The 144,179-nt window shown below is 37.2% G+C and overlaps 3 protein-coding genes across 3 annotated transcripts; 1 reads left to right on the forward strand and 2 right to left on the reverse strand.

Moving 5' to 3' along the window:
• Positions 1–474: 474 nt before the first annotated feature.
• Positions 475–34,176, reverse strand: ASIC5 (acid sensing ion channel subunit family member 5). The gene is made up of 10 exons (XM_026016603.2): positions 33,735–34,176; positions 30,633–30,939; positions 19,733–19,970; positions 17,610–17,735; positions 15,083–15,232; positions 13,538–13,685; positions 12,346–12,402; positions 10,207–10,375; positions 4,497–4,588; positions 475–2,371 (listed from the first exon to the last, which is right to left on the reverse strand). Exons 1-10 carry the CDS (start codon positions 33,787–33,789, stop codon positions 2,181–2,183), a joined length of 1,533 nt encoding a protein of 510 aa, XP_025872388.2. The 5' UTR covers positions 33,790–34,176; the 3' UTR covers positions 475–2,180.
• Positions 34,177–64,040: 29,864 nt separating this feature from the next.
• Positions 64,041–83,961, forward strand: TDO2 (tryptophan 2,3-dioxygenase). Its single transcript, XM_026016613.2, has 12 exons — positions 64,041–64,171; positions 64,397–64,502; positions 65,787–65,877; positions 67,780–67,850; positions 69,169–69,296; positions 70,992–71,178; positions 72,438–72,545; positions 75,443–75,554; positions 76,831–76,888; positions 78,311–78,390; positions 79,669–79,759; positions 82,229–83,961. The coding sequence occupies exons 1-12, from the start codon at positions 64,137–64,139 to the stop codon at positions 82,380–82,382; spliced, it is 1,221 nt and encodes a 406-aa protein (XP_025872398.2). The 5' UTR covers positions 64,041–64,136; the 3' UTR covers positions 82,383–83,961.
• Positions 83,962–85,566: 1,605 nt separating this feature from the next.
• CTSO (cathepsin O) lies at positions 85,567–109,375 on the reverse strand. The gene is made up of 8 exons (XM_072724911.1): positions 109,210–109,375; positions 100,388–100,496; positions 99,666–99,805; positions 96,937–97,104; positions 95,642–95,763; positions 90,120–90,283; positions 89,439–89,531; positions 85,567–87,164 (listed from the first exon to the last, which is right to left on the reverse strand). The coding sequence occupies exons 1-8, from the start codon at positions 109,339–109,341 to the stop codon at positions 87,130–87,132; spliced, it is 963 nt and encodes a 320-aa protein (XP_072581012.1). The 5' UTR covers positions 109,342–109,375; the 3' UTR covers positions 85,567–87,129.
• Between the last annotated feature and the right edge of the window lie 34,804 nt (positions 109,376–144,179).

The raw sequence follows: 144,179 nt of genomic DNA on the forward strand, positions 1-144,179 counted from the left end.
AAGAATCTCTGTTCTTAATCAATTACCTTTTTCATTATAACAATCTTTATTTAATTTCTTTTAAACAATATATACTTGTGATTTTTAAAGCATAGGAAGATTAGTTAGTGAAAGTCATGTGAAATACTTAGAATTTCTTATAATTCAGGATTCATCAAGTCCAAAAAATAGGAGGCATCCCAATTATATTCTGCTACTTTCTCAATTTATGTTAGGCATGCAACAATACTTATGAAATCCTTCTTCCATGACTCACTCACAATACAAATTATTTAAATAATATTTTCAACATGTTGAAAAAAGAATAAGAATACTATCTCCTAGGCTTTGCTAAATAAATTTGGAGAAGCAGAGAAGAATTATAAGTGAGAAGCTGCCTTGTATTAAGCCTGAGATTCAGTCATACTAATATTAACACAACAAATGATTTTTCACAAACATCAAAACAAAACAAAACACATGGCTTTGCAGCCAAATATTTTATTCTAATTTTTTTTTGGTCCACAGGACAGAGAAATGGGTGAATTTTCACATTGCACTCTCATCCGTCTTATATTTTCTGTTTATTTACCTTGTTTATTTCATTTTGTTCTATTTCCCCACCTCTCATTCCCCCTTCCACTGAGGCAATCTTTCTAATGTGTTTTTTATGTAAATATTTAATGCTATATTTTTGTTTACTTTTTAAGTACATGTTCTCTTAAGACATATATATGTTCTGTATGCATGCATATTTGATTTACATGAACTATTGCATGATAGCCTTTGGGAGTGTTTTATGCATTTAAGCTTTTTTCTTTTTTTTAAAGGGAACTTTATTCTTTTTAAAAATTTTTTTTTTACTTATTCATTTAAGACACAGAGAGAGCCAGTGAGAGAGCATGAGCAGAGGGGAGGGGCAGAGGGAGAGTGAGGAGTAGACTCCTTCCTGAGCAGGGAGCCCAACTGGGGGCTCGATCCCAGGACCCTGAGATCATGACTTGAGCTAAAGACAGACGCTTAACTACTGAGCCACCCAGGTGCCCTTTAAGCTTTTTTCTACCTAACAGTTTATTTTTAAGATTTATCAGTGTACTAATATCTGAGAGTGATCACATTTAATCCATAGTGTCTCTCTGCTGCTTTATCTTCCATAGCATGTCCTCACACGGCTGACAGTGGGGAGACACTGACTGCTATGTAGATGAGGAAACTAGTCTGTCACATGTCTGTGAGAGAATTTCTATGAAGTATTTATCATGGTTGGGATTTCCAAGTCATGAGGTATACATATTTCTCATTTGCCTGAGTCCTGTCTGATTGCACTGGCTTCATTTCCAGGGCATTCACGCTTGCTTATAATTAAACTTGAAAACAACACCTTAAGATTTTTCAAAAATTATTATCATGTGGCCAGAGAGGAAAGAAGATCCAGTAATACTAGAATGAATTTGGGGGAGAATTTTATGACTCGATAATTATTTCTTAAATGTATTTGACATGACCTTTGAATAATTCAGCATCAATTGAATATTCTGAGAGGCTAAATCAGGTTGATTTTCCAAAAGGGAGATGGGAACACTGCAAATCTTGAATTTTTTCTCTAGATTAAATAAGTAGATGGAGATACTTGGAGGAAATGACAAAATACTATGTGCTCCCAGTATACCATAAATTTAACTTTGTTTTTAAATAGATTTATTTTAGGTATTCACCTGAGTAGGAAATAGAGATCCCTGCCTCTCCAAAAGTTATATAGACAGTAGAAGTCTCCAGACAAAATAAAATTATGTTGAATTTTAGTGAAAATAAAGATTATATGAAATTTTGGAAAACACAAATTACACATATTAGTTTCTCAATAAATAATTATCTTGTCTCCTCATAGAGTTCATTTACCAGGTCCAATCTGCATATCCAATCATAAAGCATGTCTTTTTTGCATTACACACTCATTCATTAAAAAAAAAATTATAAAATGCCTACTACACAATCTCTACTGTTACAGGTGCTGGGAATTCAATAGTGAAAAAACATGACAGTACCTAATATATATATATATAGATAGATAGATATAGATATAGATATAGATATATAGATATATATGTATATATGCTAAAGTTATATAACAATGAATTAGTCATGAATAAATCTGAAGGTATTATGAAAAGAAGACCAAAAGCTTTTGTCCCTCATGAACATTAGCATTCTTCTATGTGATTTCTCTTCTCCAGATGATGCTCAGGTGGAGGAGCCCCCTGTGTCATTTTGGGTATCTTCAGCAAGAACAAAATGCATATCCAGTAGAAATTGGTGAATATATATTCAATAATTTCTATAATTGTAATCATACTGGCCCCACAAAATAGGCCCAGCTGGCCGCCAACATCTGCTGCAATAAAATCAAAAACTCAAAAATTGAATGAATCATTTTTGTAATAAAAAGCAAATTAAACATTACTAGAATTTAAATTATTTGAAGCTAATAAGTCAATTGTAACTGATATTACATTAGATAAGTTAATTGTATTATTTTAAAAGTTTGGTATGAATAAAGTAATGGGCAACTAATAATATCTTAAAATAATATTTATATAAATCATCCCCAAAAGGAAAAAGTTATAGAGAAAGAATTAACCAACCAGTGCCTTAAATAAGAGACAGGGGAGAGAGAGAGGGAGAAAGAGAAAGCAATTATAAAACCTTTCCAAAAATATAACTCAAAGATTTAGGAAGACATGAAATCAAGGCAAATTATTAAAACATCCTAGACAATTATAAATCCATTTCCATGTGTTGAATGAAGAACAGAAATGTAACCTTCAGATGGCTTTCTTGAGTGATGATGTTTTCCAGCAACAAATTCCAAGCAATTTGGAAAACTATTTCTTTTTAAGCATTTGTAACATTTCATCCAACAACATATTAACACATATTGAATTAAAATTTTTATGTTTAAGAAATTTTAAAAACCTATATTTATCTTTTTTCTTTGTGCTCTTTTTGTTGTAAAATGTGACATAAAATTTACCATTTTAATAGATTTTAAGTGTATGGTTCTGTGGTATTAAGTACCTTCACACTTCACATTAACAACCATCCCCACCATCCATTTCCAAAACTCCTTCATCTTTCCCAACTGAAACTCCACACCCCATTTAAAAAATCTCCCCAATCCCCCACTCTCCCTAGCCCCTTGCAACCACCATCTAACTCTTTGTCTCTATGAATTTGACTATTGGAGCACTAACTTCTTAAATAAATTACATTATGAATCTTATTCTCATTTCCCTGGGCCATTTTAGGATCATGCTATTTTTGTAAAGCATGGTAATCAAGTGTCAATTGCCCCTAGAGCTATGAAGAATTTATATATTTCCTCCTCATTCAGGGGCTCAACTGCCAGTGTGTGACTGCTGTCATTTTGCCTGTGTCTGACTCTATCGTCTCCTATATGACTTCCTCTAAATTTTAAATGAGATCTAGGAAATCAACAATTAAATTTGTTAAGGATGTGAACGGACAATTGTTGTAACTTAAAGGTTGAATTTTGCTTGCTCAGTCTCTTCAACCCAGTCTGGGTGGAGGTCTGAGAAGCCTGATACTCTACTCAGAGGTAGGATTGTTGAAACACTCAACAGTAGTCATTTGCTGGGGAAGAGGGTGGTGTCTGAAGGGAAAGTAAGATGCTGGGTGTGGATATGAATGTCAGCCTCTTTGTGAAAACGGGTGTGAGGTTTACTGGAGGTGTATCTGAGGAGTGGGAAAGTGTCAGATTTTTTTTTTTTGAAAGTGTCAGATTTAAATGACAGATGAAAGACAAGCACTAATATTTATAGCACAAATGTCCACAGTAGCCAAACTACAGAAGGAGTCCAGATTTCCATCGACGGATGAATGGATAAAGAAGATGTGAGATATATATATATATATATATATATATATATATATATATATATATATATCATATTCTATTCAGCCATCAGAAAAAAAAAAAAGAAATCTTGCCAAGACGTGGAAGGAACTAGAGGATATTATGCTAAGTGAAATAGGTCAATCAGAGAAAGAAAATTACCATATAATCTCACTCATATGTGGAATTCAGGAAACAAAATAGAGGATCATAGGGGAAGAGAGGAAAAAATAAAACAAGAAGAAATCAAAGTGAGAGTCAAGCCATAAGAGACTTTTAATCTTAGGAAACAAACTGAGGGTTGCTAGAGGGGAGGGGTTTGGGGGAACAGGGTAACTGGGTGATGAACATTAAGGAGAGCATGTGATGTAAGGAGCACTGGGTATTATAAGAGACTGATGAACCAATGACCTTTACTTCTGAATCCAATAATAGATTATATGTTAAGTAATTGAATTTAAATAAAATTTAAAAATAATAAAAAAAGAAAGGTAACCACTATCTCTTCTTCTTCATTGATAAGCTAAAAGCTTAAGTACAAAAGGACAAAAAAAACCTGATAGGAGATGTCTTAAAAATTGAGAAATGACTAAAGAACACTTACCAAGTAACTCAGACACACTCACTGCTTTTTGCTGCTGAGTTATCTTATAGTTTAAGTCACTATAGTTTATTTCAATGTTCACGAGATTCTCCCTGAGGATAAAAATAGAGTTAATCTAGCTCAAAATTGTCAGAACTACTTTTAATTCTTATTTGATTAAAGTAATATTCATTTTTAATTCAAATGTCATGTAATGTTGAATGAAACACAGCATTATGGTCACAAAGCCTCATTTGGAAGTTACACTTGTCATGTTGGTATTTAGAGAGAATTTTTTCCAAGATCCAATCATTTTTCTATGCCCTACTCCTGAGAAAATTGGAAAAAGCCATTAAATGTAAGTATCTATTAAGTAGATTGGAATATTTATATACATTTAAGTGGGTGTCTAATTTGAATTCAAATCTGTGTCCTGGTTTGATCCTGGAGAAACAGCATGGTCTTCCTGACTCTTGTTTCCTCATCTGTAGTAGGGATTTTAGAGGGGGGATTTTAGAGTTGTATGAGGAGAAATTAAATAATGTGTGTAAAGAATGGCACAGAATCTGGTATATACTGGATGTTCAGTAAATGGTAGTCTTTTATTTTATATCAATAATATATTAAGGCAGAGACTCTGCTTTCTTAATATTTTCTAGAAATTTTTAAATGAGACTAGAGTGAATAAAAGCTGTTTTAAAATAACTCTTCAGATAGTCTTGGATACCCTCTCACTCTCTGTCTCCAGCTTAGACCTTACTTTGAACTTCCATAATATATCCAATTGTCTTGTCATATTTTTACTTGAATATTCTATAGGTACTTCAAATTGAACATATTCAAGCCAAGCTCTTGATATTTCTTTATTTATAATGTAATAACACTATATAGCCAAGTTCATGCATAAATATTAGTTTTATTTTAAAAATATATACAAAATCCAACCACCTCTCACCCTATTCACTGCTATTACCTTTGCCTAAACTCTTATCCCTCATCTCAATTTTTTCAATAGCTTTCTGATTGGTCTTTCCACTTCCAATTTTAATGTATTTCTCTGCAATATATACATATCTTCTTTTCATCACACAATAACTAAAATAATACTTCTGCAACTTGCAAATCGTATCATTCTTTTGCTCAAAACTCCCCAGATATGTCCTAGTATACTCTAACTAAAACTCCATCACCTTACCTCTGCCACCTATCTCACTTTGAACTGTCTCATTCCCTACCACTCTTAGCCATTGCTTACAGTGTTTCCTGTCACACCAATCTCCATTCTTTTCTATCCATTCATGAAGCATGCTGTTGGCTTAGGATCTCTCTCCGCATTTGATTTCCCCTCCTTCTGGAATGTTCTCCCACCATTTACTGAGGCTAGTTCTTATATCTCCTTTACATCAGCAGTTTTAAAAGTGTGGTCACAGATGCTTAAGGGTGCTCAATATCTTTTTTGGGGGTCCACAAAAATAAAAATTATTTTCATAACATACAAACATATTATGTGACATTTTCACTGTCATTGTTATTTAAATAAGTTACAGTAACCATGTTTACATGGAACATCATTTTTACTTGAAAGGATGACTGGAAAACTATGGTTGTGTAGGCTATGATATTTGACAAATATTGTCACAAAAATGAAGAAAATGACTTGTTGCTTCAAGAGAAATAACTGATATGATTTGTAGCTAATAATAAATTTCAAGCTTAGCTTTTATGTTACAGTTATAATTTTGGAAAATTTCTGTCTACTATGATGAGCTTGATAACTCCCAACTTTTAAAGGCTCTTCTGATAAATAATGATATTAAAATGAAATGTATATTATATAAGAAAATGGATCAATATTTGGAAGATCTGCACAACTTACAGAATTTTTCTAATGATCACAAAAATGTTCAAAATCATTCATGAATGAAAGATCCATTGAAAGTACAAAATCAATAGATTTTAATATATTTAAGTATGAAAACTTCATTGATATGTTTTGACATTTCATTACTTTCAAATGGCAGCTTTCAAATGCTACCCTTCCCTCTTCTTGACCCATAAGAGATAAGCTGATAAGAAAGTCCATGTACTTCCTCCACTGGCACCTGGGTAAGCTCAAACCCTGGGATGAGACCTCTCATCCAAGTCCTACATCATGACCACAATGAAAGGCAAATCCAGTTGCCTCTCCTTATTCTTCCTAGTCAAGAGAGGATCTGCTTGGGAGATCCCAGAGGCTCATTACATGACCAATGAATTTTTTTTTCATACACCCTTGTTAAATCTGTGGCATCATAGGCCCCAACATCAAATTTTGAATGGAGAGTTAGTCCCACTCCTCATGGGCAACCACAAGATTCAATTTACAATTAACATTTAAGAAATTACACTTACTGAGTTTTGATGTGTTATCAAAGAAAAGTGTCACATATCTACACAGGCTATTAAAATATATCTCTCTTTCCCAACTACATATCTGTTTGACCCAAGATTTTCTTTATATTCATTAACCACAATAACATAAATCAACAGATTAAATGCAAAAATGAGAATCCAGGTGTCTTTTGTTAAGCCAGAAACTGAAGAAATTTTACAGTATTCTAAAATAATACCACTCCTCTTCCTGAATTATTTTTTGTTTCTGAAAATACTCTTTGTAAAAAGCTTTTATCTATATTGCCATATAGTATATTTACTATTGTCATTTTAAATAAATGAATATATAACATTTTCATAGTTTAAATTTCTATTGTGACAACTATTGATACAACTCACATAAAGAAAAACTCATTAAACTCTTCAGTAACTTTTAAGAATGCAAAGGGACCTTGAGATCAAAACGTTTGAGAGCCACTGCTTTAGGTCTTCGACTTCCCAGGACTTCGACTATCAACTTCCTAGGACTTGATTGCAGTCCTCAACCCTGAGAACAATCTTCCCTGACTTTAGCTTCCTCAGCCCCTTTTTCAATTCCTTTCTATCCACATTGCTTAGCACTGTCTGACGTGACTATACATATTGTTCATTTTCACCCCAATGGAAATAAGTGCCACAAGACAGGGTTTTTGTCTTTTGTTCATTGAGGAACCCTTAACGCCTACAACACCCCAAATCTTGACACAAAATAAGTGTCCATTATATATTTGTAAAATGAAAAAAATACAGAAACAAATTGAAGATGAAAGCAATGAATGAAGGGGTAAACAGTAATCTGCTGTATAAACTGAGGTGGAAACCAATAACCTGATGATTTTCAGATGGCAACAATAGTTGTCATTAAGAATGAATCCTATTAGCAATGTTTCCTAGAACTACATGGTGTCCTCTAATATATCTTAGGAACATGGCTGTAAAATCACTCTCCTAATTGTTCACAGTTTTAGAAATCAATACTCCCAAATACACTTAATTCAGAATCTATCATTAATATGTTTACTTAATCTCTATTGGCTTAACCCAGGGTAACAGGAGAATGTACTATGTTTAAGTAGATAATTAGGGGGGACTGTCATATTTACAAATAATAAAACAGTTGCCAAAGTGAAGGAAATAATAAAGTTGTCTTGGAAGTCCAGTAATTTAGTAATACCGCAATCTTTTTGTCCTCCATCGTGCTCCTAATCTGCATGTACCCTGATAATAGTGTTTAATTTCCCAAGCACAAACCTCATAACCACTTCCAATCACCTTCTCTCAGGCAGGCGACTTGCCTAGTAATTTAGGTTTCACTGAATCTATGCCTCATGTTGTAGTGAAATTGTTTAGGATTTAAGCCCAAGAATATTTGTTTGTGTCAGGAGAGGCACAATTATAAAATATTTGGATTTTAAAATGCCAAGGAGATCAAGGAAAAATTGTTTATTGCATTTACAAAACGATAAATACTTCCAGTTACTTGAGTATGAGTGCTATATTAAGGGGAATGGATTAGTTTGGGATAAAACGATTTCATGCGATTTTTGCTTGCAAAATTATTAGGTCAAAACAGAACAATTTAAAAATTTCACTTGTTTTACAAATGAAATTGGCCAAGATTCAGCCAAAATTCATCCTTATATTCACTTCCATACTGCCTGCCTTAGTCAAGCTAAGCTTGCTATCATCTTTGTAACGTGGTTCAGCAACTAAGGCCCTAGACTGACCTGGATTGGTCTGAGGTTGGTTTGTGTGCCTGGAAAAAACACCGACACTCTTCATGATTCAGTTAGGGGTTGCTTTGCCTCAAGTCTTACTGCTGCTAAGATTTCACATCTGCTCTCATGACAGACTGCGTTTGTCTTTTTTGATTTACTACTCTTTGATTTCTGGCACCTGTGCCCAAACCAGTTTCTTAATTATATGTGTGACTTCCAACCACCAGTTCCATCTATGACTGGAACACCCCCGCATCCTGCTGCATCAGGTCAGCTACTTGCCTTACTCCTCGTAGTTAGCCTCTACTATTCACAACTGTGTAAGGTCCTCACATGCCAGTCATGTGATAAGATCTACTGGAGAGCCGTTTATAATAATCTAAGTTTTAGGGGGAAAAGAAACCAATGTTCTCTAAGATCAGCTCCTTTATACATGGGTTCTTTTCTGATTCACTAGTCTGTCTCCAAAATCATGCCTACATTCTCTGCATATTATGTAATGATGAAATTCAGGAGATCTCTATTAGCCAAAATGCACACAAACTGTACTTCTCAGTCATATTTATGTATAACAGAAATAATACCATGAGTAAATCACTTTCCCATACTAAAATGGAATACAAAGAGACTTCTGTACCAGATAAAGAGTGTTAACAAAGAAATAATTGCAAGTGTGCTTGTCTTTCATCTTTTTACCTGCTAAAGTGTTTGAAATCATACCTATCAACCCTGTCTTGAGGAAAGTACTTTTTCTTCCTGACTTTTAAAGATCACTTTACTCTCTGGGCATTTACGTGGGGAGACTACTTTATTTCATGACAATGAATACCATTGAAATCAAAATGTGCTTTCAAAGTTAGATACCTGGCTGTGCAAAAGTAAATCAGTTTTTAATTAGTTAATACATATTCATTTATATCACATAAAAGTACAAAAACCTGTGTACGATATTGCTGTTTCGAGTGCTCAGCCTGAAAATATAAGTAAAAAAACAAAGAAAAGTGTTAAGGTTGCTCCCTTATTTTAAAACAAAGAGTTCTCTATGAAGTTTGACTCGTAATTTTGAAGAGGCAGCATGGTGTAGCAGAAAGAGACCTAATACAATTCTCGGTTAGTCAAACTTGGAAGTATATATATCTTCCTGGAAAAATATGCGGAACCCAGTGCCATTGGTCTCGGGGGTAAGTTCTTTCTGCAGCACTGACTACGTTTGCAGGACAGTTACTTGAGATACAGTTTCCTTGCCTATAAAGTGATAATAATAATTTGTGCTTCATCAACCTTATAGTTATTAAAACATTCCAACTATCTGCTATGCAAGTCAGTAGTTTTCGCATTTTAAAGCATCAACTACTATTAGTCAGAACTTTTTCCCCAGTTGGTCAACAAATTGAGCAAGTTACTCAAGCAGGCTTCAGTTTACCTTTCACACAATTGAATTGAAGGATTGAAAGACATGCTAAATTTCCATTATTAATTTAGTGGCATAAACCATTGCCTCTTTGGACTGATCAGGATTTTGTTTTCTTGGCCTTTAAAAGTTTGGAGTATATAAAATATTCATTTTAATTACAAATAATTTATAGGACTGAAAAGATTACCTGATATATTCCTGACTTTGATTTAACTTCTTTGAAAGATATTTCAAAGCATTTTGGCTTGGAAAAGTAGAATAAGATATAGTAGCAGGATATTCTGTTTCTTCACAAGAAACAGGGCAGCTAGAATTATGTGTTCCCATTGTACATAATCCCTTCAATTCAATGAGATCTGAAATAAAAAACAGGACAGGCTACTCAGAGAAGAGGACTGCTTTACAGCTAGGAGGACAGAGCTTTTAAAAACTATATCATTTCACTTTCAATGCTAAAAAAATGGTTAACGAGTTCTATCATTACTTTCTTAACAAATGGTGTTTATATTTTATTTATATTTTAATATAAATGTAGCAAAGGAGACAATATGAAACATAGGAGCTGTCACCTTTTAAATTCATTGAGTCACTGGATTCTGATCATTGTTAGAAATCAAAAATCTTTCCAGAAAGTCTCTGGACTTATTTCCATAAAATAGTACTCATTCAGACAGGAGAAAGATGGAAAGTTGTTTGTGTGATGTTGTGTTGCTTTGAGAACAAATTTCAAACATAATCCTGAGAGCCAATGACTCAGGTTTAAAGTAAACTTATCCTTGGGTTTATGTCACGTTCTAACAGTGTGAGATATGTGGCTGGGTGTTGAGATTCTCTTGAATCTGTGGACCTAGTTCTAAATCAGCCTCTGTCCTCTGTCTTCTCTTGATCTCGGGCAATCAGCAAAAGTATATACTATGCAAATGTGTACTGGAAAAGTCCCCAACAGGAGCTGATACTTTCTCCAGGGCACATCTCGGTGCCCAATCTCACTGCTCCTCACACTTGGTGGATATTCAGGTTCCTGATTTCCCTGTGGCTCTGCCATTGAAACTCTTTGTTCTTGTGAACTCTTTGTTCACCAAGAACTCCTGATTAATGATCAACTTTGGGCTTATTTTCCGGAATCTAAATTTGATACTCCTTCAGGGCATGACTTTTGCATGCATCCTCTAGTGCTTTATTTATTGGTTAAAAGCACCACTCCTTCCCTCTACTCACACAAAAACATCCACTCACAAGCACATACTGTCACGAACACACACTTGTCTGGGTATTCCATTATCCTACAACACTCCCTGAAGAAACTGCATGCACGATTTGTATCTCCAAACTTTCTCTCTAGCCCCCATCAGGGATAGGCCAATGATAAGAATTTTGATAATGTAACTCCTAATCCCACTGGTCACTAATCTGACTCCTGCATATTCAGCTTGAAAGCTGCTAAAAATATATCTAAGATCCTTTCTACCCATATCCATTCCATGAAATACTTCACAACAATGGAAAAGAAACTTAATTCTATTCCTGGTTTCCTGGAGGTATTTCCACAATGGGAGAGAATTTCCACAAGTTTTATAGAAGAGTATATAATATTATTCTATTTTAATAAAAAACCCCAATGATTTGGTGTTATAAATATGAAGATACATATGTGGAAAAAAATAAAGGTAAAATATGCTGGAGTGTTAACATTGGTTGGGTGTTAAGATAAACAATATGAAAGCAAAAAAGATGTTGCTTAAGAAGAAGTTGTCCCCAGTAAATGCGGCATGTATGGTTTGATCTCATTTGCATAATTTTTAATATATGCATTTATATATAATATATGTATAATGAAATGAATAAACAAAAGAATGTTCACCTAAATAATAACAGTAATTCTCAGAGTGCTGCAACTTCTACTGATTTCCACAAGATTCTTCTCTGTTCTGAAATGTTTGAACTAGTCACAAGAAGCATGCTTTACACAATAAGAAAAAAAAAAGCTATTTTGATTATACAAAATATAAAATTCAAAACACCATAAAATCTAGAAATAAAAATCAAAACCCTCTTGCTCTTACTTTGTCACAGAAAATCTTTAATTCAGATGTATCTTTAAATCAGAGGGTTTTGTTTTGTTTTACTGTCTATGTCTACAAAAGCTACTGTTCTTAATTGTTTTTTTGTTCTTAATTTTAAAAACACTAAAAAACTCCCTCTTTTACAGTCTCTATTCTATTTCATTTCTGGACTAAGCCATAGTATGATTTAATGACTTGTATAATTCTGGACACGTAACTGTCATGTAACTTCTGAAAATAAAGAATTACATTAAATCACTTACCAAGTGTAGGAGAAACACAGTTGTAAAACTTTTGTAGGTCACACTCTATCCCATTTCCTTAAAAATAATAAGTATAAACATAGAGACTTTACATTTTATGAAATAAGTGATGTAAGGACAAAAATACCTTTCATTCATCCATCCATCCATCCACTCTTCCGCAAAACAAAACAAAACCTATAAAACATGCTAATATCTAAAGAAAACATACATGGGGAAGAAAAATTTAAAGAGCCAAACTGGTATCTCCTTAATGCACTCTACATTTCCTTATAAATTTACTGGAGAAAAGAGATGAGGCAAATCTGAATAAAAATAATAGATGCTTATATAGAATGTAGTCTGTATCAAGTATGTTTTAAACCACTTACATACTCCTTTAATCCTTATGACAATCCTATAAGGTACAACACTGTCAGTATTCTTCACATTTTATTTTTATTTTTTTTTAAAGATTTATTTACTCATTTATTTATGAGAGAGAGAGAGAGAGAGAGAGACAGAGGCAGAGACACAGGAGGAGGGAGAAGCAGGCTCCACGCAAAGAGCCCGACAGGGGACTAGATCCCAGGACTCCAGGATCACGCCCTGGGCCAAAGGCAGGCACTAAACCGCTGAGCCACCCAGGGATCCCTCTCCCCATTTTAAATACAGGAACTACAAAGAGGTTTAGTTTAAGGTCATGGAGAGGAGAAATTGTGTAGTTGAGATGAGGAGCCTAAGTCAGAGTCTATCTCTTATCCATCCTGCTCCACTGCCTCGGTCAGTGCCTGCTTCCCCTGTCCATGGCCCTGGAAATGTTTCAAATTGTATGCAAAGGGAGCCTGGGGTTGTTTTTCTGACCACAGATAAAAGAATTTCCCAAAATGAAATATTCAGGGTTGACTAAGATTTATATAGACAATCTAATTTTTCTTTTGAATTGAGAAAATTGTGATGATTAGTTTGAGATATTGAAGAGCACCCAATTTTACATCCTGAAAATAAGAATTGGAGACTGGCTCAGTCTTCTTTTCTGGAAATCTCTCCTATGACTCCTGATTTAATATCTGTCTGTTGAGGTTGTATTTGTCAAGTAGATGACTTTCTGGCATAGCTTTCATAAGAATGGAAAACAATTTCACGATGTTATTTCCCATGATTCAAATTAATTAAAAAATAAATAAGAGGAAAGTTGTCATTCTTTATTTACCAGGAAGCAGATAAGGTACACATCCACATTGCTCTTGTATGTGCTGAGCTTTGCATTCCTTCAAGCAACCAGAAGTGCTGTAAGTACTAAAATTCTGTAGCTTGATGTTAGGGTTGCATTCTCCCCAAGGGTGTTCTTGATGAACTGTCTTAAGAGAAAACAAACACCTAGTTCAGGAGGTTTATCTGAGTCAATCCACACCTTTGCATCCCAAGAAGAGAAGCTAATATACATTTTTTAGTTTTCTCTCAGAGTTCTTTCTTTCTTTCTTTCTTTCTTTCTTTCTTTCTTTCTTTCTTTCTTGTCTACATTTTCCCATGTTACTTAATCTATTAATCTGAAAATCCCTGAAGGTAAATATAGCAGTGCCTTTAACACATATCCTAAATGGTCTGTACCTAAAGTGAATCAATAAATTCAGACTGCTCTAAAAATTAACTCATGTAAGAAAAAATAGTATCATTTATGGAAATAATGTTGACATATTCATCAGTCCACCCATAAAACAGCAACAAAATTAAACACCAAAAATATTTTATTGAGCACTTATTATGTGCCCAACAATATGAAGTGTTTTTTTTTTTTTATTTTATTTTAAAATGATTTTATTTATCCATTTGAGGTCTCTTGGGGGGTACGTCAGTTAAGCATGATTGGCTCAGGTCATGATCCTGAGGTCCTGGAATTGAGCCCCACATTGGGTTCCCTACTCAGTGGGGAATCTCTTTCTTCCTCTCCCACTGCCACTCCTCTTGCTTGTGCTCTCTATCTTTCTCTCTCTTTCTCTATTAAATAAATAAAATCTTTTTTTAAAAAATAAAGATTTTATTTATCCATTTGAGAGAGACCGCACAGGGGAAGGGGCAGAGGGAGAGGGAGAGAGAGAACCCCAAGCAGACTCCTTGCTGAGTGCAGAGCCCAACATGGCGCTTGATCTCAGGACCCTGAGATCATGACTTGGGCTGAAATCAAGAGTTAGATGTTTAACCAACTGAGCCACCTAGACACCCGGGTAAGTGCTTTATGTTATTTCACTTAAACATCATAGTTATTACAATAACTAGGGAAAAGAGATATTATCTTTATCAGAGGGAAGAGATGGAATTTCAGGAAGTTAATTAAGGAGATTGCAGGCAAATGGCTGGCAAATGGAAATCTGCCAGGCATGCCTGATTGTAAGATTCCTCTTCTTCCCACTTATTTTTCTTCTTCCCAGGACATCTCATTGGGAAAATGCACAGCTCATCAACTTAGGGGTCTCTTCGTATTTACTGACCGTTTCCATTTCTAATGCAATTTAAAGTTACTTTGAATTTGTCAGGTTTCCCAGCTTTCACTTACATTGTATGTGTGAATTCACTGATTTTACTACATATGGACCTCCTAGTAATGAGAAAGAATGTGAAATGCAACTAACTATAGAATTTCCATAGGTCTTCTAAAGGCATGGCAGAAAGGGGTTTCTAGTGGAAATATTATTTCTGTGTATGTACATTTATTAACCTACCTCATTCCCTCACACTACACCTTGCACATATTATTTACCTTGACTTGGCGGATTGTTACCCGTGCGTGCATTCCCACAGGTGACGACAAGCCTAAACCATCAATCTGTGGCACCTTCTTTGGTGAATGGATAACAAAGATGATTCCAGCATCAACAAAGCCAAGGGCTGGGTCATCAGTGAATTCCCCCTGAAACAAACAAACAAACAAAAATTTTCCCAAAATACAAATTGTTATCAATTCTACACAAATTTACGATTTAGTTTTATTACCTTGTGATGGCATTTGACTGACTTAAAATCAAATATTTCATATCACAGTTCAATTTCTTTTTATATAAAAACTGAAAATTAAACAGCTAAGACATACTTTTCATAGTTGAATCACATGTTCAAGGTGTCAACAGTTTCCATAGATTACTCTCGCCTTAGATGAATACTGTAGTACTTGCCATAACTGTTAATGGTCTGTTTCCCTAGGGGCCCTCTCTTTACCTTGTTGCCTTTTAGTTGCTTCTTTCTTAATTGTTCTTTTTGCTTCATTTGTTTTAGAAAATCATTTGGCTCCTTTCTTCTCCTTGCGATTAAAATCTGGCCTTATTTAAAATTGAAATTCATTTCCCCCTAAGATGAAGACTTACACTACATCTTTAACAGTGCTCTTCTATAAATTCTATGCCAGTTGAAAAAAATTAACACTGAACTTTGTTATTAAAGATATTCCTTGAGTTACAAGGAGGTTGCATCTGGATAACCCATTGTAAGATGAAAATATCGTAAATCAAAAATGCATCTGATATGCCTAACTTACTGGACATCATAGCTTAGCCTAGCCTACCTTAAACATGCTTAGAACATTCACTTTAGTCTACACTTGGGCAAAATCATCTAACACAAAACTTATTTTATAATAAAATGTTGAATATCTCATGCAATTTATTGAAAATGGAACTGAAAGTGAGAACCAGAATGGCTGCATGGGGGCAGTATGATTGTAAGTGTATCAGTTATTTACGCTGGTGATTGCCTGGCTGGCTGGGAACTCCTGCTGCCCAACATCATGAGAGAGTGTGATACCACATATCACTGGCCCAAGAAAAGATGCAAATTCAAAACTTGAAGTATGACTTTGACTGCATGCAGATCAGTTTTACATCATTGTAAAGTCGATACATTGTAAATGAAGACATTGTTAAGTCGAGGACTGTCTATAGTTGTAACGAGGACTGTCTATAGTTGTAATTTCAGACAATAAGGGGAAAGAACGGGCTTGGGAATATGATGATTTTTCCTTCAAATGGGTCAACTGCATATGTAATTACATTTAATAAACATGCTTAATATTCCATTTGTAACTCAGGAACCTATTTCTCCTGAGTCTGTTATGACTCTAAGAAACACTCAACTGGCTAGTCTGGACAAGTATTTAAGAGCCATTTACTTATGGAATATGATTTTGCATTTGCAGGTTTTTATTGCATTCTAAAAATATTTGGGAAATTCCAGCTTGTAAAATTTATGATATAATATTTGAACAGACTATAAGACTAATATTTAAATGACCTGGAAATATTAATCAAACATATGTTCAGGTAAAAAAATATATATTTATATATAAAATCAAATATATATACATGCATTACACTGTGCAGTACTGTGTTTGAGCAAAAGTAATGAATGGTTACAAGAGAAATTATGAAACATACCTTAAAAGAAAAATTCTTTGAAAGTAGCCAACAGCCCCATTCACTTGGATTGGGAGGTAGGATAGTTCAATGGAATTTGAGGTAACTAGGTTTATTTCTCCCCTGTGCATTAATTGTATGATTTTGGATGCTTAATTTATCAGCATTTCAGAATCTTCATTTATAAAACCAAAATAATGAAGCATATATCTCTAAATGCATAATACTAGAAACAGTTGTTTAAGATAGAACATGAGAATTAACCTTGGTAGGGAGCTATACCAGGTACCCTTGAAGATGCCAATTGCTGTATTCCTCTGGTGTCTGGACATCTGCCTCTCAGGCCTAAATACTTAGACTTCTTGGACCAATTACAAATTTGCAGAAGCTAGGCTTAAACAAAATCAATTTATACAACATTCTTTATATAATGAGTATTTTTTAAATCATCCTTCAGACTATAGATTCCATGGCTTGTCAAGTGTGCACATATGACTCCTCTCTAAAACATATTCCCTTTTTTACATAAAAATCTTTCTAACATATTCTTAAAATAGATAAAGTCATTTTAAATTAACTATATACATTGGAATTTGGAAACCTCTGGTTTCATGATTTTGTGGCATAAACATTTCTGGAGTCACAAAATGACAGCTAATAGTATAGTTGAAAACGTCCAGGTTATGCCTCTAAATTTTGATGTTTTTAATCTGTAAAGTCAATGTTTGCATCCATGGGACTCCAGACTACATTAATAAAAACTGAAATAATACCAACTGTGAGAACAGTTTGATAGGGCAAAATATTTTGATCAAATCTCTTGAAACATCTGCACATACTTGTTTGTCTTGACCCCTGACTAGGTTTAAGAAAATTCAGTACCTGATTGACATTGAAGAGCAAGCTTAAGCCTCTTCCAGAGACACTCACTTTTTCCTTTGCTTGAATATTTTCACCATGATTAAAAGTAAAACAATTTCCATATTCAGTGAATACATGTGCAAAGTCCTCCAATATGAAAATGAACAAAAAAAAAAAAAAAAAGAAAAGAAAAGAAAATGAACCAAACGAAATGCAATTAGTTAGATATTCTGGTCATTTTTGAAGTTTAGATTGCTCTTTTTTTTTTTTAAATAGACATCTGTCTAATGAGAATGCAGAAATATCAGAAGAATAGATGACAGTGATTCTGGATTGTGTTCATTAATAGTTTTTTTTTGTAATATGCACTTGTTAATTTATTTGTGATTAATGGAGACTTTTTTATGTAAATGAAAATGTTTTAAAAAGTTATTTGTTTTTGTTTAGTAAGGATTCATGGAAACGTGTTCTTACCTATGGAGAAGGTTCTCACAACCTCTCTTGAGGAGCTTACCCCCTCCCCCCCATCATGTTGGGGCAGCCAATCACATTGTTCTGCTTTCTTGGTGATCCTTTTCCTCCAAACATGGAAACTACAGAGGTGAGCATAAGATAAAAACTGGGTCAATCTGAATACCCCACTCTCACCTCAGTGATTGGTTTAGGAATTGACATGTGTCCTAAGTAATCCTAATCAGTTTTGCATGGGATTATTGAGAAGATACTGGAGTGTTAACCTATGATAATAAGAAGCTAGGGTTGTCAGCAGTCATCATGGGAGGAGAATTCACACAGGAAAAAATCAACGTGAGTCAAGAGAGAGAATGTTAATGAGGTTGTCAAAGATCCTTGGTTGAAGCTTTTCTGAAGCCAGTCCTACTCTCAAGAGTTCTCTGTTCATTACACTAATGCATTCTTTTTACTCTTTAGCTTCCAGAGGTGGGTTTCTGTAACTTGCAACTGAAAAATTCCTGTCTGATACATGTCTAATACAAAATTTTTTGGTGACAAGTTGGTTGAGGGATGCCTCGGTGGGCTCAGTGGTTGAGCTTCTGCCTTTGGCTCAGTGCATGAGCCTGGAGTTCCAGGATGGAGTCCCACATCAGGCTTCAGGCTCCCCGCAGGGAGTCTGCTCCTCCCTCTACCTGTGTCTCTCTGTGCCTTTCATGAATAAATAAATAAAATCTTTAAGAAAAACAAAAAATAAACATGTTGGTTGGTAAATAACAAGCAACATAGAAAAACTTCTCTAAATTAAGAGTTTAGAACAGGGCTTCATCTCTGTCTGAGGTCTGTCAAGCTTTTTTTTTTCTGTTTTCTGTGCACTAAGGAAGGCTACCAGAAGGATAAGGAATTGTGTCCCAGAATCATGAATTCGTGAAGTTTGCTTGGGATCACCTAACAACACGTGCTACAGAATTGCTGATACAAGAAACAGGGTGTCGAAGTGCCTACATACCCTTTGCTAATAGTTTCCGGGTATAGCCAACACTATCTTAAATGTAAATTACACTAAGTATAAAAACAGGATGTTATGAGTGATTAGAGAAATATGTATATAGTTTATAATATATTTATAATATATTTATAAATAAATAAAATAAATATATATAAGTAAATATAATATATAAGTAAATATATATAAGTTTATAAGTAAATATATATATAAGTAAATATAAGTATATATATATATATATATATATATATATATATATATATATATAGTTACATAGTCAAATGCCAGCACCTGCTCATTTTCTACTGCCTCCAAGCAAAAAGAAAATCAAACCTTGAATGTTGGCTCCTTCATGATAATAAAAATGCTGTCTTGGCATATGTTATCAAAGAATGGGAAATATTAAAATATTCCCTTGGGTTAAATTTTTTTTTTCTGAGATTGTCCTGAAGTAAAGGTAATCAAAGATTTCTGTTCTCTATTTTGTCTTATCCAACCACTTGGAAAAAGGAATATGTCTCATGTATATTCCACGCCCCCTGATGTCATAAGGCTGAGCTAATGAAATATAATCTTTGAGCAAATTTAGATTGATTCCCCATGAAAGTAAACTTTATCTCAGTATGAAACTGTACAGTTACAGTAGTTTCTTATGTTGATGATCTTTGCAGAAACATCAAAGTGTTACCTGTGGACCACATGGCTTTCCAAAAAAGTTACATTCCAACAGAGTTCTATTGTTGAGGTAAAAACCATTTTTTTTAACAAACTCTGTAATGCTGAAGTTTTGATGACTTTCAAGAAAATCAGTAGCATCTTTAAAGCCAGAGTAATTGGACCTGATTTCCTGAAGATGGACGACTTTGTACACGATATTCCATAAGAAAAAAATAACACCAAATTTGGCTGCAGCCTCTGTTCGGAACCTATGAGTAAAAATTAAGGCAATATTTAGAATAGCAAAAACTTTCTATTATCTAGAGGACAGACACCAAATATCCTGATCCTATCAGCTTCTCCAGCTTATCGGCTACGCTCTCCTTTGTTCATAATACGTTCAAGCAAAATGGAATTCCTAAGAGGTCTTTGTCACTTCCTGCAATTTGCTTTGTATTTGTGCATGTAGTTTCATTTATCTAGAACACTTCCAGACCTTGATCTGGATGCATCCTAACGGATCTTGAAGAACCCGCATGAAGAGAGAGGTGGGAATGTGAAGCTGCTAAGAATATAGACTCAGGGGCCAGATTTCCTGGGTTCAAATCCCAGCTCTTCATTGTGGCTTTGCCCTGCACCCGTATGACTATGTTAGAACTGTCGTCCAACATCTCCATAGGATGTATCTAGTTACAATCTCAAGTTCATCGTAGAGTAGGAACTTTGGTCTCATACCCATTTGCGGTACATCTCCAGACTCAACTTGTTGATATGGGCCAACAGCCAGGACTGTAGCTCTTCCTGCCTCCTTCAGCTTCTTCAAATCCTGGGTCAAATGGGAGTGCAACCTGGAGAAGGTGTCAGCTCATCCTGCAGGACGCCTGCACCCCCGAGATCAGGGGTAGTGAAAAAGAGAGACGTACCCTTCTAGTTGGTATTTCTTCCCTTTGCTTCAGATCAGTGTTCCTTTCTGACTGTTGATCTTGCTGACTTCAAGCCCAGCACCAGAAACGGAGGCAAGAGACTCAAAAAGACAACTTACCCAGCCCTTACATGCAGCGGGCTTAATCCTTATAAAAAAGTCCTTTCTCTGTGTCACTCACAGTGCTTCTTTTTCTCCAATCAAGCCCTGATTGTTGTAGGCATTTCATGGTATGACTTGGCAAATTTCTTCATCTCACTGTGACTCAGCTTCTTCCCTTGCAAAATCATGGTATGTTAAAAAAAAAACTTACCTCAAAATGTTATTTTGTGGATTAAGTTATTTTTCCTAAAACATTTAGAAGAGTTCTTGGAATTTAGTGAGAGTTAGGTAAATATTCATGAAATTAGTGCCTCCTTTATTATCAAAGTATTTTCCTGGCAATTAAAGCAGAAGGAATCTACTTGCCCTAACTACAGTAAGTACTTTCTTCACTTTCTATTATCTTTTATATAATTTTGCTTTCTCATACAAGCCACATTAAACCCTTTCTCAGTCAAGGTAGAGTGCCCTACATGGAAAATAAAAAACAAACCCAAACCAATATCATACATTCCTTTAGAGGTTTTCATGGTCAGGTCCTAATACAATATCTTACATAGCCAGCTTTGAATCTAGATGGCCTTAAGGTTCTAGAATCCTACACATATCCTCCTTTGACTTCCCCTTTTCTTAGAGAAAAGGAAATTCATGGTGGTATTACACCTAACAGGAGTATATCCAACAACCTTGCTTCTCTTGGTCAAAATTTGGGGAGTTAACAGTCCACATCTGCAAGTGATTTGGGGGAGGATCACGGTGTTAGGCCTAACTGAACTCCCTACAGCTCTCTGTCTCTGTGAGTGATAACATACAAGGGACCTGCTCCTAAGCCCTGCAACTTTGGAGTTTCTATCCAGGCTGAGATCCAATGTTCACTGGATTCTTTTCAAAAGTGCCTGTGGAAAGAAATGAAGGAATTCTCCCACATGAAAGAGGTATAAATACAATAGCTAAAAAGGGTAAAAGGGAGGGCATTTTAAAATATTCTCAAAAAAGGTTTTTTAATTATAATAATAATAGTTGAGACCATGAAGGTGAGTTAAGCAGATGAGCTAAACTTAATGAATAAGGTCTAACAATATTTGGAACAAAGGAAGTAAAAAAATTTGTGAGACGTATTGTTCATCATAAAACCAAAGTGTCTTGCTCTGAGTGTATTTTTGGCTTTAATTCAAATTTATAAATCTTCCCAAGTCTATTCTTTCAGAAATCTTGCATAGTTTTACTTGCTTTACTCTTTTATTTAACATGCACTGGTAAGAGGCTGGCAAAAGAAAACAGGAATAAAAATCCATTGATTTGTTTAAACAAGTTAATATGATAGCTGGTTAATGAATCTGTCCTTGCATGTACTAATGCCTCTAACTACACATCCCCAGGTTTTGTGACCCAAATGCACACATTTCATCTGATGTCCAAGTTGATGCCTGACTCAGGCCCTCATTGAATCCCACCAAGACAGATTTAAGTCTACCATGTATTAAAAAGAAATGTATATTTTGCAGATCTTTTTATGAGAAGGAAAAATAGGTGAGAATATCTTCTGTTTGGATTCTCCTAGGAGCCAATTTTAATATCTCATAGTTCTCTACTAAAATAAAATCTTTGACAGGTGTTCATTTTATACTTGTGTAAGAGTCATGATTTTATCTTTTAGTTAAAATCCCTTATTGGGACGCCTGGTTGGCTCAGTGGTTAAGCACCTGCCTTTGGCTCAGGGCGTGATGCCAAGGTTTCGGGATCGAGTCCTGCATCAGACTCCCTAAAGAGAGCCTGCTTCTCCCTCTGCCTCTCTCTCTGTCTCTCTGCGTCTCTCATGAATAAATAAATGGAATCTTAAAAAAACAAAAAACAACAAAAAAATAAAATCTCTTACCTCATATTGTTTTTGCATTTAAATAGTAGATTTGGAATAAACAAAAAAGCACAGTGACTACTGTGATGATAAAGGAACGGAACTCGAGTTACTCATTCTAATACAATTGCTCAAATAGTATCAATATTCACTACATCCAGTCATTATCTCTGTTTCTATTTTTTATTTATTTTATTCCTGCATTTAGTAGAAGGAAACAAATTTCAGACGTTTTTACCAAATGTAATATAAGGGAAATCTGTGATTAATTTTATGAAGATAGTTTAGTGAGAATGTTTGACACAGGAACATCTGAAAGTCTCTAGAATGGATCCCACAGGAACAAAACCATAAGCAGTACTGCAATTCCTGGAATTTATCATGAAGTGTAATTTTTATAAATCTCTGCCAAGTGTATCCTGATGAGTTTGTCTTCTTTGTATAATCATTGCCTAGTGTAAAAGAAATTTTCAAAACTAAAATTAATAAGTATTTTTCAATCAACTGTGAATCATACTGTATCTACAAATCTAGCTCTATTGAACATGAATATATAAAGAAGGTTAATTTTGATGAAACCATTGACAAATTTGCAAAAGGCTGAAAAACTGGAAGCTACAATGCTATTATTATTCATAACTGCAATGGATGCAAAATACAAACCTTTTCTTTTTTCTTTTTTTTCAAACCTTTTTTTTTTAATTTTTATTTATTTATGATAGTCACACACAGAGAGAGAGAGAGAGAGGCAGAGACATAGGCAGAGGGAGAAGCAGGCTCCATGCACCGGGAGCCCGATGTGGGATTCGATCCCGGGTCTCGAGGATCGCACCCTGGGCCAAAGGCAGGCGCCAAACTGCTGCGCCACCCAGGGATCCCTCAAACCTTTTCTTTTTATTTCAAAAATACATTAATGTTAAAAATTATCAATGCATTGCTCCCCCCCATTTTTGTGTTATATTTGCCTAATTAAAAACATTTTTAGAACAAATACAAATAGGCTATTGTTGCCATATATTTAATTTCATAATTGTAACTGAAAATATAATTTTTTGTTATAGGAGGGGAATGGTGCAAAATTTTTTGTTATAGGAGGGGAATGGTGCAAAAATTATGTACTCTAGGCTGTCATATATACTGCATAAGTCCCATGATTAAAAGTAAACCCTTTCTAATAATTTGAGACCCTTTGGCAAAGTTTCTTGACCGCAGGTATCCATTCCTGCCGATAAGGTAGTTTAGCAAGACTACAGACAGTAGGATCCAACAGCAGACATCTTTTGCAGAGGTCTGGAAAATTGCAATGGTAAGCCTTATTTTCTCTCATGTAAATCGGAGGCGATGAGTTTAGCTTAGCTTGGTCTTCAAACTATGTGCACGGACCTGAAGGTACTCATGAACAGTCAATTTTAAGGGAATAAATTTCCAGATCTTCAACTTCTACCTGAAGTTTAAAAACAGCCTGCATTCACCATGGTTCTTCTCTCATTTATGAAAGACTTTTTGCCTGTCACCCATCACAAATCATAGCATATAATGCATACCAGTGTGTGACAAACTCAGGGCTGCTGATAGACCCATTCACACAATTAAATTGTATCTTGCTTCAGAAAAGACTCTAAGAATTAATTTATCAAGGCTCCTTAAATTTTGTCTTGCTTTATCATGCACATATTTCTGATTAAGGTGAAGGTTGGCGTTAGACACAAGGTGCTTGAGCCCTTGCTGGGATCTTGTGAGTTGAGGAAAGCTGTAGTAGTACAAAGCAGTATGATTTGTTATTTTAAATGTAACTAAGTTATTCTGTGTGACTTCTAGATTATTGGGAAAATCAAGTAAAGTCCACAGATAACTATTTATGTGATTTATATCAATGTGGTTTATGCAATAAAATTTTTAAAACTTCATGGAATCAATTAAAATATTTATTCTTATCATCAATGATTCTTCTCCTACTCTGTCTCATAAAATTTACATTTTTTAATCTCCTAAAATAACAAATAAACTTATTTACAGTTATGGTTTAAAATTAAATATCAATTTAAAATATATAAGAAGAATAGTTTTTCAAGTTTCCATTATGTGGCCCAAGAACCAAAACATTTGAAGACCAGTGGCTTTGAGAACCAAACAGTAGACAGCTTCAGTTTTTTCCTGACCTGCCAATAATCTGGTGGACTATATTGGGTTAGATGCCCATGTACTGGGATTCAAATTATATACCTATAAAATTAGACTTTGGGAGATGAAAATTCTGTAACCTCTACAATACAGATGTCACCTAAGTTCTTTGTCACATAAGAAAGAATAATTCCCTTACAATTAAGAATTTCCTTATTCAGTAATTATAGTTTCTAAAATATTTTTTTTTTAATTTTATTTATTTATGATAGTCACAGAGAGAATGAGAGAGGCAGAGACACAGACAGAGGGAGAAGCAGGCTCCATGCACTGGGAGCCCGATGTGGGATTCGATCCCGGGTCTCCAGGATCGCGCCCTAGGCCAAAGGCAGGCGCCAAACCGCTGCGCCACCCAGGGATCCCTAGTTTCTAAAATATTGAATTTTGTTTTTGATCTGGGTATTTCCTGTATCTAACTGAACTAGAATACACTAGCAGTTTTTTTGAGATAGCACCATCTAACACAAGAGCCTAAATCATTGATTTGCAATTTGAGCTATGTAAAATGAATTAAATTTTTATACTAAAAGTTATGAAAACACTTAAATCACAGAGTATTAAATATTTTCTCTGAGATCTTTCTCTTTGTTTAAGATTTTATTTATTTATTCATGAGAGACACAGAGAGAGGCAGAGACACAGGCAGAGGGAGAAGCAGGCTCCATGCAGGGAGCCCGACATGGGACTCGATCCCAGAAATCCAGGATCATGCCCTGAGCCAAAGGCAGATGCTCAACCACTGAGCCACCCAGGCTTCCCAAGATTTTTCCTTATTTCTAAATTAGGTGCCCTGAAATTTTTCTGGCAGTGTGGTTTCAGTAGCATCCCATAATTTTTTTTTTTTTTTTAAGATTTTATTTATTTGGGATCCCTGGGTGGCGCAGTGGTTTGGCGCCTGCGTTTGGCCCACGGCGCGATCCTGGAGACCAGGGATCGAATCCCACGTCAGGCTCCCTGCATGGAGCCTGCTTCTCCCTCTGCCTGTGTCTCTGCCTCTCTCTCTCTCTCTCTCTGTGTGTGACTATCATAAATAAATTTAAAAAAATTTAAAAATTAAAAAAAAAAGATTTTATTTATTTATTTGAGGAGAGAGAGAAAGAGAGACAGCACAAACAGGGGGAGGAGTAGAGGGAGAGGGACAAGTAGACTCTATATTGAGCTTGGGGTCTGACATGGGGCTCCATCCCATGACCCCGATTCATGACCTGAGCTGAAATCAAGAGTCAGATCCTCAACTGACTGAGCCATCCAGGAGCCCCAGAATCTCATGAGTTTTTTTATGTTGTATCCTTATTTTTCATTTATCTCAGAGTATTATCTAATATCATCTCATTTCTTTTTTGACTTATCAGCTATTTAGGTGTGTGGTGTTTAATATCCATATATTTGTGACTATCCTGAATTTCTTTCTATTAATGACTTATAATTTCATTCTATTGTTGATGGACATATTCTGAATGATTTCAAATCTTTTTAATTCATTGAAGCTTATTTTATGACCTCGCATATGACCTAGCCTAGAAAATGTTTCATGTGCACTTAAGAGTATGGATTCTGCTGCTACAGCATAGAATAGTCTACAGATGTCTTTTAGGTCTAGTTTCTGGTTTATATGGCTGTTCAAGTCTGCTCAGGCTTCTGTTTTCTTGTTGAGCCTCTGCTCAGTTGTTCTATTGATTACTGAAAGTAGGGTACTGAAGCATGCAACTATATATGCTGAATCATATCTTCCTGATAGATCACCCCTTTTATCAGTATAAACTGACCTCTTTATCTCCAGTAACATACTGTGTTTTAAATTCAATAATGAGAACAATGAATGGGAGTCCCTGTAGCTCCACAGTCTCACCAAGATTTGAGGTCTGTTTTAGATTTTAGCCATTGTAATGCGTGTGTGTTGTGGCATCTCATTGTTACATTAATTTACATTTTCTCTGATGACATATAATGTGGAGCATCTTTTTATGTGCCCCATTGCCACCTGTACATTTCTTTTTGCTGAGGTGTTTGTTGATGTTTGGACTCATTTTTAAATCAAGTTGTTTTCTTATTTTTAACAGTTCTCTATGTTTGGCTAACTGTCCTTTATCAGATATGTCTTTTGCAAATAGTTCTTTCATTTTGTGGCTGGTCTTTTCCCTATCTTAATCTCCATTGTTTTTATTTATTTATTTTTAAAGATTTTATTTATTTATTCATGAGAGACACAGGGAGAGAGAGAGAGGCAGAGACACAGGCAGAAGGAGAAGCAGGCCCCATGCAGGGAGCCCGACGTGGGACTCGATCCTGGGCCTCCAGGATCATGCCCCGGGCTGAAGGCGGCGCTAAACCGCTGAGCCACCCGGGCTGCCCTCCATTGTTTTTAATAATACTGTGAGGCATAGATTTCTCCACAGTTTAATCTAATTGAATTCATGCCCCTTTAAAGGAGTAAATTTTGAGGCCAGTCTTTGAGAGTTCTTCTGACCCTGGGAGAATTCTTCTTGTATATCTCTTTTCTGTATTCTTTTTTTTTTTTTAAGACTATTTATTCACTTTAGAGATAGATGGAGAGAGAGAGTGAGAGAAAGCATGAGCAAAGGGAGGAGCAGAGGAATAGGGGCAAGCAGATTCCCACATGGGGCTCTATCCCAGGACCCTGAGGTCATGACCTGAGCCGCAACCCGAGTCAGATGCTTAACTGACTGAGCCACCCAGGTGCCCCTCTTGTTTTTTATTCTTACTGAAAAACTAGCTGGCCTACAATTTAGCTTGTTGGTCTCATGAACCTGCTAACCTCCACTTAATCGTTTACCACCAAAATCTATTCTGTTTTGAGGGCATCCTTAGGCTTGAGCCATATACTCTGTTAAAAGAAAAGCTGAATTTCACCACACTCTGTTACAAGAAGAGTTCCATTAGGGAGAACGTCAGAGTTCTTTGTTCTTATGGCCTGCCCCTCCCATTGGGCAAAATATTTACCAGCAGCATTCTGGACAGGACAGTGGTTTTAGTCTTCTGACCATGCGTGCCTCTCTCTCAGTGTGGAAGCTCCACCCTGAGGTGAAGGTAATTAAGCCTTACAGCCCGCCATGCCTGGGGTAGAGCTTCCACCCTGTAAGAGGGGGTGACATAGAGGAAGCGAACCCATCTCTTACCTGTTCTAGTCTGGAATTTAGCCTTTGCAATATGAGGTTGAATTGGATGGAATGTCGGCTGCCTGCATTTCCTGGGCATAATGTAGCCCTTTACTGGAAAGGGGGAGGGGAAAGAGCCCTTCTTTTTGGTCAAACCTACCTAGAATGTAGCTTCTATCATGCTAAGACAGAAAGAGAGAAGAACTAAGTGGTTTGTGAAGAAAGTTCTACACTGTTCTTATTGGGATTTAGTGGAATTTTTTTTTTTTTTTTTTTTTTTTAGTGTTTCTTCATTTGCTATATTCTCTGAGGACAATTTCCCAATATTTTATTGGTTGCTTTAGAAAAATATATTTAGGTACATTTTATTATATTTTAGGTATTGTAGTAGATACAATGATTTTCTCTTTTTTTCTACCAGTTTTTTAAAAATTTGATTTTATGTGATAAGAACACTTAACATGAGATCTACTCTCCAAACAAATCTAAGTGTACAATACAGAATTGTTGACCGCAGGAACAAGACAAAATGGTGTATATATTATCTCATCTAACGTAACAGCAACCATGTTATAATATTATGACATTATAATTTATACATACAAGAATTAAAGCTAAAGATTAAATGAGTTGTCCATGATCAAGTAGTGGATCAGTGGTAGATCTTAAGGAAATCACCCTCGCCACCTCCCAGATAAACCCTACATGTGATCTTTCAGGCTCATCCATGGGCAAATACGGAGTTTGTCCCCAGTACAATGATGATCTCTTTGAGATCTTGTTTTAAATTCTTTTGGATACACACTTAGAAGTGAAATTGCTGGATTATATGGTAAATCTATTTTTAATTTTTTGAGAAGACCCTGCACTGTTTTCCATAATGCATGTTCCCTTGAGCATTCCTACCTACAGTGTATGAAAATTTCAATTTCTTCACATCCTCACCAATACTTGCTATGTTTGTTGTTGTTTTAAATTATTTACTTATTATTTTTTTAAATTTATTTTTAATTTTTTAATAATAGCCATCCTGACAGGTGTGAAGTGATATCTAATTGTGGTGTTCATTTGCATTTCTCTGATGTTTAGTGACATTTAACACTTTTTTCATATACCTGTTGCCATTTGTATGTCTTCTTTGAAGACGTGTCTATTCACATACTTAGTACATTTTTAAATTGAGTTATTTTTGTTTGCTTGTCTGCTATTGAGGTGTAGGAGTTCTTCATATTTTGAAGATTTAACCCTCAATGGTTGCTTTTCTACTAGTTATGGTTGTTTTCTCTGAAGAAATCTGTGAAGTTCCTCAGACTGCCATTTTCAAAATAGTATATACATTTTATTTTAATAACATATCTTCAACCAACCTTTGCTTATATTAGAATGCAGGCCATTTAACATAGGCAATAGTATAGAAAATCTTTGGGGAGTGGGGTTGATTTGCTTTTACTTTTGGGACCTTGATACACACACACCTAGACACATATATAACAGTCACACAAACATGCTATAATATCTAATATGTATGGAACACCTATCCAAGGAAGACCCCAGGAACAAGACAAAATGGTGTATATGTTATCTCATCTAACATAACAGCAACTATGTTTTAATATATATATTACATATATATTATATATATATACATTATAATTTATACATGTAAGAATTGAGCTAAGGTTAAGAGAGTTGTCCAGGATCAAGTAGTGGATCAGTGGTAGACCTTAAGGAAATCAGCCTCGCCACCCCCCAGATAAATCCTATATGTGATCTTTCAGGCTCATCCATGGGCAAATACAGGGTTTTCCCTGGAAGGCCTCTTGGGGACAGCTGCCCTCCTACAGGAGACTTGGGGTAGTTGTTGAATTGCTGTTTTCTGGAGGGACTTGTAGTTAAGGACTTAAAAACAGCAGAGCATTAAACCAAGGGTGAGGCTCTTCTGAGCTCAGAGCCCTCTGTGACTGCATAGGTCACACACCCATGAAGCTGGCCTGCCTCTGTTACATTAAAGGTCTCATCACGGACACATCAGAACGTTTCCTGTCTCCAAACTACTTCTGCACAGTGGTTCCCTCTTCAGATTCTTCCTCATTCCCACCTGGAAACTGCCTAGTTATCCTTGATACTTTGACTCCTGTGACACCAGATATAGACTGTCACCTGCCCCCTGTGCTGGCATATCCCGTGCGCATACTTTATTGTACTGCACAAGTGCCATACATATTGCATTGTGGTTGCTTATGCTTCTTTCATTTTTGCTAATTAACACACTCTAAACACAAGGATCAGGACTTTTACATTTACCGAAGCACAGGATTTGGTGTGATGTCTAGTAAGCAATTGGGGAAAGAAAGAAGAAAGAAAGAAAGAAAGAAAGAAAGAAAGAAAGAAAGAAAGAAAGAAAGACAGAAAGAAGGAAGGAAGGAAGGAAGGAAGGAAGGAAGGAAGGAAGGAAGGAAGAAGGAAGGAAGGAAGGAAGAAAGAAGAAAGAAAGAAAAAAGAAAGAAAGGAAGAAGAAGAAAGAAAGAAAGAAAGAAAGAAAGAAAGAGAAAGAAAAAAGAAAGAAAGGAAGAAAGAAAATAAAGAAGAAATCAAATAAGCTTCTTCACCCTCCTAAATTTAGGTTTTTAGATATAATTTAAGAACTTTATGGTTTCATATACATTCAATATCATAGAGTGAAACTATCTCAGTGATATAAAGTCATGCTAGCAAAGTTATAGAGACTTATGACTACTGAAAGAGGAATTTTTACCTGTTTAAATTACAAAATGTCACAGCCGGGAACTCGATCTTTTCCACGTACTGAACCTCTATAGATGTTGTGGTGGGCCATGTGAAGTAGTTGACCAAGCGACTGTAGATCTGCCACACGACGAGTGAGACTGAGCCCAAGACTATCACCGACCAGATCAGCTTGCGAATTTTGCTCTGGTTGTGAACAATATTGTGGACCCCGTGAAAGGAAGTAGAGATGGCAAAGTCATGGTCAAACTTCTTCCGTTCAGTGGGAGATGGCAGCGGTTTCTTTGAAAGGCATAGCTTTATCTTTTCCAAGAGTCCTTAAGTTTTAACAAAATAATTAAACAAACAAAAGTAATGCTATCTGTGAGAAATATAACTCAAAGAAGTTCAAGCAGGTTACCCTTCTTATGCATAATACATAGATATTCAAAATCCATCTTGGTTAAATGATTTCTTTGGGAATCAAGAGGTAGAAGTAGAAGTGTTGATGGCATGGGTCTGAAAGAATGGGTGGCTTGCAACTCATAATCTTCAAAAAAAAAAAATGGCTCTTACTTTTGAAATACAGTTTCTCGGGGCACCTGAGTGGCTAATTGGTTAAGTGTCTGCCTTCAGCTCAGGTCAAGATCCCAAGGTCTTGGGATTGGGTGGGGCTTCCTCTGCAGCAGGGAGTTTGATTCTCTTCCTCCCTCTACCCTCCCTCATCCACACGCATGCGTGCTCTCTCTTTCTCAAATAAATAAAGTCTTAAAAATTAAGTAATTAATCAATTAATTTAATTAAATTTCTCACTGAAGAATCACAGAGTCCCTTAGATGTCATGAGCAAAATCAGGCTGATTCTTCTGAGGGTCGTAAGTGGGACTAAAAAGCAATCTTGTCTTCAATTAATTTTAGTCCTACAGTAATGTATTGTGGGACTGAACTTCTGGAGTTTCGCTGGCTTTGAAACACAATTATTTTACTTCAATTGGTTAATCTAGTCTGGAATATTTAAAGTTGCACCATCAGGTGAGGAGTCTATCGTCAACCTCTTTAGACAGTGAATTAATTCTTTCAATACTACCAGTGATCATTCAACTCTTGTTTATTTGTATTGATTGATAAGGACTGGTAAAAGGTGGCCCTATTTTTTTTTTTCTGGCAGTATAGACATATTCCAAATTTTCTGTTGTTTTAATTCATTTTTATCTTTCTGTAGAAGACATGGAGAGTTTCTTTGCTGAAGGAAGGCTGCAAACATCTCAGAGGATGAGACAGTCTTTGAAATGGGAATATCAGCCTCCTGATTCTAGGCCTTGCCTCTTATAACCTGTGCTGTTGTTCAGACACTGTGCCAAGTTTCTCTATCTTTCTAATACTTAGTTCCTCTTCTCTGTGGGAGAACAGTCTTTTGCCTCAAGAGTTTGTTGGGAGTTTTAAATAAGATAATACCTGGGATGGCTTGGCATGTCTTATGAACCATAATAAGTCCTCAGTTTGTCTTAGCTATTTTTGTTATTCTGCTAATTTACTAGTGACGTGGCAAATGGTTAAAATATTTTTTAACATTGTCTACAATTTTAATTTAAGAAACTAGTTCTTAATGGCCTCAAAATGCTCAGAATTGGGATTCCTGCGTGGCTCAGCAGTCTGGCACCTGCCTTCGGCCCGGGGTGTGGTCCTGGAGTCCCAGGATCGAGTCCCGCATTGGGCTCCCTGCATGGAGCCTGCTCCTCTCTCTCTCTCTCTCTCTCTTTCTGTGTCTCTCATGAATAAATAAATAAATAAAATCTTTAAAAAAATGTTCATAATTTAAAAAATTGTCTTTTATATTTTTTGCTTCAATTCAAGACATATTATTTCTGTCAGCTGATCAGCATTAATTTATTTCTAAAAGGTTTCAAGTGTGGCTTATCATTAAATCATGATTTAATACTTCATAGGTCCCAACCAATTAGCTGAGCTTCCATTATGATATATAGAAGGTACCTATAAACATTTTCTAAGATACCCCATTTCATTTGCAAAGCACAGATTATATTATGATTATTTTATAGACTATCCACTAAACAGGAAATTTTGTATTAATCTGATTAGCTTGAGTTTAGACAAAACTTTTACAATAGTCCCACATACTGTTGTTTTTAATACAAAATTAGGTAATGTTTATGTAAAGTAACTGGCACAGTCCCAGGGCAAAAAAATATATAAGAAAAGTTTATTGTTATTAATATTTCCTAGCAAAATAAATTTAGCAACACTCTTTCGTGTATTACTTAGCTATTAGTTACAAACACAAAAAATTGACTCTTACAGAAGGACAACTCTGTTTCTGGGCGTTGGCACCCCTCCTAGTAGAGGGCTCAATGCTGTTAGAAGGGGAAGAGTAATCTAGGAATCAGTAACTGGCAAACCAAAAAGTATTGCCGCTTGCAAGTATTACCTTGAAAAATAAGTTTCAGGCTTATTTGTTGAAAATCAGCTTGTTTAATACTACTCCTTGACAATTGCTTTGGTGTTACTGGAATATTCTTAATCATTTGCTAAGGTTTTAAAAGAGTTTCATAAATAATTTATTATTGTACACGAACAGTGAAGAAACAAGGTAAAATGTTACCATGAGGAAGGTTAAAATTGGCTTAATAAATGGCACATGAGCCCGCAAAGCTAGGGAAATGTCTTACTTCCCTGACCGAAGTAAACACTACACTGTTATGGGAAGTGGCCTTTGTATTGAATACTGATCCTCATAGAAACATTTCGAGGAATATCAAACACGTTTTACTGTGTTTTAAAAATAAAACTTGAAAAAAAAATAAAATAAAAATAAAACTTGTAGGCACATGATCAATAGAAACCCAAACCAAACCAAAATAACCCAAAAAAACAACAACAAAAAGAGAAACAAAATAAAACCAAAAAATGGATTCTAGCATATAGTAAATATCTTAAAACAATTTTCATTGGTCTCCCTCATACAAATTACTTCTTTCCTATGTAACAAAAACTATGCTACTCATATCCAAGTAATATTGGAAATCAGATTTCCCAAATGAAAAACATAATCCCCCTTCGATTGGCCTGTAGGAATGAACGTAGAAACTGCTCTGAGCAGTTGAGTCCTTACCCACCTTTCTCAGCAGATGCTTTTGGTTTCTCAGTCTGCTCCATTCTCAAGTTCAGCATGCAGAGTCCTTGGGGTATATCCGATTTTCATCGATAACCATATTCATTTTGTGGCCTTTATATAAAATACAGCAGTTGAGGTCATAAAACATGGGGGTAATTTAAATGTTTGTGTTGCTATGTTTTGCCTCATAAAGCATGATCAGCAAACCAAAAATGCTGCTAGAAACAGCTATGGGTATTTACGGACTGAGGAGAAGCCATCATAGGGTGAAATGAAAAAATATAATTTGGAAATCGTTTTCTCAGAATTAAAGAGAGAATCCCAACAAATCTGTGATTTTAGAATCACCCCTGAGGAGCCTAGTTGACACTCATGTGATGCGCTTGGAAGAGAGTCTCCTTCACTCTTACATCTACCTCTCTCTTTATCCTGCTCTCAGTCAAAATGCAGTTGAAATGAATTTTGGGGGATACAGATGTCTTCTCCCGGTTGAAGTTACTTTCTTAATAACAAGTGAAGATGTTTTAAACAGAAATAATAATCAATGAAAATGACAGCAAAAAACATAAAACCTCCTCAAGAGGTAATGATTGCGGGAAGCATACAAATTTAATAAAGCACAGAGGTCAATTATTTCTTCTTATTAACATTTTTGAGAAATTATTAGAATTTATTATATTAAATAATAAACTGGGAAATATGCATGACTGTGTATAAATGGCACCACCTCTTGACACAACTGAGGAACTGCATGGCTCGCTACTTCCAGTCTTTTTAGTTACCATAATAGTGTTTTAACCATTAACATGGTCAGATACATTTTACATATATTTCCTTGGAAACTCAGTACTATAAGTTAAGACTAGTGTTATATGGAAGCAAACTAAGAAATTTCAAGTGATGTAAAATGAAAGTCATGGGATGATGTTCCCAACAAATGAAAGATATTAGGAAAGAGGGTCAATCTCACGATGTATGGATTTCTCCATGAAGGGGGTCTTCTTTGGGGATTCCATTACAACCTCAGAGAATTTTTAAATTCAGTAGTTCTTGAGAGGAATGGCAGCTGACTTACCCCTTCACCTTTCCTTCCCTTTCCTGTCTTCCTTGTTTCTTCATCTTACCATTTTTCCACAGAGGCTGGGGAGCCCTCGGATGAACCAGGTAACAGGTTAGAGTGCTAAGTTGGCCTAATCACCAGTTATCCACTGTTTGAACTTCTAAGGGCAGAGTCATTAGCCGACACAAGTTGGGAACAGCCTGGTGGGAAGTGGAGCTAGTCCAGAAAGAACAGGCCAGGTGGAGCAAGAGTAATAAAGAGGCAAAAGAGAGGAGTTTCTGGGCAGAGATGGGGGAGGGGGATCAAAAGAAAGACAGTCTTCTAAAGCTATATGTTATCTTCTTCATGATTTAACCAAGGCTCAGAAACAACTAGCAATTTTCTTAAAGTGTCTTCATGTTTTCATATTTACTTCTTCTTCTTGTTTTCACTTCTGCTTCACTTCCTCTTTCTGGAGCCTACACCTTGGGTTACTTCCCCACAGCATCTTCATCCATCAGAGAGAAAGAAAAATAGAGTGAAACAGAAAGAGAGGAGAGCTGGCAAGATCTCTCAATTTCCTCCCTATTTTTACTTAACAAAAAAGAAAAGAACAAAAGCATTTTCTTATTTCCTGTTTGCTCAAACTTGTCTGTCTTTTCTGGGACATTTCAAAATGATGAAAGTATTTGCTCCTGCTTGCACTCATCGTCAGTGCATTGATCCTCACCTCTCTTCCGCTTTAAGATGAACTTTTCAAGCCTGCTTTCTTTTCTCCTCTCTTTAGGTTACAAATACTTCACCCTCTCCTCCATTCTATTAACAACTTTTAGTAGACTTAAATTCCATGAGAAATGTCCAATGAGAAAATCTCCCACCCATTTGCCCTGTTCTTCCCTGTTTGATTGAAATTAAAGTCAAGTGTCCTTTCCACCATTATCTCCTATTTCTTCTTCTGAACTTTCTTAACTCTCTGGGGGATCTCATTAAAAATACAGAAGCCCCCACTTTCCTTCCTCCTACTTTCTGGGCTTCTTGCAGTTGATTTGCATAACGAGTGCATTTGGTAAAAGACTGATTTCCTGATCCCTTCCAACACCACCCCATTACATGCAACATACAAAGGTGAGTAAGCACATGGCAAACCAAATGCAATGAGGATCTACAGTGTTCTGAATTGTCATAGCACAAGTAGCGTCAACAGCAGAAAGTCACTCATTACTAATAAATGCAAAAGGTGAAATAAAAGAGAATGGTGAGGAGGGGGAAAAAAACCCTTTCATCTAACCTCAAATTTGAATTCAGAACATAACATTAAGAATTTTATGCAGTGTCTAAAGAAGTATATTAGGACCTAGTACCAATAATATGCCACATGAATGTGTCTTATTCAAGTATTTCCTATTTATTCTATTTTTTTAAATCTCCTATGTTTTTCATAAAAAATGTTGATCCTATTGAACTGGCATATATCTAAAAGTCTTTTATTTTATTTTTTTAAATAGTTTTTTTAAAGATTTTTATTTATTTATTAGAGATACAGAGAGAGAGAGAGAGGCAGAGACACAGGCAGAGGGAGAAGCAGGCTCCATGCAGGGAGCCCAACATGGGACTCGATCCTGGGTCTCCAGGATCCCGCCCTGGACCAAAGGTGGTGCTAAACCCCTGAGCCACCCGGGCTGCCCTCTAAAGGTATTTTAAAGGATCATCTTTGGCTACTACTTTTGAATTTGGCTTTGAATTAAAACTCTGTATTTTACATTTTGTTTGGGACAATGCATAACCATTAATAGTGAAGCATTTTTGTTCTTTTTAGACAGATTTGAAAGACTATAGGATCTGCAAAAGAAGAGAAGGTAAAGAATACTTTTTCTTTTATTGGAAATATATTTTTTTCTTAATAATTTTGGAAAGAGGAACTAAAGCAAACCCAAAACTTAGCATGTTTTCAATAAATACTTTGATGATGTCTTGCTTTGGTTTGTAATAATACAAAAAGCAGAAGTGATACTGCTATTTTCTGTTATACCCTGTGTGTAAGCCTTGTTGGTTAGTGTTTTTGTATTCAGTGCAATATAATCTTTTTTCTAAAACACTGTTTAGCCACTCTATCATATCTACTCAACACAAATAAATTCATGCATCAAAAATGATAGCAGTTAGTGTAGAAAGGGGCCTTACGATGGACATCACCACATCTCACTTCATTGCCATCTCCCACCCTCACCCATGTAACAGGGGAGGAAGCTAAGACATGAGGTTAGAGAACAGAAGTTCTGCAAAAGGAGGGCTCTTTGCCTGTTTGGTTCTCTGGAAGAATGTCTGGCAGATAGGAGGCAGTCAATAAATATTTGCGAATGAATATAAAGTTTCTCCTAGCCTTGTACTTTCCTCATGACACACATTAACAGAAGAAAATTATTGCAATTTTTTTCCAACCTCTCATTTTTAAAAGTGCAGACTGGGGTGTGTGGGTGTCTCCATCGGTTAAGGGTCCCACTCTCAGTTTCAGCTCAGGTTGTGATCTTAGAGTGGACAGAAGGACTCCCACGTGGGCCTCATGTTGGCCTTGGTGCTGAGCAGGGAGTCTGCTTGGATTCTCTCTCCCCCTCCTACTGCCTCTTGCATGTGTGCACATGCTCTCTCTCTCAAATAAATAAATAATCTTAAAAAAATAATTAAGGTGCAGACTTAAAGTTACAAGAATTGTGCAATGAATATCTAAATATGTTTTACTATAATTCACTAATTATAAACATTTTCCCATATTTGTTTTATCTTCACTTCTAAATGCATCATCCTTTTATCTCTCTCTCTCTCTCTCTCTCTCTCTCTCATTTTTTTTTTTTAAGAGAGAGCACACACAGGTAGGGGGAGCTGCAGGCAGAGGAAGAGAGAGAGAGGCGGGCTCCCCGCTGATCAAGGAGCCCTATGTGGGGCTCCATCCCAGGACCCTGGGATCATGACCTGAGTCAAAGGCAGATGCTTAGCTGACTGAGCCACCCAGGTTCCCCCCTTCTCTTATCTCTTAAAAAAAAAAAAGACAGGACATCCTCCTGAAGAAATATAATATAAAAATATCAGTCAGGAAGCTTTACTCCAATACAGCACCATTATTCATTATATATTCCACACTCAGAATCTCCAACTTCTTCCCCAAACAGAGAACACTTTATTTATGATGTTTTATTTCCCCAATCCAGAATCTTGTCAAGGATCATGGATTGCATTCTGTTATCCTATTTAGTCACACCATTAATCCAGAATGGTTTCCTAACCTTCTATTTATTTTTGTCTTCTTGTTACATTGATGTTTTTGAAGAATCAATGTCAGATGTTTTGCATAATGCCTTTCAATTCTTGGTTGTATAGTTTCTTCTTCATGATCAAGTTCAAGTCAAATGTTTAAGGTCTCTGGAGTACCAGAAAGATGTGTGTTCTTCACAAAGCATCATATCAAGAAGTACATGATTTCAGTTTCTCCTATTATTGGTGGCAGCATGTTTGATCTCTTGGCTAATGTGCTGTCAGATTTGTTCTTATAAAGGTACTTGTTCCCTTTTGTAATTAGTAAGTAATCCTAGGAGTGATTCTTTGAGATTAAAATATCTCCTTTTCAGCTTTTCATGCAATGAGTTTCAGCATAAGTCAACACATCTTGTTTGAATTCATTATTACTATGATATTTCCAAAATAATGATATTTTCTTCTTATCATTATTTATGTGGGGCTTTTTTGCATTCTTCTGTAAAAAAGAGCATTCTTTTCTGATTTCCCTGCTTATTTTTTTTTTAACCAATGGATTGTTTCATTGTTCTGTACATGAAAATGTAGTCCAATGGTTATTCATCTAAGGGATTCTTTAAATTGGCACCTTTTCTGGAAGGACTAACTAAAATAAAATTAGTATGCTTACTGCTGTCCCATTTTCTATTAAAAGCTAGTAACTCAAATATGTTTTAGGAGAAAAACACCGTCAGTTTGAGAGACAAACTTGTGATGCTTTAGACTCAGATTAATCAACTTAAAGCACTAAAATAATTAGCTGTAGAAGAAGGGTTAGGATTCATGGCTCTCAATTATTTGGGTGGTTATGAAAATTGCGGTTAAGACAATATATAGACATGCTAATTTCTGGTTGTTCCTTTTAAATAAGTCAACAATTTGCTTGTGTTATGTTTATTTTCTGCTTTCCTAGTAAAGGTACTAGAAACCAAATTTCTTGGATCAATACAACCGTGAAGAGCATACGGTGTATTTCTTTATTCTATTTCTTGTTGCCTTAGTGTGTCTAATAAGACGTTAAACTTGTTATCCAAATGGAATTCTTCTGATTTATGTTTCCATGTACTGATTGAATGAAATGTTCATCCCTAGATCTTTAAATATAGGAAACAACTGCTTTATAATTTATATAGGAGTAGTATACACAAGAAAATGTTACATATCTGTGACATTATCATTAACAAACATATCAAATGTACTATGGGTCTATTCCAATTATTCATGTATTTAAGAAGTCCATCCCTAGGGGTATCTGGGTGGCTCAGTCGGTCAAGCAACTGACTTCAGCTCAGGTCGTGATCCCAGGGATCTGGAATAGAGCCCAGCATCTGCTCTCTGCTCAGAGGGGAGAGAGGAGCCTACTTCTCCCTCCCCCTCTGCCAACCATACCCCTCTGCTTGTGCTCTCTCTGTGTCAAATAAATAAATAAAATCTTAAAAAAAAAAAAAAGCCCCTCCCTCACTGGTATGCTCAGCTTTCTGAAAATGAAAGTCTTTTGAGAATCTGCTAATGAGTTTCTTATTCCATTTCTCTGCCATAGTCTGCTATTGGCTCAGTTTGTGGGAGGTTTCTGTTTGTCACTCAACTGCAGCCACGCCTCTGTTTATACACCTCTGTGGTTTTCTGCACAGTATTGAAAATGTTCCCGTTATTGGTCAATGGAGGGGGAAGGACTCCACTAATGCTTAACTTGTAGGGCTAGGAAGTTGCAAAATTATGTGTCTGTATAGTACATAACCCTGTGGGTCAAGGTAGCCTAGATAGGGTCCAATTATACAAACATTCTAGCTGCAATTTTATGTAGGGTTTTTTTTTTTTTTTTCTGTTTTCTTGACTCGGATCCCTTATCTTTTTGTGCAATAGAACATTTGAGAGAAATGTCTCTGCCTTCCGACTACTTAGAACAAAAATAATTGTCATTATTTCCATACCTTGGAGGACTATTCTAAAGGAAGGTTATAAGTTGTGTGCTTAGTGTATCTTACAATAGATGACAATAAAACTAATCACTTAATCACTAAGTAAGTTACCTAATGAGGTGGAAGATGAAATGTGCTATGGAAAAAAAAAAAAAAAGAAATAAGACATGGCAGGAGAGATCAAGAATTCTGTTTGAGGAGATGGTGTCAATTGTAATAAGTGGAGAAGACAGTATGGACATACTTGGGAAGGTCAAATTTGAACAGTCTTGAAAACAATAAAGAAATTACTCTAGAGGAGAACATTCCAGGCACTCTGCAGGGCTAAAGTTAAGGTCCTGGGTGGAAGCTACTAGCTTTTGAGGAGGAGCAAATAAGCCAGAGTAGGTAGACTGTGGTGAGAAAAAGAGAGGATAGAAGGTCAGAAGGGTAATGGGAGGACATATAATACTGGGCTTATAAACCAGTGAGAGTTTTGTCTGTTATTTTAATAAAATGGAGAGTTTTTTTCAAGTTTGTTTAAAGAATGACATGATCCAATTTACATGTATTCTTGCTTGAAGTATTGGGAAAAGCATGTGTGTGGTAAGTGGGTGGAGCAAGTGAAGGGGTGCTGGAGAAGGCTGTAGGAGGCTTTGGATTCTTACATTTTTAAAGGTAGAGCCAAAAGGATTTTCTGTTTTTCTTTTTTGCTTTCTTTCTTTTTTCTTTTTCTCCCCCCCCGCCCCCAAAGGATTTTCTTGTGGATTACATGGGGGTTGTGAGAAAGAGATAGAAGTCAAGGATGACTCCAGGAGTTTTGACCTGAGCAATCAGAAGAATGGAATTACTATCAAATAAGATAAAGAAGACTTTTTGTAGAGTTGATTTTATAGAATGGGAAAGATTAGATCAGTAGTAGACCTGTTGAGTTTGCAATGTCTATTAGCCATCGGAATAGAGATGTTCAATAGGCTTTGGAGATATGAGTCTGGAGTTCAGAAAAGAGGTCTACGCTGGAGACAGACAGATGGGAATTGGTGGTAAATAGATTGTATTTAAGTCCATTAGAATGAGTGAATCACCAACTCAGAGAGTATAGCTAGAGAAGAGGGCATGACTAAGAATTGACCCCTGATCTCCAACCTTAAAAGCTATGGGAAAAAGGAAGACCATATAGAATGACCAGTGAGAGTGAGACAGGAGAAAAACCAAGAGTGAGGTATTCTTATCTCCAAATGAAGAAGGTGAATCATAGGTGGTGATAGAGTAATCAGTAAAGTTAAATGCTGCTGATGGTTCAAGCAAGATAAGGCCTGAAATTTGACATTGCTCTAGGCACTGTGGCAGTGTTAGAGAAGTGGCGGGTAGGTATTCCAGTGGCAGAAAGAAGAATTCAAAAAGTTTGAGACAGTGCATATAAACAACTCTCTTGAGGGCTTTTACTACTAAATGGAAAAATAAAATAGTGCTGACATCCAAAATGTGGCCAATAAAAATTTTCATGAGTTTCCAATATAATAGCATGCTTGTGTGCTTATAGATACGATGCACTTAAGAGTGAAAGTGCAAATATGTGGGAGAATGAGGGCATAATTGTTGGAGCAAAGCTCTTATGTCAGGGTGGATTGTGATATACATACACAAGTAGAGAGCTTTGTATGATAGTTCATTTATGGTAAAAGGCTGGATGGAGCACAGTGTATTTGGGATTGATGCTAGGAGGTGACAACACATTGAAAATGGAAATACTCCTCTGTTTCAAATGTTTCAGTGAAAATGAAATCAGGATCATCAGCTGAGAGTGGATAAAGGAGTGCGGGGAGACGAGAAGGTGTGAAAATTAATAGAATGAATGGCCTGGGATTGTATCATATAACTGCCTGGCAATATAAAGAGTTCACTTGAAGTTCATGGTTATGATTTAAAGTGAGTTCAGCAGTGTGGCACTAGTATCAGACAAGTACAACATTTCTTGTGGCTGGAAAAAAAAAGGTGGAGACAGGTGAAATTAATTGTAATAATAGATATTATTTAACAAAATAAAGTATTTTGACTTGCAATCAAATTAAGAAGTATAAGGGAGAACATTTCCATTCTTCTTTCAGTGCTGGGTCTTTGAAATCTGATGTACACTTTCCATCTCTGTTTGGACCAACCACGTCTCAGGGGTTTAGCAGCCACATGTGGCTAATGGCTCCTGCACTGGTGGTGTGGGTCTGGGTGATCGGTGCAGAGTGACTGGCTGAGAGACCCTGGAGGTCAAGAGCCTCAGGGGAGGAGGAAAGTTCAGTGAACTAAATGGCCAGGCTGTTGGTAGGATCATCTATACCTATACTGAAAATTCTAAGAACTAACAAAGGAGAACTTTTGAAGAGAATGACAGACAATAAGCAGGTAGGTAAAATCAGTGAGAAAACAAGGAGGAGGATGTGAGAGGCAGCAGGTAATAGCAACAGTGAGGAGGAATGGGATTTTTAGGGAAAAAAGTAGAGCAGTCTGAAAATAAGGGAGTAGAATTTCTGTCCCTTCTCATGGGACAAGGGCTGCAGCCATCCTTGAAGAGATCTTTGAGAATCAGTGTCTTCAATAGGATGAACATAACTGGTTAAGCAAGAAATACTGGTTTCCTTAGGATATGAATGTGTCTTGGCTGAGGTTGAAGAATTGTGCAATAGACATTTTCATAGACATACATATAGTTTTCAACAGACGTAAAGAAAGCTTTGCCTAAAATGATATAAATTAAAATTATAAGTATTAAATTGTCAATTGTTGGTGCCTCAGCAGTTCAGTTGGTGAAGCATGTGCTCAGGTCATGATCCCAGAACCCTGGGATTGAGCCCCAAGTCTGGGCCCCCTGATCAATAGGGTGTCTGTTTCTCCCTCTCCCTCTGCTGCTTCCCCCACTCATGCTCTCTCTTTCACTCACTCTCTCTCATTCAAATGAATTTAAAGAAAATCTTAAAAAAGTAAAAAAAAACAATTTAAAAATCTATTGTTTTTCTGGACAGGGGAAAATTCAGGGAGCATACGATTCAAGTTGATGATTGGTTATTTCTGGGAAGTGGAGCTCCAGGGACTTTCATTTTTGACTTGTTGCATTTGTGTATTAGCATGTTGTTAGAACACGTATATTTTTGTTTGAATAAAATATTCAAAAACGCTATTCTTCCCCTGCGGTCTTTATATTTGATATACCCTTTCTCCTACAGAAAAAAACGGGGTTTTCAAAAGAATTGCTAAATAAGATTTTGTGTGTGTGTGTGTGTGTGTGTGTGTGTGTGTACGTGCGTGTGTGTAAAAATACAAAGAACAACCAAAGTGATCAAGCAGTCATTAGTGAATGAAACCAGAATACTTCATCCCAAAATATACTTCTTTGACTTAAAAGTTATTTTAAGCTGAAGGCAATAAAGAAGCAGTAAATGCAAAAAAGGCTCCCCCTTTTCTGCTTAAAGGCAAGAAAAAATTTCACATTTTACTGGAAATACACTCTTACCAGCTCAGAGAAGTTACCCGGGTAATCTGCAGACAAATTGTTAAACTATTTTTCTAGTTACTTCACCATACCCTTTTGTCTAAATCCCTTTGTCTTGCCAATTCTTCACTTATTTATTTATTTATTTATTTATTTATTTATTTATTTATTTATTTAGTTAGTTAGTTAGTTAGTTATTTACTTACTTACTTATCTATTTATTTAAAAGGTTTAATAAAACCCTCTTGCTTTGGTCAGTCCGGGTCTTCATTCTCTTATGAATGCCCTCGTTCCCATGTACAAATTCAATAAAATTCGTAAACTTTCCTCTCATTGGTCTGCCGGTCAGTTTAATTTTCAGACCCAGCCAGGGACCCTAAGAGGGTCAAGGAAAACTTTTTCCTCCCTTACTATGACAATTCTAAGTGTTCACTGTATACAACGCAAACACCAACCTTCACCTTAACAACATGCTTCTCAGACTAAGCACCAAGGCAGGCGTCTAAAAGAAAGCTGGAATCTATTGGCATTAAGTGTATTTACAGAGTTGCTGAGAAATTGCTACTGTGGTGTGAAATGGATTTAACAATCAATGAAATACCTCCCCCCATCAAAAAAAAAAAAAAAATCAATCAGAGAGCAATGTTCTTTTTCTTCTGTAAAATAACATCTGCCCCAGGGACGCCTGGGTGGCTTAGCCAGTTAAGCGTGTGACTCTTGGTTTCAGCTCAGGTCATGATGAGCTCAGGTTGTGAGATAGAGGCCCACATTGAGCCCCACATCAAGCTCCATACTCAGCATGGAATCTGCTTATGATTCTCTCCCAACCCCTTAGTGTTTTCTCTTTCTCTCTCTCTCTCTCTCTCTCTCAAATAAATACATAAATACATATTTGTAAAAAAAATAAGGAGGGCAATTGATGGGATGTGTACTGGGTGTTATATGTTGGTAAATTGAATTTTAATAAAATATTTAAAAAATAACATCTGCCTCTTGATTGGTGGTAGCAGCTATGGTTTTCAGAGCCCATGGCTCTTTTATTGTAGCCTTTTCTTGCCTGAGATGACCAAAATCTTTTGCTTAAAATAAACCACAGTTCTTTCAACTTAGAATGATAATTTGACTTAAAAAAAAAAAAATCTAGGGCAGCCCGGGTGGCTCAGTGGTTTAGCGCTGCCTTCAGCCCAGGTGTGATCCTGGAGACCTGGGATCGAGTCCCACATCAGGGTCCCTACATGGAGCCTGCTTCTCCCTCTGCCTGTGTCTCTGCCTCTCTCTCTGTCTCTCAAGAATAAATAAATAAAATCTTTAAAAAAAATCTAGAGTTGCCATTATTTTTCTGTTTGTTTTTATGGAATTCCTTCCTCTTATATCTTGTGATTCTCCTACTTGCTATGATTATACTTCACTAGGCTAGTTATACTTTGTCAAATAGTTTGGACAAATATCAAGATAACAAATTCACTTAGGTGACAAAGTTACTTTATTATTGGAAGGCAACATAACAGATTAGAAAGAACATAGTGTCTGCAATCAATTATTTCTCTTCCAAATTCATGTGTTGAAATCCTAACCCCCTAAGTGTTGATATTAGGACTTGGACCTTTAGGAAGTGATTAGGCCAAAGCTCAGAGCCTCTGGAATGGGTTAGTCCTCTACTGAGATCCAACAATGCTCTCTAGTCCTTTCTGCGCTGTGAGGATCCAAGAGGAAGCAAGGCTCTTATCAGACATTGAATCCACCAATTCAACGATCTTGGAATTCTTAGCCTCCAGGATTACAAGAAATAAATGTTTATTGTTTATAAGCTACCCAGTTTATGACATTTTTGTTACAGCAGCCTGAGTGGTCTGAGACAGTATTTGAAACCATGCTTGAGACTTGAATGCAGACTCTACATTAGTAACCATGAGAAGTCACTCAAATTCCACAAGGTAGCTTTTCTATGTTTGTATAATCAGTACAGTGGCATCCCATAAATTTGTCACAAGAATTAAATGAGATAACATGTCTGCTACGTGTTAAATTCTACACATACTAGCAATTATTGTTATGAATTAGCCCATATTGCCAGGAATGACTTTTACACATTTTTTTTTTGGTTAAAAGATTGACAATAATTATAATTACAAGCATATTCCTAATTTTTACAGAGAAAAATATCATACCTATTGTAGTCCTCAAAGTCATTTGCAGTCTATAATCTATTATTTGTCTTTGAGTATTATTAAAAAAAAACCTTCTATGTAATCAAATCAGTCATGCAATATCATTAAATGAAATGCACATAACTTCATAGTGTCTGCCATGAGTAAGAAAAGTTATTGTGCTCTCTGGAGGATATAAAGCCTGCTCTTCTTTTTTTGAAAAAAGATTTTACTTATTTACTTGAGAGAGAGAGAGTACATGAGCAAGGGGAAGGATAGAGGCAGAGTGACTAGCAGACCCATTGGTGAGCTCAGAGCCTAAGGGAGGGCTCCATCCCAGGATCCCAATATCATGACCTGAGCAAAGTCAGACTTCAACCAACTAAGCCACCCAGGTGCCCTACAGAGTCTGCTCTTTAGATTCAGAGACAAACATTTTTCAGAAGAGTTTTATAAATAATATACTTTCAGAAATCATAGGAATTCAACTTTACCCAGGTGCCCTACAGAGTCTGCTCTTTAGATTCAGAGACAAACATTTTTCAGAAGAGTTTTATAAATAATATACTTTCAGAAATCATAGGAATTCAACTTTACTATGGATAGATGGTGCTATGAGGAGAAAACATGATAAAGGAGGATTTCAATCAAATCTTCAAGAGTTAAAGAAAGTCTTGGGAAATTATCCATTTTATTTTGCACCCCAAGAAAACATCTAACAAAGTTGTCTATATTACATGTTGCAGCAAAGGATACTGCACACAATGTTTTTAATTTTCCTCTCCTATTAATATGAGAGACTCCTATTTCTCTAGTGAAAACTTCAACTCCACTTTTTACTCCTGCCTTCTGGTTAAAACTTATCACATCCAGTCACCAATCACTTGTTGTAAAATCACAGTGCTTCTCACGGTATTTCATTTATTTTGCCACATTTTACACAAGGTAAATTCACCAGTTGAGATGTCAAGATTTTGATAAGAGGTACAACATATTTAGGATTTTCAGTATAAGATTTTCCAAATTTTATCCTATAGAATTAGGCTAGGTCTTTGATAAACTTATGTGAATTTTTAAAGCAGAATCCCTTAATTTGTAATTTACCATGCACTTTGGCAATTTTAAAGGTTTTAAGAAGACTTGCAGGGCATACGCCTACTTATGTACCGCCAGCATTTGATGACAGAAACTTTTATTTCCATTAATCCTATGAAATCAATAAGAGAAGTTCTGTTCCAAACCACCTCCAACCAAAGTGATGAGTTAAGCCTGCAGGGTACTAATAAACCTTCTTAGGCATTCAGTCCCATCATAATCCTCAATGGAATATCTATCGAATGAGACTAGTGACATCCATCCAAAAGCTTCATTCATATTCTAGGTAATCTCCTAAATAATAAAAGAAAAGAATTTTCGCTTTTTCTCATTTGTAGATTTCATGAATAACTGATTTATCTTTATTTTAATAGGACTGTAAGTCAAGTAACTATATTATTTCCTTCTTCATATTGGCTTCTAGAAAACTTACAGCCAAATTTTGGCTCATCTCTGAAAACTGTCTAGATTCTTATAGCTCGCATTATAATAATCTCATTTCTGGCTTAATCATATCTTCTTACCTTTATTTTCCTTTTGACTTATTCTGTTTACCGGCCTAGTTTTAGCTGTGGTTTTTCTTTCCATGCTCAATTACCTTAAAGTTTTTCTTTTCTTTTGGAACAAGAGGGCTATAAACAAATACATAACTTTATTTTACCAATTACCTGTATATATTTTGTTTAATCAATGCAGTCTCCTTTTATCCTTTTAGAGAAGTAATGTGATATAGTAGAATGATCATTGTGTTCTTGGAGGTATGCATGTATGTATTTATTTATTTATTTTAAAGATTTTATTTATTTACGAGAGAGAGAGAGAGAGAGAGAGAGAGTGAGAACATGACCTGAGGGGCAGAGGAAGAAGGAGAAGCAGCCTTCTTGCTGAGCAAGCAGCCAGATGGCTTGATCCCAGGACCATGAGAGACCATGACCTGAGCCAAAGGCCTACACTTAACTGAGCAAACCAGGCATCCTGCCAAGAGGTTTGAAAATGACTTTGCCTCAATTCTGTCCTTAACTAGTTGTGCATTTAGTTAATATTTTGAAATTCTCTGGGCTTTCATTCTCACAGTCAGTTAGAAATAGACAGCTTAGCTTAAAGACTACAAGCCAAGTAGTTTGAGCTGGAAGGCACAGCAGAACTTCTATGCCACCTGGGGAAGAAAGTGGAATGGAATGGAGTTAGCTTCTGTAAGATGTGGGATAGAAATAGGGTTGGTCTATGATATGTGGGCAGCTAGAGTTAGCTAATATTTCATTGACTATTTAAATAGATATGTCTTATGGATCTGGTTTTGTTTTCATTTGTTTGATGGGAGCAGGGAAGAACATGCTTTGATTATTTATTTTTTATTTATTTTTATCTGTTTTTATCGGAGACATGCTTTGATTTAATCAAAATTATTTTTTAAAACAGATCCACATCAAAATTCACTTCCAATATCTGAAGTGGAATGGGTAATTAAAAAGAAAACTTCAACAAATGACATTTTCACTATTTTTTTTTATCTATTAAACTCTTCTGAAAATACCATATCAAAAGGTTGAAGATTTATATATTGAAAATAAGTTATTCACTCCCATTAAACAGAATATTTTTGCATTATTTGCTTTAAAAACTTTAGCTGACAGTCTTGCACATGCTCAAGGCAAAAATGGTCATGGCTGATGAGAAGTCCGTCTTTACCCTTCCAGCCTTGAGGATGCTTTCTACACAGACAGGGGAAAACTCTGGTTTTATTTCACCTATAAAAAGAAGAGCTGTGCATTTATGTTTATATTCGAGTCATCACCCACTACCCAGAATATTTGTAACTGTCCTAGGGAAACAAGATACGAACACAGGTGAGCTTAATAGGTGTCTGACTTTTCTATATCTGACACTAAGTAAAACCCAGATATGATCACCATGTTCTTTTGGAACAGATGTTTCACAATCGTATGAATAGACAAAAGTGTTGGCAGAATTAAGCATCACACGTCCCTGTCATCATAGGCAAGCAGAACTCGGAAGGACCTGTATCAAAACAAGTGTAAACAGTCACACTGTGGCCTGTCACACAGTTTCAACAGGACACTGAGTTAGATTTGTGAATTTGAATGTATTGAATATATAGTTTTATTTGTATGTTTTTGCAAATTTGCTTGAAGTTTAAATTCCATGGAAGATATAAGCATCCTTATAGTCGCTATTACGTTCACCTAGATCTGGGCCTGACCAACTCTGTCTGGCCATTCGGACCGAGCTATTTGACCCTCTCAGAGGGGCCTTCCCTTATCAGTCAAGCCTTCCCACTCCATTATTCCTTGTCTAATGACACCATTTTATTTTATTTATAATCCTTATTGTGATCTAAAATCATTATCTTATCTTTAACTTGTCTTGGTTTTTATTGCCATTTCCCTCTCAGTTAAGGTGTCAGCTTCATGAAAGAATGAATATATTCTGTCCTGTTCATCATTTTGATCTTATGGCCTAGAACATGGCCTATAGCATAGTCATCATACTCAATATTCTGAGAGAATAAATATTTTTAACACAAATTTAAATAACCTTATAATAAATGTAATTTAAATCAACACTTAAAATTATATCTGGGTACATGGTTTCAAAGGATTCTCTGTTTATTGGACAGATGATGGAACTAGGTGACTTTTAATTCCTAAAACCTAGGCTGTATTTAAAATACTAAGGAGTACCTGGGAGTTTCAGTCCATTAATTGGACAACTCTTGATTTCAGCTCAGGTCATGATCTCAGGGTCCTGGGATGGAGCCCTGTGCCAAGCTCTGCACTCAGTGGGGAGTCTGCTTGAGGATTCTCTCTCTCCCTCTCCCTCTCCCCTTCTTCCCAGCTCTCTTTCTCTCTCTCTCTAAAGTACATAAATAGATCTTTAAAAAATAAAATAAAATACCTAAGACATTATGAGATAAAAAAAAATACGATGTAGAAAATACTAAGCAATTGTTTCTACATTAGAGATACAAGTCTTTGGGTATCCTATCGATTTTGTATTACCTTTGGACATGTTTCTTCCAGTTTGGCTGTTTAAATAGACCCAAGCCTTGAAGCCAATTCAGAACTAGTGAGACTTACTGTTTCATAAATGCCTTACTTCCTGGAGAAGCTAGTAAGCTTGTCGTATAGGTCAAATCCTGGATATTGCAATTTTATTATATCATTAAAGAAAAGTTTAAATCCAAGTCAAATTAACAGATCATTACTGTAAAAATGATTTGTTTATTGTATGAGACAATTAAGGGTATTCCTAGATTTATAGCAATACAAAATATGGGACTTAATCATTGATAAAGAGGAGAATCAGTAAAAGGATATAAAAAGGAAAAAGTCAGTTTTCCAGGAGTTGTGTGTCCTTTACCTTTACACAAAACACTTTATTTTTGGTCACCAAATGTGTGGAAGTTTTTCCCCCTCCAAGCAATTCTCTCTCTCTCTCTCTCTCTCTCTGTCTCTTTCTCTGTCTCCATGTCCCTAGTTATTACAACCAGTGAAGACTTTAAGGCCTCACTTGGATATCAGATAAGAGCAGGACAAAGGGTGGGCAGCAAATTAAACTGTAGATCAAGCAGACAAGAGGCAGGTAAGCCTCTGGCCCCTTTTTTTCCACCAGACAATGGCTACAAAAAAAAAGAAAAAAAGTGACCCTGACAGGCAGTGTCTCTGCCCCAGAGTAACAGGGTACAGAGGCCATCATGAACTCCCAACTAAAAACATGGGAGAGACAAGAACAAAAAGCACTTAAAAGGAAGGAACAAGAAAGCTGGATACCAGATGGGTCTCTTATAGTGTGACTCAATTCAACACTATCTACCTGGAGATAGTGTCAGATCCAATAGTTTAGGGGCTCAGTCCCACAAAATTGTTTTTACCCCACTTCTGGTGCCCATCACAAGTGGTAGAGCCCCAGGTTACCCATAACTTCTGTCCAATTTAGCTTCAAATAGGAGTTTCCCATGACCCCCTCCTGAGGTTCAATTAATTTACTAGAGTGGCCCAAAGAAGTCAAGGAAATATTAAGGTTGATCAGTTTGTTAAAGGACATGAAAAAGAATACAGATGAACAGACAAATGAAAAGGTACATAGGCAAAATATTTGGGGATGAGTGCAGAGCTTCTATGCCCTCTCTGTGTTTCACTGTCTCCACACCACCAGTTCATCAATCTGGAACCTCTCTTAACCTCATACTACTAGAATTTTTATGGAGACTTTATCATATATGCATGATAGATCATTAACTCCATTTTCAACCCTTCTCTCTCAAGAGAATGGGAGGTGGCGCCAAAGATTCTGAGCTTCTTATCATACATAGCTTGTTCTTTCTGGTGACCATCCCTCATCCAAGAACCATCGAGAAGTTCACCCAGAGTGGCCCCATTAGAAGTTGTAGGAGTTGTATCAGGAATAGGGTCAAAGACCAAATATTAGAACCAAAAATGTTCCTAGTGCTCTTATTGCTTAGGAAATTACAAAAGTTTAAGGAACTCTGTGCCAGGAACTGGAGGCAGAGGCCAATATATATTTTCTATTATGTCACAGTACGTTATTGAAGTCTAACAATTGGGAATTACAAGGCAGCCTATATGGGAGAAAGAGCAAATACCTCAGAGTGAGAATCTTCTGTTTCTATTCTGACTCTGTCCATTACCAGCATCTGTGGTCTCAGTTCTCAGAGGACTGAATTCATGAACCTATGGAACAACCCTCACATAATGCCTGACATATAGTAGATGTTACAAAAACACAGTCCTTTTCTCTTTCTCTTTATTGAATTTTCTCCAATCATTTGTGCAAATCATTTCATAAATATAAGCCAGTTATTTGAGAATGAGCAATTTAATCTCCGACTCATGAGAATTAAAATTGCACAAAAGATCATCAATTGCCCCAGAACAACTTTTACTGAGAAGGTGCTTAGCAAATTGTTGACTCACTGACCTGCTTGCGTGCACAGACTAGGTGTAAATATACAACATATGGTACCTGAAGCTTCACCATTTTAAAACAAAGCTCATTAGCTGCCTTCATTGGTTATGCATGGTTTTCCTTCCCATGTTTCTCAATACTCTCAATAAGCTACTTCTCTGCTTGATACTTGAACTTTTATTTTTTTTAAAGATTTTATTTATTCATTTGAGAGAGAGAGTGAGAGAGCTAGAGAGAGAACATGAATGGGGAGGGCGGGTGGGAAAAGGCAGAGAAAGAAGCAGACTCCCTGTTGAGCGGGAAGCCCAGTGCAGGGTTCAGTCTGGGGACTCCAGGATCATGACCTGAGCTGAGCCTAAGGCAGATGCTCAACCGACTGAGCCATCCAGATGCCCCAATACCTGAATTTTTAAATTTATCTTTGACTCTGCTAAACAAAGGGTGATAAAAAGATGAGATTCAATTTTATTGATAAATTATTGTGTCTTTATTTACCTGGCCTGATGCAAAAGAGCCAAGGGGAAGAACAGAGAGTACTACTTGTCTAGAGGAAATATAGCTTAGTGAGCAAGTCAGACATAAAACCCAAAATAACAATGACGTGATAAGGCTAAGAAATTAAATACACAGTGTTGTTGAATCACTGAAGAGGAGGTAATTACATCACCTATGGCACATTGGAAAAAGAAAGTGCTATTTGAAATGTGTTTCAAAAAATGAGAAAGAGTTCTGCAGGTGGAGGGGCAGATTACTCTAAGCGAGGAGAATTTAGAAGATTCCACTGCATGTAAAAGCCACAGTGGATTAAACCAGACTATGTGCTTGCAAAAAAAAAAGAAGAAGAAGAAGAAGAAGAAGAAGAAGAAGAAGAAGAAGAAGAAGAAGAAGAAGAAGATTCCAGAACTTAGTAACTATACTTTGGGTTTATTCCAAGACATTTGAGTGGGAAGTGATGGGGAATGAAATCTGAAAATTATACAGTCTAAGAATATGAAGTCTTGGGTTCTCTGCTAATAAAATAAGTCATTCTGCATATTTTGTTGAATATTTAGAGATACAAGTTTATTACAGTAGCATCAGAATTTGCCTCCCTTTTCTTTTTTGAAGAACAAACTTGCAAACTTTCCTGATTCAAAACCCCTTTTAATAGTATTTTTATGTACAGCTTTAGTACTACTTTAATGATAATAAGTTGAACCATATGAAATTGTTGGTATTCAACCATTTAGACTTATAAAAGCAATAATTTTAGATGGTTTAAACTATATGTTATGGCTACAGTACTTAAGCTTTTTCATCATCTCATTGATTTTATTTGGTTGATTATAAAATGTGTTAGTATTTTAAAACTTATTTATGAAGATTATATTATAGTTTGTTTCTGTACCAGTCATACTAAACATAATGTTAAAATCATTTCTCATTTATAAATAGTACCTTAATCTAAAAAAATCTATTAATTTTTTTGCTTTTTAAATTTTATCTAAATTCAATTTGCCAACATACAGTGTAACACCCAGTGCTCATCTCATCATGTGCCTTCCTTAGTGCCCATCACCCAGTCATCCCATCCCCCACCCACCTCCCCCTCTGCAATGCTTTGTTTGTTTCTGAGTTAGGAGTCTCTCATGGTTTGTCTTTCTCTCTAATTTTTTCCTACTCAGTTTCCCCCACTTCACTCATGGTCCCTTTCAGTATTTCTTATATTCCATATATGAGTAATACCATAAGATAATTGTGTCTCTCTGATTGACTTATTTCACTCAGCAAAATACCCTCCAGTTCCATCCACATCGATGTCAATGGTGGGTATTCATCCTTTCTGATGGCTGAGTAATACTCCATTGTATATATACACCACATCTTCTTTATCCATTAGTCTATCAAAGGACATCGTGGCTCCTTCCACAATTGACTGTTGTGGACATTGTTACTATGAATGTTGGGGTGCGGGTGTCCTCTAGTTTCACTATCTCTGTATCTTTGGGGTAAATACCCAGTAGTGCAATTGCTGGGTCATAGGGTAGCTCTATTTTTAACTTCTTTGGGAACCTCTACACTGTTTTCCAGAGTGGCTACACCAGCTTGCTTTCCCACCAATGGTGCAAAAGTGTTCCCCTTTCTGCACATCGTCACCAACATTTGCTATTTTCTATCGTGTTAATTTTAGCCAATTCTCACTGGTGTGAGGTGGTATCTCATTGTGGTTTTGATTTATATTTCCCTGATGACAAGTGATGTGGAGCATTTTTTCATGTGCTTGTTGGCCATGTGTATGTCTTCTTTGGAGAAATGTCTGTTCATGTCTTCTGCCTATTTCTTGGCTGGATTGTTTGTTTTTTTTTCAGCGTTGAGTTTGGTAAGTTCTTTATTGATCTTGGATACTAGCGCTTTATCTGATATGTCATTTGCAAATATCTTTTCCTATTCTGTAGGTTGTCTTTAGCTTTGTTGACTGTTTCCTTTGCTGTGCAGAAGCTTTTTATCTTGATGAAGTCCCTATAGTTCATTATTGCTTTTGTTTATCTTGCCTTTATAGATGTATCTTGCAAGAAGTTACTGTGGCCAAGTTCAGAAAGGGTGTTACCTGTGTTCTCCTCTAGGATTTTGATGGATGCTTATCTCACATTTAGCTCTTTCAAACATTTTGAGTTTATCTTTGTGTGTGGTGTAAGAAAATGGTCCAGTTCCATTTTTATTTCACCATTTGTCGAAGAGACTGTCTGTCTTTTTCCATTTGATATTCTTTCCTGTTTTGTCGAAGAAGAGTTGATCATAGAGTTGAGGGTCCATTTCTGGGTTCCCTATTCTGTTCCACTGATCTATGTGTCTATTTTTGTGCCAGTACCACACTGTCTTGATGATCACAGCTTGGTAGTACAGCTTAAAGTCAGGCATTGTGATGCCCCAAGCTTCTTTTTTTCTTTCAACATTCCTCTGACTATTTGGGGTCTTTTCTGGTTCCATACAAATCTTAGGATTATTTGTTGCAATTCTGTGAAGAAAGTCCGTGGTATTTTCATGGGGATTACATTGAATGTGTAAATTGCTCTGGGTAGCATAGACATTTTCACAAAATTTATTCTTTCAATCAATGAACATGGAATGTTTTTCCATTTCTTTGCATCTTCCTCAATTTCTTTCATATGTGTTTTGTAGTTTTTAGAGTACAGATCCTTTATCTCTTCTCTTAGGTTTATTCCTAGGTATCTTATGGTTTTTGATGCAATTGTAAATGGGATCAAATCCTTAATTTCTCTTTCATCAGTCTCTTTTTTAATGTATAGAAATGCAACCGATTTCTATATATTGATTTTTGTATCCTGCCACATTGCACAACTGCTGTATGAGTTCTAGCAATTTTGGGGTGGAGGATTTTGGTTTTCTATATTCAGTATCATGTCATCTGTGAAAAGTGACATTTTGAGTTCTTTGCCAATTTGAATGCCTTTTATTTCTTTTTGTTGTCTGATTGCTGAGCCTGGGATTTCTAGTACTATATTGATTAACAGTGATGAGAGTGGACATCCCTGTCATGTTCCTGATCTTAGGAGAAAAGCTATTAGTTTTTTCCCATTGAGAATGATATTTGCTGTGGGCTTTCCATTGATGGCTTTTATGATATTAAGACATCCCTACACTTTGAAGAGTTTTAATCAGGAAAGGATGGCTGTATTTTGCCAAATGCTTTCTCTGCATCTATTGAGAGGATTGTATGGTTCTTGTCTTTTCTTTTATTAATATGATCTATTATGCTGGTTGATTTATGAATGTTGCTGCATCGCAGGGATAAATCCCACTTGGTTGTGGTGAATAATCCTCTTAATGTGCTGTTGGGCCCTATTGGCTAGTATCTTGATGTGAATTTTTGCCTCCACATTCATCAGGGATATTGCTCTGTAATTCTCCTTTTTGGTGGGGTCTTTGTCTGGTTTTGGGATCAAGGGAAGCTGGCCTCATAGAAGAAGTTTGGAAGTTTTCTTTCCATTTCTATCCTTTGAAACAGCTTTAGTAGAATAGATATTATTTCTTCTTTAAATGTTGGTAGAATTCCTCTGAAAGCCATCTGGCCCCGGACTTTTGTTTCATGGGAGATTTTTGATGACTGCTTCAATTTCCTTGCTGGTTATTGGTCTGTTCAGGTTTTCTATTTCTTTCAGTTTCAGTTTTTGGTAATTTGTAGGCTTCCAGGAATGCATCTATTTCTTCCAGGTTGCCTAATTTGTTGGCATATAGTTGTTCATAGTACACTCTTAAAATCATTTGTATTTCCTTGGTATTGGTTGTGATTTCCCTTCTTTCATTCATGATTTTATTAATGTCTTTTCTCTTTTCTTTTTAATAAGTCAGGCTAGAGGTTTATCTATCTTATTAATTCTTTCAAAGAACCAGCTCCTGGTTTTGTTGATCTGTTCTGGTCTCTATTTCATTGAGTTCTGCCCTAATCTTTATTATTTGTCTTCTCCTGCTTCATTTAGGCTTTATTTGCTCTTTGTTCTCTCTACTTCCTTTAGGTGTAAGGGCAGCTTGTGTATTTGAGATTTTTCCAATTTTTTTTTAAATAATAAATTTATTTTTTATTGGTCTTCAATTTGCCAACATACAGAATAACACCCAGTGCTCATCCCGTCAAGTGCCCTCCTCAGTGCCCGTCACCCATTCACCCCCACCCCCCGCCCACCTCCCCTTCCACCATCCCTAGTTGATTTCCCAGAGTTAGGAGTCTTTATGTTCTGTCTCCCTTTCTGATATTTCCTACCCATTTCTTCTCCCTTCCCTTTTATTCCCTTTCACTATTCTTTCTATTCCCCAAATGAATGAGAACATATAATGTTTGCTCTTCTCCGATTAACTTATTTCACTCAGCATAATACCCTCCAGTTCCATCCACGTTGAAGCAAATGGTGGGTATTTGTCATTTCTAATGGCTGAGTAGAGGCTTGTATTGAAATGTACTTCTCTCTTAGGACCACCTTTACTGTATCCCAAAGATTTTGAACAGTTGTACTTTCATATTTGTTAGTTTGCATGAATCTTTAATTCTCTAATTTCCTAGTTGAAAGATTCATTTTTTAGTTGGATGCTCTTTAACCTCCAATTGTTTGAGTTCCTTCCAAATTTCTTCTTGTGATTGAATTCTAGTTTTAAAACATTGTGGGGGCAGCCTGCTTCTCCCTCTGCCTGTGTCTCTGCCTCTCTCTCTCTCTCTCTCATGAATAAATAAATGAAATCTTTAAAAAAATAAAGCATTGGGGTCTGAAAATATGCAGGGAATAATCCCAATCTTTTGGTATTGGTTGAGACCTGATTTGTGACCCAGTATGTGGTCTATTCAGAGAAAATTCCATGTGCACTTGAGAAGAATGTGTTCTGTTGCTTTAGGATGGAATGTTCTGTATATATTTGTGAAGTTCATTTGGTCCAGTGTGGCATTCAAAGCCCTTATTTCTTTGGTGATCTTCTCCTTAGAAGATCTGTCCTTTGCTGAGAGTGCTGTGTTGAAGTTTCCTACTATAAATGAATTATTATCTATGTGTTTCTTTACTTTGGCTATTGATTGGTTGATTTAATTGGCTGACATAAATATTCATAATTGTTAGATCTTCTTGTTGGATAGACCCTTTATATATGATATAGTGTCCCTCTTCATCTCTTAGTACAGTCTTTGATTTAAAATCGAATTTATCTGATATAAGGATTGCTACCCCAGCTTTCTTCTGAGGTCCATTTGCATGGCAAATAGTTCTCCACACCCTCATTTTCAGTCTGAAGGTGTCCTTAGGTCTTAAAAGAGTCTCTTGTAGACAACATACAGATGGGTCTCGCTGTTTTATCCAGTTTGATACCCTATGTCTTTTGATTGAATCATTTAGCCCATTCACATTCAGAGTAACTATTGAAATACATGAATTTGGTGTCATACTACTACCTGTATAGTCCTTGTTTCTGCAGCTTGCTTCTTTGGGCTCCCTCTTTGCACACAGGATCCCCCTTAATATTTCTTGCAGGGCTGGTTTGATGGTCACATATTCTTTCAGTTTCTGTCTATCTTGGAAGCTCTTTTATTTCCTTCTATTCTGAATGACAACCTTGCTGGATAAAGTATTCTTGACTGTATGTTTTTCTCATTTACTACCCTGATACATCATGCCAGCCCTTTCTGACCTGCCAGGTCTCTGTGGGTTAGTCTGCTGTTTATCTGATATTTCTCCTCATATATGTGAGGAATCTCTTGTCTTGAGCTGCTCTTAGGATTTTCTCTTTATTTCTGAAATTTGCAAGTTTCTCTGTTATATGTCAGGGTGTTGATCAGCTTTTGTTGATTTGGGGAGGAGGGCCTTCTCTGTTTTTTGGATATAAATGACTGTTTCCTTCCCAAGAAATGGGAAGTTCTCAGCTATGATTTTTTCAAATGTACCTTCTGATCCTCTCTCTCCACATCTTCTGGAATCTCAATAATACAGATGTTATTCTTTTTCAAACTGTGACTTAATTCTTGGAGTCTCTCCTTGTGATCTCTTAGTTGTTTTTATCTCTTTTCCTCATTTTCCTTCCTTTCCATCAACTTGTCTTCTATGTCATTTACTGTTTTCTGCTTCATTTACCAGAGCTGTTAGAGCATCCAGTTTAGACTGCATCCCAATTAGTGTCTTTTTAAGTTCAGACTAATTAGATCTCATTGTCCAGTAAGAGAACCTCTAGAGTCTTTTATGCTTTTTTCAGGTCCCACTAGTAATGTTAAAATTATAATCCTGAATTCTATCTCTGACATCTTACTTAAATCCATATTCATTAGATCTGTGGCAGAGAGTATTACCTCTGGTTCTTTCTTTTGTGGTGAATTATTCCTTCAAGTAATTTTGTCCAGTGCAGAAAGGCTGTATGAGTGAGCAGATTCAAAAACATTAATCACAACACAAGCAAAATACACACTAGATAATTACAAAGAGGTCAGTGACTAGAAAATAAAAGAAAAAAAGAAAACAAAAATGAAAAACAAATTAAAAAGTTGGGGGAGGGAAATGGTAGGGGAAACAGAATATAATTTCACAGAGTGGACCAAAGCAGTGATCCAGTTGGTTCTGAGTGTATTTTGGTCTGTATGTTAGAAAGTACTAAATTCCAAAACTAAGTTATCAAACTACAACAACAACAACAAAAATTATATATATACAAAAATTAATTGAATACAGTGAAAGGAAGCCAAAAATGAAGAATATATCTATAACATATAATTATAAAATATGAAGGTCAAAAAAGAAAAAAAAACTAAAAACAGTGAGTTGATAAATACTATAGTTAAGACAGAAAAAAAGAAAGAATATTGGAAAATTTTAATCTTAAAGATAAAGAAATCATAAGGAAAAAACCTTGAGTTCTATATACTATTGTCTCTAAGTCCTGGAGCGTTCCAGTCTGTTTGGTCAGTAAACTTGCTGTTTCCCTCTTCTTCCAGCAGTTCTTTTGGGGGGAGGGGCCTGCTGTGCTGATTCTCAGGTGTCTGTGCCTGGGCAGAGATGCTGCCTCCCCTCCTTGGCCAGGCTCAGTGTAAGCTGTTTGCCTTGTGAGGTCTTTTGTTTTCTGGAGGCCTCTCCTCTCTTGAGGGTGAAAGGAAAAACAATGGCCACAGCCAGATCTCCAGCCCTGGAGCCAAGAGCTCCTACCATGTGCCAAATTGCAAACTCCTATAGGACCCACTCAGATCCTCCTTGGGGGCAGGTTGTGGGGCACTGATTTGTACAATTCTAATAGCGTTGGGTGGGAGGAGAACTTTCCCTGGTTTGTGCCAGGGAAAGTTTGGGTTTGTCCCTCCCAGAGGAAGCAGAGGGTTGCCCCACTTCTGTCCATTGCAGAGCCTCGGCATGGAGGGCCTTCACCTTATTGGGTGTGTACCCACTCCGCCTCTCCCAGATGCAGGTGGGAGGTTGCTGCATTCTGGTCCTTTGCAGGGACCCAGCACAGATAGGGGTGCCCAATTTCTCTGAGGTTTGTGGTTTCTGGCCCACCAAGTGGAGCCTTCTCCCAGGCTTGCTGACCTAAACCCATTTCCTCAATCCAATGCTTGGTAACTTTGCTGGCTCAGGTGCCCCTGTTCTTTCTGTGCCTCCAGGAATATTGAGACCTCATTGTCTCTCCTGCGTTTCTACCCTATTTCACCACTGAACACTTTTTAGGTATGGAAGACTCTCAGGAGCAGATTCTAAAGGTCCTTATTTGGAGTCCCAGGGTTGTATCACTTTTCTGCAGCTGGCTTACAAAGGCTCCCTCCCCTCCATTTCTCTTCTCCACATTCCTGCCTTCCAGGAAGTGGTCACTTTTCTATTTGTAGCATTCCAGTTATTGTTTATATCTTAGGTTGAATTCATAGGTGTTCAGGATGGTTTGAAAGTTACTCAGCTAAACTGGGGGGACCAGATGAAATGAGGACCCCTATTCCTCTGCCATCTTGCCTAATCCTTCTATTAACTTTTATAATGAAAAGCATTAATTTTGTGACAAATTTTAAATGACAATATATCAAATTTGACCTGGGGGCAAGAATAAATGTTAAAATGTCAATTGGAGTTTTATAGCAAATTACATCAATAGTGGACAAAAGCAGTTTTTATGACCTGCTACGATTTACATTGGAAATATTAATGGAATTATTTTTTCTAATATTCATGTATTTTAAGAAATGATGAAATAAAATATGAGTTTATCTGTAGTATTTTTCCACAAATATCACATTTCATAGCCCAGGACAACAAAAGATCATTTAGTTTTTGGCTCCTTTCTGATACTTTTGCTGTGTGAGACATAAAAGTTATATTTACACAATGGCTTAAAGCCACCTTACATAGACACATCTCCCAATAAATTTTTCCCTTGGAAACTCATCATCTTAAATTCATACAAGGGAACAAAATAATCTCTTAATTGATCCATAATTGGGGGATCCCTGGGTGGCTCAGTGGTTTAGTGCCTGCCTTTGGCCCAGGGTGTGATCCCGGAGTCCCGGGATCAAGTCCCACATCGGGCTGTCTGCATGGAGCCTGCTTCTCTCTCTGCCTGTGTCTCGGCCTCTCTTTTTCAGTGTCTCTCATGAATAAATAAATAAAATCTTAAAAAAAAGATCCATAATTAGTATCATGAGTACCCCTTTCCTAGAAATCAGTGTCCTAATAGTTTCTTGTCTGCTTTTTCTTGGGTCTGTCATAACAAAAACTGAGCAAATATTACTTATGGATGACCATTCCCCAGTTTTACCAGATTTACTTTGAAAAGCTTCTACTGTATAAATAAGTTCAAATCCTAGCTAAGGGATTTAACTTTCTTTAGATTGCCATCTTGAGAATCAAACAAAACATTAATGACAACAACAGAATAACATCAACAACAAATGACTATTTTATATATCAAATGGTATTTCCCTATATCAACCAAATGAATGGATTTTTGAATGGCTGATATGTCCACAGAACCTCCTTTGCTGAGAAAGGAAACATATTTTGAAAAACAAAAAAGCAGCTATTTAGTTCCAAAATGTATTAGATCTCATGATTAGTAAGAGATCCGTATATTAGTTTGGCTTTCTCCAAAGCAGAGCCTGAGACAGGGACTTAGGTAGAGGGAACTTATCTGGGAGACATTCCCTGGGATAAGAGTGGGATAGCAGGGGGTGTGAGATAGGAAGGGAAAGAAGAAAAACCAAAGGATTCATTAATGAGGTCAATCCTGTGATTAATAGCATTAATAACTGGGATGCCTCCAGGATATTTGGAGAAGGGTACAGAGTGCCTTCAGAACTATCCTTGAAAAATAAGATGCTGGAGCATTTATCCATGAGAACTCCCTTCTTGACTTAGTGTTTCTGTGTCTGCCACAACCTTTAACTATTGACTAAGAAAAATGTGAACAGTTGGGTTATAGAACAGGGGTGGAAATTTCAAGAATTCTAAGCTTTGAGAGTTATGGGAAAGAAGATAATGTTACATTCTACAACTGGTTATATGTAGCCTTTTTTTTTTTTTTTTGAAACCAATATCATGATGGTTGAAGGAATAAAGAAAATTCCTATTCACTTTCAAAGTTTGGCCTAACACATGATAGTGCTAATTCTTGTCTTTGTTTCATCTCCCAGACTCACTTCTCTATATTCTAATCTTAAAAATCACAAGGAAAGAACCAGAGATGTAGACTTTGGTTTTAGTAGTCTTATTTATTTTTTATATTCTTTTATGACATATATGAGAAAAAAAGTCTTTTTTTTTTAAGAGAGGGAGAGAGACGTACAGGGGAGGGAGTGAGAGAGAGGGAGAGAGAGAGTCTTAAAAAGGCTCCATAGAGCCCAGCTGGGGTACAATTCCACGACGACCCTGAGATCATGATCTGAGTCAAAATCAAGAGTTGGTTGCTTAACCAACTGAGCCACCGAGGTGCCTCTCAGGTTTTTGGTATTCTTACTTCTAAAACAGATTCAGTGGTTTCTAGAGTTTCTCCTAGATCTAGAATTGGTCTTGATTTGTATCTTCTAAGTAGACTTATCAGTCAATCCTATCTTTAGCATATTCTTTCTGTAATTAATGTATACACAGAATTAAATGTATATGGATATACAATGAGTTTAGAAGTCACCACAAATCATTGCCTTACACTCATATGTTCTCCTCTGTTTACTTGGTATAATGCCTGAGGCTCTCATCCTTAAATTTGATTCTTTGAGTGAAAGTGTGTTTCTAGGAGGTTCATGTTGAGGCATTGCTATTATATTTACTGTCCTGGCTAAAGGCAATAAGTTTTCTTAGATTAGTTCATAATTTCTCTAACGCACTAAATTTAACTTTGAAAAATCAGTTCCTGTGTTGCTAAGGTTAACCACTGAAATGAAACTACTTAGAAAATCTAAGTGGAGTCCTATTTCTGAGAGAGAAGGAGAAAGAAAAGGAGGAGGAGGAGGAGGAGGGGGAGAAGAAGACGACGACTATGTTGCTTCAAAAATACCTAATTTTTCCAATTTGTATTGAAAAGAACATTTCCTCATTTTTTTTCACTAGTGTATTCATCAATAAGGGAAGAACACTTCTTAGCCCAAAAATCTTACAGACAGTAGAATAAATTATATAGCTGTATTCTTTGTAAACACTACTTAGTTGAACAACCATGTGGGAAAAAAGGAGCTAGTAATCATCTGCTCCCAAACACCATGGGTGAGAGCAATAAGGACAAGTGACTCTGCCTCGCTTGCAACCCCCCCCCCCTCTACTCATTGCATGAGCAAGGCCAGAGTCACCAGTAAAAACCCAAAGGGAATACAAGGGGTCTAGGGTATGGCTTTGATGATTTCCCAGTTCTCTTATAACATGGCACTTCCATGTTGTCTATCTTTCTGTAAAATTGCATTAAACATGATAATTTATTAAGAGCCATAAGATCAGGATTTTATGTTGGATCAGGATCTTCAAAATTATGACTAGTTTTGAACACTTCCATTTCTTTTGAGAGGGTAGTTGATACCGATAGAATTTAAATCACTTTTCCCTGTAGCACACAATTCCTCAGTGGTGGAGCCATGACTAGAAATGAAGTTTCTGACATCTAATTACTTTGGTAAATTAAACCTCAATTGACCATTTTAGATAATTCAATTGATGAGAAATACTGACTCTACATGTAGTGGTTAGTGCGTAGCCATGGTTGTACAAGGACAGGGTGATGGAGCTCCTGGCCTGGTTCAATAATTTTCAAAGTAACAATTGAGAAGTTAAACTAATAAATAATGTGTTCTAGGAAAAATATTTTATCACTGACATTATTTGGAATTGCGGGCTCTTTATTATTATTTTTACATTCTGTACAAAGTACCCCAGTGAGGATGATTCCCATTGTCCCATAATTGCTTACAGGTAAACAGTAAACTAGTAACGACCATTTAGGTTCCAATACAATACAGCAGGGGCCACCTGCTGCTAATTATTAGATCAGATTTAGACAAGAAAAACAGTAAAAACGAGATGGAAATGGGGTATGAGCATGTACCCTGCCTCTGTCACACTCAAGTTCACTTTTGGCTGAATAGTAGTAAGAATAGCCAAATCTGAGACTGAGAGAATAAATATTTGTTTTTTATAAGCTCATTATATTATATATCCTAACATTGTGCCAAATGTGTCCTTGGAATAAAATAATTAAATGTCATTTTTTTTATTTTTTTTTTCTAGCCTCCATTGACTTTTTTTAACTTTTGTTGTTTTGGATATAAAAACAGAACTTAGCTAGTCAAATGATTTGGTCTGGCAGAAATCTTGCTTTTTTAGCAAACAAACAGTCCCCAACACAAATGCTCTCCAAAGTTTACAGAGTTCAGCTTCTGGACAGACTGAAATGAAAGCCTACCTCAGAGCACACGGAGAGGGCTGATTGGCTGGTGCAGGGAGGGCAGGATATATAAGAGGCAGCTGTAGAACATCTGGGAAGGTCAATGATATCCTCCGTCTAGAGTCCAACCTCAGCTCTCCTCAGTGCTCTCACCATGAGTGGGTGCCCATTTTTAGGCAACAACTTTGGGTGAGTATTTACCTCTATTTTAAGTATGGTCAGGCTCTTCTTAGAAATGCCTATTAAGAATGCTTTGATTCTGAGTTTTAAAAGCATTCAAAATTATCATCCCTATTCTTTCATTAAAAATCTCCTTTAAAATCAATTAGCCAGAGAATTTTGGTCACTCGTCTTATTAGTTACTATGCTTTCTCAAGATCTCCTATTTTTTTTCCTCACTTACGTAACCTGTAGCTGTGCTTTTAAAAAATTATCTGTAGAAGATAATGAAGAAGACAAATCACAAACTGGTGTGAATAGAGCCAGCAAAGGAGGACTTATCTATGGAAACTATCTGCATGTAAGTGGGAGAGGCCTTGCAGTGTTTAGCTTCCACGGTTAGGAGCTAAATTCTGCAAAGTGACATTTTCGTGTTTTGGTTTGTTTGTATGTTTGTTTGTTTGTTTGTTTTCTCAGTCATCAAAAAGTTTTCTGGACATAAATATGCAAATGTATGCTTTTTCAACTTTTGTTAGAACAATTCAGGAGACTCATATGTGAAAATTCACTTCTCTGACAGGTACAGTACACGGCAGAGTGCATAATCTAGAGCAGAAGAGTAGACATGAGAAGATGAAGTGTAGATAACTGGCAGGCATTGCATAACTTGTGTAAATAAGACATGGTCACTAAATCCCAGCCTAGATCATTGCAAATGTATCCAGAAAAATGTATTTTTAAAATCGCTTATCATAAAGTAGAAATGTTGGAGATACAGGTTTTCTTGAAATTATTAGTAAATGAAAGAGGAATATTACAAGTGAAGTATTTGGAGATAATTCTGGGGTAAATTCCATTCTATTTGTCTTCTACATTTTTTAAGAAGTGAATTGTTTGAGCCTTTGATACTTTCAATGATGGGTTTCTAAGGATGAGCTGATAAAAAATGTTACGATCTTTTTAGAATAGGCTCTTTGGGTAGTAAAAGAGCGGAAGGTAAACAGTGAGCTACATTACCAAGCTTTTATCACACTAGTTTCAAGAGATAGGAAGGATATGGTTACTCATTGAGTGCAATTGTATTTGTAATGATAGAATCCTACCCAATGTAAGTTCTTCTGGAAAGAATAAAAATCATAAATTTAACTCATTCTTTATGATTAAGACTCATGATTTGTTAAAAAGACATAGATTGCTTCCCGAGAATTTGGGTATCTTTTTTTTAGCATTGTATTCTACTTCTTATTTATTTTTTTTTCTTTTTCTCTACTTCTTATTTAAATTGATAAAAAAAAAACGAGTTTTACAACTTAAAAATTAATCTTTCTTTTTAAAAATCTTTTTTTTAGCTTTATTGAGACGTAATTAATGTAAAATAGCGTGTAAATTTAAGGTATATAACATGTTAATTTGACAAACTTATATATTGCAAAATGATTACCACCATAACATCTGCATTATTTCACGTAATTACCATTTCTTTTTTTGTGGTGAGGACATTTAAGACCTATTCTCTTAGCAACTTTCAAGTATATAATACAGTTGATTAACTATGATCACTATGCTATATATTAGATCCCCATTACTTATCCATCTTATACGTGGAAGTTTATACAAAATTAGTCTTTTTATTTTTTGTTTAAAGTTGGAAAAGGTTTTGAATGCACAGGAACTTCAAAGTGAAATAAAAGGAAATAAAATCCATGATGAACATCTTTTTATCATAACTCATCAAGGTAAGTTGCACAAAAGGTTGGATAGTCATTATTCCACAAGCATTTCCCAACAGTAATGAGAGCCACAATTCTTTAAGATGGCGAAAGATGAAGGAATCACTTCCCTTAGAAATGCTTGAAAATATTTTGCTGCCAGATAAATTCTCATAAGGCATCCTTTTAGAATTTTGTAACAGTCTTTTTTATGTAACTTCATTGCTAACTGAATCATGTAGGACTTTAGCTTTTTCCTAAACCCAAGGGAACTTTCTATCTCTTGGAATTCACAAAGAATTTGCAAGATAAGATGTTACTGCTTTTCAACCTGGAACTTTAAAAAACTATTTTCAAGGGTTGCCTGGGTGATTCAGTTGGTTGAGTGACTGACTCTTGATTTCAGGGCAGGTCATGATCTTCTCAGGGTTGTGGATGGAGCCCCACATCAGGCTACTCACTCAGTGGGAGTGTGCTGGAGAGTCTCTATCCCCCTTTCTCTGCCCCTCCCCTTCACTCTCTCTTTCTCTCTCTGTAAAAATAGTAAATAAATCTTAAAAATATAAAATAAAATAAAATAAAATAAAATAAAATAAACTATTTTCAAGAAATAGACACTCAAATTTATTGTGACTTTACATAATCATAATCTGGTACAAAACAAAATGTAAAATTTGTCTAAAGTGTGCATTTATTCTCCTCAGGCTTCTTACCTCTGGACAGTGGTTTTTAACATAGGAATCTATGACTTTGGGAGTTTAGAAAGTCCCTGAACTCATTGAAATTGTGCACAAAATTTCATGAATATATGTCTTAAAGAGGTCTGTGACCTCAGAATATTAAGATTTACTCTAAGATTGTTGGTGCTGTAATATTGTCCTTTGTCTGACAAGGTCCAATGACTCATGCTAGTCAGTGGTCCATTTCTAGATGTGCTTTCTTTCCCTATCTGTTCTTCATGTCTTTTTCTCAAATGGTTGTTTGCTTCATTGACTGGTTAAAATGATCAACACCTTAGAGTAAAAAAATAAGATAGAAAATAATTGACTTGATATGTTACCTCTCCTGTTTTCATGCTTACATTTTTATTACATTTATTGTCTTAGCCAAGACAAAATTAATAGAAGTATCATGGCAGGGTAGCACAGATTTGGAATCAGAAAACTGTTGAGAATCCCATCTCTACCATTACAAATTGTGTGACTTTGGTCAGGTTTTTTGACCAATAATTCTATTTCTCCACCTGCAAAATTGAGACAATTATTTTATCTTCTCATTCATAGCATTCTTGTGAAGATGAAATGAACTAATGTGCATTGAGCACTTACCCCAAGGTATAGCATGTGATAAGCATACAACAATTGGGAGCTGTCATGATCTGGTAGGGAGACTTGTCCTTCCATCCTTCAGTTATGATATGTGGTCAGTGGGGTTATGGAACTAGCCACACAAAGTTAAACCTGAAAAAAAAAAAGATATAGAAACTGAGAAATAAACATTTGATTTGCTCTTAGTCCAAATATGAAAATTAGATCCCTTGGAAGTCTTCTTAAATGTAATATAAATTATATTTGATTCCTCTACTTAGTACAGAAACATAGCCTTACCCATACAATAGCACCAAATTAGAATGCAGCAGGAATCTCTAAGATTTTTGATATTTTAGGCTCATCTAATGACTACATTGGTTATTTAGTTCCTTTGTTCGTAAAATAATCACCTATTATTTATTTCATGCTAAGCACTGTGCTTGGTACTAAGAGAGGTAGATGATGAAGATTTAGACTCTTCACATAAATGTAAGACTATATTTATTGCTTTAAAATTACATTTTATTTTTTTCAATGTGTTAATTCTGTCTTTCAGAGAATTATGGTCAAAGAAAAGCTCCCATAACTTTACAATTGACAATGATTTTTCTCGTTGCAGCTTATGAACTCTGGTTTAAGCAAATCCTCTGGGAATTAGATTCTGTTCGAGAGATCTTTCAGAATGGCCATGTAAGTTAATTTTGTCACAATATTGGATTTATACTTTTTTTTGAGCATGTAGAAAAATATTGTTTATTAGAAAAACTTAACACCAAATGATGGAATTATTAGTTAATGGAAACATTTTAAAAACCTTTCTGAATGGACAAGAGTGTAATTATACTTTCAGTGCCATTGCTATGGATTGCTTTAAGGTTCCTTTAAAATTTCAATTTCAGGCCTCTTGTTTAGAACTTTTTTTTTTTGCCCTTAAAGAAAGTTGTTGTATATGACGGTAGATTGCCAAAACAGCTAATATAGATCCTTTAACTAACAAGTACCAGAATTGTGTTTCTTTCTTTTGTGTGTGTGTGTGTTTTCTTTAAAGATTTTTTTCTAATGAATATTTGATATGGGATGATAGGAACAATGATGAGGAAAGTGAAAACAAGAAGAGAGAGGTGGGAGGAAGGGAGTAGTAGAAGAAAGAAAAAGAGGACACCTAAGTGGGTCAGCTGGTTAAGCTGCTTTTGGTTCAGGTCATGATCCCAGGGTCCTGGGATGGAGGTGGGAGAGGAGAGGCTCCCTACTTCGCGGGGAGTCTGCTTTTCCCCCTCTGCACACCCCAATTCTCTCTCTCACTGTATCTTTCTCTTTATCTCTCTCTCGAATAAATAAAATTTTTAAAAATCTTAAAAGAAAAAGAAGAAGAAAGAAAAAGAAAAAAGAACAGGAAAGAAATACGGAGGGGAAGCCTGGGGAGGATCAAGAGTGGGCTGAGAGCAGGGTAGAGCTTGAGGTGATTGCAGAAGTCTGAATTACCCTCTCCACCCGGAGCTCTACCCCCTGCTCCTCCTACACACCTTCCCCAAGCAGGACACCACCTAGTCCCTGCAGCCTCTGAGCCCCTGCTCCAAGACAACTCTGCGCACACAGTACTCCTCTTACACATGTCAATACAATTCCCATTTATGTTATGGAAACTTAACATAAAAGCAGGTGTTGTTTAATCCTCAGCCAGAAGTTTCCCTGTTTCCTTGACCTTTACTCCTTGAAGAAAACAAAGAAATTGACTTTGAAATCAGTGGTTGTTGGGTCTCAAAACTGACTTATTAGTTACTTCCACATAACTTTCTATTTTTAAATAAAAATGATTCCAAATTTGCAGACAGTCTTTGCACACAACTTCTAGTCACTATTAATTCAATATATATATATGGCAAATTTTAATCCTAATGTTCCTCTTTAAAACAGAGAAAGTTACTAGGAGTACATTATTGTTTGTAGTCCATTTTGTATTTCTAGAAATCAGGATTGATTACTCTGTGTTCCATTTCTTAACCATCAGGTCAGGGATGAAAGGAACATGCTCAAGGTTGTCACTCGGATGCACCGAGTGGCCGTGATCCTTAAACTACTGGTGCAGCAGTTTTCCGTTCTGGAAACGATGACAGCTTTGGACTTCAATGACTTCAGGTGTGTATCTGTGGCTTGTAAGAATGCAGTGGGATTTGCCTTTTCATTTGGGTGAGGTAGAAGGAGAACATGTGTGCTGAGTAAGGCTCCTGTCCTACCTACACTGAGTCACTACAAACACGTGGGAGTCTTGATCACAAAGCATTTGAAAAGTTTTTAAAAATATGTCCTCATTCACTTTTACAGATGAACATAATATGATCAATTAACTTCAATTCATTGTTGTGTGTCTTGTTTTTATCTAAAAAGAATTTCACACTTGATTTTAGCCAAAAGGCCGAGAAGCCATTAATAAAAGGTATTTTGGACAGGCCATGTGGGCAGCTCAGTCAGTGAAGCATCTGCCTTCAGCTCAGGTCATGATCTTTGGGTCCTGGGATCAAGCTCCACATTGCATCTGGATCCCCACTCAGTGGGGAGCCTGCTTCTCCCTCTCCCTCTGCCCCTCCCCCTGCGTGTGCTCTCTCTCTCAAATAAATAAAATCTTTTGAAAAAAGGAATTTTGGATGACTTATCAAAATGGCTAACATGACTGACACAATACATATAACTACATTTTTAAAAATAGCAAAACTAAAAATACAAGAGAAACAAGAATTGACAGGAAGCCTGTCAGCAAAAGTATCAGTTTAAGTTATGGATTGAACTATAAGCGTCAGCTCTGCATTTCCAGGCAGCCAAAGCCATACATATATATTTTTTTTAAAAAAAGCTTTTTCATACTAAAATTGGAGAAGAGATTTTCTTAAGAACATCAGGTGCATTTAAGGATATCACAGGCAGCGTCACCAACATGTGTGATGGTCAAGTAAAATTCCTTTGTGGTGGTTTTTAAAAATTGAAGTCTTACAATCAATTAGGTGAAGGAAGCTTAGAAGGATAGAAGAGTTAGAAGGATGTAGGATGGGAATTATAACATGTTTTGATTGCCTATTTTGTGCAAGGTGATATCTCATTTGTTTTACTGGTAGTATCTCATTGGTGCTCATAATAATACTAGGTAGTGAGGTCAAAGATGACATCCAAGAATACAGATTTTTTTTTAAATTTTATTTATTCATTCATGAGAGACACAGGGAGAAAGAGAGAGAGAGAGAGAGAGAGAGAGAGAGAGGCAGAGGGAGAAGCAGGCTCCATGCAGGGAGCCTGATGTGGGACTCGATCCTGGGACTCCAGGATCATGCCCTGGGCTGAAGGCAGGTGCTAAACCGCTGAGCCACCCATGGATCCCCCAAGAATACAAATTTTAGGAGGGATTGAATAATATGTATAAAGAATCTTTTCAAAAAAAAAAATCTTTTCAGCACTATAGAATAAGCAGTATTGCTCCATGTCCATGTGTCTTTATCTCAGGAAAAAAAATTAGTGTACAGACACATAAACATATGTGCATATACGTATGTGCGTGTGTACGTATATATGTACACACATGCATATATGCCATTGCCCAAACTATATAAACATTCCATCTTTAAATGTATTAATCGACAGCAACAATGATATTTAGACAGCTCATTTTTTTTTTCTTCAGCAAGGTCAAATCACAGGTCCATCTCTAGGCAGTTTTGCGTCAGTGTTCTTGATAATATCTAAGAGAGTAAAACTGATGACCTCTCAAAATAGAAGAAATCAGTGATTTGCAATGTCAGCTCCTCTCTTCTTTCTCTTCTCCTGCCTTCCTCCATTTGTCCTCAGAGAGTACTTATCTCCGGCATCAGGCTTCCAGAGTTTGCAATTCCGACTATTAGAAAACAAGATAGGGGTCCTTCAGAGTTTGAGGGTCCCTTACAACAGAAGACATTATCGTGATAACTTCAAAGGAGAAGATAATGAACTGCTACTTAAGTCTGAGCAGGAGCAAACACTACTGCAACTGGTGGAGGTACGTATGCTCAAATATTATCCTGACATCTTATTAATTTAGCTTCTGTTAGGTCAAAATTGTAAAACTCCACTGTTTTGTCACATTAATTGTAAGTAGGAACAGAGAGAATTTATAAAAAACACTTAAACTCAACTAATTAAAATATTTAAAATATAATGAACTCTCTTGAGAATTTCAGAAATATTTATATAATCAATTATGTTAATATTTAATAACTTTCTCATGTTATAAGGCAATTCTTTTAAACAAGCCGACTAAACAACACTTAGCTGATTTTTAAGCTAAGTATAGTCATTTAGTGAGCTTTACTTTTTAAAAAATAGTCCATAATTGAACAGTTCCACAAGTTAAATATTTTTCTCAATTAAAGTAAATTACTAAGAGTAGAATCTTCAGAATTTGTTCTTTTCATATCTTAATTCCCTATGAGTCTATACAAGGTCTTGAGGGACTACTGTTTCTCCATAAGTAAATTATTAAATCAAGTTTACATGGTTTTGATTTCCTTCATAATGGTTTTTCCCTTTGCAAATTAAAATTTTCATTACTGACTTCTACTCTGCACACTAATGCCCTTGGTATTGTAAATGTGGATTTAGGTGAATATGCTATATATGATGCCAAATAATAGCTCATAAAGATGGGAGGGAGAGAATCACAAAGCTAATTTCAAAACCAAAAATAGGTTAAATGAGAATCCACAGAGATGCATGAATTTTGTTTCATTTTTACATGAAAAAAATCTCTATGTTAACTATACTGGAATCAAAGTAAAGTACATTAAAAAAAACCCCAATTAAAATAATCCAATAGTTCATGCCAAAGTTGTTAAGTGTCCTATGCTCCTACATTTAGAAGAGAGCATATCATAAGCATGTCATAATTCCTTCAGCTCCTAAGCCATAATTTATTTTGAGAATAAACCAGAAGACTTCATTCAAACAACATTTAGATATGCTCATACATTTATAGAACAAAATTGGGATTTCTGTAATCCTATATTTCTTAATAAATAATGAGTAAATATTATTATATGATTGCTTTAAAGACTAAGAAATGAAATATAATGAATTGCTGTTCTTTAAGTGAAGAAGTTGAAGGGAAAGGGAAAATATTTATACATTAAAAACACTTATGACATATGTTTCTCAAAATTAATAAAATTTCCTATTTCAAGTTCATAGATATTAGATACAATGTATTTTACAATTATTTAAAATTCTACAATATATTTACTTAAACAAATAATGCTTCAGGCATGGCTGGAAAGAACACCAGGTTTAGAGCCACATGGATTTAACTTCTGGGGAAAGCTTGAAAACAACATTGTCAAGGGCCTGGAAGAAGAATTCATAAGAATTCAGGTATTTACGATGCCATAAGTAGATATTTTATTTATTGGAAATTTTATTTAAGAAATCTCCAGCTTTCTCTTAAACTTCCATTTTTCTCATATTCGTTTTCTTTCACAAATGCATCTGCAAGGAATATATTACATCAATGATTTTATTTGTGTACAATACAAAATAAAGAGTTCATAATCGGCATGATTTTATTTTAGATGAATATATCAGATTAATAGACCTTTTAATTTCTATTGAAAATTTCATATCATGAGCAATTTTAGACAGAAGTAGGCTCACAAAAGACCAGTCATCCAATATTTTTAACCATATAATTTACCATGGGCTCATGTATATTTGTTGGACCCTTCCTGTTGGCTCTTGGTTAAAATTTCTTTCACTTAAGAAAGATACTGTTGATTCCTCATTTTCCTCAAGCTACCCCCTCATCCTCTCTTCATAACTACATTTTTCGAAAGAATTGTTTCAATTCTATATCTGATGAGGCTGTATCAGGTTAGTTCTTAAAGCAGGGACTTTGAAGTCACACTGCATGGGTTCAAGTCTCACTTTTATCTCTTAATGACTGTGACATTGAACTTTTCTGTTATGTAACCTCCCTCTGCTTTGCTTTCACCAATGGTAAAATAGAAAATAAGAGTATTTTCCTCGTAGGATTATTATGAGCATTAAGTTAGATTAATATCTGTACAGTATTTAGCACATAGTTAGCATAATTATTTATTTCTCATCAAATCCTCAACCCAAATCAGTCTGTCTTCTTGTCCCATCATTCATAGGAGGCCTCCAGGTATATAAATCCAATGGCTTCATTTTAATTTATTTTACTTCATCTCCTAGTGGCATTCAATAATAATGGCTCCTTATTCTTTCTTGAAAAAAATTTCCCCTTGGATTTAATATATGACATTGTCTTCCTTTTGATCACTGGCCCTTATTGTTTTGATTTGTCCCTTTTTACTGGCTCATTTTTCTTCTCAGACCAATAAGTGGTAGGATTTTGCAATGCATTGTCTTAGACACTTTGTATTCTCTCTCTGCACTCTTTCACCACATGAACTCATTTATACCCAATGTTTTAATATCTACTTATATACCAATAACTCCCAAACATTCATCTCCAGCATAAATAACTCTTTAAGTTTCAAATTACTTATCTCACACCCTTCTTTATAATTTCCCCCTGGTCCTCTCAAAAACATAATGATAAAACCAAGCTTTTCTTTTCCTTTCCTCCTCATATCAACTCAGTCTTCTACAAATTGAAGAAATTTTTTTCTTATAAACCATCTAGTTTGTCAAGTCTGAAATGTACAACTGATCCTTGGCACTTCCCTCTTCTTCAATCACTTCTTCAACTTATCACCAAATCCTACCAATTTTACTTTCTAAATAGGTGTCAGATATCTCCATTTTATCTACCACCCTCAATCACATGAAAACTACTCTTGTTTTTCACCTGGACTCATAATTTCTCTCAACTATTCTACTTCTCCCCAGTATGATTCCATTCCAATTTATTCTGCATACTGCAGTTTGAGCAATCTTCTTAAAATGCAGATCTGATCACATTTTGTTTTTGCATAAAACCTGTTTTTCTCCCAATTGTTTTTAAAATTAAGATAAAAACCTTGAACATAGTCTTCAAGGTGATTCATCATCTCATATGGCCCAACCATATTGAATTTCTTTACAGTAAATTTAATTCTTTGAATTTATCACCACAGAGTCTTTTTATATGTTATTCTCTGGGCTTAGAATATTCTTCCCCAGGTAAATCCTTCCATTCTTCAAGTCTTGGCTCCAGGAGAACTTCAAAAAGATCTCCCCCTGGGGCATCTGGGTGATATAGTCCATTGAGCGTTGGACTCTTGATTTTGGCTCAGGTCATAATATCAGGGTCCTGGGATCAGGCTTCATGTTCAGAGGGGAGTTTGCTTGAGATCTCTCCCTCTGCCTCGCTTTCCCTTTCCCCCCACCCCGTTCACGTGCATGCACTCATACTCTCTTTCTGTAAAATAAATAAATAAATCCTAAAAAAAAAAAGGATCTCCCCTGACCTCCTCACTACTGTTAAGTTCTCATGGCATTATATATTCTGCTCCTATATTCTACTGTCCACACTTGCAGTATAATGCCTAGGTGATTATTTGTTCGATGTCTTTTTCCCACCAGAGTTCAAGGAACTCAATTTTTGCTCACAATTTTATCTCTATCACCTTAGCGTGACATTTACTAAATAAATGAATAATTAATTGACAATAATATGCATACAAGTTCTTACCACATGAGTGATTGTTCAAACTGAAATAATTGACTTAACTGATTTTTGCTTCAGCTCAATTAATTGAATTGTAAGTAAAGCATTTGTAGTAGGCAGAAGTATAAGAATTTCCTTAAATGGTTCAATAGATTTCAATTGAATAAATATCTGAGTGTGGAAAATATCTAAGAAATTATAGAATATAAATTCTATACTGAATATAGAATTTTAATAGAGTTAATAGTTTTTCTGGCTGGAAATTCTTAACCTTTCTTAAGTGAAATTACTTTCCTTCCTGTCTTAAAAAATTACTGTCTAAAATTAGATTATTGGCCACTTGTAAGTTGTCTCCAGTTTTGCCCATCTGAGTCCATTTCTCATGATATTTATGAAAATAACATTTGAGATTAACAAATCATGTAAACTTAAATAAAAGGATAGAACCAGGGAATGTGAGGAAGACTCATCTCATAAGCCATAATTTCCAAGTTGTATTATTAGATGAGAAGGCAAATATTCCTTCAGAAACTATACCCTTTCTGCTCCTGTGAGTCTATTTCTCACAAGAGATGTTTTCCAAAATTAGAATCTGTGATCTTTCTTGAGAATATTAATGCAATATTTTTTCCCAAAGGCTAAAGAAGAGTCAGAGGAAAAAGAGGAACAGATGGCTGAATTTCAGAAACAAAAAGAAGTGTTACTCTCCTTATTTGATGAGAAACGTCATGAACATCTCTATAGTAAAGGTGAGTATTTTATTCTGAGTCCTTTCCCTGTAATGTATGACTGTGAGAATAAAATACCAAATCTTACGTGGGAGAAATAAAATGAAACTTTATATCGTGCTCACAGAAACATGAATAGGGTTAATTTTTTCTGCTATAGCTTTATATGGTAAGTTTGTGTGTCCAATATATCTCAAAGACATTAGTCAGAAGCTTTCATATGTATCAGACATACAGGATACCAGGAGAGCATTTTAGTTCACAGCCTAATAGAGACAGAAATGAAGATAAGCAGTGTAACTGTAAATAATACAGCAGTACAGAGCAGAGGAATAATTATTGTGAGGGCAAGGGTGGTTTGGCAGAGGAAATCAGTTTCCCAAATAGACAGGGGAAAGCACATATTTAGATTTTCTGGCATAATTAATGTTGGGATATTATTTTCTGAAGCTCATTGACCAGTAATATCATCAATACCTTCATTATTTATCTCTTTAATGTGTTTGAAATTTTTGTGTTCATTTGTATTTGGAACTTTTATTACAAATTACTTATAGTTTTTTTGGAAATGAGTGGAATAGAAGGTAAAATTGATTTTTATAACATAAGTACAAGGCATAGTGGTGTATGAAATTACTATGAAATGCTACAAACTTCAAGATTGTTCGTCTGTTTTCTATAAAATCCCTGTAAAGAATAGCAAAAATCTTGTTTTTCTGCAGATAGAAGAAAGCCTTTTAGTAGAGCACCCATAAAATATATTTTTATTTTATTTTATTTTATTTTATTTTATTTTATTTTATTTTATTATTATTTTTATAAGAGATTTTATATAATGGTTGTGCTCCTTGAAGCCAAATGATTTTAAGTAATTTAGGTTATTTTAAGTGAATTAGAAAAAAAAAACCTACTTTCAAATGAACCTCGGAATTAATCTTATTTTTTATAAAGTAAGTCATTATACTATTTGACTTAAATATATTTTAGTATAGAAGTTAAATATTTTCTATATCAAGTTTTCCTAACATGATACTTAAAGGTCATGAAAATTTAAAATGCATGCATATATATTTTAAAGGCATATATATTATATATATAAAGTGTGCATATATAAAATATGTATTACATATATATTTGAAATATATTAATTTGCTTTGTAAAATCTAAGGAATAAAAAATTTAAACCAAACTACTGTTTTCTAAAAACATATGAAACTCAATTATTTAAGATCATGATGCCAAATTAATATGACTGCCTTAAATTCCTCATTATATTGAAACTCACTGTTTCTTGCAGGTGAAAGACGACTGTCATACAGAGCTCTTCAGGGAGCCTTGATGATATATTTTTACAGGTAAAAGCAAAGAAGAGTAGAAGCAGAAGCTGAGGAATGGGTACAGATAATATATCAAGTATAAAGCTTATAAATTGCAATCATAGTTTTAAGAAGTCATTTAGTTTTGGGAGAAATCTTAGAAAATAATTGTGACATTCATTAATTTGTATTCTAGATAGTAAGAATATAACTTTATCCCTATAGTGGGTAAAAATATACATACCACATACCAATTAAACTTGCTTTTTATTGAATTCTACAATATTCTATATGACATGACATTTTCTAAATGGCCTAAGTTTAATCTACTCAGAAACTCAGTCATAAAATGTCTTCCATCATTAAACATTTTTGTAGAGTATTCCTGTTTTATGAAATTTTTAAAAAGTGATAAAGTGAAAGCAACTTTATAAACTGATTTCTCTGTATTCTGCAATTTCAAGTAAAATTGTCTTTACTGTCCAAGGTGTTTGGGGTGTCCCTTAAATGTCCATGTACTCCCACTCCATTGGTATGAAGGCCTTATTTTCATGTTTCATAAATTAAATGTGTCAGAACAATGGAGAGCACACCAGTAAACATTAAAGACAAAAACAAAAATAAAACCTCATTTATTGGACCTCTTATATTTGATTTTTTAATCTTCTCAAATTCATTCCTTCAGAAACATCAACAAAATTTTTTACTCTTTTCCTAAACTTCTACTAAATCTATGCCACTCAAGTTTATGTACCTGAAGCAGAAAATGTACTGAGTGTTGAATGACTAGATAAAGAAAGGGAAATAAAATGTATTAGAGGAAATAAAAAAGCAGTTTTTGTTTTTGTGTTTTAATATTTTTGCCTGGAAGAAGTTTTAATATAGTTTGCCTGTAAGAAGCTGGTGAATCTGAAATAGAGTATTTGTCTACTTTTTGTTTCTTTAATTTTAAGGTTTTTTTTTTTGTTTTTTTGTTTTTGAGAGAGAGAGAGCATGTATGCACATGTGTGGGAGTTGGGGGGAAGGGCAGAAGGAGAGGGAGAGAGAAAAACCTGAAGCCGACTTCACACTCAGCCTGGAGCCAGATGGGCATCCTGATCTCAGGACCCTGAGATCATGACCTGAGCTGAAACCAAGAATCCAAAGTTTAACCAACTGAGCCACCCAGGTGCTCCTATGTCTATCTTTTATTGAGTGTCAATGTTGAGTGTGATTCTGGCTGGTTACATGTATTACATGGAATATTCTAGACCCTTTAAACAAATACTATAAGCTGATTAGTAGTATCTTCATTTTTGAGACTAAGAAACCAAGACTGAGAGAGTAATCCAGAGATGCTACAGCTCTTAACAGGTGAAGTTGACATTTGTTTGGAGAACCAACAGATTACAAAACTCATGCCCTTCTGAACACACTAGAGTTGCTTCAATAGATATCTTTTTATTATTATTTCTTCTTTAGGGAAGAGCCTAGATTCCAGGTGCCTTTTCAGTTGCTGACTTCTCTCATGGACATAGACACACTCATGACTAAATGGAGATGTAAGTTTCCCCACACCTTCTTTTTTTTTTTTAAGATTTATTTATTCATGGGAGACACAGACTGAGAGAGAGAAGCAGAGACACAAGCAGAGGGAGAAGCAGGCTCCTCACAGGGAGCCCGATGCGGGACTTGATCCCAGATCCCAGGATCACAAACTGAGCGGAAGGCAGACGCCCAACCACTGAGCCACCCAGGTTTCCCTTCCTCACACCTTCCAGCATGACCACCTCAACCCTGATAATTTTTCCTTCCCATCCTATACCTTGAATCCTTTTCTCCATCTCTCTGCAACCTTTCCTGCTATCTTTTCTTTCCTCCTTTGTGTGTGAATGAATTATGTTTTTTGTTGTTGTTGTTGTTGTTGTTTTTTAAATCAGCCCAACAGTTATTCTCTCCCGGGGCCATTTACCCATTATACACAGCAAGAATAATACCTAGGGACCAGACTATCTTTGGGGCTCCATGAAACTATTTAATAGTCAGAAGAAAAAAATAACTTCAGGTTAAATAGAATGTGTTAATATATAACCATATCTTATTCATCCTTATGCCAAAACAATTTTAAAATATAATTTATATATGTGTGTATTACTTGTGTGTGTATATATATATTATATATTATGTATATATGTATATACATGTATATATATATGTATATACATATATATGTGTGTGTAATATATATGTATAAAGTGTATATATATATACATATATATATATGTATATATATATATATATATATATAAAATGGAGAAAGGGACCCATGAAGGTAAGGTGGTGAGGGCTTGTGAAAGTCATAATTATATAATAAAGTTATAATTATATAATAAATAAATAATTATATAATAAATTATATAATATTATTATATTATATTATATTATATAATAATTATATAATAAAGTCATTATACATATATATATATATATATATATATATATATATATATATATATATAAAATGGAGAAAGGGACCCATGAAGGTAAGGTGGTGAGGGCTTGTGAAAGTCATAATTTGGCCCTACTCTTTCCTATTGTGTTCACAGGCTAGTCCATCATTATTTTGGATGGATTCATATGCATGTAGCCTGAGCCAAGTGGGGTGCCAGGCAACCTACTGGTCTCATCAGGCTCTCACTTGCAAACCTTCCATACGGCTAAGTGATAAGGTGTGAACATTTTCTCAGGGAGCAATAATCATTACCAACCACTTGCTTTTAGAAAATTGTGGAACTAATGGCAGAAAAAGATCCATGGAGTTAATTTGTGTGTTTGCCTAGATAACCACGTGTGCATGGTGCACAGAATGCTGGGCAGCAAAGCTGGCACTGGTGGGTCCTCTGGCTATCATTACCTGCGCTCAACAGTGAGGTAAGTTGAGGGAAATTCACCTGTTTTTCTTGGTGGAAGTCACTGATTCTTGGTTTGTCTACATACACATACATTATCTAGGAAATGTGATTTATACTTGCTCTCATCCAAACTGCTAACAACACATTTATCCTGGTTAGATGAAGGCATTCCTATTAGAGAGGTCATTATAAAAATTCTTAGTTCTGGAACTTCATCATTTTGATCCTGAGATGAAATGAGGCATTATTTGTGGTGGCATGATCTATGAGGATATGAGGGAGTTCATCCAGGTAGGAACATTTTCAACTCATTCTGGCTCAAGTTTGGACTAGACTCAAACAATTATTATTTATTCGGCTAATGTCCTCTTGCCCAGGTGAATGACACAGCTGAAAAAATAGTTTCTTAATTCCTGGTATGACTCTATGTTATAAATACTACTTCCATCTATTCCAGAGAGTGCCCAGGAAGGAAAGAGGTCAAGGAAAGGCACCAACATTTATTTAGACCCTAAAACATGCTAGAGAGATCTATAGGACATTTATGTTTTTAATTTATTTAATGCTCCCAACATTATAGATGGATATAGATACATACATAGGAAAATGGGAAAACTTAAAAGGCCCCATAAGAAAGGAGAATCAGCTCAAGAATAAATTAGATATTCACATTTATTTTTATTCTTTTTGTTTTGAACATTTTATTTATTTTTTTAATTGGAATTCAATTTGCCAACATATGGCATAACACCCAGTGCTCATCCCATCAAGTGCCCCCCTCAATGCCCATCACCCAGTCACCCCCACCCCCTGCCCACCTCTCTTTCCACCATCCCTTGTTAGTTTCCCAGAGTTAGGAGTCTCTCATGTTCTGTCTCCCTTTTTGATATTTCCCACTCATTTTTTTCTCCTTTCCCCTTTGTTCCCTTTCACTATTTTTTATATTCCCCAAATGAATGAGACCATATAATGTTTATCCTTCTCCGATTAACTTCTTTCACTCAGCATAATACCCTCCAGTTCCATCCACGTCAAAGCAAATGGCAGGTATTTGTCGTTTCTAATGGCTGAGTAATATTCCATTGTATACATATTCACATTTAGTCTCCAAAATTCTTCATATTGTACATGGTTTTCATCCCTACTCTTTTTTTATAATAAATTTATTTTTTATTGGTGTTCAATTTACCAACATACAGAATAACACCCAGTGCTCATCCTGTTAAGTGCCCCCCTCAGTGCCCGTCACCCATTCACCCCCACCCCCCGCCCTCATCCCCTTCCACCACCCCTAGTTCGTTTCCCAGATTTAGGAGTCTTTATGTTCTGTCTCCCTCCCTGATATTTCCCACACATTTCTTCTCCCTTCCCTTATATTCCCTTTCACTATTATTTATATTCCCCAAATGAATGAGAACATACAATGTTTGTCCTTCTCCGACTGACTTGACTCAGCATAATACCTACTCTTATTATTAGATTGACAATTATAAGACACGCAGGTTCAATTTTTCATCCTTCTTATAAATTTTCACTTTACCTAGAAACACACTCTATGCTACTTATAAAATTCATTGACTTAAATTTTCATAGTCATCACATATTTTCTCTTTCCCTGGGGAATATATTCTGTAAACATGAAACAGTAAATGATTGTCTGTACCACATGAGCCTGCACATCGGTGGATGGTGGGAATAATGAACACATATAGCATTTCTAGTGTGCCATTATCTCATTAAGTCTTTACAAAAGCCTGGTCGGGGGAAGGGGCTGTAATTTTTATTTTACAGAGTTAGAAACCAAGACACTGAGGGTTAGACAACTCATCCAAGGCCACACAAGTTGCAAAGTAACAGAGAGCAGAAATGAACTCTAATTTGACCTCAAAAGCAAATGCTCTTCTGCTATAAAACAGCAACAATTCAAATAACTAACACACAAGATTGTAAATGTTAAAACCACCTTTATTCATTTACTATGAATCTAAAAGTTGGCATTTTAATTTATTAATCCATCCAAGTCAATTACTTGACAGCTACTTTGGAGGTGGGAAATATTTTCTAATGAACATTCAACTAAGAATTTTGTATGCTTTAATTTTTTTTAATTTTGCATACTGTCTTTTAAAAGTCAGACACAAGAGTACACCTTCCTTTATCTTTATAAAGGTAGCATGACAATCATAAGACTCTAGATTTTAATCTGAACCAGCCTGGTTAGGATCAAGGAAACACATAATACTGCTTTATGAGCATGAACTTTGGATATGGAACGAAAAGAAGATGATCTTAAGAAGTTATATTCCTTAACTCCTTACTAATACATACATAATATACACAAAATGTAATATATAATGTATAATGAAGCATAACATTAAATAATAATTATGCCATAAAAATCACCTGAGAAATGAAAATTTTTTGATAAACAATTTTAAACATTTCATGTCAATAAATATACACCATCTGTATATTTATGTTTTTCCAGTGACAGGTACAAGGTATTTGTAGATTTATTTAATCTTTCAACATATCTGGTTCCCCGACACTGGATACCGAAGATGAACCCAATTATTCACAAATTCCTTTACACGGCTGAATACTGTGACAGCTCTTACTTCAGCAGTGAAGAATCAGATTAAAACCATCTGCAAAAATCTATGAAGATATCGATTACTCAGTGTTTTTTAAAATTTTCTATGAATTTCATGATATACAAAGAGTCCTAATGTAATATATGTATATACTATAGGTAAGCCTGTGGTCCTTTGATTCAATCCTGTAAATAATTTTATTAACTCATTTTTGTGATAAGACTAAACATTAAGATGAGAAGTTAATTCAATTGAATTGTACCATTGTACATAGAAGGTTTTCCTATTAAAAACTCTGTTCCTTGATACTTATCTTAATATAACCATTTAACAGGTTCATCTCATTTCATACTTTAATGAACTTGTAAACTTCAGCTATTTCAAATATTTTCTGCAATAAAATGTGTCATTCTGTACAAAGATCTACACAATCAAAATATTTAAGAAATAATAAGAATTAGTCTTTTTTCCACATATTATTTTGGAAACATTGCTTGTGCTTATTGGGACTCTTGATGACCAATGACAGAAATCTATCTGAAGCTTGCCTAGAAGGAAGAACATGCTGGACAAGTCTACTAGCTCAAAGAATTGAGAGGAGCCTGGGCATGGGTCCAGTTCCTGGAGTACTATGAGGATCCTCTGAGAAGGACACTTTGAGGGCCCTTTGCGTCTCACCACTTTTTCCGTAGGTGTTGGCTTTATCTTCCCAGCTCTCCCTCAGGCAAGGTCTCAGCTTCCAACACCTCCTGACCAGAAAGGCAAAGGTGCTCTTCCCAGCTCCGGGAGGCAGAGTCAATGCAGGATTGAGGTTATAATGAGTGATAGTTCCCTCAACTGAAGAATGTTGTTTCAGAAGACAGAAGGAGAAACACACTACATTGTGATTTAGCTCATTTCTAATAACAAGTATTAGACTAAGAGTTTAGATCAGACAGGAGTTTTATTCTTTTTCTAGATCAGTGTGGAAATTGGCAATATTTAGATTTATTTTATGGAGGGAGGGCAAAATACTATCAAAGGAATCTAAATGTAGATCAACCTTGACCTGGAGCGATTATCTGTAAGTGAGCAGCAAATTCTTCATGGAATTGAACTATTCTTTGGTCTCAATTATAAGTTTTTTCTTATAAAGACCATGTTGTCTAGTTTGTCTCTAGACAATTTCATGTAACTGCTTTTACCTATAAGGCCCTTTCATGTGTGTGTGTGTGCGTGCATGTGTGTGTGTGTGTGCGCACATGTACATAGTGCCTGATGGTGGCTAAGCTAAGAAATATAGAGACAAGTAGCACGGTGGCTAAAGGCAATGGCTTCGAAATCAGTGCACATGGGAGCAGTGCACATGGGGCATTGCCATTTATTAACTACCCATTCCAGTACAAACTCAATTTTAAGCCCCAGTTTACTATCTATACGGTGGGGATAAAACTACTTATGTTAAGGGGCACCTGGATGGCTCAGTCAGTTAAGCATCTGACTTCTGCTGCGGTCATAATTTCAGGGTCTTGGGATCAAGCCCCACATTCAGCTCTCAGCTTGATGGGGAGTCTGCTTGTCCCTCTTCCTTTGCCTTTGTGCTCTGTCTCTCTCTCAAATAAATAAATAAATAAAATCTTAAAAAAAACTTATCTCACTCTTTATTCTTCTCATGAAGTAATGAAAAAAAGTATGCTAATAGATGCTCTGTCACCAAGATATTTTGGAATCTTAGAATAAATGCTATTTGTCAGGCTTTATTCTTGTAACAGACTAAATGATCTCACTTAGCTCTTTTATTTTCTGGTGTGATTAAACTATATAGTTGTAAGAGTTTTTTCCAAGGGATTTATCAGTAACTCTTAATGTAAAAGTCAAAACAATTTGTAAAGCCAGTTTCTATCCTTGCTCCCATTCAAACTTGCAAGTGTTAATGATCTATTTAAATTATAATTCTCTAATGAGTTACAGAGTGTGTAAGCTTGCCTAATTTAGTATTCACTTTGAGATCTTTGTGAAATCACACACAGGAACATCTTGATGATTTTCATTATGATTCTTAATTATTATGTGAAAATTTCATCGCTTTCCTTTTAGCCCCACTGGGTAAACTTGAAGTTGCTTGTTATGGCTGGAGCACAGCAAATGCCTATATAGAACAGCAGAGATCGAGGCAAAGAAGGTAGAAAAGGGGCTTCTTCATGAAAGGTCATTTAAAAAAGTTGGCATGTTATCTTTTAGGCATTGAGGAGCTCCTGAATTGTTTAAAGCAGGGAAATAACATAATGTCTTACAGAAATGCAATTCCAGGGGACACATAGTAAGTGGATTATAATAACATCGATCAGAGTCATCTAGAGCACTTATAAAGACAAAGTGTGTCAGGGTGCCTGGGTGGCTAAGTTGGTTGAGCAGCTGATTCTTGGTTTCAGCTCAGGTCATAGTTTCATGGGTCCTGGGATGGAGCCCTCCATCAGGCTCCATGCTTAGCAGGGAATCTGCAAGATTCTCTCCCTTTGCCTCTCCTTCTACTCGTGCATGCAAATGCATGTTCTCTCTTTCTCTAAATGAATAAATAAATAAATGAAGTGTTTCATGAGTCCTCAAGTGGCTTCTGGTCTGGGGACTATACTTTGAGAACCTCTGTATTAAGGGACATAGAGTTTAGTAAGTAGACTACTGACTAGTGGAGTTAAGATATAATTAAGTAATACGCATCTAGGAAAGGAAAGTAGAAACAGAGGGTGTAGGTGATTTTTTATAGATTTTATTTATTTATTCAGAGATAGACAGTCAGAGACATAGGCAGATGGAGAAGTAGGCTCCCTGTGGGGAGCCCAATGTGGAACTTGATCCTAGGACACCTGAAATCATGACCTGAGCCAAAGGCAGATGCTCAACCACTGATCCACCCAGGCGCCCCAAGAACATAGGTGAATAAGTGATGGGTTGCTAAGGTGTAGTTGACCTGATTCAATAATATTTCCCTCACTCTTATTGATTGGTTAATTACATAATGTTGATGCTGTTAACCAAAACAGAGACTCTAGGAGGTGTGAAAGTTTTGTTGTTGTTGTTGTTTTTAGAAGGAGGGAAGAGGAGATAATTTTGCAGACATTGAGGTCTATGGAGAAAACCAAAAATTGAATATATGGATTTGGAGCTGAGAAAACTCTTATGTGAATGTAAAGCACATCAACACTGTTCATAAAATGTAGGTAATACACTTATCAAGAGTCTTCTTCACCCAAAGTCAAATATAGGTGGTTTTATTATAAATGTCATCAAAATCCAGAACAGCTGAGAAGTATTAATCATTTTGTAATAAAAAAAACTTTAACATTTGAAAAAGAGTATCAGAAAAGCACTTATATTGTATAGAAGTCAGTAAATACAGAGATAAATACAACTAGAACAACCAGCACACAGTTCTTTTTTGACACACTTGGATAATTAAAAAATTAATCAGCATATCAATATTTTTCTTCCTGGAACATTTCTAAACCTGAGCCAACATGTATTCATTTGGCGTTGCAAATGAATACAAACTAAAGAAATATAGTCTTTTGAAATTGAGTTTTCTTTTTCTAATAAAGCAGATGGATAGATAAAGGTCAAAAGCGATGGGAAAAATGGAATGCCCTCATTTTTTTAGTGGTTGCTATTACATTTAAAATTTTGTTTTTGCTAAGATAGTCTACACTAGAAGGTAACCATAAATTGCAGAGAAGAAATGTTTACATATGCAATATTTGATATGATTTTCTTTTATTAATCCATTTAATACTTAATTGTACTTCTATTCAAACAGAAGATCAGCTCTTCTGCTCTGAGGTTCTTATATTGCCACAAACCCACACATAATGACTTCTGCAAGAGAAAACAGAAACTTGCATCAAGAATCAGAACCAGGTGGAAGCCAGAGGGATGCATAAAAAATGTGGTTAGAATGGGGAAAGCAGAAAAGTGGGAACAGAAAGGTGGGATCTTGATTTGATAAAGGTTTAGAGGCAAATGGAGCCAAATAAATAGTTATAAAATAGAATTGTAAAGTAAAAAATGGGACTTCTTTAGCCAGGGAAGCCAACCACCAGGAAAATGTAGGAGTGTCACAGTAAAGAACAAAAGAGAGTGGGAAAATGCATTGCTCTTTAATACAGGGAGAACAAGGAAGACTTAAGATCTGCTGAAAGTCTATCAACAATGCGAATTTCCAAACAGCAATTTGTGTCTCATGCAATGCTACTAGAGTTTTTCCTGCCACAGAGTAGCCATACTGGTCCTTTAATTTCAACCTATTTCTCTTAAAAAGGGATTTTGTCCTTTTGTTTTTTCTTTCTATATGACCTTTCTACTGTTTGAGGGGTAAGCATTTTTTGTGGAGGTAAAGCAACTGGCATTTCAAAATCCTTAAGAAATTCCATCTCAGAGGGCTGTGAATATATTTGTGAGAAGCGCACCTCATTTTTTAGGCTGCCTATTCTTGTATATAAGTGTAAGTTAAGGCTGGTGATTATGTTTTACAAAGGAAAAGACATTCGTATTCCCTTTTTAACCTACTGGAAGTATATCATTAAAAATAAGCAAACAAAAACAACAATCAAACCAGATAAAAGCCTCTTCAAATTGAAGAGATTCCTAATATGACCTTTATCCCAGAGTAAGAAACTGTTTTACAGATTCCTCCCAAGCCATGGAGCTGGTGGCCCAAAGAGAGCTGGTGGCCCGAAGATGAACAATGCTGAGAATGAAGTTCTTTGCTACAACTCATTATGAACCTTCATTTTTGTCGTTGTCCTTTGATCTGCCCAACATGTCACACAAATACAGCAGAAACAGAATCTGCAATACCTAGAAAAAAAGAAATTCTTAGCGCTGGTCTATTTCCTCCAGGAAATAATGTAATGGTTATAGCTATCTGTCAGTATAAGCATGGTAACTTCAAAAACAGATATTAGAAGAGATGGCTAATAGTTTTGCTTCAAGAAACTACTCAGAAAAAAAAAAAAGAAAGAAAGAAAGAAAAAAAAGAAACTACTCAGGCACCTGGATGGCTCAGTCAGTTAAGCAACTGACTTTTTGTTTTGGCCCAGGTCATGACCTCAGGGTTGTGAGACTGAGCCTTGAGCAGGGGTCTGCTCAGTGTGGGGTCTGCTTGTCCCTCTCCCTCTTCCTTAGTCCTTCCCCCTCACTCTTAAGTGCTCTTTCCCTCTGTCTGTAAAATAAAAAATAAAATCTTTGAAAAAAAAAAAAGAAATGACAAAAAACCCAAAATGACTAAGTACCTAAATAGATGAATGTATCTGAAATCTTTATGGCACTCATAGGTATTGCTTAGAGGAATACAGTAATTTATAGGATTGTTTTAAATACAATTTGAAATTTCAAACTCTAAGATTTAAATTTCAGCAAAATTTAAATAAATCACAAATGTACTATGCTTTATTAGCACACAAGACCATAGATCTCAATATCATGGTGGAAGCAATAAGTAGTCCATTTGAAGACTGGATGTCATTGTAATGAGCTATGTCTTTAAAATTTCTTGGGGCATGGGATGCTATCTGTGTTATACCATTGTCTCTAAGAGACCTGTGATCATCATTAGGTATGTAACTTTCAGCAAATATTCATTTTCAGGAAGGATTTGGACCCCTGCATAATAACTAACTAGGCAGGCCCTCAAGTTGGAACACAAGTAGAGAGGAGAAAGTATTTCAACTCACTCTTAGTAGCTGGGGGCTGAAGAAGGGGTGTGTGTGTGTGTGGTGGGGGGGTGGTGGTGGTGGATACAGAGTCATAATTGAGGTAACTATGAAAACATCAGAGCCTTTCCAGAGCCTTGAAAAAGCCACCCTTCGGCCCAGATCCAGGTACCACAACTTTGATAGGTAGAGATAATTTAAGTTTAGTAACCAAGGTCCATGAATGGCACCAGTAATTTATCTTCAAGTTCCAAAAATGTAAAAGCCCCCATGTTGCTAAAAAGTAGAAGCCTGATTGGCTTAATAGTGCTCTGGCTGGAAGATTTCTGTGATGTTCACTCTCCTTCATAAATAATTTAATTAAAAAAATTTACTGGGGTGATAGAACGGAACACTGATTAACTCTCATGGATCCTACATTATGGAACTCTTGGCCAAGTGTCACCAGACTGAATCAACATATAAACTCTCAAACTTTCCTATAACTGTCTTTTCGCAGCCTCACTCTCTGGAGGGCTCTACAGTTTTTAAGAAGTTATATACATGTTAGGAATCATTGTAATGAGAAATTAAATGATACTTTAATATGCAATATAGTTGGGGTGGAACTTGATTCATAAACTGTGCTGATTGTCCAGATCAAAATTTTTGTATATCACATACATTTTAGAACAGTTTAAAATACTTAACTGGCTATTTTAATTTGGCTTGTGGCTAACCAAAAACAAAGCTGTTATTCAGTAAAAAATGTATTATTTGGTATTCACATCAGCCCCTTAATTCCAGTATATGTTTTGCTTGAATCTGTAGGTGACAAGGAGCATATTAAATCAGAAACAATCCCAGTGCTCAGATTTTCATACATTTTGCCACAAAGAAAAAGTGCTTCTTACTATCCTCGAGCAGGTATCACAATGCACAAATTGAGGAGAATTGATTCATTTATAAAAAAATAAATTTGGGGGGTGTCTGGCTGGCTCAGTTGGTGGGATGTGCAGCTCTTGATCTTGGGGTTGTGAGTTCAAACCCCACGTTGGGTGTGGAGCCTACTTAAAAAAATAAATGAAATAAATAAACTTTGGAGATGTTTTTGGGAATTTCAGCCTCCTAAGTTGAGGGTTTATATGGTTTTTGAAATTACCTTTGGTAAATTAATACTCTATCTTATCGTATTTTGCACATATTTGTTTTCCCTGCAGTCCTTCTTCTTTTTCAAAATGTGAACATGTATGACATGTCTCTATAAAGAACACTATTTTATTTTCATCAATTGGCTAAAGAATGAAAATTATTCTGTAAAAGTGATCTGAGTACACTGGAAGCATACTATGGACTTAAATTATAAGCATACAGACTCGTAACTTTAATATTTTCAAATGGACATTTAGCCTGAAGTTTTAAACATAAATTCATGACTCACCACAAATATTGCCTCCCATTTTAACATGGGCATAGCCGTCTACTCCCCATGAACTTCCCCATGAGTTCCGCACAATCCAATATGGAGTACTTCCTACAAACATAAGACAGTAACAAGCCTTGAAAAATTCAGTTTTTTGTGAATGCATGTTTCTTTAAAGTTTAGTTCTTGCTTAGTAGCTCTGAGCAAAATATTAAAAATGTAACGTGATGCCTACATAAACTAGCTAACTAAATGTGTGCTGTACTTAGTATCACACTCCAATTAATGGAAAAATACGTTTGAATCGGAGCGCATCAAAGGAAAATATACACACAATTCCAGAGAATTAGGAAAAGAAAAAAAAAAAAAGAATTTTAGAGGTGTATGATAAAACAACAATTTCTTTTCTTTTTTCCCCAACAATTATTCTAAACATTCCAAGTGGAGAATGCACATTATTTAAATCATAAATTATCATTATTTTAACAAGGTTGTCCTCAAAATTGATTGGGGGGACCAATCAATTGACATTGACCCATGACATGACAGGATATTTATATATAGAAGTCTACTGAAAATCTGTAAAGGTCTTAGGAAGACTTAGACATAGAAGCACCAAATTTCAGCATTTTGAAGGATGTTGACCATTTGTCAGTCAGAGTTCAAGCTGGAAAGCAATCAAGTCTTATCAGCACTTACCTATTTTATCAAATCCAGTTATGAGAACTGCATGATTTGCTTCTCCACTAGAGCAGTGGTGCTGTATTATTCCTCCCAAATAGTCTTGCCAACTCACTGCATCTACTACCACTACCAATGGGCCAAAGGTAAGAAGTACTTTTGCCATTTCATCTTCTTGGTCACTATCGAAAGGGGAAATACATGGTTAAGGAGTTGTTTTTAAGGTAAAGATATTTTATTTTATTTTTTTATTTTATTTTTTTAATTTTTATTTATTTATGATAGTCACAGAGAGAGATAGGCAGAGACACAGGCAGAGGGAGAAGCAGGCTCCATGCACCGGAAGCCCGACGTGGGATTCGATCCCGGATCTCCAGGATCGCGCCCTGGGCCAAAGGCAGGCGCCAAACCGCTGCGCCACCCAGGGATCCCGGTAAAGATATTTTATAAAAATAGTCTATTTAATCTGTGTATTGTTAGGAGTAGGTTTGGTTGCAATTACAGAAGACCTAAGAGATGGAGACTAGAATTCTGGGAGACTGGGTAGTCTAGGACTGCTATGGATCTCCCAGATAGCAGGAAGACAGAATTTTTCTATATTCTTGTTCAATCATGTGAGGTTTCCATTGCCAAGGCCTTTTAATGGTCCAAGGTGGCTGCTGGAGCTCTAGCCATTTAACACATGTTTCAGAGAGTAAAAGAGAGAGGTGCTATATTCCCGTTGAGAAGACTTCCCAAAAGTAACACACACATTCTGCATATGTCTATATGGATCTCATTGGCTATGACTCAGTTATGGGGCTAAGTTTAGCTTCAAGGAAGATGGAAAATGGGGTTTTGTAGCTACCTGGCAGTGTTCAGCTACTATAGGGGGATTTTTTAATAAGGAAAGTAAGAAGACTGGATGCATGGAAATATATTTCTGCCATACCACGTGAGAATCCAGACTGACCAAATTTATGTCAGAGAATGCCAAATGCAGAAACCATAGTGTAGGGTAACACAAAGGTGGCAAATGGAATTATATGACAGAAGCAATGTTAAGATGCCAGGAGAACTAGTACTAGATTGTGAAGTCTGTGAAAGACCCAGTTATTGCTCTCACACATGGACACCTACTGATAAAGTCTAATATTACACAACATTTGGCCATCATCGATCTTGGAAGTATGATTAAACCATTATTTACACTTTTAAAGGTCAACCTGATGAGTGAAGGACACTGAAACCAAGTTACTGATATTTCAAGCCATTAAGATAGCATGTGGTAGTTTATTGCTGCCGCAAGCCATGGGTAGATTAGTAGCTCCCAAAAGTAAATAATCCATCATCATATCCAGTTGGGGATCAGTTTCTATCAAGGGGCTATTTTGTCCACAAGTGGGGAAAAAAATGGAGTGGAAAAGAGAATTTATTGAGACAGAAACTACACATTCATTCTAAACATTTATATTACCTGTTAATGTGAAGATCCTTTTTTGGAGATCTATAAGCAGTCAATTCTAATGTTTGCTACTGTAATAATAACCTGTATTCATTAAGATTACCCTGAGACAGGCAAACTTACAAAATTCCTAAAAGGCAGCATAGTAGGATATAGGCTTTGAGGTTCTGCATACCTGGCTTCAAATTCCAGCTATAGACTGGAGACATTCTGGTCACACTGGAGTCCAGTGACTCAAGCAGGTGACTGACTGATCATCTATGTCGTAAAATCAATATAAGGATAAAATTGTAGGCCTAAGTTTTATAGCGAGCCTAACACATAAATTATACTCTAAATTTAAAATAGTTTCCTTTCCTTACTTCTAAATTATCTAATAAGCAAATTTTGTTTACATAGGTTTTTAGTGTATAATGTATATTTTCTTGTATTCAAACTTTTGAACACTTGGTGTTCAAAATTTTGAATATTCTTGTTATCCAGATATGACAAACAGGATTCTCTCTGTAAAAGAGTGCACAAGTGCACATATCTTTTTAAGATAATAAAAGATATACTGTAAATATATGACCTCAAAGGTCTAGGGGTAGGGACAGCATGATGGAAAGAGAATGATCAAGAAGGAAATATATTTTTTTTAGAGTGCAATTCTAAAAAATTAACATTTGTAAGATCAAAGAAACAATTGAGTAATAGTCTCTGTTTGGAAGCAAGAGTAAAGAAAAGATATAAAAGATGCTGGAAAGTATGAAATAGGAGGATATGCCATAGTCTGGACCAGCAAGCAAATGTTCCTTTTTGCCCCAAAACTGATTAGCATTGCTGTCATTTGTGTTTTAGAAAGATGCTGGCTTTTAGTAAGTCAAAATATACTCCAAACAGCATCTTTTTTCCATTATTAGCCCGATGTAGAATTACAATCGACCACTGAACTGGAGGTTATGAGTGCCCAACCCCTACACAGTTGAAAGTCCGAAAGTAACTTTTTGACTCCTCCCAAAACTTGTCTACTGTTAACCAGGAGACTGAGTGATAACATAAGCAATCCATTAACCCATTTTTCTATGTTATATGTACTTAATACTGTATTCACACGATAAAGTTAGAGAAAATGTTTTTATGAAAATCAGAAGGAAGAGAAAATACAATACTTTTTACTTCTTAAAAAATCTGCTTCTAAGTGGAACACGTAGTTCAAACTTGTGTAGTTTGAAGGTCAAGTGTACTATCGAAATACATATTATTGCAAATGGATATATTATCAAATCTCTTTCTCTATGCTTATTATATTTATTTCACAGATAAGCAAGATACAAATCCTACATTCTTTAAAGAATTCTGAATTTTATTGTCATCAAGATTTAGTGATTAAGGTAGGTTGGTAGGTTACCAACCCTTCATGCGAATGTGGATTTCTATCTTCTCATTCCTAGAATTCAGGGTGTTGTACTGTGCTCTAGTTTTTCAATCTCTTGTTATATGGGGTTCCTTCTCTGTTTAAATAGTCATCCTCATATTTAGTTTGAGTTTTGAAATGTCTTTCCTGAGGTCTCATGAACAGGGCATGAAGAATCCTGGGTATAGATGGTCATTTTACTTTAGGACTAGACTATGTTTTTATGATTCAGTGGGGTTTTGCTCATTTGGTTGGTTGATTGGTTTCATTTTTAGATCTTTTCAGATCCTACAGAAGATTATTTTGAATCCAAGCCTGGATTCATCCTTGACTCACTTTTCTCTCATCCATATAATCCACATAATCCTTCAATATATTCTGTGGGGCTTTATATTCCATGAGGGGTATTAACCTATTATGTCTCATGCCTAAGACCATTCTTCTAGTGCTGCTCCAAGGTTATCACCTGATAACCTTTATTACCTCATCTCCTACTAGTCTTGTGCATCTTGGGACTACAGTCCCATTGGCTTCCTTATCATCCTTTAAATATGCCAAACATGTTTCCGCCTCAGAGCCTTTGCACTTCTGGCTCCTTCTGCCTGAAACAGTAGTCTCCGAGATGTCTGCATGGTTAGTTCCCACACTTCTCCAGGTCTTTGCTCAAATGTCGTCTTCTCAAGGAGCCCCTCCCTTTCCCTCACCCTGGTATTTCCTCTTTTTCCCCACTGTTTTTACTTAATTCTCTGTTATTATATCTAACATTCTGTACATATTTTTATGTTTTCTTTATTGTCTGTCTCTATCACTAAAATATGCTCAGGGTTTTTTGTCTGTTTTGTTCACTGCCAAATCCCCAGAACCTGAAGCAGTGTTCAATATATATTTAATGAACGAGTAAATCAATGAAAGATCTTTCAGAGCCTAACACAATTAGCTCAGCACTGTATTATAAGAATCTTTATTATATTCAGTGTAAATGTAAAGGTTTTTTTTATAGGGACCTCTTTCTTCTTAACCAAAGGGTTAGATAAAATACGCTTCAGGTCCAATGCCAGTCACTTTTATATTCTCTCTCTCTAATTCAGACTCATGCCTATTCTTCCTTTTGGTATCTCTTTTTTTTTTTTTTTTTTTTTCATTTTGCTACTCATAATGAGGGATTTCCTGAAGTTTTTAAGTGACATTTTGTAGGGTTAGTGGGGTTTTTTGTCTTTAAAAAAAATTTAAGTGTCACTTTGAAAATCTAGTTCCTTCTTGTACACATGCTTCCCTTACACTCTCAAGGAATCGATAGCTTGTAGAGACACACTTCCTCGTTTTTGAAAGTGTGTTTCCCTCACAAAAGATGTGGCACCATGCACTCAGTGACTCTATACATTTTATTTTAGATTGTCTGTAGCCTGCCATCAGTGGAATTGAGGCTCTCTGGTGTGTGGTTCCTGGGGTCACCCCGAGAGCCCCTGAAGACAGGAGCTGTGCTGACAATCTGCCAGTCGTCTGGTACACTTAGGCATATTTAGAGGGGGTCCATTTTGTTCAATGATCTAATGTCACCCTTGATTTCCTTGAGCTCTCACAGGCAGGCACCATCTGGATCAAGACGTCCTTTAATGTTCAGTATCAGTACGTTTTAGGGTCGTCTGTCACCTTGGCTGAATATAATTTACATTCTGCTTTCTGTTTCAAAAGAGTATACGAAGGTCCCTTTATATATATTTTTTAAAATGAAAATGGAGTTCTTTGAATTTTCCTTTGTCCTATTATCCCTGAATACCTATTTTACACCATATCAAATGGTCACAATGGTTTTCTAGCTGGCTTTCAGTTCTTTATGTATTTTTTTTAAACTACCACTTTTTTTTTTAAGATTTTTTTTTTAAAGATTTTATTTATTCATGAGTGACACACACACACACAGAGGCAGAGACACAGGCAGAGGGAGAAACAGGCTCCATGGAGGGAGCCCAACATGGGACTCGATCCCAAGTCTCCAGGATCACAACCTAGCTGTAGGTGGCACTAAACCACTGCGCCACCCGGGCTGCCCTCTTTATGCATTTTTAAAGCATTTTTTTAATGACTGTTTTCCCCTGAACCTATCCAAAGTCATCACACCTTCAGCTTCCAACACAAACCCCTTTCTTCTGCCTCCTTATCTACCCCTGTACTCCCATCGTGCCTATAGCGTGTGCCACAGAATCTATCTCCAGTAGAGCTAGGTAGATTATCAGTAGAACAAGACTACTTGCTTCTATTATGAAACTTTCAGTTTATGTTTTTCTTACAGCTGATGCCTTAAAAAAAATGCAAGGGTGTTCAAAAACTACTTCTTGGTAAGTGGACTGCTTGATATTAATTGGAGAGTCTATGCAAAGCAATTTTGGATCAATTCAACAGTGAAACAACTATACAAATGACAATTAGGATAACTCAATTTGTTAAAAAGAAGGTGTTAAATACAAACTATACCTTAAACCGGATTAAAATGTGTTAATTCCATTATAAACACAAATGGAAAAATAAGTAGATCATACTTAAGAAACAACATCCATAGTACTCCATGAGTCTCTGTATCAAAAAGTAGGTCTCAAAACAATTACAAGTATGCAGTGATGCCTTCAATCCAGTTATTGATTCTGAATGGACAACTGATCAGAAATTAATACAGAGAAAGACACAATAGAATAAGACAATTACCTGAAGTCATATGCAGAATAACCTCTGATTGAAAATCCAGAATGTGAATCAGAAAAGTAATGGCACAGGCCGTTCTGTGCTTTAAATGGGTACTCTGAATCTCTCACCAGTTTTACTTGTGTCTAAAAGAAAAAAAACCATCCAAAGTATTCTCTAATTAAAATGCAATTGTTTTAGAAATCAAATAGAACTTAACTATGATGCGTCAAAATAAGATTCAAGTTGGCCACATCCTCCTCATGTGGATACCCTTTAGGTTATTAAGATCTTAAATTCAAGATTTAGGTGTTTGTTATGGATATTCTAAGTAATTAAACTCAGTATCTTTCTCTTTTACTCTTGTTTTTCCTCTATCTTCCTACCTTAAAACTAACTTCCATTTGATATTAGTCATTGCTTTTCTCCTGAGGTTGCGATGGGGCAACTCAATTTTCCTTCCAGAGCTTCCGGCTTTGTCAGCCAGTTTTTGAGATGCATTCAGCATAGGCAATGGTCAATTCAAGCATTCTTTCCACCCAAGTCTCTATATGGTATTCATTTAGCATATGCCTCATATTTTTTAGTTGTTGATAGACTATCCTCCTTTTCTGATCCTGGTCTTACAGAAGCCAGGGGATGCAGAACATGTACTCCTGGCATGTAGTAACTCAAAATATGGCAAACACTCAAGGAAAGAATATTCAAGTTTGGGAAATTCCAGCTTGACAACTTTTACAAAACATAGTAACATCCTCATTGGCTGGCTTCATGAAGTTGATACTGGATATAGGACCATGTCAGAGAGTGTCTTAAGAACATGGAGCACATGGTGGTGTATTGGATAAAGCCCTCCAGTGAGAGGCAGAAGACTTAAGACACAGTCCTGACTCAGCCACTGACTTGGCAACATGATCTCTCCTCTCAGGTCTGATTTCTTCATCTACATAAAGTGTTATTAAATTTGCTCATTTCTAAGGTTGCTTATAACCACAGTATTCAAAAATCCTATGGCAATAAGTAACCATATGTTCTCATCTTTCTGAGACTTTATGCAATTCATATCTATGAAAAAAAATTTACCTGTTAATAAATGCTAAGAAAGAAATATATACATTTTTCTGAAAACAGATCCAGGTAAGATTTTTCACACTTTGATCTCTCAATGGCTGACCTGCCTGAAAGCAATTCATTTTTAAATCTGATTAATTCAAGCTTTGGCCATCTAAATTTCTGAATTAAAAAACATTCTTTGGTATATGAGAGTAAACTATTTATATTCTGAAACATAGAATTTAAAAGGCTGAGATACTAGTTACCTTATTCAACCAGTTCAAAGCACTGAGAGTAGAGCCTCCACTGCAGCCATAATTATTATATGAACAATCAATGACCTGCTGTACACTTATGTCTGCCAAAGGCTTCCCTTTTATTGCATATGCAGATTCCACAGCACCCACCACACTGAAGGCCCAGCATCCTCCACACTGTTTAAAAATAGAAATAGCAGTGTATTTATCATCAAATAATGTTCAAACCAAGTTTGGCAACATCTCTCAATATCACAAGTTATCAAGTTTTAAGTGAGTACAATTTGGGGGCCTACAGAATATTAATGCCCATCTTGTAGATTTTCAAACTGGCAAAAGAAAAGAAAACCATAATTCTCTTTTAAGCACCAAAATATAATTATCAGAGATAAATTGATGATCACTATTGTCAATTAGATAATGCAAGGTAAAAGCGAATTTTAGCGATCGAGAGAACACTTGGATGATCTTTTAAAAGACTAATCAGTTCACTGAATGTGACTTCTGTTTTTATGAGGTGCTCCTACACCCAACCACTCTTCAATCCATCTTGTTTCTTCCCTGATACTCTGCCTCTATGGCATCCACTGTCTCCACCCTAAGGGGCAGAGGCAGTGATGAGGTGACATGGGATGAGGACGTACGTCGTCTATGCTCCACTCATTATTTGATGGATGTAGCAGCTGACTGAATTACTTTTTAGGCTGTCAAGGTGCCAGCATGGGCATATCACAGATATACATAAAATATCATAATGATAAAAACCCACACCGGTCACTCCTCATTCAAACATTGGCTGGCAATCTTCCTGATTCTGGATTTATTAACTCCTGATTCTGGATTTATTAATTTATTAACTTGATTTTACTGGATAGACTAGAATGAAAGAATAAAAAGGCTGGTTCTGAAAAAAAGGGAGAAGATGGAGGAAATGAAATCAAGGGTCATGCACATGAAAGAGGAATCCATAGAAAAGGCAAAGGTAAGAGTAAGGTTAGGAGTTGGGCATAACTGACTTCATCACTAGACACGTGCTACGGAGTTAGGCAAAGAAAGGAAGGAGAACAATTGGTTGTCTTTGTGAAGTAGTGTCGAGCAACTTTATGGCTTTAGGTGTCTTATTTTGTCTATACCTCCAATTCCTATGGCATAGGAAGATATGCGCTAAAGAACTCTATTTCTAGGTTTCTACCCCTTGGGAAAAGTGAATACAGGTTGCTAATACCATATCTATAGCTAGCTTTAGTTTACCTCCCTGTAGCTGCCCTAGGAGGGCAGTTTCTGCTCAAAAAATATCTCTCCAGTATATTTCTTTAATTAAAGATTACGAATTGAATTGTATTCCTTTAATACAAGATAGATACTTTCTGGAAGGATTCAGTTTCTGGCTAATTCACACTTCATTATGAATTCAATAATAAAGCAAATGATTTGGTGGTAAAGTTTAAATCATAACAACAGATATTTTTAAAAGAATAAGAGAGGGCAGCCCAGGTGGCTCGGCAGTTTAGCACCGCCTTCAGTCCTGGGCGTGATCCCGGAGATCCGGGATTGAGTCCCACGTCAGGCTCCCTGCATGGAGCCTGCTTCTCCCTCTGCCTATGTCTCTGCCTCTCTCTCTCTCTCTCTCTCTCTCTCTCTCTGTGTCTCTATGAATAAATAAAATAAAATGTTAAAAAAAAAAGACTAAGAGATATACAATCTGAGAAGTAAAAAAGTATCATTCCAACTAGACAGTGACTGAGAAACTGCTTGGTCTAAAACACTATACAGTGGGAGGTCCCTGGATGGGTCAGTGGTTTAGTGTCTGCCTTCGGCCCAGGGCCTGATCCTGGAGTCCTGAGATTGAGTCCCACATCAGGCTCCCTGCATGAAGCCTTCTTCTCCCTCTGCCTGTGTCTCTGCCTCTCTCTCTCACTCTCTCTCTGTTTCTCTCATGAATAAGTAAATAAAATCTTAAAAAAAAAAAAAAAGAACACTATACACAGGGAGGCTGAGTGACCTACTGAGGTTTCCACTGCAGATAAATTGAGACTATGTTCCTGTGGTTAAGGGTCGATTTCCCCTGGTTGGCTGACATTTCCTATGCCAATGGGGTTGCAGAGGAGTAGGTTTATCTTCATTTTTTTTTAAAGTTTTTATTTATTCATCCATGAAAGACACAGAGAGAGACACACACACAGAGACACAGGCAGAGGGAGAAGTAGGCTCCATGCAGGGAGCCCGACATGGGACTCGATCCAGGGTCTCCAGGATCACATCCTGAGCCGAAGTGGGCGCTAAACCGCTGAGCCACCCAGGCTGCTCCCCAGGTGTATCTTGAAAATAAAAGTTGGGGGATCCCTGGGTGGCGCAGCGGTTTGGCACCTGCCTTTGGCCCAGGGTGCGATCCTGGAGACCCGGGATCGAATCCCATGTCGGGTTCCCGGTGCATGGAGCCTGCTTCTCCCTCTGCCTGTGTCTCTGCCTCTCTCTCTCTCTCTCTCTGTGTGACTATCATAAATAAGTAAAAATTAAAAAAAAAATAAAAATTGGCCTTGATACCTGCCTCTCATTTCACCAGAGATTCTTCCTTCATTGTCATTTCTGGATGACTGGAGTGTGATTTTACCCAGAGAAATGATGGCTTTCATTGCAAGTTTGTTTGTACTGGTCCTCAAAGGTGACTTCCCATGCATGCTAAGATGATTCAAAAAGAAAACAAAAACAAAAACAAAAACAAAAGCCCTACAACTCACAGTCTGCTGGTTCCTCACTTGGGTTACAACACGTTTGTCCCGCCAGTCAAATCTTAATGGTAAAGACACATTGCGTATGGATGTTCGCACCTCTGCTGGGTACCTGGGCGATGTGGAAGGTTTGCTTCTTAAATAAATAGCTGAATAGAAACATGAGATAAAAAGACAGCCACAATTATGTTATAGGGAGGGCCTCCTGGGATTCTTTCTGGAGAAATTTTTCAAACACAAACAGTAGCTTTCCAGTAGAGCTGGCCATTTGTGATTTTCCTTTATAACATGAAATGCAGACACTGGAAGCTACAAAGATAGGAATTTCTACAACAGGAATGGAACTGCCACATAAAATGACTTGTCTGATAGAACTCTGTCAATAGTAAAAATAAGTATAATTGACATCATTAGCTTTATCATCACCCATGGAACTGTGGATGTGCAGAATAGAAATGACACTAAAAAATTGCAGAAGGGATGAAACACTGGCCCTTACAGCCACATGGAAACATGTGTAACGACAACATTTAAATCTTAAGCAATAATCAGAAGACAGTAGCCAGGAGTCTATTTTTCTGTCAGCACCTGGCACATGCATAACATTCAGTATTTAATAAATGTTAAGTACGACTTCATTTACTACATTCACAATTAAACAGTTCCTCAAAAATTAAGGAAACAAATTAAATTCAGAAAACCAAACAACTAATAGCAAAATCACACCATACCTTTAAACTCTTCAGGAGACAAATAAGAAAATTGATTTATTCCATAGACGGCACTTGAGTTTTCACGAGGGAATACAGAATTCAAGTATCGATGTCTATTAAGACTTTCCTGAAAAAAGAAAAAGGTTAATTCACATCACGTATGTTAACTTTGAAGAGCAATGTATGTGTATCTAACTTGGACATACTTTTCAGGTATTAGAAGTCAAAACTTGATTTATTTCCTGCAGATCAGAATGAAGGACTGCATTAAGACCTCCCGATCAGATTTATAGGCATTTGTATGAAAAATATTATCTGATTTCAGGTATATTTTTGAGGCAAGGAGAGGTATGTCTTAATGCATATATAATTCCTTTTCACTAAGCATGTTGAAAGCACAAACTATGTATTTGTTTAACATACTGGAAAAAATAGGGATCCCTGGGTGGCGCAGCGGTTTGGCGCCTGTCTTTGGCCCAGGGCGCGATCCTGAAGACCCGGGATCGAATCCCACATCAGGCTCCCGGCGCATGGAGCCTGCTTCTCCCTCTGCCTGTGTCTCTGCCTCTCTCTTTCTCTCTGTATGACTATCATAAATAAAAAATAAAAAAAAAATTAAAAACTTAAAAAAAAAAAACATACTGGAAAAAATAAAATGAATTGCGAATAAACCCCAGATTCTAGTAGAAACCATCCCCAATAGACACTCATTAGATTAAATAATTATGAAATCGTAGAGTGTGTCTTTATCTTTGTATTTCCAAGCACAATGTAACAGAGCACGAAAAAAATAAGTAAATAATAAATAAATATGATTCCATTGGAGCTTTATAGACCTCTCCATCTCATTAAGGGTAAAAAGGCTTTGTGATATATAATCCTGGAAATGTTCCAGGAGGATAGATTGGCTTCTTTATCTGGAGAGAAAATATCACCATTTACAGATTCCTCAGCTCTGAATTTTGCGATAATTTATCTGAAGCTTGACTTTGATGAGAACTTGCCTCAATTTCCTAATGCTAACCAATTCTGCATGATAAATAAAACTTCAGGGGACTACTGTTTTGTAAGTTTCCCACTCTTATTATATATTTAGCTTGTAAATATTTGTTTATGCATTTTGTGTTTATTATGTGTCTGTCTCAAAAACCTGTAAATAAAATGAGGGCCTCATTACTGTATCCCCACACTGACTGAGTACATGCCTAGCACACAATGAGTGCTTACTTAATATTTGTTGTTGAATAAATACACAAGTAACATTTTACATACATCATGCCTTTAATAGCTTTAGGCTGTTTATTTTTAAGCAAACTATTACTGGAACTTATCATAATCTTATTTTGTCCTTATTGACCATGCCTGGAAGGATTGTTACTAAAATAATAAACAGTTGTTAAATTTTAGTTACTTAAAAATAATCCTGGTAAAGTGGAATTCTGAATATAATTTAGTGAGGAGATTATAAACATAAAAATAGAACAGAAACACAAAGCAAATATCTTTTGCCATATTCCATGTGACAAATATGAGCCAGAGACTAACTGCTAAGGAATTTAAAATGCATTCATTTTGTAAGTATTGGTTGAGTATCTTTGTGGGTTAAGAGTAACCAGGGAAGGCATTGAGAATGCATGACACTTGACTGCACAGGGAAGTATGCAGTAGCCATGAGAGTGGGCCTCAGAGACGTCCATCTGTCCATCTATAAGGAGCTTATGCGCTGTACGCTGAATTATCACAATTACACAAACAGAGGCCACAGTTACAAAGGCTGCATCTAGCCAATGACTGAGCCTTGAGGCTGGCCTATTTTAGGGAAACGTGGGACTCCCCTGAAAGCTGGCTGATGATTAACAAGTCCCTGATGGTTTCTCTGACCCTTCCTTGGGCTTCACTGCAGCCTGCGGCACTTCCCCCAACCTTTCTTCACTTTCTCCTCCACTCAGGGTCAGTTACATTGCAACCAGACAGCTCTCCCTGACCCTCTCCTCATTTCTCTCAGTCAATGGTCTTGTGATAAAGAAATGAAAAAAAAAAAAAAAAAAAAAGAAAGAAAGAAAGAAAAGAAAAGAAAAGAAAAGAAATAAGAAAGGATAAGACAAAATTACCAAGAATGAAAAAAGGGCCATCACTACAGATGCTTCAGTCATTAGAAGAATATTTCAAGAACTGTAAGCTGGTAAGTTTGATAACATTTATGGAATGGACAAACTCCTTGGAAGTCACCAATTACAAAAGCTGAATGTAAGAGAAATTGAAAACTCTAAGCCCAGATGTCTTGATTGGTGAATTCTACACAATTAAAAAAAAATAATACCAATCTTATACACATTCTTTGAGAAAACAAAAGATAAGGGAACACTTTACGCCTTATTTTATAATTTATAAGGCCAGTATGACCTTGATTGCAAAACTAGACAAAGGCATCTCAAGAAAATAGAACAACGCACCAATAGCCCTCATGGCTATAGATGCAAAATCCTTAAGAAAATATTAGCAAATTAAATCCAACAATATATAAAAAGGACAACACATCATGACCATGTAAGGTTCATTAAAAAATGTTACACTGGTTGAATTTTTGAAAATCAATCGGCATAACATACCACATTCACAGAATTTTTAAAAAGGAAGGAAAATTGTATGATATTTTCAGGTGATGCAGAAAATGCCCTTGACATAATTCAAAACTAATTCATTATAAAAATCCTCAGCAAACAGTGCATGACAGAAAATTTCTTCCATGTGACTGTGGGAATCTACGAAATACCTATATCAGCCAGAGGCCAACTTCTAAAAGAATCGCATTGGTGAGTTTCGTATGTCATCCCAGTGCAATGACTCCTGTCATCTCATGGCTGTCCACAGCCCACGCTGAGGCTACTTGATATTTACAATGTGACTTCTTGCCAAAGACAAAGACCTCTAAACCCCAAAGTGTTCCACTTTGTCCTCTCCCTGACACTACTCTTCATCCTCCCTTTTTGGATTTTGGAAAACCACTAATAATATTAAAAGTGCTTTCCATGAGAATTGTGAACAAAGCTGAACAAAGCACAATTCCCTTGCACATTTGCCTACGCACACAGTAGATTTCTCCAGTCTCTTCTCAATTTGCGATACATGGCTTAACCACATTGCCATGCAATCTTTGGCTGTATATTTAACCTCTTTGGTCTTTATTTTCTTCACTGACAAATGGGGCAATTCTGACCTGGAAGAATGTGATGATTAATCATGAGATTGTTTGGAAAACACAAACTACAGCGACTGACAGAAGAATATTAAATATATTAAAAATATTAAAAATATTAAATGCTGTATCTTTTTTTCCTCTTTTGAACACAGAGCATTTGGATATAGAAAGTGTTGTTCAGGGATCCCTGGGTGGCGCAGCGGTTTGGCACCTGCCTTTGGCCCAGGGCATGATCCTGGAGACCCAGGATCAAATCCCATGTCGGGCTCCCGGTGCATGGAGCCTGCTTCTCCCTCTGCCTGTGTCTCTGCCTCTCTCTCTGTGTAACTATCATAAATAAATAAAAATTAAAAAAAAAAAAAAAAAAAAAAAAAAGAAAGTGTTGTTCAAAGACCATGCTTTCAGGTTTTCTTAATGTGGGGCTAGTCTTTCTCATGGAATTAGAAATGATCAATTATCTATTGGAAGAAACAGATAGCTTTTAGAGTAAAATAATATTATTAGTATATGCAAGAATATCTATTCTATTTGCTGTAACAGTAGGACACATATCAAGTCCACCTAACAGAATGTCAAATCACTTAAATTTTAAATAGCCCTGTGTCTCCTTTCTAGAATGAACTCCTCCTTCAAGTGACTTTTCTGGTCTTCTTCAATTTCTTCCACGAGAGCAGATTTCATAGAAGCATCGCGAACTGTGATTCTATTGAGCCTCTGCGCCTCATCATGTTAACAACCTCTGTCCAGAATCAATCATCGGTAAATGATCAATCACCACCTGTTCTTAACATAAGGCAATGAAGCATATCATAATGATATAATAGTATAATAAACTATACATACAGTACAATAAACGATCCTAAAGCCATATAAAATATTAAAATGAAAGACTTGAGCCTTAATTTCACTCATGAAAGAAGAGAGTAAAGTATTGAGAAGTATACAGGAAACATCAGTAGTAGTTCTGAAAGTCTCAGAAGTGTGAAAAACAGACAGATCATATGATGGTGACCTATTTTGCACTTAACAATATGTGGTGTGTGCTCCCTTATGATGAATCCATGCATCGGTGGGATGAGCTGTACATTGAAATCACTACAGAATCAAAAGGTACTTTGTAAGAGCACCTTTTGTTTAACACTCTAAACTCATTCTCACTTCTGTTACTTAGACTTTTCCCTTAATAGTCCTCATTTGCAGATTCTGAGGTTTGGTGTAGGATAAATCATATATTGTGCAGATGGATTTAAATTGTTCTCCTTGCTGGTGCTTTAGCTTCTAGAAGTTGTAGTAAGTCCAGGGATAAACCAAAAGGTAAAATATTTGTATGCAGTGTTGGAGCACTGCTGAGAATTTCTCTCCAACTTGGGAGTTGCAAATCTTAGATCAGTGTATCTCTTCTGAGGCAATCTCCCTCCTTCCTCCTCTTCCCTCCCAAGGACTTTTGGCAATCTGGAGACATTTTTGATAGTCGCTACTGGCACCTAGTGGGTAGAGGCCAAGGACACTGCCAATCACACTACAAGGCACAGGACAGCTCCCCACAACAAATAATTATCCGTTCCAAAATGTCAAGAGTGCAGCTGTTGAGAAGGCCTCTACTAGAAAAATAGAAATAAATACTTTGACAAAGTTTCACTGCTTTATTACAAAAGTTGCTTTACAAAAGCTGCCTACGCAAAGAATATTTTACAAGCGTGTTGACATCTGTGTAAAAATAATATGCATGCATACTTATCATGCAAAGTAAAATGAAAAGAAATATGTAGTCAGTGTTGTCTGTGTGCATGCATATAGACTGAGTTAAAAAGACACTCTTGAGAATTGGCGGAAGCAATTATTTTTCTAGTGTATTAGTCTACATTTTTCTATTTGTTCACTGAAACAGGCATTACAGTACAATGTTTAAATATGCAATATCCATTTGTTAGGTTATAATTTCTTAGAATGTGGCACATGTCTTTTTCCCCCACTGACTCAGAAAACCTAAACCAACTTCTTATATGTAGAGAATATCAAAATATTGGCTAGAGAGATGGACAGCTGGACAAATGAATGAATAAATTCTGATCCAAGATTTCAAGTTCCTGATATATTTCCATTTTGGCAATGCACACGTTAAGCTAGAATTACTGGAAGTGGTCACTTGAACAACAGTATCTTACATAAAATTCACCCATGTTAGGTAGAAAATGTGGTTTAAAGCATTCTTGTATAAGAGTTCACTTGGAGGAGATAAACCAGATTTCAAGGGGCTGATTATGGCGAATATGTGACCCATTAGTTAGGATTGCTCGTTATAAAAATGCTATGGTCTTCAACTTACACAGAAACAACATGCCTACACGTTATATATTATTTTATTATTTATTTATTTTATATCATTATGGCAAGAATTTTTAAGGTGACGATTCTGAAATCTTATGCACAAGTCACACGTGTATCGGCATGTAAACACGATCCTGAAGTGAGCACATATGACTTTTAGTAGTTCCACAATTGGGTCTGTGACTTTTCGAAGGCATAAGAATACCAACTGATCTGTGGCAAAATGACGAGCATCAGTCAGTATCAGTGCACACCTCGGTTTCATCACAAAGAAGAGGAGGCTGGATCCTAGTTAGGTTCTTCTTGAGTGCTAGAAGTTCTAAAGCAGTGAAAGAACAGAGGTAGGGGTCACTATCCCTTGTCCCCTCATCAGTTATCCTGACAGGCATCCCACAACAAACCAAGGAGCAGCCTCGTCTTCACCCAACAGTAATGTGACAATAGCTTGTGGGCAAGTATCATAGATGTCATCTAACTTCCATTTAAGAAATAGTCCAAGGAATTTATGGAAATACACAAGGCAGGGATGACGAGACCCTTTCACCATTCTCTGAACCCACCACCATGAAAGACATGACTCATCAATTGGTCACTTTCTCCAAGAGTCAGAATTTATTCATTCATTTGTCCAGCTGTCCATCTCTCTATCCAACTACAATCCCCTAAACACTGTCCAATGCCATATTTCAGGCAGCCACTACTAATTCATCACTTTGCAAACATCATGTGATCTATTTGTTATCCCTAAATAAGAAACAAAGATCCAAAGACTATAGCTCTATACAAATCTATAGATTTGTTCACTTTTTATGCAATCTATAGATTCTGGCCCAACACAGAGTACTTTATGATTCTATTTTAATTTTTAAACTTTATTTTAAAAAAATGTAAAAGATTTATTCACATATTTATTTTAGAGAGGGAGAGAGAGAGAGAGAGAGAGAGAGAACTCTGGAGAGCAGGGGAAGGGGCAGAGGGAGAGGGAGAAAATCTCCAGCCAACTCCCTGCTGAGTGCTGAGCACTGAACAAGGGCCCTTATGTGAGACTGGATCCCATGACCCTGAGATCATGACCTGAGCTGAAACCAAGAGTCAGATGGTCAACCAACTGAGCCACCTAGGTGCCCCTATTTTTTAAAACTTTGACTTCATTGTGAAGCAAGGACATTTTCTAGATTCTGCACACAATTTACCTGATGGGTGAACAGTGGGGAATCTCCCCCAATTCATAATTTGACATCATCTTACGCAAAGCGTTGTGGAGTTAGACTGAGTTGAGTTACCACATCCTTCAGTCTACCCTGCTAGGCCACATGCTCCTGGCTGCCAAGGAAGCAAGGCCTTTTCTTTCTTTGCCTGTGTCCAGCCCTCTACTCCAGGTCCAGACATCTAGATTCTAACACCAAGAGGTGTTCCCGGGCAGCCCGGGTGGCTCAGTGGTTTAGCACCGCCTTCAGCCCAAGGCCTGATCCTGGAGACCTGGGATCAAGTCCCATGTCAGGCTCCCTGCATGGAGCCTGCTTGTCCCTCTGCCTGTGTCTCTGCCTCTCTCTCTCTTTTCTCCCTCTCTCATGAATAAATAAATAAAATCTTAAAAAAAAAAAAAGAGGTGTTCCCACTTTCCAGCAATGTGTTCTGAACTCTAAACGCTCTCGTTTCTGGGCATCCATTTCATGAAGGAAACTCCCACTGGAAGCAATTGCTTTGGAAACTTTTCCAGGCTTTCTCAACTCAAGTTTTTTAAATGTACTAAAAACCTTCATAACTGCCCTCCTCCACTTAAACTCCATCTCCAGGTATGGATCCTTGTCTTTGTCCTGAGAAGAGTTGCATTTTTATAATAGACATTTGCCTCCTGGATATAGGGCTCTTTCACAGGACCAATAGGAGTAACTATGTAAGTAAATATACATGCTTATAAATGTCAAAAAATTACATTTATGACTTGGGCCTTCTTGTGCTTCCAAGCCTGCGACATGATTTTCTTGAGGAGTACAGCAGTCCCTCTACGTATTCAGTCCATGAATACGTTATCACTATAGATAAGATTGACTATTTTCTCCCTGCAGGGTTTGGGTCACCACCATAGCCACCAAACTCAGGACAGGGGTAGAACACAGGACAGAAAGTTTGTAGCAATTGTACTGGTGCTTCTGGCTCAAAAAAGCTAGAATGTAGCTCAAGAGCAATAAAGCAGAGACAAAAGTACACATCTTGGTTTGGGCGAAAAATAAGAATGGGCAGAACCAGGTTAAGATTGGGACTTCCTAGACACTGGAATTTTCTAGAGGAGAGAGGAGGAGCAGAAGAGCGCAGCTACAGAATCCCGGGAGGGGCGCCTGGGTGGCTCCCGGTTGAGCATCTGCCTTGGCTCAGGGTGTGATCCCAGGGTCCTGGGATCGAGTCCAGCGTCAGACTCCTCCTAGGGGACCTGCTTCTCCCTCTGCCTGTGTCTCTCTGTGACTCTCATGAATACATAAATTAAATCTAAAAAAAAAAAAAAAAAAAAAGAAAAAAGAATGCCAGGAGAAATCCCAAGACTAAAGCAGCAAGAAGCCAAAACTTAATTCCAGAAAGCAGTATTACTAAACGCTTACTTCTTTAGGACTTAGAATGAACCAGTTTTCTCTTGTCATCAAATGATGACATCTTCCCTGATTAAAATAAATTGTCAAGCGGTATCAGATACACAGAACCCAGTGACGCAAACCCTAAATCGGTAACTCAAGGTCACAGGAAAGCCTGTTTGTACTCCGCTAACTCGGTGCATTCCTGTTTTACCGCCGGGGTCATTAGATTTTACACGATCATAAAGATCCTCGAAAATAACGTGGAAAAGAAACACAATGTTCCCTTTTCTCAAAATCCGCGTGCACCACCAGAAGAGTGTTAGGGCGAGGGGCCCCGGCTCGGCAAGACCAAAGGGCGGGACAGCGCCCAGCGCGGGCGCCCGTCGGGCGGAGCGATCGCGGGTCGCCAGCGCCCCCCGGCGGCAGAGGAAGAGCCGGCAGGTTCCCGCCCGGAGTAGGTTCTCGCGACCTCAAGGAGACCCGGCCCCGGGACCTGCTAAAAGGGGAGCCCGGGGACGGCACCCATGCAGCAGATGAGAACACTCTGGACGGGTCCCCGGATTCCTCAGGGCGCGCCGTTCACGGCCCGGGCGGCACTCCCGGGGGCCCGGGGCCCGGGGCTGCTGCCACGCGGCGAACGGAGGGAGAAGGGGCCGGCGAACGGCGGCCCGGGCCCCGGTGGCGGCGGCTCGCGGCGGCCCCCCCCCCCCCCCCAGGAAACACCCGGGCGGCGCGATCGGTACCCGGAAGGCGGCCGCCGGCGGCTCGCGGCTCCGCGGCTCGGTCGCCGTGAAGGTGGCGCGGGGCTGCGCGGAGCGGGCGCAGCAGCAGCAGCAGCAAAGCAGCCAGAGGCGGCCCAGCGCCCGCAGCTCCATCCGCGCGCCCTGCGCCCCCGGCCCCCGCCCCGGCCCCGGCCCCGATCCCCGCCCCGGTCCCCGCCCCGGTCCCCGCCCGCTGCGCCCCGCCCCACGCCCCCTGCAGCTCCATCCGCTCGCCCTGCGCCCCCGGCCCGCCCCCTGCACGCAGGCCCTGCCCCTCCCCGCCCCCTCCCCGCCCCCTCCCCGCCCGCTGCGCCCCCCCCCCCCCCCCCCTCCACGCCGCCTGCAGCTTCTGCGGCGCGCCCTGCGCCCCCGGCCTCCGGCCTGGTCCCTGCCCCCGCCCAGCCCCGCCCCTCCCCGCCCCTCCCCGCCCCCTGCACGCCCCCTGCAGCTCCATCCGCGCGCCCTCCGCGCCCCCTGCCCGCCCCATGCTCCGCCCCCTGCCCGCCCCATGCTCCGCCCCATGCTCCGCCCCCTGGCCCGCCCCTGGCCCGCCCCTGGCCCCGCCCCGCGCTCTGGCCCCGCCCCGATCCGCCTTTGGCCCCGCCCCCTGCTCCCCGGCCGCTTCCTCTTTCGCCCGCTGGCTCCTCCCCGTCGGGGTTTGCGGGGCGGGAGCCGGGGGCGGGCTGCGGGGCGCTGGGGGCTCGGCCGCGCGGTTGCCCCAGTGCCCGCCCAGCGGGGTCGCTTGGTGGCGACTCTGGCGGCCCTCGCTGATTCTTTTTTCTAAAATATTTTATGTATTTATTCATGAGAGACAGAGAGAGGCAGACACACGGGCAGAGGGAGAAGCAGGCTCCCTGCAGGGAGCCCGACTGGGACTCGAACCCGGGTCTCCAGCATCACGCCCTGAGTGCAAGACAAGCGCCAAACCGCTGAACCACCCAGGCGTCCGTCCCCTTCTTTTTCTTATTCCAATTGCTTTCCACCTTCTCAGCTTTGTTCGTAACAACCCATTCTTCATGCTTTCCTCTTGTTTTTATTTTTATTTTTTTCAAACCACAACACTTCATATTAACCGGATCCTGGAGAAGGGACGACAGAAGGAACAAAAGTAATGTTCAAATCCCAATCTGGCACAATCTCAGATGAGGGACTTTTTTTTTTTTTTTTTTTTTGGTGGAAAGGGAAAAAGAAATCCAAGAAATCCTCTTGAAGGAAAGCAACCTCTTTCAAATGTCCACTATTGTGTCCTGGATTACTCCTGGGGCGGCACACATCTGTCTCTGAAATCGGGAGTGCACAGGAAATGTAAATTCTGGTCCAATAGGTCTGGAGTGGGGCCTGATTCTGCTTTTCCAACAAGCTCCTCAGGCATGTTGCTGCCACTGCTGGCACCGGCCACACTTGGAGTAGCAAGCACTGCACCACTGCTACTGTCTGTCCAGTTCTCAGGAGGAGGGCGGGGTCGGGAGGAGGCCTGGGGGTACAGCTGTGAAATTTCTGTATGCTTCTGTGGTCATTTTGCCTCTGTTTCTGTCCTTGGGCAGTGAGTGGTAACTGAGTAAGTCTTCCTTGGGCCGCAGGACCAGCTATGTAATTTGCAGCACCCAGTATAAAGTGACAATGAGGGTCCTTATTCATAAATTATCAGGAATTCCGAGGCAGCAACAGCAGAGCATTAAACCAAGTAATGGGCCCTTCTAAGTACGAGGCCCTGTGTGACTGCACAGGTCCCACGTCCATAAAGGCGGTGCTAATGGGCCTTTATATGAGAATCTTTTCTAAGCAAGGCTTCCAGAAGTCCTCAAAATCGATGTCATAGCCCTCTTAGACTTTCTAGAACCACCGTCTGATTTATGCCTTTAGTTTTTGTCTAGGTAAAGTGACTAATACTATTCTTTGATGCAAAATTGGTAATAAAAATAACATACATCTGTTTTGAGTATTAAAAGGAAAGACACGAGAGTCTTTATATATGCACGTATGATGAGATATATCGCTCTTAGAATGTGTAATGGCAAATATTTAATTTAGAAAGTACGTTCACAAATCAATGCCCATCTCAGCCTTTCTTCTGCGTCCAGTCCTTTCTTGTGAGTCACTCAAGCTAACAATTCTTATTTTGAAATGGAGGGTTGCTTTTAGTTAATAGCTACAGTTTATTAACAACCAGTGAGTCAGAAAATTTAAGTATAGCAATAATTCTCAACCCAGGGTAGTTGGTACTATAAATGAGCTATTAGAACTAAATTTACTTCCTAAACTCACATCAACAAACATTTATTGAGCACCTATTAAGTGCCAGGCGTTGTTCTGGGTAATGAGGATATGTCAGTGCATGATTAAAGAGACGAAAATCCCCACCCCATAGAGCTGGCAGGCAGTGAGGGGAGATACACACAGAATCAGTGGAGCAAATTGAGGATATGCTCATGAGGATATGAGGATATCCCTCATTTTTGCTCACGTGATGGAGCAAAAATGAGGGATAAGGGAGATTCAGGAGGGCGAAGGAATGGGGTTGCAATTTTAAGTTAGGTGCTTGAGGCAGATCTCGAGGTGGAGGAGACACTGATCAAAGAGACGAAGTAAGATACCCAGGTATTTGAGGGGAGAGAAATTAAGATAGAAGGGAGAGTCAATGCAAAAGCCTTAAAGTGGAAGTATGCCTGGCATATTCCAGAAACATGAAAGGAAAGTGAGTGTGGATAGAGTGGAAAGAGGGGAAGAGTAGAGGATGAAATGAGAAGCTCACAAAGTATGTAGGTCTTTGCAGGCTAGTTAAAGGGGAACCAAAAGTTCCTATTAAAATTTTTTTTAAAGTGATTCGAAAGGCTTTTATCTGGGAAAGGAAAGGTCACAAGTATCCACCTATTTTGGGAATAAACACTATAGGTTGTATCTACGTGAGAGGAGTAAACCCTCTTATAAATTTGCGCAGTAGCACATGCAGCTTCCTTCACCTGTGTGGTGGTTCCCTGTTGCTGCATGACCATGACTCCCAAACTTCGCAGCTTAAAAACACTGGCATTTATTATCCCACGTGGTTTCTGTGGGGCCACAATCTGGAACCAGCTTAGCTGGGTGTCCTGGTTCAGGCTCCCTCCTGAGCTTGCAAGACAGAGTGGCTGTGGTCATCTGAAGGAGGATTTGATTTCGAGCTCACGTGGCTGTTGGCAGGAGTGTTTAGTTTTCAGGCCCCTGAACAAAGCCCTCAGATCCTTCCCACCTGGGCTCTTCGGAGGGCTGCTTGTGGTGTGACAGCTGTCTTCTTCCAAGTGAGGGCTTGGAGGCACAGACAGTGGCCAAGGGAAGGAGGAAGAGGAGAGCAGCAGGGGCCTCCCTACCCTAACCTGGGTAGGGCTCCGCCATCCCTTCTGCTCCAGTTTTCAAAGCCAAAGCCTGGTGCATTGTGGGAGTTGGGGTTCCCCCAGGTGTGAACACCAGAATGTGGGGCTTCTTGGTGCTGCCTCCAAGGCCGGCCACCCAAGCCTCATCTTGACAAACATGGTGATTGTTTTGGCTGTGAAAATAATCCAGGCCTACCTTCTGGATTTTCTCCAGTTTTTAGACATTCTGCTTCATTTTTAAATGGCTTTGTCATGGAAGTTATTCTGTTTGTTTTCATCCTTACTATTATGATTCACCAAGCATGTACCAAGCGCTTTTTAAAGTCCTCCTAACATATACTTGCAGTAGATAGTATTATCATTTTTATAGATGGGGAAACTGAGGCACAGAAAAGCTACGATACTGGCTCAAGGTTATGCATCTAGTAACTGGTGTATCTAGCATTTGAGTTTGTGTCGTCTGGCACTAGTTTATGCCTTGCGGCCTCTCCCGTTCCTCATCATCATATCCATAGACTTCATGGAATCCTGCACCTTCTCAGATGGACATTATTAATTGGTTATCAGTGAAAAAAAAATGTGTTGTCAGTGGTCACTCTAACTGAGCGAGATATTGTAACTTCAGGTAATCAGCTACAGATTGTCAAATAATTTGAAACCTAACCTGAGAGAGATGTTAGTATTAAATCGGGGAAATAATTGAATGGGTGTTAATTTTAGAACAGGGTAGTTCTTTGGTGAAGGTTTTCTTGATACGAGGAATTTTGCATTCCTGTAGACTTCACCACTGCAGGGGTTCAGATAATGAATATGCTGATGAGGAAGGTGGTCCCTTACCTCTAATACTTACAGCTGCGCAAGGTGGAAATTCTTACCCTCAGTTCACACATGGGAGAAGTGACTTGTAAAGCAATTAAAGAATTTATTTAGCTCCTCAGTGGTCAGTAGCCATAGTGAGATGTAAACCGAGCTGTCAGACTTCAGAGCTCCTGCACAGTTTTTCAGCTACACCAGGCTGCTCTCGGTTATACCGAAGCATATTTCTTTTCTTCTTCTTATTTTTATTTTGTGTTGGCTTTTCTTTAGTAATCAGATCTTTCACAGTGCTCTATGAGCTTTCTATGTTCTGATATAAATTATAGAAAGACATGGCACCCAATAATGTACTTGGGTCATTGCATTACTTCTCTGTTGCATGGTTGGTTTTTTTCCTTTTAATTTTTCTCCCTATGTTATGGGAAGGGATATTATTCCTCCAGGCCACTAATTAGCTAGTGTATGGATCGAAAGATTTGATTATCTTCAGTCTTGGACTTTACAGTGAAAATCTTACCAATGCCACAAAGTCTCACCTACACGCCCCTGCCACTTTTCTTGTAGTTGTTGGTTGGGTTTATACAATCAACTTTATACAGTCTTTGCAGTTGTCCGTAACCTCTAGCATTGGCAGCGTGTCAGAGGGACTATAAATTCTGCATAAGAAGATGTGTTACATAAATTTCCAGATACGAGACTTTCAAATTTCCTTTCTGGCCAAAAAAAGAAGAAATGCTGTCTGAACAGCCACCGCTAATGGGCAGGATTTGTCGGGCTTTAGAAGGAGCTCATTCTAGTTTCTCAGCTGGAGGGGAAAGACTGTCACAGGGGCTGCCAAAAATGTGGTAAAACAAAGGAGAATGTGGGAACTCCACGGACCAGCTTCTAACGAGGAGGGAAAATACCATTAATGAAAAGCCATAAGGCGTACCTTCTTTCTCCAAACAGTTAATGGAACAAAATGCCCTGAGAAACACCTGAAACCACAAGTGGTTTCTATAGAAACCTCAATCCATTTCTATTCTGCTGACATTTGAATAAATGTGAACAGAGGAATGCTTTAGCTCTGCTGCATTACTGCACTGTGGAGACGGAGCTAATGGGTTAGCTTAGAACCATGATTAACTACCCAGAGCCAAAGAGTGTCGGTTCTCTCTGCATCGGCTGACTGTTCAATAGTCCTAAGTATTTCAGAAAAATCTGGGATTCACAGGTAAAAGCAAGACATTTTGGATGGCAATAATATCTTGCAGGAGCCTAAAACTCCCTTTCTTTCTACATTATTAAATGTAATGATTTTAAATAGCAGACATTTGTCATGTTCACGATCGAAGACAATAATTCCGGTATCCTTTATTCTGAGTATGTCCTTAGTACTAATGTACATTCGGTTTTATTAGCTCTCCATTCCCCTTAAGCAAGTGGACCCTGAGAGAAGTACATACCGTTTGGCTTCTATTGCCTATACAAAAACCATGTTGTTCCAAAAATGAGATGTAAGAAAAAAGGAGGACTTACAGGAAGGGGACAAGCATATAGGAATATCAGTCTTTAGGTGAAAATTGTGTAAATGAGGGTGATTCATCCTGACTGTAAATCTAGCCCTACACTTAACAATTATAAAAAACTCTGTCTCTCAGGCAGCATATGAAAAAGATACCTACTTGCCTCCAAACTGCACACACAATTAGCTGCGGAATGACTTAGCTTCGTTGCTTTGAAGGATTATTTGGTTCCTTTTTTATTTCTTTTTTCAATAATTTGTTTTGTTTTTAAGGATTTTATATATTCATTTGAGAGAGAGAGCACAAGCAGAGGGAGGGGGAGAGGGGGAGAGAGAAGCAGACTCCCTACTGAGCAGGAAGCCAGACGTGGGGCTTGATCCCAGAAGCCCGAGATCATGAGCTGAGCTCAAGGCAGACGCTTAACCATCTGAGCCACCCAGGCGTCCCAAGGGTTATTTAGTTTCAATACTTTTCAATTGATCATAATTTTTCCAAATTAATAAACTTTGTGTTTTAGAGAAGTTTCGGGTTTGGAGCAAAATGAGCAGAAAGTATAGAGAATTTCCATACAATACTTGTCCCCACACATGAACAAACTTCCACGTTATCAACATCCCCCATCATAGGGGTACATCTGTTCCAATCAGTTACTTACAGTGACGCATCATTATTTCCCATTGGGGTTCACTCTTGCTGTTCAACATTCTGTGGGTTTTGACAAATGTGTAATGACGCGTATCCCCTGCTACAGCATCAACAGGATAGTTTAACTGCCCTAAAATTCTGCATCCCTCCCTCCCCTGACCCTTAGCAACCAAGAATCTTTTTACTCTCTCTACAAGTTTGCCTTTTCCAGAATGTCATATACTTGGAACCATTTAGTATGCAGCCTTTTCAGATTGGCTTAAATTTATCTGAGTAATATGCTTTTAACTTCCTTCCATATCTTTTCATGGTTTGATAAGTCATTTCTTTTTAGTGCTGAAATTATTCCATTATTTAGATATACCACAATTTATTTATTCACTTGCCTGCTGAAAGATATCTTGGTTGCTTCCAACTTTTGTCAATTTATAAAGCTTCTATAAACATCCGTGTGTAAGTTTTGTGTGCGTGTAAGTTTTCAATTCTATTTGAGTAGATACTAAGGAATACAATTGCTGTATGTACATACACTATGATGAAAGTATATGGTAGTTTTATAAGAATTGTCAAACTGTCCTTCAAAGTGGCTGTACCATTTGCATTACTACCGTCAGTGAATGCAAATTCATTTGCTCTATGTCTTTAGACATCATATCCCATCACATTTAATAACGTCAGTGTTTTGGATTTTAGCCATTTTAATATGCATATAATAGTATTTCATTGTTTTAATTTGCAATTCATTAATGACATATGGTATTGAACTCTTTTTGTGTGCTTACTTGCTGTCTATATATCTTCTTTGGTAAAGTACCTTTTAAGCTCTTTGACCCATTTTTTAATGGGGTTGTCCGTTTTCTTATTGCTGAATTTTAAGAGTTTGTTTATATATTTTGAACAACAGCCCTTTATCAGATGTGCCCTTTGCAAATAATTTCTTCAAATCTGTGTCTTGTCTTTCATTCTCCTGACATTGCCTCTCACAGAGCAGAACTTTTTAATTTTAATAAAACTCACCTTATGACTTATTTCTTTCATAGGTTGTGCCTTTGGCATTGTCTTTAAAAGATTCATTACCATACCCAGGTCATTCTAGGTTTTCTCCTATGTTACCCTCTAGGAGTTTTATAATTTTGCTTTGAGTAAATTTTTGTGAAAGGTATAAAATCTATGTCTAGGTTCACTTCCTTGTATGTGGATGTTTAGTTGTTCTAGCACCACTGGTTGTAGAAACCAATTGTATTGCCTTTGCTCCTTTGTCAAATATCAGTGGATTATATTTATATGGGTCTATTTCTGGGGTTTCTACTCCATTTCACCAACATTGCACTGTATTGATTACTGCAGCTTTTATGAGTTGGTTAGTGTCAGTCCTCATGCTTTGCTCTTCTGCTTCAATATCAGTGTCTCTTCTGAATCTTTTGCCTTTCCTCATAAACTTTAGACACAGTTTGTCGATTTTGATTGGCATTGTATTGAATTCACAGATTAAATTAGAACTAACATCTTGACAATACTGAGTTTTCCTATCTATGAACATGGACTATCTTCCCTTTTATTTAGTTTTTTATATCTTCCATTAGAGTTTTGTACCTTTCTTCATATAGATTTTGTACATGTTTTGTTAGATTTCTTCCTAAGTGTTTGGGGGCGGGTGCTAACATAAATGATATTGTGCCTTTAATTTCAAATTCCAATTGTTCATTGCTAGTATATAGGAAAGGAACTGGCTTTAGTATATTAATATTATATTTTGCAGCCTTGCTACGATCATTTATTAGTTCCAGGGTTTTGTTTTGTTTTGTTTTGTTTTGGTTGATTCTTTTAGATTTTCTACCCTGACAAATCTATCATCTGTGAACAAAGACAGTTTATTTTCTCCCTCCTAATATGTAAAGCTTTTATTTCCTTTTCTTGTCTTATTGTATTAGCTAGGATTTTAAGTGTGATGTTGAAAAGCAGTGGTGAGAGGGAACCTCTGCTTCCTTCCGGATTATCACCATTTTAAATACCACATTTGTGCATCACAAAATCTTCAAGGTGAAATCCTTGGGTGAAGACCCTAGGTGAGTGACATAGTTTAGTGAATAAAGCATTGTCTTCAATTTGAATAAAAATGGATTATTTTTAAAAATATTTATTTATTTATTCATTAGAGACACAAAGAGAGATAAACAGACATAGGCAGAGGGAGAAGCAGGCTCCGTGCAGGGAGCCTGATGTGGGACTCGATCCCGGATCCCAGGATCATGACAGGAACCAAAGGCAGGTGCCCAACCGCTGAGCCACCCAGGCATCCCAAAATGGATTCTTATATTTGTGTATTCTCTGTGTGACCTTAAGAAATTATTTATCTGTCTTGAGCCTTGATTACATTATACATAAATTGGAAATAATTTCTAGTTCTGGTGTTGTTATGAGGATTAGAGGTAATAGATAAAGAGTACTTGGGTCAGAGAAGTTGATTCATAGGAGTTGTAATTATTTGGCTATAATGTTTTCCTTTCAGACAAGATTTCCAACCAATTTATAGACTTGTAGACCTTATTCTCTTCACTGTTAAGTCCTTAGACAAAAATAATTTCATATGTGAAGATTATAGCTCTTCCTTGTCTTTTCTGCATCTTAATGATCTTCTTTACTGATGTCAGCACTGTTTTTCATAGTCATATAGCATAAGAGCTAGCTACCGTTATTATCAGGGAAATAAAGGTAATTTCCTAATGGCTTTAACTTGTGTGGGTTTGGTTCCCTAGGAAACTTGGGGAATTTTTGTTTAAGTGGGTATTTTTTTAATTTAAAGATATTTAAGGAAATAGGGTTCTTGTAGTTTGGACTAGAAAATAGAGGTAACATGACAGCAGAGCATGCTTTCTGCATGGAATTTGGTGAGAGAGGATGTTACATGAAACTGAATCCATAGCTCTCTGTGTCTGGGTGATGCATTAAAAGGATCTGATGGCAGTACTATCTTTAAGTTATTAGAGGAAGAGATAAGACTATTTATTAACTTCAAGTCTCATGGGGGTGGTTGAGAAATAGCTGAGTAAGTTAAATAAAGCCTAACCAAATACAAGCCCTCCTTCTATTGGGTTTTCTGAAACTTAACCCATAGAGCCAAGAAGTGATTGTGACATTGTTAAACAAAGTGAGCCAAAGATGAATGTGGCCTAAGACTTTTTAGAATCACTAGGACAATGGAATGTAGAAGCTGGCAGAGCATAAGCAAATCCTAGAGCCTGGTCCCTTTAATTTGCAGAGTAGATGGTTCCCAATGAGATGAAGAAAACCTAAAGTCACACAGCTAGCCCTCAGAGAGCCAGAGATTAGCAAGGTAGCCTGCTATCACACTTCTAACGTCTTATGCTGGCACTTTGAGTGGATGCATTCTCCCACTTTTAAAATTAAACATGGCCCTTTTTTCTTTTCTGCAACTAGAAACACAGCCCCTGCTGATTGCCTTATGAAATCTTCCAATACAGTTGTAAACCTGGGAAAAAAAAAATCTTCTTCCATTACAAAATTTTTAACAGATCTTCTTGCACTCACCTTGACAACATTTGAACTATTGAGAAAATGAGTACTCATTGGTTGGTATAAAATATTTAATCTCTTTATTGATTCACATCACATTAATAGTGAATATTAATTATCAAATAAAGAAGTGTTATACTCTTAGCAATAGAATGCATAATTCAAATAATATTCTTTGAGCTCTTATTTTCATATCAAGCATTGTATTTTGTAGTTTTCATATATATTATCACATTTTCAAGGACTCTGTCCAATTCCTTAGGGATGTCTCCTAGAACAAAGGAATGTCAGGGAATGAGCTCTCATAAATATATAATGGTTGGTTGAGAATATAGCTGTCAAAGAGTTAGGGCTATGGCATCAGACAACTTGGATTGATACTGGTCTTTCCATTTATTTATTGTGATATCCTGACACTTGATCCAATTGTGTTTTATTTTCTGCATCTAAAAAATGATACATTTAAAAAAGAACCTATTGGGATGCCTGGGTGGCTCGGTGGTTGAGCATTTGCCTTCTGCTCAGGTCATGATCCTGGGGTCCTGGGACGGACCTGCATGGAACCTGCTTCTCCCTCTGCCTGTGTCTCTGCCTCTGTCTCTCTTTCCGTATCTCTCATGAATAAATAAATAAAATCTTTTAAAAAAACCCACCCTATCTTTGAAGAATTAAGTGGAATAAGATATGTAAAATATGTGTAGGCCCCGATATTTAGGTAGTGCTCATTAATGTTAACTAATATTAGTATTTGTGTTATTATTCGTACATGAAAACTTTGCATCACTGTGAATGCGTAAAACCTTGACACTTTTAATGGATACGTGATTCAGCATGATTTTGTTACTGACCATTTATGAATGCTTATTAAAACTAAACACAAACAAATGTATTTCCTGGCTTCAGTAACTATGTATTATTTCAGGTCTGACCACATGAGGGCAGCATGGTACCTTTTAAAACAAGGAGGTAGCTTGGCTAGAGGAGAAAAAAAAATCAAATATTAAAGCTTCAGAAATCATAGATACAAAATTAAACCTGGAAGACGCTTTAATGATTCTCTAATCCAGATTTCCATTTTACTGTTGAAAAGGAATTGAATTGCAGCGAGGCCAGTTAGCAAGTCCCCCATCACACAATTGATGGCTCCTGATGGTGGAGCGAGAACTGGTCCATTGCATGATTAGTGGCAACAATAACAGAATTATCAGAGCACCTGGGTTCTCTAAGAGACTCCTTATTATGTACTAATATTGTGTGTAACAATGGTTTAAAGGAAATCAAATAGTTCTGATAATGAATTCGCCACAGGGATGTTCCTTTCTGGGGAAATAGAAAAATGAAAAGATGGCATTTTATTTCTGGAAGTCGTAAGTGTGAACTTGAAGGCGGAGGATTGAACTGTATGACTTCTCAAGGTTGTCATTAATATTTTGCTCACAACTGCGTGTTTGTGAGTTGCCTTGAAACCGCAGCACTGTCTCTAAGCAGCAGGAGCTAGCAAGGCAATGACCAGTTTTGTCTGGTCATTTTCTCCATTTTTTAACCTACTTTTTCTCTGCACCCCGACCCCCAGCCATATAGTCATGCACATGCTACACATACACAACCAGTAACATGCAACCCCCCACCCCCCAGTATCACCACCACCACCACAAAAAGCTAACCAGTGGCAGTAGCACAGAGGGTACTTGGTGGGGGAAAGGTGCTTTCACTTTGCATCCATAGTCATCACATGTACCGCTTTTCCAGACTTTTCCAATAAGCATCGGATAATCTGAGTGAACGGAAAATGCTTGCTGCACACTCCACTGTCCCTATTTCTCTCCACCTCCCTTATGTCTTTTCAATGTTTGCAACTCTTTCCTTCTCTGCTGCCATCACTATCACCCATTTTCATGACTCCATCAGCCTCACAAATTGGACACTATGATGGTTGATTTATTTGTCAACTTGACTAGGACACAGAGTTCCCAGTTATCGGGTCAGCCAGTGTTTGGGGTCTTTCCATGAGGGTGATGAGATTAGCATTTAAATCGGTAGACTGTTGAAAGTAGGCTGCCCTCTACAATGTGGGTGGGCCTCATCCGATCAGTTGAAGGCCGAACAAAGAAATATACTAGACTAGCTAATCAGTCCCAAGTAATGGAGAATTCCTTCCACTAACTGCCTTCAAGCTGGGCTTTAGACTTGAAATATCAGCCCTTCCCGGGTCTTAAGCCTGCCAGTCTTCAAACTGGAACTTCACTATCAACCTTTCCTGCCTCTTAGGCCTTCAGACGTTTGATGTGTACTATCCTTGTTCTCCAACCTGCTAACTCACTCTGCAAATCTTGGGATTTGCTAATCCCCATAATCACATGAGTAAATTTCTTATAATAAATCTCTTTATAAATATAAATAAATAAATAAATACACTTATTTGGCTCTCTTCAATCTATTTGCAATTAAAACAACAGTGTCATTGTACAGTATTTTACTAACATGAATAATTAATTAACTTAATAAGTAACCTAATAAATACGAAATCCCTACATTATACTGGGCACTGACTTCAAGTCCTCAATGATCATCGAGGTGCTTGGCGTTTAGTGGGGATTGAATAAACATGTGTTAACAGATTGAATACATAAATTCTATTAGTTATCTTGTGATAGAATTTTTGTTTCTATCAGAGCTCTAGCATTTTCCCTTCCATTTGTATGTGATGAGATTAGCTTAGTACAAAGAAAGTGCTTATTTTTTTGTTGCTAGGATACTACTTTGTCCACCCACAAAGCTATGCTTATTATAGTTTTAGGCTGAAGGACAAACAGATTCCAAGTCTGATTAACATAAAATAAAGAGGCTTAATATAACAATGTTAGTCGTCAGTCAATGTTAGATCATTAGATTTTTGTTTAATTTAATTTATTAATATCTATAATGGCAACTTGACAGTATAGATTCCTATCTTTACAGGTAAGAAAAATGAGATCCAGAAGAGTGTTTTGTCTGCTCAAGTTCGTGTAGTGCATGAGTGAGAGAGCGATTACTATGAATAAGATCCCCAAACACCTGGTCCTTGCTGCTGCTTCATAGGCAAACTGCTTCTTTGTTGGCCTGTATATATACTACACCCTGGAAACCACCATCATCTGTGTCAAAACTCTCAGTGACACGACCTTGCCCACCACACTGAGCCCACCAGCTACCATGCTCCCCCTTACTCACTGGGCACCAGTGTTGTGCCTTGTCTTTACCTTGTATCTTGGATACCACAGGCTCCATTCGCACAGGAGAGCCTTTCCCCTATTTTCCTCCAAGCTTGGAGATCTCTTCCCCAAGATGTCCACATGGCTGGAGACCCACACTGGTTATGTCTTTTTTCCTTTAGATTTCAGCTTATGTATCTTTCCTGACCCCCCTAAATCAAGTAGCACACATACTAGGAGTCATTTCCTATTTCATTTCTCTGCTTATTTTCTCCATAAAACATTGAACTATCCAAAAATATATTTTTTCTTTTAAATTTATTTTGCTCTCTCTTATCTGTCTTCCTGGCAGATGATATCTAAAATCTGCTTGACAACAGAAGCCTTGTCTATACTGCTGGTTCCTATAGTCTGTGAAGTGTCCAATGCTCAATATATGGTAGATGACCCACAAATATTCTCTAGAATGACTGACTCTAAGTCGGTGAAGAAAAACAATATGAAAATGTAGTTTGTGAGAATAAGACTTTTGCATCAGATGTTCATTGAAAAATATAGTCTAATAAAAAATAAAGTGTCAAATGGTAAGTGCTATCTAAATTAGCAGTTGCAAAAAAAAAATAAAAAAAATAAAAAAATAAAAAAAAAATAAATTAGCAGTTGCATCATTTAAATGTGTATTTGTTAAATTTGTGTGCAATTTCTCAACTTTCAAATTGGAGGGACTACACATGTCTGAGACATTGGGATTAGTTTTGAATAGAAGATATATTTGGTTTTTTGGAAAGATGATTTATTTTAGAGAACATATATGCATGAGCCAGGGGAGGAGACAGGGGAGGGACAGATGGAGAGGGAGAGAGAGATAACCTCAAGGAGACTCCCCACTGAGCAAGAACACCAGTCCAGGGCTCAGTCCCAGGACCCTGACATCATGACCCTGAGATCAAAGAGTCAGATGCCCAACTGACTGAGCCACCCAGATGCCCCAAAGATATATGTCTTTAATTAACAAAGATAATGTTGTGGCCTTGTCTCAGATACTTAGTATCAGATAAGTAGAATTCTATGAAAATTTTAAGGCTCATGCTGTCATCATTTGAATGAGTTTACCAAGAAATCAAAGACAGGGCGATATATCGTATAAAAGGTGGGGAAAAAAAAAAAAAGGTGACTATAAGTCTTAATGACACCGGTAAGGATAAAAGCATAAATACCATATCTCATGGCTTCTCTGGTATTTAAGAAGCCCAATCTCTTATATTTGATCTTTGTTTTAAACAAAAACGAATATATAAATATGAATAAATGAATATATAAAATCGAATCACAAATTTTCTTTAAGTATTATTAAGTAGTCCAACTTCATAATATCTTTCCACTGCTTAATAAATTTCATGTTTTGAGCATAAACCTTCTCAATAAGAAGTTGGATATTTTCAAGGGACAGCATCCAGTCAGGAGTCATGGTTGCCAGGCTGTACCTGCCAAATGCTTCTGGTGAACAATGAAGGATTTGGTAAGAGTGAGAATCTGAGGCAGGGGCCAGAGCTAAACCCAGAAGAAAAGCTGTTGTCTGGGAAATCATGGCTGAAATACTAAACCAAAAGAAGGGGAAAAGAATGTGCTATAAACTGAGCCGGAAAAGCTTCCCCATCAGGGCCTGAGATGACTGAATAGGTATGGAGCTGCCTCCGGGATGGGCATGAGCTTGAGTTATCCTTACTAAGGAGTTTAAATTGCTACATCCTGACTTCTTTTGCAATTATGATTTTCTTAGAGGACTATTTGGAAGATAGTACTGGACACCAGGCTTTATTATCTATCTCTTTTCTTACATTACTGGGTGGATTGTCTTATGCGTCCATAGTTCTTCCTCTCTCACCTGTGGATGGAGTATATTTCCTTACCATATTGACTTTGAGTTTGTCCAAGTGACACATAATTTAACTAATGGAATGTTGAACAGCAATGATCATGTGCCTTTTCCCAACTTGTGCCTTAGTGGCAAGGTTCACCCAATACCCTTGGAATAGCTGTCCTTTGCCATAATGGGAACATTTCTCAGGGAGCTATTTCTTCTTCAGCCTGGATCCTGAAAGGACAACTCAGACCAACCTGATGCCTGTGATTCCTCCTAGCTCGGGAAAGACGAGACAAGCCCAGCTGAGAGCAGCCAAATGAGAGATCATCTACCAACATGTGAATATGGAAAAAATGATGGTTTTTGTAAGTCATGGAAATTTAGTGGATGTTTGTTATGCAGCATATTTACAGCAAAAACCGAATTAACCCATGGATAAAATATAGCCGACTAAAATAGTGAATTCACAGAAGAGAGGATAAAATGATTAATTAAAAAATGCTTCTAGGAATCTAAACATCACATCCAATGTAATTGACAAGATAATCACTATTTTAAATAGCCTGCTAGACTCTAAGATGAATCCAATAATTCATCTATAATTCATCTATTACAATGTCTAAAAGTAACTTAGGTTCAATATGGTAAAAACTCTGGTCTTTGAGTTGCTGTACCTCCTTCTTCATGCCAGAAAGCAGTCCTCGTTAAGATTCTATTTTAGGGAAGGACAAATAATAAACTTGCATGAGGACCCTGGTATCTATCCATTATGATTTTCTGAATTGGATTTTTCTGGGGAGCTCTTCAGAGGAACACTGTATTACCAGTTTGACTAAACCATGTATCGCATGGACACACCAACGGGTGGACTCGCTGATTCCTCTCATGTGGAAAGTCTATGGCTATTTCTTCTGTATTATAACAAAATGGTCCTGCATCATTTTGCACCCTATTCTTCTTTCTTAAACTGTGCCTATTGCAAACAAGTAAAGAGTTGCAATAATATTCTCATCTCTGAAAGTGTGTGTGCTACAAATACAAGATATGTCTGCTGTATTTGTTTATACTTTTAAATTAGCATATTTATTCATATATATGCATAGATGCTCTTTTAAATTTTCCTATTTAATTTTCAACACGGTGAAGCTAGAGACTATTGCTTTCTTTAAAGTCACCCATAGGGCATACTAGGACGTTCTGTGAAAAGTGAGCACTCAGTAGTTATTAGTTATTGCTATTTACCTCTGTTCTCCACCTCACTTTGTTACGACAGACCTGGCCACAACTCTTTGACTAAGTGAATCCCATCTTTGGTCCAGCTAATAATCATCCTTTTGGAGAAGACGTGAACACTGGTAATTAAAGCAACTAGTAAATATGCATCACACATTGAAGGAAAGCTCTAGTTAGCATATGAATTTTAAAAATCATGATTTCAATTGAATACTAAATAATTTTGTTATTCTGAAAATTTTAAAAATCCAGTTTCCGAGACATTTTTAGTGATTGGCTTAATATACCATCATTCACACAACAGTAATTGATGGTTTTATTTCTTTATTTTTTAAAGCAAAAGTAATCAAACCTGGGAGATTTTATTAACTTTAAACCATTTAAATTAACATAAGTTTATTTTCAAGGATATTTTGGGAAGCAATACTTTTAAAATTTACTCCAGCTATAACTTTGACAAACTGGTTTGAGGCTTTTCGAAGTTGTAAACTATAGGGTTTATGAGGCAATATCAATTAAAGAGGTGGAAGAATGATGGCACTAATTTCTTTTTTTTTAAATAGCTTTTATAATATATTTTGGAATTTCTTGGAAGAAAAAAGGTACCTTCAGCTCAAGTGTGTCATTTTCTAGAAGTGTAGTCTTTCAACTATCAGATTACAGATGACGCATTTGAAAACTCTAAATGATGTTAATGTATCTTTTTCCAAAAAGAAGAAAGCTTCTAAAATTATGGAAAAATGTTTATTTTCTATAATAATCGCAATATGCTTGTGCCCCTTTTATTTCCTGTCCCATAGATTTCTGTAATATTTACCTATTACCTATATATTCCCTCACAAGACAAAAGTAACACACTAACCATTTAGAACTTTGTGGTTATTGAAAACTTTTTCCATTATTTTTTATCTTTAATAGTCATATTATAATATTGTAGAAAGATTTCCTTATATATTCAGATAAAGCAACAAATAGTGTAACAAAATGCCTACTAGAAATTACCAAGTGTGGGGCTCCTGAGTGGCTCAGTTGGTTAAACATTTGCCTTCTGCTCAGGTTACTGGCCTGAGGTCCTGGGATCAAGCCCCACATAGGGCTTCCTGCTGAGCAGGGAGTCGGCTTCCCCCATCCCTCTCCTCTCCCTTTGCCCCTCTCTGCTCAGCTCATGCTCTCTTCTCTCATGTACTCTCTCCCTTGTGCTCTCTCTCAAAAAGAGAGAGAGAGAAACTACCAAGTAAATAATGATGACTTCTTTCTTCTGTAAATTACCTTGGAGGTGATGGCCACCCTGTCCAATCTCAGTGAACTAAGTATTTGGTAGTTCAGTCTCTTACTCCAATGGATATTGAAAATTTCCCAGAGAGACTTAAAATTCATGTAGAATCAATGAGAAAAATACACAATAGTTTTTAAAAATCACCCTACAGAGGACCCAGTATCCTCATTAAAAGGATGGAATAAAATGGTCAGACACGAAAGTTCTCACTGAACTTTCCAATCCTATCTGGTTCCCACATGTGATAGATGTTGAGTCTAAGGCCAGTGGGTGTGTCATGGGACCCACCAAGGTAGTGATGAGATGAACTTGCCTTAAAAGTGGTAATGGCCAGGGGACCTGTTGAGGGTGTGGGGTATCTAGCTCTGCACAAGCAAAATGAAGACTGAGCTTGTAGAGAGAGGTAACTGGCCACAGCTGAGCTAGGCACTGATAGGCCTCCTGTTAGCTACAGATTCAATTAGCAGATGCTAATTAGAATACCCAGGGATGAAACCAGGTGCTATGTGCACCCCAAGAAAGATCAGGCTGGCCACTGTACAGGAAATAATGGCATGGACTTTGCGGATAGTGTATAGATCTGAGAACCCAATCCCCATCTTCCCCAAGGTCCCCTGAGTTTCCTTGCACTCACACATCAAACACTATCTTAGAGAGGAACGTGAAGGAGAGGTGGAGAACAGAACTCACAGGCTGAATTTTTCTTACTCACTTGCGTGGGAGTGTGTGAGGAACACTAGACCAGTTGTAAAGTTGAGTCAGAGTCAGTTTGTGATAACACTACAGACAGAAAAGCAAATGAAAACCAAACAGTCATGTTTCTTGCCATGTATTCAACTTTATTATTTCTTAGATTTTTCTTTGCCATTCTTTTCATTTGTGATGACATTGCGATCCAACATTATGAACGCTTTTCCCTTTATCCTCAAATGGGTGGCCTATATCCATAGCTGAAAACTAACAAAAGCATATTCCTTACATTTTATTTTATTTTTTTTTATTCTTTTTTTTTATTCCTTACATTTTAAAGAGAACTAACACTGTAGCCAGAATGCTGCAGAATCAGTGCCATGAAAATGAGAAGTCCCAGCCTTCCAAGACTGAGGTGATGCCCAAAGGTGGGAAGAAAAAGTCTAGCCTCCTGGGGAATGTTGTACTAGTGATGAATACTGAGTCCTTCCCTTCCCAGCTAAGGAAGAGGGACACCAGCCCCAATCCCCATGTTTGTTGACAGCAAGGAGGGTTAAGGGGATCTTTCTTGGGGTGCACATAGCACCTGGTTTCATCCCTGGGTATTCTAATTAGCATCTGTGGCTGAATCTGTAGCTAACAGGAGGCCTATCAGTGCCTAGCTCAGCTGTGGCCAGTTACCTCTCTCTGCAAGCTCAGCCTTCATTTTGCTTGTGCAGAGCTAGATAAAAGATAGAAGGCTTCTCTGCAAAAATGGAAAACCGGGAAGGCTGGCGTTCTGATCTGCAGTTGGATACCTGCTTACACAACACATCTGCCTCTCTACCAGATGCCCACCTGATCAGGGCCAAAGGTGACCTGGGAGAGAAGGAGTAGGCCAGAGAGAGAGAAAAGAAATGGAGCAGGCTGGACCCACCAGTTTAGGATGACAAGAATGTGTGTTTTTCACGGGCCAAATGGAAATCTCTAGAAGGAGTTGAGCGGAGCACTTTCTGGCATGTTTACTGCATACAAGGATCCTAGTAGCGGTGGGTTCAAAGTGGACCATCAGGGGCTGGAGCTGGAGAGGGTACTAGAGGCCAGAGACGAAACCCAGACCAGTCTCTCATTTCAGGAACTGTGGGCTAGGGGGCTCTGGAGCACCTTCCAAAGACCTCACATGGGTGCTCAAGGAGCAGGCCAACCCTGGGATGCCCTCCTCACAGAAAGCACTGCCAGCCAATCAGCATTAGCCAGAGGAGCAACAGCAACCCACCATGGAAAGACTGCAGCTGATCCCTGTTCGAGTGACACCTGCCCTGTTCCCCCCATCCGTTCTCCTGGTCACAATGAACCAGGACTTAAAGTTTACAAGGGCAAGGGGGAGGGCAGTGAAACTGCCAACCATTTCTCTTTTCTTAGACAATTTCCCCTGCATAGCCAGATACAGCACATGGGAAAGCACTAGATTCGATATGACTGGAATTGTACCTTGTATGGCTTAACTTCTGGTAAGGAAAAATATCTCAAAAGTCACAAAATCTGCCTGGGATGCCATTCAAGGTTGAGAAAGGGGATTCAAGCGAACATGACCAAAAATAGTGGCTAGAAAAAAATAATGATAAAGCGATTTTATGTTTCTAGGCTAAATTAACTGATTTATGATGAATGAGCAATTATGAATTTAGATCAAAGTAACAGAGACTATTTCATGAGGAAAGCAGAAAGAAAACTACCATTTATTGAGCGCACATTAACAGGTGGGTTGCTTGTGAAGAGTCCACATCTCTTACTTATTCTTACAAGGAGTTGCCTACCGTTTTCTCCTTTAAATAGTGAAACCCAAGCTGACAAACATTAAAGGACTTACCCGGGGGCACACAGCAAATAAATGGTGGATCTGGGGTTAAATTTAGGTAAATATGCTGTTCATGCTGGTATTTATTTCCACTCTTCTTCGCTGCTACTGACCGAGGGGAACTGCTAGACATGACTCACATTAAAACTTCCTTAGCGTCTACCTTCTTATTTTTGTCTGATCTAGTACAAAAGTCATTCTTTGAGGGATGGTATACCTGACCTGGATTTGTCAAGAGTATACAATGAGTCTTTGTCAGTTCTAACACCAATTCCCCATTAAGAATATGTAGAGTCTTGCTTTTATTGTGAATTTCCTTTGTTTGGGTGGTGTACTTTGGTGCCATGGAGATGATATTCACAGACAGATGTTAACACATCATTATAAACACTGCCTGTTCTTGCTCTCTGCTGAAAACGAAGAGCTCTGTTAGCACTTCATGGCACATCGCCATCTGGACTTGACTCAAATCTTCTCTCTTGACACATTTTCACTTTGAATGACCCGGGGGTTTGGTTGTTGTTGTTTGTTCTGGTTTGGATTTCTGAGGTCACATTGCAGTTTCCAACTTGAAGAGTAAATGGTGGGGAAAGAAGAGGCAGGATGCAGGGTGAGGCAGAGGAGATGGCCCTTTAACAAAATGTTTGATGCTGGAGATTTTAATAGAGTAAGTCTGAAGGCAAGCACTGACTGGGTGATTTACTCAGATTTTCCCATCTTAAAAATTCCAAGGTCCTAAAATCTCAGATGAATTTTTCTGATACTCATCCTTTCCTTTGGCTTCCTTGCATTAGATAATTTCCCAATTTGTCCCTGTGCTCAGTATTTGATAAAATCTGACCAGTACATTCACGTTTGGCCTAGGTCTACATAAAGTCCTTAGTTTTATCATTAGAGCTAGGACTGAATTACATCAAATGCCTCTTTTTTAATCCTGTATTTTAATATCTTCCTCCTTGGAACCACTCAGGGACATTTCTTCTTACACTGCAGATATTCAGCAGTTTCATAGTGTAAGACCTCATAGGCTTTCAGTCTTAATGTTAATAACCATTTGGAGCTTGTTTTTTTTTTTTTTTTCAATTGCCTATATGTAGTGATTTAAATAACTTCGTATTCATTTCCAGCAGTAAATAGTCTCACGGCAGTGAGCAAAGCATTAGTCTGTCATCAACACACAGAGATTTCTAGGTGTAGGGGGATAAATTAATAAAACAAAAGAAAATACCTATCCAGACTTTATTAATAATATATCATAAATGTAAAGGTTTAATTAACTGAAATGTCTGCACTGGAGACAGAAAAGAAAAAAGTAAGCAAAAGCTCTAATTATATCTGGAAGTTTTCAGATACAGCTTTGAAGATGTATTTCCTACATGTGTATGTCCTACATTTTGAGCTCTGCTTTCACAGTTGTACTCATGGTTGGCTAATTTAAGGACCAGATGAGTGAGTTTATTGAGGCATAATCGCATCCATCCTCATTAAATTTGTGAGACTATATACTTCTTATAACATGCATCAGCACTTTTTTTGTTGTTGTTTTCTAGTCTGTTTTTATAAAGCATAAGGGCAGATCACACCAACCCTGCTTTGTTGACAAAGGTGAGGATGTTCTAAAATCATACTGTTGATCACAGGACCATCCAAAAGGAAATAGCTCAAAATATTTAACTGACAGATGCTGGGCAAATGGGAGGTGACTTCATGTCATCAGTGGAAAAGGTATACATGGATAGTTTGTATAAAAGTTGAACTTAAGAACATTTCAGTCCAAGTTCTACAAGTGCATTTCACCACACGTGGTCTAGGTTTTGCTGTGTGTCCAGAGGGAAAAATAGTTCCAAAGATCCCACCTAGTTTATCTTGAGTGACCCTGCTGTCAATTCTAAGGGCTGCGTGCAGCACTGTTCCTGACATAATGTCTGTAGAAGGTGAAGTTGAGAAGGTCACAGGCTATAGCCAACATGGACTAGTATGGATTGAGAGGGAATGGAAAGCAGGGGTTGGTTGATGCAGAGTATGTTCGATGAAAGCTGCTTAAGAGCATCTATTCTAAATTCACTTCCCCAGTTAAGTGACCATGTGAATTGGGTGATTATATTATCTTTACCACCTATTCACTCTTTTGAAATTATCTATTTGCTCTTTTGTGAAGCAATCACCTGGATTCACTTTATAAAATGATGATAGATATCAAGTTCTCTTACTATTCCTATGAGCCCTCTTTTCCAAGCACTATGTCCATCCTACTGAGTGGTTATGTGAAAAGCTCAGTGGGTAAAAGCTCTTTGAACTGTATTTTTCTTTTTAGCTGAATGAGAACATCTGAAAGTCCATCTCCCATTTTCTTTCATTGACACTAACTCAGTTTGACAGTCTGTACCCAGGAGAACTATATATCACAATGTGAACTAGAGTTGGCCAGACATTTAAATGCTCTTCCAGCCCTGAACTGACAAGGCCATTTTTAACTTTTATTTTGTTTGTAGACTGCTGTTCAAGGTAAGTTCCCATGTAAAGTGACTGCCTTTGTTCCATATGGAGTTCACTTCTATTTGTTAGACAGACAACCTAATTTCTTCTTTATTATACTGCAAAACACCCCAGAAGCCCCAGATAATAATATTGTCTACCTCTCTCTTCAATAGTCATCCTTTTGGAAACTTACGACAAACTGGTATCCATCACAGCCATGAAAATCAAATGATATTTGATATATAAACATAAATAGTGCATGTAAAACTAGGTGGGTTTTTTTCAGTGGAGTGTACACTTAAGCCTTCCAACAGTTCTGTTACAAATCAGTCTAAATTGAGGGATCTAATTTTTCCACCATTTTTCTTAATACTTTGGAAATCGCTCCAAAATTGAATTCATCACTCTTGGGTACCATGATGATATGAAACCTAGAACTTTATGCTCTTTATGTGTATGTTACATAACTTGCTGGGTGAAATCACACTTAGACCTGGTAGTTTACATTCTTACTATGCCTGTCTGACCCTAACTGTATCATGACATTCTTTGTGTTGCCAATTTCAACACATGACTATAACCTGGTGAAACCGTCTTTGATCTCTTTGTTCTTTAGTGACTGACATTTGGATGCTTGTTAAATGGGCTGGTTTGCTAAAGCAATGGGAGCTTTGTTATAACTTGAGCTTTTAGCCTAGGCAGTTGTTTCTAGGCAAGGCCTTTAAATTCATTCTTTAAAAATACGTCTTTGTATCTTAATGTACAAGACATCGTTTTAGGAGACACAGTTTCTGCAGCTGGAGAATCTACCTTCCAGTGGGGAATAAAAAAAACATGCACAGCAGAACACAACCTGTGAATCCTGTGTTTTCAGGAGGAGAAAGTGCTGTAGTGCTCAGAGGAAGGAGAGATAGTCATAGGAGTCTTCCAATCTAAGAGAAGGTGACATCCTTGAAAGATAGTCAAGAACTTCATGTTGCAGAAATGAGATTGAGGGAGGAAGTGGGTAGGACACTGCAAGCATACCGATGGCTTGGCTTTTCTCTTAGAATAAAACTCAAGCTCCTTTCTTTAAAATACAAAAGGCATGGGATCCCTGGGTGGCGCAGCGGTTTGGCGCCTGCCTTTGGCCCAGAGCGCGATCCTGGAGACCCGGGATCGAATCCCACGTCAGGCTCCCGGTGCATGGAGCCTGCTTCTCCCTCTGCCTGTGTCTCTGCCTCTCTCTCTCTCTCTGTGTGACTATCACAAATAAATAAAAATTAAAAAAATAAATAAATAAAATAAAATACAAAAGGCACGTCAGTGATTTTCCTCTTTGGCTGAACTTCAGAATCTCATAGCTGACCTTCATTCCTAGAGCTTCCGATTTACTTCATCCGAAGCCAATCCCCATATAGAACCAGGATTAAGAGTTGCTGATAGGAGTGGTCTCATCCCCAGAACCCTGTCAGACCTCATTTCATACCACGTCCTCCCATGTTCACTTAGCTCCCTGTCTCCACTATTCCTGCCTCGGTGTCTACTCTCCAGGAGCATCACTCCTACCAGGGTAACCTGCCGTTAGCTGTATCTGGACTGATGTTTCTGAGATGATAACAAAACCTAACGTTTACTGAGCACTCACAATGCCCCAGGCGCTCTGTAGCACATGCTTTGTGAAATGTGTTAACTCATCTAATCCTCCCAACAAACTTATGACTCATCTCAGTTATACAGTTTGGGGGACCTGATGCACAGAGCTGTGACATATGTGCATGGGTGTGGCAGTGCTGAGATTTGGAGTGATACAGGCAAACCTCATAACCCTGATGCTAATTGCTGTCCAGACACGTCCTTTTTGCCTCCCTGTTATTGAAGGGATTCAAATGTCATTGAAGATGATCCAAATGTCACCTTCTCGGAGAGCTTTGCTTGACTATCCTATCTAAAATATCTCCCACCTCACTCCAGTTACTCTCTAGTCCCTTACCTGGCAATGATCATGTTTATTTATGTATTATCGAAGTCTTTCCTCAACCACAATGTAAATTCCACCTAGCTGACTGTATCTGTTTGTTCAACACTGCCTTTTAGCACCAGAAAAACAGCACAGAGAAAGTTTTCACCAGCTACCTGTCAGAGAAAAGAATGAATTTCTAGTGTAAGAGGTATTCAAGGGGAATGAATTTGCTCCAGGCATGTTTCTTTTCTGGCATATCTCTGGCATAATGACTCTGTGATTTGAGATTCCAAAAGGAGGGCTTAAGCTAAGGACTGTTGGATCTCAGATACTCAACCCATATGTCCATATTCCTGGAACCTGACCATAAGGGGGACACTGCAGCAGATGTGATGGCCATTGAGTCCACATCCATTGTCCCCTGTGTCCTTGCTGGCAGAGCACTCACCTTGTCTTGATGTTCCTTCTCCAGGAGGCTTCAGGAGAACCTGGCTACCCCAAGGCCACAGGACCAATTGTGAGCATATGAGTCCATCATCATGGTCCTGTTCTCTTGCTGATGATAGCTCAGGTTGGGCAAGGGTGATAAGGGTGGCAAAAGAGACCTGATGAAAGTCTGCAGAGGGGGCCTCTGACAAGGGGGTTGTGAGTCTTAAAAATAAAAACAAGGGCATGAACTCCACCCTGCCCTCATGTGATTACGTGGGAAGGGATTCCCGCAGCTGTGTGCCATCTTGAGACAATGAGGACAGACAGCCTAGTGGTTAAGAGTAGGTGCTTTAGAGTCAGGATATTACCTTCAATTTCAAAATCAGCCACTTGCCAGCTATGTAGTCTTGTGCTAGTTGGTTGATCTCTCTGTGCCTCATTTCCCTTCTCTGTAAAATGGGTAATGACAGTGCCTACTTCATGGGATATTTTGAGGATTTATGAGTTAATAGGAAACCAAAATCCCCTTATTTGAAGAAGAAAATAAGAAAAACAAGATGGTCTAACTCGGAGGACTGTTGTGAGGAGTACATGAATTAAAACATATCGAAGGCATTTGCACCAAGTTTGGCACACAGATAGGGTTAATAAGTGTTAGCTAGAAACAAAATAAGGTAGGAATGCAGAGCTGAGGCAGCCTCAAGGAAACAGAACCGAAGCCCAGATTGTACTGATCTTGGAGCTTTGAAATTCTTTTATATCAAATTAAGAAAAAAAAAAAACAGTGTCACAATTTGAACTATTACAATCAGGATTTCTGTATCTTCCAGCGAAAATGATCTTATCTGACAAATTGCCCATAAGTGCAGAAGTCGTGGAACTGAGATCACTGGTGCCAAGGGCTTCTTTTCTCTACTCTACTCTAGCTTGGACTCTGCTCAGGAAGAAAGATGCAATTCTCACTCCTACTGACCACTCTACTTTCACATGGGTGAATATTAGTATTTTAATCCAATCCAAAACAGTTAAATGCTCTCCACTTTCATGACCAATAGAGCTGATAACGACTATAGGGCTCGGTTCTGAATGCAGACACTGGTAAATGTCCTAGAATCATGCAGGGAATTTAAAAATCTTCAGCTTAGGCTAAAACAACACAGAAAGCGTTCCAATTTTACTTTCTTCCAGGTCTAGCTCCCATGACTAAAATTCTGAAGTCCAGAACGTACACTAATTATCTAACAACTCCTGAATCTCATTTGAGCAAAAACAGTTTGATCGATGGGTCCAGCTGTGACCATTGTGTAGCATGAGTTTTCTGATCACTTTAAAATGTTGGCTATGCAGCTGTCATCTGGAACTTTAGAATGCGCGAGCATTAAAATGCCAAAGCTATTTTACAGGCTTGTCTGTATCAATGAGAGAGATGGCATTCTTCAGGAGGACTTCAGTATACAATTTGTTACATATTCTAGTGGTGCTGTAATCAATGCTAATGTTTTTGTTTTTCTTAAATTCCTGGATTAGTGTAATTGAGCAGTTTAGAACAAGGTTATTTCAGGATAATTTTTGCCCAGATAAGGACTATTTGTTGAAGTCCTAATTTTCTCCTGCCTACCCAAAGCTGCTTATGATGGCTGAGACTGTGAATGTGATTTCTGGCTCTTCTATTCTCACGTGTTTTACAAATTATTAGGAAGATCATAGGAGGAAGGGTCATTCCACCATCTTCCTCACCAAGGCTGTCAGAGTGGGCAGGAGAGACAGTGGAAGGGCCACGAGATTCTCTTTGAATTGGAGAGGTTTGAAGATGATGAAGTTTTAGGCTTGAGGCCTGTTTTTGTGTCGTCTCGGTCTCTAAGCACATTAATTGGGGTTATTTTATCTTCCATTAAAACCAGCTGTCAGGTCCCTCATAGATGTACAGGGGTAGAATGAAGATGTAATTTTTCTTCATTTCTTTCTCTCTTTCTTTCTTTCTTTCTTTCTTTCTTTCTTTCTTTCTTTCTTTCTTTCTGTCTTTCAGGTCATTTGACTTTTATTTTTTTAATTTTTTGAAAAGATTTTATTTATTTATTCATGAAAGACACAGAGAGAGACAGAGACATAGGCAGAGGGAGAAGCAGGCTCCCCGCAGGGAGCTCAACACAGGACTTGATTCCAGGCTCACTCCCTGAGCCCAAGGCAGATGCTCAACCACTGAACCATCTAGGCATCTCTGAAGATGTAATTTCTATGGCAACTTTAGTGAGAAGAATAATTTGGAGTTCTCCAATGGCTAAGTAATGAATATATATATATATATATATATATATATATATATATATATATAGTCATATCTATCTATCTATCATCTATTTATCTATCTATCTATCTATCTATCTATAAATGATGCTCACTTAGATCCTTTTTTTATGTGCTGCAAGGGCATGCCTATTTCCCAAGTCTGTAGATAGAAAAAAACAATCTAAATGTTCGCACGGTATCTTGAGATCTAACTCTGAATAAATGCATCATTTATGTGCTTTCAAGGTCACCTTTCCTCTGTCAAACCAAAGAAGAGGAAAATAATCATTTAGTTGGAAAGGTCGGTTTTGATATAGGAAGATGAAGAAATTTATTTCAGGATAGTTCTCTCTGGAGTCTATAAACATTAATTACACATTATATAGAAGCATTGTTTTCTCCTTTTCTGTCTTTAGGAGTATTTATGCTCTAAACCCAGTTAGGTATGTTTCACATAGGAACAATTGGTGATCTTGACCATTATAGGTCCTCAGAAATACTTGTGGTAGTTTCTAGTTTCACTAAGAAAAGGAAGAATTCATTGTATATATGTGAAAAGCTTAGTAATGTATTTATTACTGTGAACATTCAGACAGTTTGCTTGGAAACTATTTCACATAAAGTAGAAAATCTTCTACAGTTCCCAGATTTATTTATCCACAAACAATATCTTGACCTTTGTTTTCTCTTAGCTGAACTGAATTTTCTAGGTGTGGCCCTCCTCTGTTAAACTGTGGCTTCATCGCTTGCACATGACATTAGCCATTAATGATTTCAGTTTTTCTGGTTCAAATAAATTTTTTCTTGTTTTGACTGTTTTCAAGACCAAAGGTCAAAGATTTAAACTTATTCATGTTTTCTATTGGTTAGTAGGAAAAGCAATCCTCCTGCAGGATAGCTGAAAGTGATCTAATGAGAAATCTTTGTCAAAAGGAAGATTCCATGATGAGGCAGGGCTGTAAATGAAAGGATCAGGTGATCACATAGTTGAGTTTGGCAGATATCTCCAAGCTTGGAAACACAGTGATTATTGCAGAAATGATTACAGGGATGAATGAACTGAATTTTCCAAGACTGTTTTTGTTATAGTTTCCTTCTTATTTCTAGGCGCATGATGATAGAATAGTAAGAAATCATAAATCTGGGTAGAAAATCACAAAGCCTAGTTATATTCTTAGATCATTTCTATCTTGCATAAACCTCCATGTTTGGCTTCACCAATACAATGTTAGAATTTTTCTTAACAAAGTAAAGAAAAACACACATAGAATACTTTTTGTTTGTTTGTTTGTTTTAACAAAAGAGCACTCACCTACATACTCTCAAAGTGATTTGCATTTCATGTTCTGGAGTGTTTGTTTCTACATTGTTACCTCAAAAAACTTTTTCTTGTCCTTTGCCATTGAAAAGATGTTTCATAATTTATATGATACAGAAATCCTTTCCTACTTTCTACATATGCATGTGGTTAGTTTGTGCTACATTTATTTGTACCCATTTAGAATATCTTCTAAAATGTCCTATGTACTCTGTAAGAATCTGTCTTTCCTTCCAGTTGGTTGAGCATGAAAAAAAAGCAAAACCAAAACACCAAAACAGATTGGAAATACAAAGAGATTGAGATGTCCGAGGTAGACTAGGATAAAGACAACATTTATCTAATGGGGGTAACAAAGAAGAGACAAATGAAAATAGGAAAGCAAAATTTGTGATTTTTTTTCAGACTGATAAACAATCCTTCAGATTGTAGAAACGATTTAAGTGCTGATCAATAAGATGACACAGATATATGCAGAAAAACTGCAGAACAACAAAGATGACAATAAAAATATTAAAATGAGTCATGATAAATCACAAATTATAAATAATAAATCACAGGAATTATAATTTGACAGCAAGTGTCACATTAGCAAAAATTGAGTGCAGGAAAAAATACACTGAGAGAAAAAAACTATCAACCTACAGTATCCTTCAATAGTGAGGGTAAAATAAAGATATTTAATACAAGGGTGACAATATATAATTTTGCTGAAAGAAACATAAAAGAGTGAAATTTATTAAGAAAGAAACTAAACCCAGAAAAGAGTTATAGTGGCAAAAAAAGAAGTTGGTAATATGTGAAATATAGTAACAATTTAATGATTATAAAAAAAATTGGGGGCTTTGAATACAAAGGGGAACTAACATATGGCAAAAGTTACAATGGAAAAAAAAAGAAAAATAAAGTTACAATGGAAGACAGACTAAAGCATTCTAAGTCTCCTGTGTTATTTAGGCGGAAGACAAAAATATTAATGTGCACCTTTATCAAGTCAAATACACACATTAAAAATTTAAGCATAATCAATAAAAGAATGGGATGCTAAGCACATTCAGAGAGGAGGCGAGGGAACTCAAAGATATATTTAATGATATTATTTAAAATGCAGTCACAGAGTAAACATATATAAAAATAAAAGAATTTGTTACAAGAGGTTTCAGAAAGTCTAGCCTCCTTCTAAGTAGAGTTCCAGAGGTAAAGAAGAATAGTAGAAAGAGAAAACATTTGAAGATATACTGGGAGTATGTTAGGTGTGAGAAAAGATTATAATCTGCGGATACAAGAAATCAAACAAATAAAAGCATGTCGACGTTGCGTGAGACTGTATTATTATTCTCGAATATTTTCTGCTCTTTCCTAAGCAGGAAAACCATGTTCCCACCCAATTTCTATTGAGTTTGGCAATATCACTTGCTGTCTTTAATGAAGTGGAAGTAGAAGTGACATAGGTGTCTTTAAAGCTGAAGCTTTAAGAAAGAGAGTATGTTTTGTCAAGTCTTTCTCCTTTTCTGCCATGATTACTGAAAATGCCCTAATAAAGGCTTGTCTGTCAGCCTGGATCCCAGACAAACGAAGATAGGGACTAAGACATGGTCCACTTGCAATGGATATGCACCATCACTGAGATGTAAACATTTGTTGCCATAACTACTGATACATTTCAAAATTTTTTTCTTAATTAATGCAGTTTCAACTAGCTGAACATTAGTTCTTCTAGGGTATTTGTCAATATTTGTATACATTTTTCATATGCACAATTCAGGGAGGGTAGTGGTGGTGGTGCTACTAGTGTCTATTGGGTAGAGGCCAGGGATTGCCACTACACATCCTCCAAGATAAAAGACATCTTCCACAGCAAAGAATTATCCAGCCCCAAATGTTACTAGATTGAATAGGTTGAGGACCACTTACCTAGCCTATCCTGATAATTGGGCACAGACATATTCTATTGAAACTGTGTCCAAAGACACCGAGTTCTAAAAATGAATTGACTGATTACAATCAAAGGAATATCAATTGGACAATATCAATATCAATATCAGCTAATTTTCAGTAGCAACCAGAAAGTGATGGCATAATACTTTAAAACTCTGAGAAAAAATAGCCATGAACACAGACTTGTATAATCAACAATCTTTTAGACATGAGAGCAAACTAACGATGACATTTTTATGTTAACCAAAACTAGGACGTTTGCTTCAAATAACCTTTCAGTAAAAAGTATATTTCAGGTTTCTCTACTCCCAAATTAATCCTCATTAAAACATCTAATATGCAAGAAACAATAATGAGCAAGCAAAGTAGTAAACAAGAGGACATATTTAAACAAACATTGAGCATATAAAACAGTATCTTGGAGTCAAAAGGAAATGTAAACAAAGCTAAAAAATAGATTACCAAATCAGAGTTAATTTTTTCAAGCACCTGTGTTATCTGAAGTCTAGTATAGTTTAGTATAGAAATGAAAAATTCTAAGGTCTCCAGGTCTTAAAATACATGAAACTAAAGTTGGCAGAGATACGAGAGAAATTGACCAATCTAAGGATCATACTGGATTTTTATTCCCACACACAACTCATGCCACTCTCCACACCCAAAGAACTTGCTAAAATGAGATTGTAAAGCAAGTCTTGGAAATTCTAAAAAGCATGATGGACTTCAGTTTTGTAGCATAAGCTTTTTCAACCCAAGGACAAAAGTTGGACTAACAGCTAGGTGAAAAAAGTGTCAGATTAATGAATATACACTTATGAAAACATAATGAAGAGGATTTTGGAAATTCATGTGTTTGAATTATTTCTGAGGCAGACTCTGACTATGTGGGTTGACACTGACATGATTGCATCTAAAATTAATGGTTTTCTTGTATTCATTGATAATGTGCAGTCATAAAATAAAGCATTTTAACATATTTTATTGTGTGATACAATAATGAAAGATTCATCATTTAAAATCACTGGCAACATTATTAGATATAACAATTATATACAAAACAAATGGGAATTTTAAAAATACATTTTTGGGACACCTGGATGGCTCAGCAGTTGAGTGTCTGCCTTTGACTTCATTTTTTTTAAAGATTTTTTATTTATTCATGATATACATAGAGAGAGAGAGGCAGAGACACAGGCATAGGGAGGAGAGAAGCAGACTCCATGCAGGAAGCCTGATGTGGGACTCAATCCTGGGACTCTAGGATCATGCTCTGAAGTCAAAGGCAGGGGATCCCTGGGTGGCTCAGCGATTTAGCGCCTGCCTTTGGCCCAGGGTGTGAATAAATAAATTAAATAATAAAAAAAAATAAAAATGAAAATACATTTTCTGTTCATTCATTATACATCACTCTATACTCTAAAAAAGATAAGCAACAGCCAAATAGAGTTAAAGATTAAGATTATAATCATGATGTATAGTTTCTAATTTTAATATCAAGGTCTGTGGAGAGAAGATAGAGAACAAATTAAAATTATAAAAAGAATATTAAACATGCAGTCTGGCAGGATACAAATTGGTTTCACAGGGCATTTTAGTAGAGAGGTTAATGAGAACTTGTTGGACTAGTTTCATCTGTGAAATTAATAGCCTTCATCTATTTCTTTTACTCTTCATTTATTTTCTCATAGCACAAGTATTGCACATTTGATAAGTTGGCACATTAGATAAGTAGCTATTTTTCTCAGATATATAGTCTAAATGTACTTTGTGATCAAACATAGCTGGACATATTACTCATTATTTTCATGTTTTAATGTAGTATAAGAAATCAAACACACAAATGAAAAATCTATGTTCTTCCCCATAACTTGAAAAAAGGAAAATAGAAAATAATTTCATCTTCTCTATGTGTGAAACTAGCAATCTCTTTTTGAAATATTACCCCATGTTTTTCCCAGTTTTGTTTTGGATGGTTATATGCACATAACAGATTCACTCAGTACCATAAATTACTATTTCATATTTCATTTTCACACTTAATTTGTCTTTGGGAAAAACAGCTAAAGCTCAACTTTGCCAGGTCTTCAGAGTGACTCCTAGATTGCTCTACATCTCTCTTCACACTCTCTTTGCAAATACGTGCACTGCCAGCCCTTTATTCTGAAGCCTGAACTACGAAAGTCCTTACACACAATTGTCAAAGGAGCAAATGAATTAAGACTGGCAGGAAAAGAAAACATAATCGTAATGATTAAAAAAAAAAAAAAAAACACTTTCATGAGTTTATCATGAGCTATATAAGTAATTTGCATGAAATTCTCATCTAATCCTTGAAAAACAGAGACTGTTATGAAACTCGTTTTATAAATTGGGAAATGCGTAATAAAAAGTCTGGCTTCAGCCCAAAAAGAAGTCTGCCCTTTGTCCCTAGTTACTAAGAAGTAGCCTCTAAGCTCTTGGAATTTCCCTAGTGATTGGCACGTTCTCGTTATTTATGGTGGGCCTCTGAAACCACACCTGATAGTTTATGCTAATGAGACGATTCAGGATGGGAGTAATCCATTCAAGATAGACTAACCATGTGACCAGAGGGTTGGGGCTTTGGGCCAAGTGACATCAGTTCAACCTTTTGGAAGAGAGGAGCTGGAGATTGAATTCAATGACATGGTCAATGATTCAATCAACCATGACTACATAATGAAACCCTAATAAAAACTGAACACTGAGTGCTGGTGAGCTTTCAGGTTGGAGATGCTCTGTGGATGTCTCTGAGGATAAGGAAGCTTCATATTTAGAATATTCCCAGATTCCACTGTGTGTCTCTTCTTTTGGCTGATTTTACTTTGTATCCTTCAGCCATAATAAAATTGTAAAAGTAAGTATATATAACAGTAAGCATATAAATAGTAAGTATACATCACTTTTCTGAGTTCTGTGACTTCTGGCAAACTATCAGTTCTGAAGGTAGTTGTGAGGACCCCAAATTTGTAGCCAGGAGCACTGGAATGAGAATGGTCCTAGCAACCCTCAATCTCCCAGCTGGCACCAAGAAATAAGGGCAGTTTCGCAGGGACCATCCGCTCCGACTCTGCAGTTTGCCAATCCCCTTGCACAACTGAGGCCGACTTGGCAGTTTAGCGGAGTGTGCGCTTAAATTCATTTTTACCCAACTCTGGGTATGGAATCAGATCCCAGAGAGTTTGGCTGATATGCTCAAAATATTGGAGCAAATATGTGGAGAATTTAATATCTGGATCCCAGCAGTATAGTTTGATTCTAAGATCCATTTGATTGATTTTATGCTGTTTCATAAAGCCATTGAGTGAAAAGATATGATCTTAGCCTGGGCTTCCCCAGAAGAACGTGAGGCAAGGACAGGAACCAAAGTAGTTCTTTGGGGAGGCACAAGACACAACAGGAGGATGATGGAGAATTGAACCAGGAAAGGCAGCCAGTGTAATCAAGCGGGCTCCCATCCTAGCTGACCTGGGCTATTCCCTATGGCAAACTCTGGGTAATGGCATAAAGCATGGACCACCGGGGTGGGGGGTGGGGGAGATAGCTGTGACATTTGTAACCCAAGACAGCTCCTGGTTGAGGATGGAGGGCTGAGAAAGTGGGCCATGTTAATCTCCTGGCACTGCTACACTGCATGGTGAGGAGACAGGGTGGTCTTTAACGGTTTTGGAGAAAGTTATTCAGCAAGCACATGCAGGCAATCTGTGGGGGGGGGGGGTGCATGCTGCAGTAGCAAGATGAGAGGGACCTGGGCGTGCATGGACAGCTCAGACACATATAACAGCAGATACAATAGCACTGTTCTGGAAAGTGAACTATGAGAACACAAGCTACATCAGACTCAAGAAACCCTCAAGGTCACAACCTAAACGGTTAAGAGAGATGAGGTCTACGGCTGGTCACTGCATTGGATCATTTAGCTACGTCAGACAGAAGTTCACAGTAATTAACCAAATCACCTGCTTCTCAAGCATTTCTCCCCTCGAGGGTGAGGGGCTTATTTATTCCCCCAGCAGATGGGGGTACGGTCTGACGGTGGCTGCCCTCTGCACAGTGCTTCAGCTGAAGGTAATTAATTTGGTTGTCACCGGTCTTACCTCCTTCCAGGGAGGTCCTGAATGCAATGACTGATCAAAACATCGATTCACTGAAGACCCTTCCTAGCCCCAAACTCCACTTGAGGTTGATTGTGGCCTTCTGCACTGCATTTCAGCTCATCGCGTAGCTCTGGCTATTCCTGCTTCTCTTCTTCTTCTACAAGTGCCGATTTCAAGGGCGCTTCCTAAGAAAGGTCTTGTGCACCTATCTCATCTTGGTCTGTTCCCTGCAAAACCCAACTTGAAATAATCAGAGTGTCTAAACGTTTCATCTAATACTAAGTTATGATGATGCCTAAATATGGACAAAACCCCCACACTATTCTTGTAAATACCTTAATATTTTCCAATTCCAATGTAATATTATGTAATTTGGTATTCCTGTATAAACCCTCTAACTCCTTTTTACTCTTTTAAAAGGAATCTTAGGGAAGCTAATAAGCCAAGGTACTGTAATGAACAGCCAAGACTTCTGTCCGATGTGCAGTCACTTAATAGTCGATAACTG

The sequence above is a fragment of the Vulpes vulpes genome, chromosome 10, assembly GCF_048418805.1.
Source record: "Vulpes vulpes isolate BD-2025 chromosome 10, VulVul3, whole genome shotgun sequence".
Classification (NCBI taxonomy): domain Eukaryota; kingdom Metazoa; phylum Chordata; class Mammalia; order Carnivora; family Canidae; genus Vulpes; species Vulpes vulpes.

Coding starts and splice junctions, on each gene's coding strand:
- ASIC5 (XM_026016603.2), bottom strand. CDS start 33,789: ATGCTGAACTTGAGAATGGAGCAGACTGAGAAACCAAAAGCATCTGCT. Junction 19,971..30,632: donor ACATTTTGTAATTTAAACAG/GTAAAAATTCCT, acceptor TTTTACTCATAG/GTTCCGAACAGAGGCTGCAG. Junction 13,686..15,082: donor TAACAATCCGCCAAGTCAAG/GTAAATAATATG, acceptor TTTTCTCTTAAG/ACAGTTCATCAAGAACACCC.
- TDO2 (XM_026016613.2), top strand. CDS start 64,137: ATGAGTGGGTGCCCATTTTTAGGCAACAACTTTGG. Junction 75,555..76,830: donor TGAACATCTCTATAGTAAAG/GTGAGTATTTTA, acceptor TGTTTCTTGCAG/GTGAAAGACGACTGTCATAC. Junction 78,391..79,668: donor ACTCATGACTAAATGGAGAT/GTAAGTTTCCCC, acceptor GTGTTTGCCTAG/ATAACCACGTGTGCATGGTG.
- CTSO (XM_072724911.1), bottom strand. CDS start 109,341: ATGGAGCTGCGGGCGCTGGGCCGCCTCTGGCTGCTTTGCTGCTGCTGC. Junction 99,806..100,387: donor GTCTCCTGAAGAGTTTAAAG/GTATGGTGTGAT, acceptor GTTTCTATTCAG/CTATTTATTTAAGAAGCAAA. Junction 89,532..90,119: donor AACTGGATTTGATAAAATAG/GTAAGTGCTGAT, acceptor TTATGTTTGTAG/GAAGTACTCCATATTGGATT.